The sequence below is a fragment of the Hemibagrus wyckioides genome, linkage group LG02 (genome assembly GCF_019097595.1).
Source record: "Hemibagrus wyckioides isolate EC202008001 linkage group LG02, SWU_Hwy_1.0, whole genome shotgun sequence".
NCBI lineage: Eukaryota > Metazoa > Chordata > Actinopteri > Siluriformes > Bagridae > Hemibagrus > Hemibagrus wyckioides.
Genome location: NC_080711.1, coordinates 20,535,111 through 20,672,353, shown reverse-complemented (window position 1 = coordinate 20,672,353; position 137,243 = coordinate 20,535,111). Strand labels below are relative to the sequence as shown.

At 38.1% G+C, this 137,243-nt stretch overlaps 3 protein-coding genes and 2 gene segments (V, D, J or C); 1 reads left to right on the top strand and 4 right to left on the bottom strand.

The window, feature by feature from the left end:
- Nucleotides 1-15,942: 15,942 nt before the first annotated feature.
- On the bottom strand, nucleotides 15,943-31,425 carry LOC131368884 (Ig mu chain C region membrane-bound form-like). The segment is given in 6 exon segments: nucleotides 15,943-16,600; nucleotides 16,784-17,092; nucleotides 17,402-17,707; nucleotides 18,430-18,726; nucleotides 20,448-21,586; nucleotides 30,713-31,425. Coding segments are annotated over 5 exon segments (1,317 nt in total).
- A 7,360-nt stretch (nucleotides 31,426-38,785) lies between these two features.
- Nucleotides 38,786-39,435, bottom strand: LOC131368902 (Ig heavy chain V region PJ14-like). The segment is given in 2 exon segments: nucleotides 38,786-39,295; nucleotides 39,379-39,435. Coding segments are annotated over 2 exon segments (477 nt in total).
- Nucleotides 39,436-48,756: 9,321 nt separating this feature from the next.
- On the bottom strand, nucleotides 48,757-56,893 carry rest (RE1-silencing transcription factor). The gene is made up of 4 exons (XM_058416305.1): nucleotides 56,734-56,893; nucleotides 53,229-54,115; nucleotides 52,862-52,945; nucleotides 48,757-52,235 (listed from the first exon to the last, which is right to left on the bottom strand). Exons 2-4 carry the CDS (start codon nucleotides 54,103-54,105, stop codon nucleotides 50,140-50,142), a joined length of 3,057 nt encoding a protein of 1,018 aa, XP_058272288.1. The 5' UTR covers nucleotides 54,106-54,115; nucleotides 56,734-56,893; the 3' UTR covers nucleotides 48,757-50,139.
- A 4,881-nt stretch (nucleotides 56,894-61,774) lies between these two features.
- b4galt1l (DP-Gal:betaGlcNAc beta 1,4- galactosyltransferase, polypeptide 1, like) lies at nucleotides 61,775-80,781 on the top strand. The gene is made up of 6 exons (XM_058411405.1): nucleotides 61,775-62,744; nucleotides 66,791-67,026; nucleotides 72,510-72,697; nucleotides 74,366-74,488; nucleotides 75,719-75,823; nucleotides 77,986-80,781. Exons 1-6 carry the CDS (start codon nucleotides 62,459-62,461, stop codon nucleotides 78,113-78,115), a joined length of 1,068 nt encoding a protein of 355 aa, XP_058267388.1. The 5' UTR covers nucleotides 61,775-62,458; the 3' UTR covers nucleotides 78,116-80,781.
- A 12,185-nt stretch (nucleotides 80,782-92,966) lies between these two features.
- LOC131344321 (uncharacterized) lies at nucleotides 92,967-110,482 on the bottom strand. 3 transcript variants are annotated; one of them, XM_058376525.1, is made up of 8 exons: nucleotides 99,357-99,634; nucleotides 98,244-98,564; nucleotides 96,906-97,148; nucleotides 95,493-95,639; nucleotides 95,110-95,211; nucleotides 94,591-94,671; nucleotides 93,955-94,143; nucleotides 92,967-93,834 (listed from the first exon to the last, which is right to left on the bottom strand). In XM_058376525.1, the coding sequence occupies exons 1-7, from the start codon at nucleotides 99,403-99,405 to the stop codon at nucleotides 93,956-93,958; spliced, it is 1,131 nt and encodes a 376-aa protein (XP_058232508.1). In that variant the 5' UTR covers nucleotides 99,406-99,634; the 3' UTR covers nucleotides 92,967-93,834; nucleotide 93,955. The 3 variants fall into 3 exon arrangements, with proteins under 3 accessions (XP_058232508.1, XP_058232515.1, XP_058232525.1); XM_058376532.1 differs by having other exon boundaries at nucleotides 92,967-94,143; nucleotides 95,580-95,639; XM_058376542.1 differs by lacking the exons at nucleotides 98,244-98,564; nucleotides 99,357-99,634 and adding an exon at nucleotides 110,373-110,482 and having other exon boundaries at nucleotides 92,967-94,143.
- Between the last annotated feature and the right edge of the window lie 26,761 nt (nucleotides 110,483-137,243).

Genomic DNA, 137,243 nt, shown 5'->3' with positions numbered 1-137,243 from the left:
AATATCTAACTTGAAACTCTTTGATCTCATTTGTGGGATTATTGTTTTTATATTAAGACTTCTATAGATCAGTGTTGTGTCTTGTGGACATCCTGTTATAATGAACACTGGATGAGGAGTTTTTGTACAGGGATGTTCATTGTTCTATATTGTGAAATGTCTGTAAAACATTTAATTTCCCATTATCACTTATGTTATAGCAGCTATATACAGTTGCTTCTTTACTAGACTCTCTCGTCTCTTTCTTGAAATTAATAAGACAATTTTTAGTGAGAATCTTTGGAATTGCACACTTTGTTGTGCTTGAAAACTTGATTGATGTTTTGTTGATTTGATTACTGATTTGTTTTCAGTAGTGTTAGATATGTTCAGTAATCAGTGACTGAAACTATTTAACAACTACCAATTATTCTGTATTTTTTTCCCATTTGTTGGTCTTCTGTGAGAATTTGGCTATAAGAGATGCTTCAGGAAAGACAACACACAAGAGCGCTGCTTATTGTTTGATAGTTTGAATAGAGTTTTTAAATGTTAATATTTCAATTGTTTAAATTAAAACCACATTAAAAATTTGTTTTCTAAGGAAACTTGCAATGTCTGATCTTCAATTAAAAAGCAAACATAACAAAAATAACTACAGTTGTTCAAGTCAGTACACTCTGTAAACAGCCAGCACAATCTCTCCACTGTGCAAGTGGACAATGGGTTTTAAACCCTACTGACATCCTTGTTAAATAAATTGGGAAAATTAAAATCTTAATTCATATATAGCATCTATGTATGTTTCTTGAAGTTGAAAAATCTTGCAGATTATTATAACCTCGAATGTGTGTGTGTGTGTGAGAGAGAGAGAGAGAGAGAGAGAGAGAGAGAGAGAGACAGAGAGAGAAATTGTCAGATTATGCCCTCTGCTGACTATGTGGTTAATTGCAAATAATTAAATTAATATAGCAAACTAATCCTAGTCTGAGAAATCAGACACATAGATCAGGATTTTAAAAACAAAAGCTTTCTAATGACAACGTGTATAATATTTCTAAATAATAGCTGCTTCAAATATTAAAACTTAAATAAGATTGTAACGTCCCGTCAGACGTAGGAGTATTAGAATCCATTCGCGGATGATGTAAAGGGCCAAAGGCTAAGATCTCGGTCGAGGTCACGGAAAAGACAGGGTCAAAAACCAGAAAGCAATGAAGAGAATGGCAAAACCAAAACGCTAGTTCAGAAAACGAAGTCAGAAGAAAACGATCAAGGTCATACACGAGGAAATGAGACAATCGATAAATCAAGGCTTGGCAGGTAACGCTAAGGAAACAATGCTTCGCGATGAGACTGAGATAGCGTGCAGCTTTTATAGGTCACTGAACCGGAAGTGAGCAGAAACAGTTAATATTCGGGCGATGGCTCCCTCTGGTGTTCAGGCCTCGTGACAGAACCCCCCCGTCTAAGAACACCTCCAGGTGTTCGACTTCGAGAGTGTCCCCTCGGGCGAGGGGCGGGTCTGTGGTGAAAGTTCAGGTGGAATTCGTCTATGAGAGCGGGGTCCAGGATATCGTTTGCATTGACCCAGCAGCGCTCCTCCGGGCCATATCCCTCCCAGTCCACCAAGTATTGGAGACGGCGGCCCTGACGACGCGAGTTAAGGATGGTGTGAACCCGATAGGCGAGGGAACCGTCAATGTCCAGGGGAGGGGGTGGCTCACGGGCAGTGGGGTCCGCGGTCTGTGGCTCGTGATAGGGCTTGAGCAGGGATACATGAAAAGTGGGGGCGAGGCGGTAAGAGGCAGGCAGCTCTAGGCGAAATGAGACAGGATTAACCTGGCGGATGATCTTGAAGGGACCGATGAACCTGGGGCTGAGCTTACGACATGGCAGCTTGAGTTTCAGGTTGCGCGTGGATAACCAAACCTTTTGACCAACTTGGTAGGTAGGATGGGGTTGGCGTCGGCGGTTGGCTTGCATCGCTTGCCTACGTATAGCCTGTTGAAGGTGAACATGGGCTCGTTCCCAGATCTCCTGGCTTCGCCTGGACCATTCGTCTACCGCGGGGACGTCTGAGGGCTCCCCGGACCACGGGAACAGAGGAGGTTGATAGCCAAAAACACATTGGAAAGGTGTCAGCCCCGTAGAGGAATGGGTGAGGGAGTTCTGAGCATATTCGGCCCATGGGAGGAATTCACTCCATCGATGCTGTTCCTTGCTGCAGTAAGAACCTTCCTAGTTCCTGATTCAGACGTTCAGCTTGCCCGTTAGATTGGGGGTGGTATCCTGAGCTCAGACTGACTTTGATTCTCAGCTGCTTGCAGAACTCCTGCCAGACCCTGGAGGTAAACTGCGGCCCCCGGTCCGATACTATGTCTTCGGGGAGCCCAAAATTCCGGAAGACGTTGTGAAAAATGGCTACGGCGGTCTCCATGGATGTAGGTAATCCCTTCATGGGAACCAATTTGCATGCCTTGAAAAACCGGTCAATGATAACCATGATGGTCGTGAAGCCCTGTGAGTCGGGGAGGTCAGTGAGAAATTCTATAGAAATGTGAGACCAGGGACGGCGTGGGACGGGTAGTGGCTCCAACAGGCCTTCAGGCAGATGGCGCTCGGTTCGAGACTGGGCGCAGATGGAGCATGAGCGTACAAACCTTTCTACATCCTGGTGAAGAGAAGGCCACCAAAAGGTTTGACGCAGCAATTGGGCCGTATGATGGATGCCTGGGTGGCCGGAGCTGGGGCATTCATGTGTCCACCTGATCAGTCTTAGACGGTACGTGGTGGGAACATAACGTTTGGAGGGTGGACAATTTGGGGGAGGAGCCTCGGAGGTGTAAGCCCTTTCAATTTCTCCTATGAAATCCCAACGAATGGGGGCTACTAAAACGGATGGTGGGAGGATATTACTAGGGTGTGAGGGTGACTCGCTGATCTCATGGATTCTGGAGAGGGCGTCTGCTTTCCCGTTCTTCATGCCGGGACAATAGGTGACCGTGAACTTGAACCGTGAGAAAAATAAGGCCCACCTGGCTTGGCGTGGATTGAGGCGCTTAGCTTCTCGGAGGTACGCAAGGTTACGGTGATCTGTGAGTATGAGGAACGGATGAGCTGCCCCCTCCAACCAATGTCTCCATTCCTCCAGGGCAACTTTCATAGCTAGAAGTTCCTTATTGCCCACGTCGTAATTCAATTTCGCCGGTGTTAGTTTCCGAGAGTAGAAGGCACAGGGATGTAGTTTGCCGGACTCTGGCTGGCGTTGAGAAAGTACTGCTCCCACCCCGCTGTTCGAGGCGTCCACTTCTACTGTAAAAGGTAAGTCAGGCCATGGGTGTCGGAGTATAGGGGCGGAGGAGAAGCTATGTTTAAGCTTATCGAAGGCTGTTCGGGCTTGATCAGTCCATTTTAGTTTCTGTGGTTTGCCCTTTAACAACGAGGTCAGAGGACTGGCTATGGTGCTATAGTTCCGAATGAAACGGCGATAAAAGTTAGCAAACCCCAGGAATCACTGGAGGCCTTTAACATTGGTGGGCTCAGGCTAGGACATGATCGCGGACACTTTGGACTGGTCCATCTCCACCCCCGTTTGAGTGATCACGTAACCAAGAAACGTGACGGAGGAACGGTGGAATCACACTTCTCCAACTTCACGAAGAGGTTATGGGTTGCCAGGCGGTGGAGGACTACCGAACGTGGAAAACATGTTGTTTCAAGTCTGATGAGTAGATCAAAATGTCGTCAATGTAGGCTATTACGTGGCTGCGGAGCATGTCCCTGAATATCTCATTTATCATGGATTGAAACACCGCCGGGGTGTTAGTGAGTCCGTAAGGCATGACTAGGTACTCGTAGTGTCCATTAGTGGTGTGGAAAGCAGTCTTCCATTCGTCTCCTTCTCTTATCCTGATCAGGTTGTAGGCGCTGCGTAGATCGAGTTTAGTGAATACTTTGGCCCCTTGTAGTTGTTCAAGGGTGGCTGGAACTAAGGGGAGAGGATAAGGGTAAGGCACGGTGATCGCGTTCAAACCGTGATAGTCAATGCAGGGGCGGAGTCCTCCATCCTTCTTTTTCACAAAGAAGAAGCCCGCTGCCGCCGGAGATGTAGAGGGCCGTATATAACCTGCTGCAAGGGCCTCTTCGATGTAGTCCTCCATAGCCTTCTTTTCTGGGATGGAGAGAGGGTAAACTCGGTTCTTAGGTGGGACGGCATTGGGGAGGAGTTCTATGGTGCAGTCCCATGGTCTGTGTGGTGGGAGCCTGGTTGCCCTTTCCTTACTAAACACTTCACGTAGGTCGTAGTATTCAGGAGGGAGCAAAGTGGGACTGGACGAAGCTGGGCTTTCAATAGAAGTAGCGAGGCATGGACGTGGGGTGTGATTCAAAAAACAGTTCTTTATGCAGGAAGGGGCCCACCTTCAGAGGTCACCGTCCTTCCAGGAAATGTCTGGGTCGTGAAGCTGTAGCCATGGAAGGCCCAGCACTATGGGGTTGGATGGGGAGGAGGTGACAAAGAATGATAAACGTTCACCATGGAATAATCCGAGTTGGAGGTCAATAGGTTGGGTTTGCCGAGAAATGAGACCCCCTCCGATGGGCTGATCGTCGATGGCAGTCACTCTGAGCGGGGGAATGCATGGGACTGTGGGGATGTGAAGATCGTGAACCAGCGTCTCGTCCATGAGGTTGATCGCCGAGCCCGAGTCAATTAATGCTGTGACAAAAAACTGAGAATGAGCAAGGAGAAGATATGCCAGAAGAGAAACTTTGGATAAGCGTACTATGTTTTCTACCTGTGGCGTAGATGATTTTTCGTATGATTTAACTTGGGGGCGAGAGTCCCAAACTGCTGCTGCCCAATCTAGCGCTCTACCGGTTAGCAGGGATAATATAAACGCGCACCTGGTTCTTTCGTCGCGGTAAGCCTCAGGTTGGTGAGCGAAATAGTTATCACACTGACGAAGAAAACCTCTGCAACGATCGGCGGATCCATCAAACTTCTCAGGAAGAGCAAAACGAGGAAGTTCGCGGCGAGTGTCATGCGCTGGCACCGTGGCTGCTTCCTGATCCAGTGGCTGCTGCTGGAGCTGTTGGTTAGCTGCCTTCAGCGCGTCGACCTCCACCTGGTAAGCTTGGATAAGGACTCGCTGCTGCCATAGCGCCGCTTGCATATCCGCTGGACTCATCTCTGGCGAAGCATTCTGTAACGTCCCGTCAGACGTAGGAGCATTAGAATCCATTTGCGGATGATGTAAAGGGCCAAAGGCTAAGATCTTGGTCGAGGTCACGGAAAAGACAGGGTCAAAAACCAGAAAGCAATGAAGAGAATGGCAAAAACAAAACGCTAGTCCAGAAAACGAAGTCAGAAGAAAACGATCAAGGTCATACACGAGGAAACGAGACAATCGATAAATCAAGGCTTGGCAGGTAACACTAAGGAAACAATGCTTCGCGATGAGACTGAGATAGCGTGCAGCTTTTATAGGTCACTGAACCGGAAGTGAGCAGAAACAGTTAATATTCGGGCGATGGCTCCCTCTGGTGTTCAGGCCTCGTGACAAAGATATATTTCATGGACCTATATTTCATCAGTTCCTGAATCCTCAGAACATTTAAAAGTAGGTGCTATTTGATACAATTGTTCATTTCAAAACATTCCCATTCTATCTTGGTATATATTTACCTAGGGATGGAAAACATTTCTCACATGAACATTCTGGCATTGACAATGCATGCCTCATGTTTTAATTGTCTTTATCTGAGGATTACAAGGTATAAATTATATGTCTCCAATTTCTCATAACAAAAGATGCAGTTTGTAAACAAGAAGCTTAACAAACTGTAGTCTCGGATTCTTGTTCTGTGCCGACAGAAATGGAACCTGATGTAGTCTTCTTCTGTTGTAGTTTATCTGTCTGAAGGCCTAGCATGTGCATTCTGAGACTCTTTTCTGCTCAACATGGTTGTAAATAGTGGATGTAACACCCCTTTGGCCCTTTACCTGACACTACCAGGGGTGTCCTGGGTCCTCCTACACGGTTTTCAAACCTATAGTCTACAACCCAAGGTCAACAGTATGTTCCCCTAATAAATTAACTATAGCTAACTAACAAGTGTATACTTCGTTATGAGCCATTGAACTCTCAACTAGTTTCACTGGTATATTATAATATGTGCTTTAGTATCTACAATCCATGTCTATTACTACTCAGTGACAACCTTTAAATCACTGACTCTAAATGAAGTACAACACACCAAATAAGACTTATAAAAATTATATTGTAATAAGTTTTGAGGTTAACAGAAATGTATCTTAAACATAATTGTTATTTCTTCATGCCAGTCAAAAAAAAACAACAAAAAACAAAGATGGACACAGTACCTAGCAAATGGATAAACTCAAACACGGTCAATTATGTTGTAGAAACTCGGAAAAGAAAGAAAAGTAGAGGACAGGCTTCAGAAACATCAAACGAGGAGGCAGAAAGAGGAATACAAGGTACTGTTGAAGTTGGATACTGAGTCAGTTAGCCTTAATCTGCTGAAACTAACAAAAGCACTAAAAGAAGTAATACGGACAATAGAAAGTGTTAAGACCTTGAGGGATGGTAAACTACTGCTGACTTGTAAATATAGTAGGGAGCAAAGAAAGGCACAGGGTATAAAGTCATTGATAGGACACAAATTGTAATTATCATGATTCCTGAATAAAAGAATTGGATGAGAGGAGTGATAACTGGGATACCAATCAACGTCCCAGTGGAAAAAATAAGGAAAAATATAACCGGAGCAGCAGTTAAAGAGGTCAGATGACTAAAGTGTATTTGAAATGGCGAAAAACAGATAGCTTCTCAGTCATGGTGAATTCTGAGGAAAGAAGGCTTCCTGAAAGAGTATACCTAGGATTTGTAAGCTATGCAGTCAAACTGTATGTCCCCCCACCACTAAGATGTTACAAATGCCAAAAATATGAACACATGGCAGCAGTTTTTAGAGGCAAGCAGAGATGTGCACGATGTGGAGGGGAACACAAATACGGCTAGTGTGCTCAAGGCACAAGCCCTAAGTGCTGTAATTGTGGAGGTGAACACAGTGCAGTATATGGAGAATGTGCAGCAAGCAAAAATGCAGTCAAAGTCCAAAATATCAGAGTGGCAGAAGGAATCTCATATGCCGAGGCACTAAAGAAAGTAAAACGAGCTCCCAAAGTAATAGAAACTAAGGTAGCAACCCCCATACAGAGAACTAGTTTGCAAGAGCAAAGGAAAGTGAATGAAATGAGTGTAGATAAAGTATCGTTAATGGCATTTGTAGTAGAAGTGGTGAATTGCTCCCCACAAACTGAAAGCAGGACTGAAAGAATTAAAATCATTATCAAAGCAGCAGAAAAGTATCTAGAACTAGAAGGCATCACCATAGGTCACTTGATCAGTGAAAGGCTTAAGACACAAACTGTACATAGTCAGATAACAAGCATCCAGTCAACATGTGGTGGTTCGTAATGGTTCTTTCAGTCCTACAGTGGAATGTAAGAAATTTTATAGCTAATGGACAAGAATTTAAAAAATTCATTACGAGTTTGGAATATGAGCCAGATATTATCTGTGTACAAGAAACGTGGCTTAAACCTGAATTCAATAGGCAATCATTTTCCGAATCAGTATCGAAATTGGAATAAACATGGTGAAAACAGCGGTAGAAGGAATGCCAAGATGGAAGTTTAAAGCAGCCAACTGGGTCAAATATAACGAAATGTGAAAACAAAATGTCTAAAATAAAGAATAATGTAGACGGGGTAAAAACACTTAATCACAAGATAAGTGAAGCACTTCAATTCATCTGTCAATTCGTATGTGGCATGGGTGTAGCTAGGCCATTTTTAGGGGGGCTATAGAAAAATTCTGCGATTCTCCATAAACTGCACACAAATTTGTGATCTCCTCAGTCCCCTTTAAATTTCATATGAGAACAGCGGCAGACTTCGGCTCCTCCCCATCTTTCAGAGCGTTTTTCAATCCTTGTGTGTGTGTGTGTGTGTGTGTGTGTGTGAGATCATACTATTATACCCTCTTTGGGGTCTAACCCCCCCTACACACACACACCCCTAAATCAAAATCTTAGAATCGCCCCTGGTGTGCGGTCACAATAGTTCTTTTCAGGTCGGGTCGAACACAGAAAAATATTTTCAGAAACTGAAAATTTGTATTGAAAATACAGTCCACATTAACATTAGTTTGAATTTTGTTCAAAATGTTGATATTCATTGCAATCCTGTATGACACACCGAAGTTGAGTTGTACACCGAAAATGTTTTCGTACACCAAATTCAAATTGACTTGAAAATTTGAATCGAATAACAAAAATTCGAACACAGGGGTGGTCGAGGACTGAGGTACCACTGTGTAAGAAAGGCTCAGGTCAACAGGGAAGTATGAGATGGAGTATTGCCTATGATGCCTATGATATGTTGTGGAGGGAAGGATTGTTAATAAAATTGGACAGAATGGGAATAAAATGAAGGATGTATAACTGGATCAAGAACTTTTTGTTTAAAAGAACTATACAAGTAAGAGTAGGATCTGCATTCTCTCTGATGTATACAGTAGATAATGGAACGCCCCAAGGAAGTGTCAGCAGTCCTATCTTGTTCAATTTAATAATTAATGACATTTTCTCTCAGATAGACATAGAAATAGGAAGATCGCTATATGCAGATGATCTTCAGGACTTGGTTGACAAAACACTGCAAAGACTTTTTAGGACAAAATAGTATGGGTTAACAGTTAACTTCTTATGGATTCCAGCACATATAGGTGTAATAGGAAATGAGGAGGCAGACCATCTGGCCAAGCAGGCTCTGAATTACACACAAATCAATGTGCAGGTACTGTTAAGTAAAAAAGAATTGAAAGGGATCATAGCAAAAGAAATAAGAAAGAAGTGGCAGAGGGAGTGGGACACCGGAATAAAGGGAAGACACCTATACCATATCCAGAATAATGTTGGACTAGAAGGAAAGAAATTAGGAACCAGGAAAGAGGACACTATAATTTCAAGAATGCGCATTGGACACTGTTTGTTAAATAACAGTATGCACAGAATAGGGAAACATGAAACTGGGAAGTGTTATAAATGCGGACAACAAGAAACAGTTGAGCATGTACTCACTAAATATGTAGAGCAAGGTATCATCTAACGCATGCACTAAGGGCATTGGGAATAAACACTGTGTCACTACAGGTTCTGCTCAGAAACGGCCCAAAGCAGTCTAGAATCTATCAACTAATAATAATTTATTTATTTAAAAGAAATAAGATTGATTAACAGAAGAAGAAGAAGAAGAAGAAGATATTAGTCATGTGAAAAGTTGTTTTCATATAGGCTACACTTTCCAATTTTTACACATGAACATCATTATTTTACACTTCTTTTTACTTACATGTAAAACAGAACATTGTTAATCACACACAACAAAAATATATAATTTACCCATTGCATCACCCAGAAGGTAATAAGGCAAGGACACACCCCTAAGAAATTTAACCCTTATAACTCCCACCGGGTTATAATACTTGTGTGGTATATAATAAATGTGTGGTTTACATTTAAATGTGTCGTATGCTTGCCGATTAGATGGTGTTCAGGCAAGTGAGTACAGTACCATGTTTAATGCACAGCTTCGAAAGTGTGTGATGAATAGTGCAGACACACTTGAATTCATGCTGATTCAGGAAATCCCACTGGACACAACAAAACTCATTCACAAACTAGGCAAAACAGAACAGATGGATCTGTGCCAAGGCAGAAACATATACTCTTCTCTGATATTTTTTCTTTTTTGTTTGTAGTGCCATTGCACAACTATACAGCAACCCTATTTGTTTAAGGGTCAAAAATAAAAAAGAAAGGCAGTAAGGATGCTCTGTAACACCTTAGCACATAATGCATCACTTGATGCATTACATGACCTCTACCTACTGCCTGTCAGGTGTTCATTCTGCCCGTTACTCTGGGGTTGTGTGTGACAAGGACAGCTTGGCTCTGCCCTGTAGTCTCATAGAGACTGAGATGACTCTGGCTTTTGAGATGTTTATTACCTGCATCTGTACAAGCCTTGAAAATCCCGGTGACTCCTAGTGGCCACTGCTTATCACACTCAAAGTTCACAAAGTGCAAGTTGTTCACATCTTACACATTTCATGTTGCTGATTACACCACTAAATCATACTCTTGCTATTTTAGTTCATACCTTCCCTATTTACTGAAATTTGAACTTAATCACATATTCCTACAATAACTGTGGGACAAGAAAGCGTAAACTTGAGAGATGGAAGTTTTACTGCAATCATTAAAAAAGAGGACTGATCTTTCATCTGTTTCCATAATTATAGGTATAACAAAAAAGGCAATAGATTAAAACACACACACAGAAAACAAAATGTATTGAAACTTCTGGCCACATAGTGTATAAGTATAAACATAAAAGATACCCATTGATAAGTGAAGGCATTCTGTATAGGGTGAGTGGTTGGATGTTGAGTGCAATTATCAGGGTAACCAGCAGATGGAGTGATTGAACTTTGGTCTTTCTGTTACCTTGCGCTTGTTTGGAAGATTGTCAATAGATTCTTTCCCCAATAGCTTTCTTCTTATTTATCAAATCAGAAATCTACTCGAGATCCTATTTTAAAAGAGTCAAAGTCACAGCAAGGTCAAATGTCTGTACTAACATACAGTAATATTAATATATGGGTATTTCAGTGTGCAGTTTTCCATGTGTGAACTGTCCCACTGAAATAAAATACTTTGGCTAATTCAATTAAAATAATGCAAAATACATATTTTCAGCTCCTTTTGTATGGTATGGTGCAGCAGCAAGGATTCATTTGCAGTTTTCTTGTGTGTTTTAGGCACTCTGACCATGAGGTGGCAGTGGAGAGTGTGTATTTGGCACACTCTCCATTTATTATTATTTTTGCTGCTTTCAGCAGCACTGATACCAAACCCAAAACTGAGCATTTGTTACACAGCTGACAGTATGAAATTTTGTGCTCAGGAATAAAGGGCATCTTTGGATGTGTTCTTTCAGGGTGAGAGAATCTGGATGACTTTTTTTCCTTGGGTCTATTTATTTATTTATTTATTTATTTATTTATTTATTTACATTTGGCAATTACTTGTCTTGTTTTATGATGTTTGTAATAGAAAACCATTTAGCAAATGAGCCCCAACACTATACAGTTTGTTCTGCATAGGAATTTACGTAGTTTTTGGCACTTATTCAGATTGTTTTGTTGGTTTGCTTGTTTGTTTGTTTTATTTGTTTTGTTTTAGAGTTAACACAGTTAATCAAGTTAATCATTTTAGAAATGATGGAAGAAAAGTTTGAGATATGCTTCATTTTCAGACTGCTCTGGTTTCAAATATTGTTTTTCTATATTTAAGAATAAGAAGTTGAATAATTCATTCTTGTGCCTGTCAAAGCCAAGAGTTTAGATTGGAGACAATTTCAGCTAGTAGCTAGTTTCAGCTCTACCTTAAAAGATAAAAGATAGATCTTTTTCGTCTGGTTACTTTGAAATTCCTGTTCACAGTTTCAAATCAATTTCTCACCCCAGCTGTGACTATCAGAGCCTGAAGCAACACACAGATAGACACAGAAATACACCTGTGAAGATGTGAGCTCTCTCAAGCGATCAGGTGTTCTGCTTTGTTAATCAAATCAGTACATGGTGTTTAGGTTCAATCCACAAGGAAATTATGATATTATACAAAATATTACATGCTAATATGCACGGCCAATGCTGGTGTCTGTGTATGTGCACCCTTCATTAACCTGTTCAAATTCAAGATTCAAGATTATTGCTCTTCTGTTATTGCTTCAATTGTCGTTTACTTTCTCATAAGGTAAGTCAATTGTTTTTTTGTTTGTCTGTTTGTTTGTTTATCAGGGTTGCAAGTCTAACTAACTGCTCACTTTAAAATATAGTTAAAAGAAAAGGTTAACCTAAAATCAACTAAGATCTAAAATCAGTAAGCATTATTGCTGACCATCTCCACCCTTTCATGGAAATGGTATTCCCTGATGCCTGTGACCTCATGTGTTCCCCAGGTAAGCGATTCACATGCACCCAGCCATCCATGTGATGAAAAATGTTTCCATCAACTTAAAAAGCCCTTTTTCATTTAAGCAAATGCAATGCAGCAAAAAAAAACAAAAAGCATTAGATTAATCTAAACTTTAAAAGGTATCCTAAACAACTGGCCAAGCAGTATTCACTTTGACCAGAGTCACTGAAAATCCAAAAAATAAGAGAGATAACGAAGAGTATGATGAAGGCACGGGCCATGTTCCAGGTTTCCTCAGACTGATCCAGTGATGCAGCTTCAGGCTTGTTCTCATCAATGTACAGTATATTGACTCTTCAATATATATATATATATAAGAAGAAAATATATTTAGTTTTTTAGTCACTGTACTTTAACATGAAGAGAATTAAAGATTCGCTTCATCAATACTTCAATAATTTAACCTTTGTTGTTTAAGTAAAAGTTGAATTAAGCACCAAATATGCAAACATTCTTCAACAAAACTGTAGATGAAACAGGATAGGTCCCAGGAAAACTTTAATAGATTCTAGAAAAACAAAATGAAATCACATGTTTTGGAGACGAAGCTTCTTCTTTCTTACACTTTTTCTATGTGTATTAAGATATTAGCACAACACCTTAAGGAACACCTTAAACATGATGATGATGTCATTACAAGAAATATGAGTGCATCTCATATGCTACATGCAACTCCTCCTATTAGACTGTGGGAGTTTTTAAAAACAGATTTCAATGTATGTTTTCAACTAATGACTAATAACTAAACGTTTAATATGAAGCATAGTATTTATGACAGTTTTTCTGTAGTTTTTTGCATGAATAATTTTTAAGAATAATTTCATAACCAAACCAAAACAGAAGCCAATCGTGCATTAGTGGTTCAGTGTGTGTAGCATTTGTTTATTATTTTCGCAGTTTGTGGTATTTTGTGGCAAGGCTCGAGGAAGGAGTGCAGGACAGGCTTCATCGAGCAACAGCAATCAACAGGAACAAGCAGGCCAAAGGTTAAACGGCTAAATCTTCTGAAAGAAGAAGTGAAAATCTCTGAGATGGGGTGAAACACACCTGCACAGGAAGAAGCACTCCTGTTTTTTCTCTTTTTGCTTCTTATGTAAAGCATTTTTTATATGCTCGGTTTGATCATTTAAATGATAAAGCCTCTGTAATAATGCCTTTGTATATAAAAAAAAAAGCCAATAAAAAAGAATAATAATATAAGAAAATAAATTTAGTACATTTCAATAGCACAAAGTTAGAGAAACACCATTATTATTGAAAATGTTTATAAAACCTAAGCCTATTTAAAAAAAAACACCTTATTTTAAGGCTGACAGTAATCCAAATAAAGATGTAGGGACATTTAATTGGGTATTTTTGTAAGAGCTAAGTTTTGAGTAAAAGCATGAAAAAGTACAACATTTAATTTCCGAAAGTATTTACAGATATAAAATATGTGGAAAGTTGCCTAGTAGGCAATAGCAGAAAGTATAACTGGGAACAGTATAATGAAGAAACACAGATGACCAGACTCATTTCCATTTGACGTTTCTGTTCTCATTTCACCTGAAATGACAAGTTTTAAGCAATTAGATCACAAAACCTAGCCATTCATCATGTGGTTTAACAATACATTCTTTTTGTTACTTATGTCATGTCTTTTTAGGGTGAATTCAAATATATTGGGACAGTTTATTATATTTCCATACCAAGATTATCAATTAAATTTGACTAGATGAAGCCTTTAAGAAAAGATTTTTTTTTTTATTTCTAAGTAAAGTCACATTTGACAATCATGACTAAAAGATGGTAAAATTAATGAAGTAAGAAAACATGATGTGTCATGTATAATAGTATTAATAATATGTATAATAGTAAAAGTGTTTTATTTTTACGTATAGCACGGCAATTTGCCAACGATTCCATGTTTTAATTTCCTCATATTTAATCATTTATAGTTACATTCAGTGTTGTGGAACATCCCTAAAACAAATACTTACTTACAATTAAAAAAATAGTTTTATTAAATTAAACTATTTAATCAGTACTTCATTTTTTTTCCCTTCCTCAAGTTGAAAAATAATTGCTTATTAAATAGTCCATACAAACAGCTAGAATGACGGTCAGAGATGCTTTTAGAAAATAGAAAATGAATCAAAATGTTTTGACCAATCAGATTTCATTTAATGATTTTTTTTTTTTTTTTTTTTGCCATAATGGTGTACACAGGATTTTGAAACACAAACCACAACATCAGTCTCTGAAATTATATAAACACAGTAAACTAGTAAAAATATCTGCATACTACTTATTTATTTGTCCCAATATACTTGAATTAACCCTGTTTATGTTTATTGATCAGGCCTCACCTTGACAGCTGTCACTCCGATGCTGTAGAAGAGGGAGAAGAGAAAGAGAAATACAAACGTTAAGGCAATGTTTGCCATGTTATCTTCATCCATTTCCATCTCATGTTGGAAGATCTCTGTCAACATCGGGCAATCTGCTCACACATACATTTATATAAGCACATTTATATTTGATTAAAAAAGAAGGAACAGAAATTACACAAGTCTCAGTTTATACAATAAACATATTTGATGTACACCAGAACTTTTTACTGTTTACAATTTCTACTATTTACCACTATTTACAATATAAATAATAAAATATGGACCATGCATGCTAAATATTAAGCATATGCTTTTCTATTGCTAGGCTCATGAAACATATTTTACAACATCACATTTTATTTGATTTCTTACCGCACTCTAATAGGTCAGAAGGTGATCTGACAGTAATTCTGGCTACAAGATGCTTATGCTAATCTGATTTAATTAAATGATCATTTCCATTGGAACATAAACATAAAACAGATCAAACAATTCTTTACAGGTTGTTATGTTAATGTTTTCTCTAAGGAGACAAGTAATTTAATAGAGTCTTTAGTTTAGGGTTAGCTTTCTTACAGTCAGAGATAAAGGAGTAAATTGGGTATTTTTAGGACGCACAGCTTTCCAATTTGTAGTTTCTTGCTAATCACACTTTTTCTAACTCAGCATCACACTATCATGACATTGATTAACAACACATTCTAAAGTGTAAAACTTTATGGCAAATAACTCTTTTATTTCTTGAATAGGATGATTAGGTGTGATTTTTTTGCATTTAATCTATGAATTTATAGTCTTAGTAACTTATCTCCTGACTGGATAATAAAACTAAGAGGTTTCTTATAAAACTGCCATATTTTATCATTGTTATGATCTAAAATTCATATTTTGTATCATTATAATATGCCTATATGTCATTTTTATTATTAGAAGCTCTGCTTGTAGTATGCAAGTTAAACATGAAACCGGTGATCCCCAACATGACAGGGAAAAGGGTATAAAAAGTCCTCCACATTACAAGAGAGGCTGGATATTTTGGCTTGCTTCAGATTTTGTAGCTTGTTGCCACAATTTTAATTAAGGCCTAACTGTGGACGTATTTACTAACAGTCACAAACATGTAGCAAAAAAAAAAAAAAAAAAAGCTTGACAAAAATATAACAAAAATGACAAAAATAACACATACTGTGAAATTGTTGTTGAAAGCTTTGGGCCTATATTTAATGAATTTGTCTAATTTTTCGCTTTTTTTTTTTAACTGTATACTTGTGAGCATTTTGTGAGCAAGTGGCAGTGATAGCAAATATGTTCCTTAACTGAAAGCTAGTCCAGGTGCAGCCATGGCATTATTTTTACGAAAAAAAAAAAAAAAAATATATATATATATACATATATATATATATATATATATATATATATATACATATATATATATATATATATATATGTAGATATATTTAGATATAGCAATATAGTGCTGTATAAAGTTAGTGTAAAATAATAATATAATATTTCTGTACTGCACAGGGTACATGCTGAAGGATTATTTTATTGTCATTGTTTTAGTGTAATATTGCATCAGACATATTCCAGAAAACAAGGACACACAAGCATCAGACAGACTTCAAGACAATGACATTGCATTAGTTAAAAAAAAAAAAAAGACATTGAAGACGGGGCAAAAGATTAAAATAAAACAAACATTAATAGCAGACAAGACAATGTCTATTACTTCTTGTTGCAGACTGAGGGCACATTCAGACTAAAATTCATTATGCTGGGTGGGTTTGAACTGCTACTGATGCATCTGGATATGAGGCGTACAGAGTCCTTGATGGACTCATGATAAACCCTGCAGGTGAAAACAGCGCCTCTTTTCCAGTCTGCAGCTTTGACAATAAGCTGGCTGTATGCTGAAAAGAGGTTGGTTTTCTCAATAACGTTAGTGGTGTTCTGCACACAGCCGTTCACATTTTCCACCTGTTTATCATCAACAAGCCAAGACACAGCCACCTCCTTAGGGTAGAAGTCTTTTACATAGCAAGTCAGGGTCACCAGTTCATCTGAAATCTCTGGTGGAGGGAGCAAGTAAACCTTGGGGCAGACCTTGTTGCCTATGAACATGAATTCACAGTTAATTTCAAAACATGCTGTCATATACTTCAGTTGTTTCCATATGTTGGCAAACACTGGTCACATGTAAACTAAAAGAACTTTTCTCACACACAGAATTTCATTATAATTAGACATCACCTAAAAGAGCAAGAACATGTGTATGTAGTAAAAGTATTTCTTACCTTCTTCTCTTTTGAAGTTAAAATTTTTAAACTCTAGGGGGAATGAATTATGGTACACCTGACAGGTGAATGTGGAGCCACTGCTCCACTCAGTGTAACTGATTTTGATGGTGGCTTTGATTGTGGTTTTCATATGTAGGTTTGAATCCTTTACTGAAGGGAGCTCTTTATTGCCACTAAGCCATTTAATTTCCTTGAAGCCATGCTCTCCAGCAGCTGTGCACACAAGATCACCACTTCTTTTGATCAGCATGTCCCTGGTGGAAGGCGGGGTTATGTGTACCTCTGGCTGGTGTGTGTCAAGAGACACTGTAAAGAAGGTGCAGAAACAAGTTTAAGTGATTCAATTCAACTGATGGTTTGAAAAAAAAAAACATACAGTAAAAACTATAGTTTTTATATCCAATCTATAGTTTTAATGCACATTAAACCCAAATTATCAAACAACTGTAATTTTCAGTCAATCCAGATTGCAAATGGTTACTTTTGAAATGAAAAACAGTTCCTCATACTATGGTGTAACACTAACATTGAGCTGTTAGGGGGGTTTGGATGAAATGAAATTGACTGCTTCTTTTAAAGTTTCATTAAAAAAAGGTAGAATAATATAATACATACCATAACTCGCCTCTTTAGACACAGTCTTTTTCTCCTGCTTGAATTCGCACTTAACTGGAAAAGATGAGCCCAACCAGTCACTGCTGTTCATCACTAAAACACTTACAGCAGTGTAAACTCCTTTGTCCTTGCTTAACATGGTGGCTTTGACAGTGTTGTTGAGGTCCTTCTTTTCATGACTCCACTTAAATTCATGTTTTTTAGGAAAAAATTGTGTTGCTAAACAGACAAAGGTAGCTGTTCCGTTGTCTATATCTTTTTGGGTTGGAGCCAATAGAAGCAGAGATGCAGAGAGCTCGGCCACCTCTGCAAAACAAACATACACAGGTATGTATGCATATCTGACTGTTGATATGATGCTCCACATAATATAATAATTATAATAATAAAAACACTAAAAAATGTTTTCTGTGAGGAGACATTTAACATTTTATGAAAGAAGTCTCTAGTTTCAGAGTCAGAGGACTTTGTACTTACAAAAAGGTAACATAAGCTGTACATATATAGCCAGGTGATATCTTATTAACTTCAACCTAGATTAAAAACTATAAAACAGCAAATTGCTGTGGTAGAAGTGGAATTAAACACTTCACATTACACCAATTTGTTTACTGACTATTTTCCTTTTCTTTTCTTATAGATTCTTTTCCCCCATCATGCTTTCTTTTGCACAGGTTAAGCAATTGTGGCTAAATAAATGAGTTGGATTATAATTAGGAGACAATTCTGCCCTAGCATTGCATGTCAGGTACATTTAATTACCTTTTAGAGAAAAGTTTTGCACGAACTTCATTAGCCGTGAGGTCCAATTATGTACCTTAAGTTATTTTCAAAGGTGCACTATATTCAAGTAAATACTACCATCCCCGAGAAACAAAGAAAGTTTAGTATTATGAGTTTATTTAGAGTGTTTGTATGGGGCACGTGTAAGTTACCTAATAAAGTAGCTTTGTTTATTGTTGACTTGGAAATGAGACATAAATGCATTTTTTAAAAATTGGTGTTTTTTCCGGATGCTTCTCGCCTACCTGGCTTTTGCAAGGTCGCTTCTTTGAGTCCTGCGCCGTTTTGGGCTGTGCACGTGTACGTCTTCTTCTGGTCCCAGTCGCTGGCATTGACGCGCACGCGGCTCACGGAGGCGAAACCCCCGGTCGCACGCACCGCCGGGTATTGCACGACGTCAGTCAGCGCGTTCCCGCTCGCATCTGTCCAGCTGAAGGTCAGTCCGTCGGCGGAGGCCAAATCCCGAGTGACACAGGCAAGAGTGATTAAACCGTTCGAGGACGAGGCGCAGTGCCAAAGTGGAAAGACGGACTGAGGGGGGCCTTGGGTAGATAGATAGATAGATAGATAGATAGATAGATAGATAGATAGATAGATAGATAGATAGATAGATAGATAGATAGAATCTTAGTATGCTTAATATTCACAAGTATAACAACAATAAACGAATGTATACATATATGCACATACACATGGGTACAATAACTAAAATACTAACTGAACTTTCATGTTAGGAAGCATTATGTAAGAAACACGACAATATATTGAATGTTTGATCATTCAAACATGAAACAATTAAAACTAACTGTAAAAACTGAAACAAACCTTGATTTAAGAACGCATTTGTAAATCCCCGATATTCTAAACAAATTTAGAATCGTTTACTACTACTACTACTACTACTACTACTAATAATAATAATAATAATAATAATAATAATAGTAATAATAATAAAACGAGTAGACTGTGTGATTTTAATCTTAAATAGAATTTGTTTTGCGACAATAAATTGTATTTATAATAATAATAATAATAATAATAATAATAATAATGTCAGACGTAAGCAATATACAAACTCACTGCAGTATATTGAATCTAACAGTGCTTTTTCAACTCTGTATTAAGGTACTTGAACCAACTCACTCTTTCAAAGTACATAACAGCAGAACACAGAATTAAAATAAATAAATAAATAAATTAAAAAATTTAAAAATAAATAAATAATAATAATAATAATAATAATAATAATAATTTGTAAATTATTATAATGCGTAAAACTCGAATAACTTTTCAGGATGTTCTTTAGATTCAAGCATAATTCACTTACTTTAATTATAACCCTACAGCAATCAAATATGTAAATACTTTTTAACGTCCGTATTTTTAGATGTACAATTTAGACCATTAACTATCGCTTTATGATCACAGAAATAAAGATCACGGTAAAAGCGTTGAATTTACTTACCGCTTGTTACGGTGAGGTGTGCCTCTTCCCCATTAATCAAAATCCCAGTTTCACAGTGCTCAAGCTTACAGCACACCACAATATACTAATAGCGCTTAGTGACGCTTTAAATGCACATCATTAAATTGGAAAAAGAAATGCAACCAAATAAAGAACTTGATTAACTTATAGGCTTAGAGCATTATGAATACCAAATTCTGATTTTGAAAACCTTAAAACTTTGAATTTGACTTTTTTTCACGTTTCATAGAACTTTTAAGCGTTTTATTGCGTTAAGCGTTTCTAAGAGTGTGGTACTGGCTAATGTTAAATTCTGGCTTTCAAGTCGGCAATTTCCAACTTAAAAAAGTTAATGTTCATTTAACGGCATAAATAAGATGTGCGTCTTACCAAAAGAAAAGTAACTGTCACCATCATTCCTTTTCCCCAAGTAGTCAAAAGTAAGTGTCATCATGTCTAAACTTCCTTCACAAAAATCTTGAACCCTAAAGCATATTGCTGATCGATGCTGATATATATATATGTATATATATATATATATATATATATATATATATATATATATATATATATATACAAGAACAAGTAGTAAAAAAAAACATTAAATGAATAAAAGATGCATTTAAATGAAGTGCGAAATTTTCGCAAGCCTTCACTAAACACCATAATCGTTTAACTTTTTCTAAACATGTGAATTAATGGATATAAACCATAGCTACATATGCTTAAACTGTTACAATAAAATTGTTACAAAAGAGGAAGTAATTCTAAAGAGGCTTGGTTTAATTTTTTTTTTACCTGAAGTCACAGTCAACATCGTTCCTTTTCCCCAGTAATCAAAAGTAGCATCACAGTGTTACGGTTTAACACACTACTCATACAATATATGTGGCCAAGCGGTCAAAACCAATAATACAAATTACAAAGTTAGCAGATCAATTAAAACCAGCTACGCCAAATTATGACAGAGCTGGCTAACCAGGAATAAAAGATTTCATAAAGCAACTAAGCCGACTAAGCCACCCTGTTAGGCACAGGGAGCCCTTACACAACTATCAAACATGCACTCAGGTTCGTTGTGAAGACTGAAAAGTGACTGAGAAGTAAATGAAGATATACAAAAAAAACATGCAATGCTTTATTAACAGCAAAACAACTCACTGCATAATACTCATTTATTCAATTCACTAAAATAGTCAGGACAAAACTGTATTATGGGAGAGGGGAAAGAGGAAGATGTTTTCTTCACTTTTCTACTTGTTTTCACTAAAACAAATTACTGAAAGGTCAACACTCAGATCTATTTCATCTTATTTTCCCCAAATCAAGAGACATACCAGTAAAATTCTGTTTTCTTAAGGAGAATATCTTTTTACTTAATATAAAATTTCATAAAACTGAAAGATTAAAACACGTGACTCTTTTTTTTAGTAGTAGCCTTCTTTTAAGTGCCGCTTCTTTGGTGGCTCCCCTCTTGCCACATGCTCTTTTATCCTCAAGCTCTGCCTTTCGCCATCTCCCTGCATGTTGTTGGATTTGAGTCTGCGATTCTGGATCTGGACCTGGCAGAAATGATGTAAAACCCTGAGATTGTTATACTGGAGCTGATCAGTGATGACCAGGTGGAAAAGATGACGAACCCTGAGACTGAGACTCTGCTTTGAAAACCCAGCCCAGGGATCGTGCTGGTCCCCAGGCTATGAAGTGGCCAGGCAAGGCCACATGAGCTGAGCTGGTGCTAGGTGCAGCTATATCTGTGTGTGCAGTGGAAGACTCAATTCTTGCACGTATACGTTGTCAAAAATGACACCATGTCCTTGTTCCACAGGAGCTGATGGGAGTCCTCTAGCTTTTGGCAGTGAATGCTTTGCCACACTGATCTGAAGGTCCACTCTTTGCAGCAAGGTGTCCTGGTCAGTTCTCTTCTGTCAAGCAGTCTGAAAAAAATAAATCCATTTTAGAATTAAAAAAATTGCAAAGTTTTTGATGTGACTGTATGTCATCAGAATTGACTGGATTCTATAGATAAACAGATGCATTGTTTGTATAATATATGATCAGTCTATCACTACAATCGTTTCAATAACATCACCAAAATATACTGAATATCATTTCAGAATTATTTCATTCAAGATTCAAGAAGCTTTTATAACAGAAACAGCATTTCTCCAGGACCCTGGTGCTACATAAACATACAGTTTCAACACAAAAAAACAACAACACAGAGCTAGGATATAAGATTGTCCAAGCCACATAAAGTGCAAAGTGTGCAACTAGGTGCGAACAGAGCAAAGACAAGACAGTGCAAAAACAAGTACAAGAAAGCAACACAAAATACAGGACACTTAGCACCGAAAAAGAAAATGTGCAATGAAATGAAATGAAGTAGACTGAAATGAGGTAACTAATAACATATGTAATTGGAAGATGCGGCCTGACAACGCATATTGTGCAAAAATGCAGTAGCATCGTTTGAGGTAGTGTCGGAACTCAGAGTCCCCTCCGAGTGGACATATCACAGGGTGGAATCTTTAACAGTACCAATTTTCAATTATTTTCAACAATTGTACCAAATGAACTGAATAAACTATCAAATAATCAAATACTCAGCCGAAATGAAGGAGATCTCAGTCAGCAGATGAGAAGAAGCAGGTTTCTTTATTCAGAGATGCAGTCAATCACATGCATTTCTGAAGAGAGCAGCTGGTCTAAAAAAACCCCAAAAATTCCCTTCTTCTTATACCTCAGACGCCCCATGTCGCCTCCTCTTCCAAATTTAAATATTTCTAGAAATTTCCACATTATACTCAATGTATGTATACTTTTAATCCCTCCTTCCTTAATTAACATACTTACTATATTTTCGTATTTGTCCTAAATTAAAGCCCCTAAATTAAAACACCCTCCATTTGATGACATCACACAACATTACGATTACATGATGTATACAACAACAATGTGCACGTACGCACGTACCAACCTCGATGTTTTCGATGTGTCAAAATTAGATGTGCTTCAATTTCTCGGAAAACAATACTTCCATTTTTAAGTTTAACTCTTTGTGTCTGGAACTAAATGTGCTCCTCTGTTGCTTATTAAGCAATGCTAAAGCTCATAAGGTGCCTAGGTTATGTCTGGGTGAAATTCCCCTTATGTTTGCACTTTTCAGCACAAAAACATCTCCTCTATTTCACCCATCTCAGCACTATTTCTGCCTGATGATTATGAAATTTACAAAAACATCCCCATCTCAGCACTGCTTGATGATTATGAAAGTTACACATGTGCATTAATCAAAAGCTCAAAAGCTCCAAAGCCTGATATTATAAAGGATATATATTTGATATACTTGCATTACTCAAAAGCTTACTATTAATCCGAAGCTAAAGAATTTTGATAGATATTTGGTAGATCTTTGATATATGATTGATAACCACTACTTCTATGCAGAGCATTTTAAATCTAGGCTAATGTATGATGTACGATATCTATGTAATTTCTCCGACATCACTCCCCCCTTTGAGACTCTTGAGTCTCACATTCAACTTGTATGTGTCTTACTACTCAGTGTTCTTATCCCTCATGGTAGTTACATCATCTTCAGTGACAATATACAACATGGCTTTCACGTGCAATGTCCTTATAGATGAGGCTCAGTTTCTTCTGACCCAGGCACTTTGCTTGTCGCAGAGGGTCTGTTGGAGCTCCTAGGTGAGGTTCACCTAGCACTTCACCTGGAGTTCATCACTACACGGTCTAATGTGTCACGTGGACACTATCTATGTCAAGCAGACATACATCAACAACATTTATGACCATGAAAAACTCTAAGTTCCACATAATTAGATTAGTTTGTATTTCTAACGTAACAAGTACACTGTTATAACACAACTTTTATAACAACTTTTCCTTCTGTCCTACATACTTTCCTATTATTCCACACATCACTCCCCCTACTTCCCTACACAAGCTTCTTCTCAAGGTGAACCAGGAGTGGGCGAAAAACCCTCAGGTGCCAATTGCGAGGGAAAATTCCCACTCTGTCCGCTCCTTTGGCGCAACAGTGTGTTCATATCACCAGGTTCACATAATCAATTAAATGTACATTACAGAGACATACTTAAATGTAACATATGACATAAACAAGCAACATATATGGGTGTGTGTGTACACGGTGCACACGGCTGGTCTCGGGTAATCTACAGACGTTAGGTCGCATCTCGTCTTTCGGTATCCACCAGCATGAGACAGGCTGCTAGGCACCAGCGATATGGATGTAACGTGTAGGTTAACCTGCTGTCACTTGGCTCCAACACGGCACACGTCCCCGGCGGTGCTGTGAATCCTCAATCCCTTGAGACTGTGGATGATACACGCATCCTAGATGGTGTTTCAGGCATAAGGCCTCCGCCATAGCCTTCACTACTTCATTCACAAAGTGGGGACCATTATCTGAGCTCATCTGATCTGGGATCCCAAAACGGGGAATTACTTCCCTACACAAAAACTTAACCACTGTCTTGGCATCGTTTTTAGCTGTAGCCTGTGCTTCCACCCACTGGCTGAACCGATCTATTACTACTAGAATGTACCTTTTTCCCTCCCTTCGTTCTGTGGTTCCCATATCCACAAAATCCATCACTAGGTGTCTGAATGGTCCCTTGGGTTCTGGTATGTGATTAATGGGTGCAGTGAAATGTTTTCTGACATTGTGTACTGTGCAAAGTTCACACGCATGCAGGAATTTGTCCACCATACTCGCTAAGTATGGAGACCACCAGTCCTTTCTAATTGTTTCAATGATTTTCCTGCGATCACAATGATCTATCCCTTGTGCCTCTTTAATCAACATTGAAAGAAAACACTCCATCACAACTTCTCCATATCCTAGTCTTAGGGTCTAATGCCGCACCACGTTTTTTCCACAACTCTCTCTCTTCTGCCAAGGCTCTTGGAAGTCTCTGACATCACCTATTGTGACCGGCATCTGCCCCTCACTATCTGGCTCCCCCGCCTGTATCATTACCATGACACATGTATCTCCTACTGCTGCCTTTTTAGCTGCCTCATTGGCTGCTGCATTTCCCTTACTGACCCATTCCCTATCTGTCTTGTGAGCTCTACATTTCACAATTGCCAATTTGCTAGGGAGCATCATCGCTCCTAACAGTTCCGAAATTGCTGGCCTGTGCACAATAGTTGACCCATCTGCTCTCTGGAAACCTCTCTGTGCCCAAATTGGCCCAAACACATGACATACCGTAAGCATAGGCCGAATCAGTGTATATTGTACATGTCTTGCCTGCTCTCAGTTTGCATGCTTTTATTAGTGCTAAGTCTGACCTGGCGTTTAGGTATTTTTCTGTCTCTTCAGTACACTCATGCGGGGCTCCTTCTTCTGGGAGCATCAGTCTATTTGCTGGATTAATTGTGCAGCATTTCTCAATTGTTAATTCAGGGGCTGGCAGAATGACATCATAGCCTGTTTTTCGAGCATTAGTTGTTACAAATTTTTGACTAGTCAATAGTGCATGCAAGGCATGAGATGTGTACAGTGTCACTGGATGCCCCATTGTGATTGATGATGCCTTCTGATACGCAAATGCCGCTGTTGCCAATCCTCGATAGCATGGTGGCATGCCCTTCTCCACACTATCGAGCGCTGTACTAAAGTATGCTATTGGTCTTTTCCCTATGCCGTCTAGTTCCTGTGCTAACACTGCTGAGGCAAACCCTTTTCTTTCAGATACATACAAATAGAATGGCTTACCGTAATCTGGACATGTTAGTGCAGGTGCAGATGACAAGGCAGCCTTTAGCATATCAAATGCCGCTTTTGCTTCCTCTGTCACCTCTGTCAATGTGGCATTAGACTTTGTCTGGTCTGCTGCCCTCACTATGTCTCTAAGTGGTTGTGTTTTCATAGCAAAATCACAAATCCATGGTTTGCTAAACCCAGCCAAACCCAAGAATGATAGCATTTGCTGGACAGTTTGAGGTCTTGGAGCTTTCCGAATTGTCTCTACATGCTCTGGGGAGATTTTTCATGTAGTGCCTTCGAGCACTCTACCTAAGTATTCTACCTTTTGCTGGCAGAATTGCAACTTTTCTTTATTTACTTTATGCCCGTTTTCCGCCAGAGTTTTTAAAACTTGCACTGAGTCTTGTACACATTGCTCTTTAGTTTGACTGCAGATTAAGAGATCATCCACATACTGCAATATTGTGCTGGACACATCCAGATTGGCCAGATCTCGAGCCAGAACTTGGTTGAAAACTGATGGACTTTCACAGTAGCCTTGTGGCAGCCTTGTGTATGTATATTGCCATCCACCATAGGTAAAAGCAAACAGAAACTGTGAATTTGGGTGCAATGGGACACTAAAGAATGCTGAGCACAGATCAATTACTGTATACCATTTTGTTCCTTCTGGAATGTTGGACAAAAGGGTGTGTGGATCTGGGACTACTGGGTTTCAGCTATTACCACGTGGTTTACTGATCGCAGATCATGGACCAGCCTCCATTTATCAGAATTTGGTTTTCTGACCAGAAAAATGGAAGTGTTGCACTGACTTTTTTGTCGGGACCAGTACTCCTGCTTCCGTTAGTCCCTCAATGACTTAATCCCCACTATTGCCTCTTTTGACAAGGGATACTGTTTTTTGATATGGCAACCGTGCTCCTGGTTTAAGCTGTATCTTAACTAGACCTGCTGACTTCACTAGCCCTTCAACACCCTGTCTGATGTTTGGTCCATAACTGATTAGGCACTTGCGCTAATGCTTCCCCCCTTTCTTCCTCTGTGAGCTCCTGCTCTTCTGCCCATTGGGGCAGTTGGTTCGTCTTACCCTTCCCTATTCTCACATTCTCGGCCCTGCTTATGAGCACAGTCTGTGGCTTCACCTCATCTACCGCTACCTGCTCTATTCTGAGAAAATTTCTATCTAGAGATATACTGACCCCCTGTCCTATCTGTGTCCACTTTGTCACCTGACTCACTTCCCTCACCATTGGTCCTAATTCTTTTGATTCAAAACTTTGCCCAATCAGCAGTGAGACATGAGGAGCAGCATTTGGAATCTGGTACCACTGTTCAAGTTGCGTTGGCAGCTGAACTGTTGCAGCTACCCCTTGAGGTCCTGTTATGAGGTTTATAGTCTTCAGAGTGTACTGTGTCTTTGCCACTTGTTCATCCCACATGGCCTCATATTCTTTGTTTTGTCCTTCTTCTTCATACATCACTGTGCAGTGCCATGGTTCCCTGCTTTCTTGACAATCTGGCCACATTTTAAGGAGCCAGGATTTCCACTGTGCATACAGATCCCTTATTCCACCATGTGTGTTTAATTCCAACCAATACACCTTGTCCATTGAACATAGTTCCAATTTTGTCTCCATCATGACGTATTGTTGAATTAGATGCTCCGGGAGCTCCACCCATACTCCACTTTCTCCACAATGTAATTTTAGATTACACAATTTTAGCTCCTAACTTGCAAAGTATATCTCTTCCAAGTAGATTCGCTGGAGTTTTCTGGGGAGAACAATAATGGTGCTTGTACTGTCACTCCTTGTATATTTAGCTCTTGAGGCTCATTAAACCGTAAAGTCTGTGTTTTCCCTGAGAAGCCTACTGTTTTTACTGCTTTACTTGAGAGGGGGAGGAGCTTTGAGCCTTCTTTACCTATACTTGTGAATGTTGCACCTGTGTCGATTAAGTCCTTCCACTATTACCGAGACAGTGGGTTCCTGTGCAGGGTGCAGAGAGGTGGTTCTCAGGGCCTCTTCACCTGCTTCCCGGGGGAGGCCCCATAGAGCCTGGTCCTGAGTTCATTGGTCCTTGGGGCTGTTGATTGGGCCCCATCCAAGGCCCCATCCAATTTTCTGGGCCTTGCCATCCTTGATTTTGCTGTGAACCTCCTCTTGGGGGCGCCATTTCCTGCTGGTAGGTAAATGGACAATCCCGTTTCCAGTGACTAAGGTCTCGACCTACCCAACATCCTCTTCTTCCTCCATTCATCGGAGCCCTTCCCCTCACCGGTTGCTGGAATGCCCCTCCTCCTTGACTGCGGTCGGATGAGCCGATGTCCCTGACCCCATCTTTGTTTCTGGGGGTACTGTTGAAATGGGGGGTATAGTATCAGGACCACTGGTGCAGGCGCATAATAAGCAGGTTGCATCTGCTGCAGTGGGACCACTGGTGTGGATTGTGTCATGGCTGCTGGCTGTGGCACCGACGGTGCAGGCTGAGCCACAGGGGGCGCTGCTGGTTGCGCCAACAGCACTGCTGCCTGTTTTGCTATGTTCTTCTCTTCCTTCTCCCTTTCCACACTTTCTTGTTTGGTGTGGGCCAGCTCACTCAGCTGGACCTTGTGGAGCTGCATTACCAGGCTTTCAGCTGCCTTCTTCTTTCTTATCTCCAAAGTTACTTTCTGTGGTCGTCCTTTTTCTAGGAGAGGATAGAGTCCTGCCGTCTGTGTGGTGGGCATGTCTCTGTATGGGGGTGGTGGTTTCTCCTGCTCCACAAGCTCCTCTGCTGGTGGGGCTGTAGACTTTGTAGCCTTTCTTTCCCTGTCATCTCTGAGCTCTCTGAGAACTCTCTTCCGTTCTCCTTCCACTTGGATCCATGTTACAATTTCTTTCTTCCTGTTTGTTTTTTCACTATTTTCTTTCTCTGTCTCTCCCCAACATTCTAGTCTTTCCTTCAATTTTTCACACCTGTCATTATTGAATGTGCCCTCTAGTGGCCACTGCAACTCCCCACGTGTCCGGTCATTCCGTTTTTTCATATACTTTTTAATCTCTTTCTCTGCTTCCTTGTGTTTCAATATAATTACCCCTAGGGGCAGGGTTGGTGTCTCTTCTTTACTCATGATACACCCCCTTGTCCAGCACTATGGGCGTCACTTTTATTGTTTAGAGGTGTCCAGCACAACATCAACAGCACAACAGCACATAAATTTTTCCTTCCATCACACACAGCTTTACTGGATTTAGTCTAGATTGATTGTTCTTCCAGCAAATTTATTCAATTATATCAATCAATAATGCACACTATTGCAGCACTACTACCACCCTGGGTTTGGCCGAAATAGCAGCCTTTAATCCACTAACACTCTGTGCTGGTCTAGCTCTAAACAATCTCCACTACTGGCTCAAAGTACACCACTTCCCTACTTGAGTGCAAGTACAAATACCACTTATTCAGCATTACTCCGTTACAAGTAAAAATTATAAAGACAGATTTTTTTTTTTCCTTAAGTAAAAGCATGGGAGTAGAGTACTTGGTTTTCAAAAGTTTTTAAGCATCAAAAGCAAGAAATAAACTAATTGTACTGTAACTGTAAATGTATACAAATGTTAATTAAGAGCTTTTGGAATGTTACAAAACCTATAGCAATTAAACGATCGGATTGACAAAAAGGACAAGCATAATGAAAATCATTTTAAGCTCTAAAACCCAGGCACAAAAATGTAGCTGTATACAACAACACTGCTTTAACAACGAGCAAAACAGACAGACTTATTCTGCCATCAAACCAACAATCTCAGCTCAGTTGTGACAATGATACTGTTAGAAATGTTAAATATAAAACAATAAATGGTAGGGAAAAGATCAATGTGCACAAGGAGGAAGCAATGAAATGAACTAATACTTTACACCATCAAAATAAAACAATTAGAAAGGGTGCAGCTATTTAATGTGATGTAAGAAATGCATTGAATAAAACATTCCACAAAGCCGAAAACACTCTGACATAATACACTGAGTAGAATTTAAGCCAGAAAATTAAAGACACCAAAATGCGCAAAAGAAAGTTTAGCTTGGTTATCTAGTAAATATCATTTAGAATTTACAAAATTAACAAAATTCTGTGAGTAAGTGGAAAGCCCCCTTTTTTTCCCAATTCTTTGCTTAGATCTTTACTTCATGAATTATTTATTTAATGCATCATCTCATAATTTATGAGACACTTAAAATCTACTTGTATTACGTGTCACTTTGGTTTTTGAGTAACCAATGGTCAACATGTTTTTTGGAATGTATTGGGCTCAGCACAACTTTTTACAATTATTTACGTATAAACATAAATATATACAGTAATTATAGTAATATTATATTTATTATTTATTGTATTATATTCCCGACTTAATTTCTTTTTCAAGAATCACCAACACAACATATCAAATGCCATCAATGTCTACATTTTATCACTCATGCTGTTTTGTCTCTCCTTTATCTCGTTCTTTATCTCCTTTCACCCAGCTGTTTCTACCACCTTTGTCTGTTCTTTCCCAAAACGCGCTCTCTCAATCCCTTGCTAAATCTATCATACACCACATACACCGCACTGCTAATACTCTCACTTCTCACTTTCACAATTTCACAGTATGTATATATTTATGTATATATGCGCGCATCTACGTGTGGGTGTTTTGCATGTATGTGTATGTGTGTATACTTACCGTTTATGCTTATCACAGTATTCACATCACAACAACCATCTAATTATCCACACCACTATTCTATTCTATTTCTATTCTATTCTATTTCTCCTAACACAACTAATTCCCCAAACACCTCTGCTCCTACCAACACATTCTCCACCACAGAGACATACAACAGTTCACAATATCATCCTAAAAAATTCATTAACACTTTAAAACATTTCCTCGGGTCTCACCCTGCATCTGAAAACTTTTCCCATTTCCTGCAGTGACTCACTGACTCGGGTCCAACCCTGCAACGGAAACTTAATATACTGTTTCCCGCAGTGACTCTCCGATTCGGGTCCCACCCTACATTCCCAATAACTAACTGCAGTGACTCTCCGAGGGAATTTTCTCTTAAATCCACTTATTAAACCTTAAAAATCCAAGACAAGTCTGCCAATTCTCATCTGCTTGTTTTATTTTTTTGTTTTTTTTCCCTCTACTTTCACTTCCACCCTCTAGTTCTCGGCGTGAGGCCAACCGCCTACACCCTCCCCAGGGCCGCTCTTCTCAGACTACAGATACAAATTTAACACAGACTTTGAGTATAACAGGTGTCTGTTTACCTTTCAGTTTTAGTGCCGGCAATCTGTAGCCTGCAGTAGTCGCGGTCCTAGCTCAGGTTTCGGACTCACGTCAGCCTTCCCATGCAAGATTTCCTGGGTTTCGGCACCAATAAATATGTCGGAACTCAGAGTCCCCTCCGAGTGGACATATCACAGGGTAGAATCTTTAACAGTACCAATTTTCAGTTATTTTCAACAATCGTACCAAATGAACTGAATAAACTATCAAATAATCAAATACTCAGCCGAAATGAAGGAGATCTCAGTCAGCAGATGAGAAGAAGCAGGTTTCTTTATTCAGAGATGCAGTCAATCACATGCATTTCTGAAGAGAGCAGCTGGTCTAAAAAAACCCCAAAAATTCCCTTCTTCTTATACCTCAGACGCCCCATGTCGCCTCCTCTTCCAAATTTAAATATTTCTAGAAATTTCCACATTATACTCAATGTATGTATACTTTTAATCCCTCCTTCCTTAATTAACATACTATATTTTCGTATTTGTCCTGATACCTCCCCTAAATTAAAACATCCTCCCTTTGATGACATCACACAACCTTTCGATTACATGATGTATACAACAACAATGTGCACGTACGCACGTACCAACCTCGATGTTTTCGATGTGTCAAAATTAGATGTGCTTCAATTTCTCGAAAAACCATACTTCCATTTCTAAGTTTAACTCTTTGTGTTTGGAACTAAATGTGCTCCTCTGTTGCTTATTAAGCAATGCTAAAGCTCATAAGATGCCTAGGTTATGTCTAGGTTATGTCTGTCTGGGTGACTATTCTTGGTGAAATTCCCCTTATGTTTGCACTTTTCAGCACAAAAACATCTCCTCTATTTCACCCATCTCAGCACTATTTCTGCCCGATGATTATGAAATTTACAAAAACATCCCCATATCAGCACTGCTTGATGATTATGAAAGTTACATGGGTGTGTGTGTGTGTGAGTGTGAGAAAGAGAGAGAGTTTTTGTACAGTCATGGGTGGATGTGTGTGTGTGTGTGTGTGTGTGTAAGAGAAGCCTGATGGCTTGAAGGAAGAAACTGTTACGCAGTCTGGTTGTGAGGGGTCGAATGGTACCTCTTTCCAGACAGCAGGAGGGTGAAGAGTGTGTGTGAGGGGTGTGTGGGGTCATCCACAATGCTGTTGGCTTTGCGGATGCAGTGTGTAGAGTAAATGTCAGTGATAAAGGGGAGAGAGACTCCAATGATCTTTTCAGCTGTCCTCATTATCTGCTGATTTCCAAACCAGGCAGTGATGCAGCTCCTCAGGACGCTCTTGATGGTCCCTCTGTAGAACACAGTCAGGATGGGGGGAGGGAGATGGGCTTTCCTCAGCCTCCTCAGGAAGTAGAGGCGCTGCTGGGCTTTCTTACTGATTGAGCTGGTGTTTAGTGACCAGGTGAAGTTCTCTGCCAGATGAACACCAAGGAATTTGGTGCTCTTGATGATCTCCACAGAGGATCCGTCACTGTGCTCTCCTAGACAACAACCATCTCTTTAGTCTTGTCAACGTTCAGAGACAGGTTGTTGGCCTTACACAAGGCTGTTAACTGTTGCACCTCCTTTCTGTATGCTGATTCATCGTTCTTGCTGACGAGACCCACCATGGTCATGTCATCGGCAAACTTGATGATGTGGTTGGAGCTGTGCATTGCTGCGCAGTCGTATTTTTTCAGATTTGTCACAGAGAATATTACAGGAGGTCATTCATACCATTTGCAATAACATTGTACAATAATTCACCTGTGTGTGACAGGTGATAACACTTTCATGTTGCACTACTACTACTACTACTACTACTACTGCTAACTTTTTATATTTTATATTTAAGGATTTAGTCTTATATTTTTGTGTGTGCATATGTATATATAACACCTGTACCTGTCCAAATCCAACTTAATTTTTTTCCACCAAGATTTAACTGCACTCCATTTAACTATATAATTATTTTACAAATATTATATTATATTATATTATATTATATTATATTATATTATATTATATTATATTATATTATATTATATTATATTATATTGAATTATAAATGAATTTTTTTAACTTTTAAATTTGATTTATTTTTACATTGTTTTGACACTATCCAGCAAGATTGTCAGAGGGTAGACAAAGGCTGGTTGATCCTTTTTTAAGGTTTGTTTGGTGACGTATATCTATTGTTGATTCCATTCCAATTACTGCAAAAAATACTTTAATAAAATGGTGGCCATTATCTATGAATGCATAGTGCTTACACAGGCCATTTCGTTTATGACCCACAAGTCCCAGTTTGTTCATATCGTTCACAAAACTAGTTTATACTCAGGCCTCATCAGGAAACACCTGCATCATGAAGAACAGAGTCTCTAGTTTCCAGCATACCCCTTAATATTACATAAATAACATACAGCTAGCTTGCCAACTTAGCACCACATTTTTTTATATATATATTTATTTATTTATTGTTTGTCATTTTAAATGCTGCTGCTTTCTACACAAAAAGGGACCCGTAAGCAGCCATACATACACTGGTAATATTTTGGGTGGCTGGAACAGATTATCTGTATTTACATTATTTCCTATGGGAAAATTTGTTTCGCAATACAAATTTTCACCTTAAGAACTTGCCTCCAGAAGGAATTATTTTTGTATTTTGAGGTTCCTCTGTATCTATCAATTTGCACTATTATGATGGGAGTTGGTCAACATGAGGTTTTTATCCAAGAATATCCATAACAAGGATTTTGTCATGGTTTTCACTGTGTACTGCTATATTGTACAGTAATTCATACCATAAAACTTAAATTACCCAGTGTTCAAAACAAAAAGAAAAAAAATCAATTCAAAAAATCTTCAGAACAGAGAGATTAAATAATTCTTATCTTAAATTGACTTCTTTATGTATTTATTCATAGTTTATATTGCGAAGTATACAAACAATATTTTATATTTCAAAATAATATCTAGTATAACATTTATTTAGAAAGCAAAAAATTATTTATTCATGATTTATTTTTTGTTTTCCATAGATCTATAGGTTTTTGTAATGTTATAAAACACTGTGCACCAGCAACCACAGTGATGCAACCCATTACAAAAACAACTTCCAAATGTTAACTTAACAAATGACTTTAAAGCCAGAAATTCCCTTAATCTAACAAAGAATTATTTCATGAAAAATAATGTTTAAGATTTTTTAAATATACATTTATTTTTCATATATTAGGTATTTAATTTCTTAGGTAGTAGTTTCCCATAACTAATACATTAAGGCAAGGTAGTTAAGGTAATAGGTTTCCACAACTATGCCTCTGCACTCTTCTGTTTTCATCAATGATCCCATCACTGAATTCAAGCTCAGACTTTGACAATTCCACCACGGGGAAGTTTGGTTGAAATTCTTCTTCTAGGTTTCTCCACACACACACACACACACACACACACACACACAAACTCACATAAAATGACAAACAAATATATGCATGTAAATTCGCTGAAGTCACTTGATCACATTGTTATGGCTGATCAGTGTATAAGTAAATATATCTATTACAGGGGTATATACAAGGGTGTGTATATATATACTGTATACATATATATATATATATATATATAGAGAGAGAGAGAGAGAGAGAGAGAGAGAGAGATAGATAGATAGATAGATAGATAGATAGATAGATAGATAGATAGATAGATCCAGGAGAAAATCCATAAAACCATAAAACCACATATTTCATATTTAAGAGTGGAACCAGTAGTCTCTAGAAAACTGAAAAAAGAGATACAGTGAGGGAAAAAATTATTTGATCCCCTGCTGATTTTGTACGTTTGCCCACTGACAAAGAAATGATCAGTCTAAAATTTTAATGGTAGGTTTATCTGAACAGTGAGAGACAGAATAACAACAAAAAAATCCAGAAAAACACATTTCAGAAAAGTTATACATTGATTTGCATTTTATTGAGTGAAATAAGTATTTGACCCTTTTCAAAACATGACTTAGTACTTGGTGGCAAACCCTTGTTGGCAATCACAGACGTCAGACATTTCTTGTAGTTGGCCACCAGGTTTGCACACATCTCACATCTCAAGGAATTTGGGCCCACTCCTCTTTGCATCCACGACCCATTTTCAATGCCCTGGCTGAGAGAAGGAGGTTCTCACTCAAGATTTGACGGTACATGGCTCCATCCATCGTCCCTTTGATGCGGTGCGGTTGTCCTGTCCCCTCAGCAGAAAAACACCCCCAAAGCATAATGTTTCCACCTCCATGTTTGACGGTGGGGATGGTCTTCTTGGAGTCATAGGCAGCATTCCTCCTCCTCCAAACACGGCGAGTTGAGCTGATGCCAAAAAGTTGGATTTTGGTCTCATTTGACCACAACACTTTCACCCAGTTCTCCTTTGAATCATTCAGATGTTCACTGGCAAACTTCAGATGAGCCTGTACATGTGCTTTCTTTAGCAGGGGGACCTTGCGGGCGCTACTGGATTTCAGTCTTTCACAGCGTAGTGTGTTACCAATTGTTTACTTGGTGACTATGGTCCCAGCTGCCTTGAGATCATTGACAAAATCCTCCAATGTAATTCTGGGCTGATTCCTCTCCGTTCTCATGATCATTGAAACTCCATGAGGTGAGATCTTGCATGGAGGCTGAGGAAGATTGACAGTCCTTTTGTGTTTCTTCCATTTGGGAATAATCACACCAACTGTTGTCACCTTCTCACCAAGCTGCTTGGCGATGGTCTTGTAGCTCATTCCAGCCTTGTGTAGGTCTACAATCTTGTCCCTGACATCCATGGACACCTCTTTGGTCTTGGCCATGATGGAGAGTTTGGAATCTGATTGATTGCTTCCTTCTGTGGACAGGTGACCCTCCCCGAGAGTGCTCCTACTGTAATCTCAGCTCGTTACCTGTATAAAAGACACCTGGGAGCCAGAAATCTTTCTGATTGATAAAGGATCAAATACTTATTTCACTCATTAAGATGCAAATCAATGTATAACTTTTCTGAAATGCGTTTTTCTGGATTTTTTTTGTTGTTATTCTGTCTCTCACTGTTCAAATACACCTACCATTAAAATTACAGACTGATCACTGATGATTTCTCTGTCAGTGGGCAAATATACAAAATCAGCAGGGGACCAAATAATTTTTTCCCTCACTGTATCAACCATTCATTCACTAATTGGGCAATGATTTTTAACATTAATTGGATAGCACATATGTGCACACACACACCCTCCACATTCAAAAAACAGCACTGTCATAGTTTTATTGTTTCAATTATTACCTTCCTTATTTATACCTGCTGTCTTGTGCTTGTGTTTCCTGAGACCTTATCTTTTGTTACCTAGTTTTTCCTCTGGGTTTCTGCTGTTTGTTTTCTGTTTTGGGTTTGTTATTTTGTTCTTAGTTGCCTAGTTTTCCTTAGTGTTTCCATGTGTCTGTAGTTTTTGTTATTTTATTAATGAATCCCCTATTTTTTCATCTTATCATCCTGCATCTGATGCATTTGAATCTGGATTCTGTACCAGTGGAGGCACCAAATCCTGACATCAGGCCACTGACATTTTTTCCCTACTCATCTGGCATTTGGCTAGGGTCAGTGTCACTACTGGTAGCATGAGTCGTTACCTGGACCCTATAGAGGTTTCACAGGCAGTCCAACTCCACCAGGATGGCACATCAATACATAGAGGAGATTCCAGAGGATAAGCAGTTACACTAGGAGAGCTGGACAGGGCAGTAGAAGGTCCTTAACCCATCAGCAGGTATCTGCTCCTTTGTGCAAGGAGGAACAGGATGAGCACTTCCTGAGCCTTACAGAATGACTCCTTGGTCTCTGACCAAACAATCAGAAACAGACTTCATGAGGGTGGCCCGAGGGCCCAACGTCCTCTAGTGGGTCCTGTGCTCACTGCCTGCCACTGTGGAGCTCGATTGCCATTTGCCATGGAACACCGCAATTGGCAGGTCCGCTTCTGGTGCCCTGTGCTTTTCACAGATGAGAGCAGGTTCACCCTGAGCACATGTGACAGACGTGAAATGGTCTGGAGAAGCCGTGGAGAACATTATGCTGCCTGTAACATTGCTCAGCATGACCAGTTTGGTGGTGGGTCAGTGATGGTCTGGGGAGGCATATTCATAGAGGGATGCACAGACCTCTACAGGCTAGACAATGGCACACTGACTGGCATGAGGTATAGGTATGAAATGCTTGGACCCATTGTCAGACCCTACACTGGTGCAGTGGGTCCCGGGTTTCTCCTGGTGCACGACAATGCCTGGCCTGATGTGGCAAGAGTATGCAGGCAGGTCCTGAAGTATAAAAGAATTGATACCACTGAATGGCCCCCGCGCTCGCCTGACCTAAAACCAGTAGAACACCTCTGGGACATAAGATTATTTATTCAATCATATTTCAGCCAGTGGCTGACATCACGTGTCGCCAGAGTGAAAATCTGCCTTAATGCCTTCAGAATCAATAGTGCAGGCGCCCGTAGCTTAAAATAAGTGGCAATGAAATTGTTCCCTTAACCAATCAGATTTCAAGTTGGCATCACTGAGGCCATCTAGCAGGCATACGATTAAGTCAGCAATTTCCCATCCTTTGAATGGATTATTGGAGTAGTTTCTATATTCACTGTGTCTCATTTCGGATGCTGCGTCCTCCGGAGATTGCAGTTTGCTGCATACGTCATCAAGAATGACTTTTTGAGAAAAGTAACTGTAATAAAATTGACTATTCCTTGTGAGATGTGAAATACTGTAGACTAATTTCTTTTTTACTTTGTTATTTAACAGTTCATTAGTATACTGCCGTGGCTTCCAGGGGCGATTTCAGAATTTTCATTTAAGGGGGGCTCAGCCCCCAATGAAGGTATAATAGTAATAAATAAATAAATAAATAAATAAATAAATAAATAAAATAAAATAAAATAAAATAAAATAAAATAAAATAAAATAAAATAAAATAAAATAAAATAAAATAAAATAAAATAAAGGTTTGACTAACAGGGTAGGATGGTAAACTTATTGCAGCATTCCACTGTATTGCATAGATGTGTATAACATTTGAGTACTGAACAAGCCAAATACAAGTCTTCCTGATCACACACACACACACTTGTCCTCTGATCCTCGCGCTGTGACGCCACGGTCTGTGGATTGAAGAACGCGCTGAAAGACGGGGAAGAGCCGAAGTGTGCCGGAGTTTTCATATGAAATTTAAAGGGGACTGAGGAGAGCACTAATTTCTGTACAGTTTACGGAGAATCGCAGAATTTTATGAGGGCTGAGTAGAAAATGGCCTAGCGACACCCATGGTGGTGTCATAATGATGGTATAGAGGTGGATTAATTCAGGAAGGACACCAGTGAAGGCCTAGGTGTGAAAGGCTTGCTCATTAGGGATAAAATAGGGATAAAACAGTTTAACAATTAAATTTAATAATTTTATGCTTATTTTGAGTTATTTAGTTATTTTTTATTTTCATTTTTCCACTCCCCTTTCTCTGTTTTTCTTCTTTTGTAAAGCTGCTTTGAGACAATGTTCATTGTAAAAGGTGCCATACAAAATAAATTGAATTGAATTGAATTGAAATGCACGGCCCGTCACTGATATATATATATATATATATATATATATATATCTACTGTATGTATATATAATTTTATATAATTTTATCCTAATATATAGACATCCTTTTTCTTATCTTTTATTTAGTTTGAAGTGTTAGGTGATTTTGCAAATTGGGTATAAATATCTCAAATGTAATGTCTCAAAATCTTAAATGAACACAGGAGCATTGCCTATTTCCTATTTCTTGAAGTCACAACATACTGAGCTTCTCCTAAGAAAAATAAGGCAATTATATTAAAAAAAATACTGAATGCAACTAAAATATGAAGAGATTTCACATTTCTGTGTGATTATATAGGACAATCTGTGTGATTGTCCCATATACTGTACAGTACATTACAGTGGAAGATCACAGTTTTCCTGAAGGCTTCTTGATCCATCCTGTACTTTAGCTAGTGAGGGCATAGCCAGAAATCTGGCAGGCAACAAACTCAGGGTGATGCTGTTCACAACTGAGAAGAGTGGTAAAGAAGCTATTAAACATACTTCACTTCAACTTACACTGAAACATGGCACATAAGAGTAAGGTGTGGAGAGGTTTTTGTTGCATTATAACGTTTAACTCTACTAATAATCCTTGCATTTAAAAAAAAAAGTTTTTGTACACCCCTCCCACTGAGTTGCAAAGCTGTGGCTGCCCTTGCACAGTAGTAAGCAGCTGTGTCCTCTGACACCAGGCTGTTGATATCTAAGTAAAGCACACTCTTGTCTCTGGAGATACTGAAACGAGTTTTAAAGGAAGCGCCATAGTCTATTTTTCCACTACCCCATATGATCCCAATCAGCTCCAAGCCTTTTCCTGAAGGTTGCTTGATCCATGCTGTTCCAGAGTCAGTGAGGGCATAGCCAGAAATCTGACAGGACAACTTCACGGAGGCTCCGGGAGATTTAACCTCATCAAGAGACGAGGTCAGGCTGATGCAATGTACGTCTGAAAAGAGAAGAGTGGACTCAACACAGACTGAAATATTTAGCATATAAAAAGCGTACGGTGTGAGAGATGTGTTTACTCACAAGGCACAAAGGATATCAGAAGAAGAAGTAAAGACCAGCTCATGATTCCTCTGCTGTTCGCAACCAAACACAGAGGCTGCCGTGTACATGCAGTGTATTTATATCTGCCTGTGAACTGGGAAATTTGCATGCAGAATGAATTATTTATTTTTTCCTATAGTTATTATGGCAGTCTTTCTATAGCAAACAATAATTACTTTCATATTTTTTAGAATGTTGTAGTAAAATCATGCTTAAAATATGTCTTATGAGAATCTTCATTATTCCTGCAACAATGCCAAATACAATGTCTTTATTATTTAAACTTTAATTAACGTTAACAACTTTAACTAGATTTAGAATTCAATTTAAATTAACAATTTAAGTGCCATATTAACATCCATTTTAATTGATTGAGATGTTTATATGTAATTTTTGGATATTTAACATAATGTTGTATGGTGCAATCTGCTTTATTCCTGCAACAATGCCAAATACAATGTTTTTATTATTTAAGTAAACTTTGATTAACTTATTAGTGGAATAGTTAGATAGTTAGATATTTATATGTGATTTTTTGCCTTCCACAAGGTGAAATAAAAAGGATATAAAAAGATTCCTGTTTGGAAATAAACAGTCTTTGCTTTTGTTCTAAAATGAACATTATTGTGGTCAGTAATTCGCCATAAACGCTGGATGTATCAAATATACAAAAATAAATATATGTGTCAATGTTTATCATACATTTTTTTTGTATTTTCTTCAAATAGCTATTTCATATGTCAGGCTTTACAGGGATAAAAAAAATGTCTTAAATTCATAAAAATCTAATTATTTCCAAAATGCTGTGATAAAGGAATAAAGCACCTTGTGACATGCTGTTATTGTTACAGGACAGATCAGAATGGACAAGCAAAGGCAAGATCAAGCTGTAGAAAAGGTTTTGGGCTTTTCTGTGCACTTTGAAAAGCTTTCCAACTGAGCCTTTGTCTTATTTTTTCCATGCCTTAAATCTTTCTTGTTTTTGTTTTTGTTTTCAAGGTCACCCCTGTACAATGTGATATGACCAGAGGCTATGATAAACACTGGCTTTAATAATCCTGCCTGACATGTGCAGGCAATCCAGATTAATGAGCCAGAAAAATTGTAGGTAACTGAGTTCTCCCGCACGGCCGGGCTCACTGTGCCCCACTGCCGTCCTCTGCTGGGTGTCAGCTTTGTACTGTAGCGCGACCTCTGAGGTTATAGGAACATAACCTCAGAGAGATGAGTAACTCAGCAATGCTTCATTGCTTTACTATTTTTAATTTTTTTTTTTTTAAATAATTCCTTAATAATTCTGAATTGACTAGGTTAGAAAAGGTTAGGTCAGTTTATGAGACTGATCAGGTTTGATGATCACTGGATCAGACTCGATCAGTGTCTGACTGCAGGAATCTGCAAGAACACACAAAGATAGGTGTTTAAAAATAAAAGCGTGTCTGAAAATAATTTTTAAAAAGTATGTAAAAGTCTTATTTTTTTTCTGTAAATTAAATAAATAACAATAACATTGAATAAAAATTGCTAGAGTAAAGTAACTCAAAATATTGCCTAGTCCTATCTCAAAGAATTAAAATGATTCCTGCTGCTGGAAATGAACACATCACTGTGTATCACTGTAACACCCAGAAGAACATTCTGATTTGTTTTTCATCTGTGTCTAACAGAAATTGAATTTAATTAAGGAAATGTACTCTTTTTAACCTCAGACTATGAGAACAGACTGTGTGTTAAACACAACACACTGCTGGAAACATGCTGTATTATTCCTGAATCCACTCAGTAAACACTGATTCAAACTGTTGGTGATGAAGGGATTAATGATGGTTCAGAATGAACACTCTTAATGGACACTCCTAATGTTTGGTAAAGAGTAATTTATTTACACAGTGATGGCACACTTTGATCAAGTTGTTGGTTGGCTACATAGCCATAGTTACATAGCCATGGACATGAGCCTAATCAGCTCAGTTTGTAATCAGATATGAAAATGGATGTCAAATCGTCTTTGATGCTGCACCACAATCAATCTAAAATCTAAAATCTTAAATCTTTACTTGAGACACATGTTTTAAGAAAGGAAAGTCTCACAGTGTCATTGTCAGAATCTGATCACATATAGTCCAATATAATAAGAAATGAGCCACAACTTTAAATTTTTTTGGAGTTCAGTGAGTTAAGTAGCATGTTATGTAGATATAATTTGTTTAGGACTGGTACTGTTTGTTGCTTAAGTATGCAGATGTCAGCATAACCCTGGATTTTATACAGCTGTACCAGTAATCTAAATGACTGTGGCTCTCATGCAAAGTAATTCACAGGCTGCAATGCTAGCCTTTTATTCCTGCCTCAGCAAGCCAGACTGGGGCCGGTTGACAGCCCTTGCTCGCTATGGTGAAATCGGTGCATGTAAAAGTAAGGTTTTGTCCTTTTCCCTTATTTACATCAAACTGAGCTACAGATGCCTCTCTGTGGCAACCAAAGCAGTCATGGAATGGCTGATTGCACAGACCATCTGTTTTTTGGCACAGAGGGCTAAATCTATTGCTTGGCAGAGCTGGACACTGCTTCAGGGTTGAACCCCTCACTGCAGATTAGCTCCTTCAGCAGGTCAGCCTGGTACACCTGCAAAACCATCACTGTGTGCAGCGCCACACTGGCTTGATTTGTGGCCATTTAGTTCTATTCAATTAGGGCTGAATCATGGCCTGAAAGGGCTTCAATTGGAGCACAGGCTTTCTTCCTGCAGCTGATGAAGTGAAGAGATAGCTCGCAAGCGTCTCTGCATCGCCGCATACCTGTGTTCATCTAGGCCCAAAATTTCTAATTTCCAAAATAGTTAGAACTGGCTGGGATGAACAAACGAGCAAAATAAGGATTATTTCATGACCTCAACACCTCAGTGTGGAGGTCTGGGAAAAATGGGAGATGCCTGAGTAGAGGTGGAAAATGGCATGAAGTTAGGTAGAGGTTGTCAAGCTTAGAGCAGACAACACTAGCCTTTTCATCAAGCCAGTCTAAGCTAATGTTAGCAACAGCACAGGTAATCACCTCCAGGAGCTCTTCAAACATCACAGAATGCAGTGGCAATATGACTGCTGCTTGCTCCTTATCACCCATTTCGAGCTCTTCAGAACCTGTGCAGCTGCATCACAGCCTGGTTTGGGAGAATCATCAATTAGAAGATCATTGAAGTCTCTCTTTCTTCCATCACAGACATTTATACTACACGCTGCATCCGCAGAGCCAACAGCAGTGTGGATGACCCCACACATGACTCACATACACTCTTCACCCTCCTGCCATCTGGGGGGGGGGGAATGCAGCTACACCAAGGTTCTGACTCCGCGGCAAATTATGCAGTAAAATTCAGGACCCTAGCTGCACAGAGTGGCTGGAATGACGTTGCTCTCCATGTTGTGTTTCGTGAAGGACTATGTCCAGCCCTACAGGCTGAGATAGCCTGCAACGACACTGATGTGCCTCTACCCTAGTTCATCATGGTGTCTATCTGATTGGATAATTTACTATGCCAGTGGACCTCAGGAAGCCAGCACTAATATGTTATCAGGTACAGACAGGATTTCCCACAGGCCTCAGTGGGAGCTCCAGAACCCATGCAGCTGGCCTGGACCCGAGTATCACCCAAAGAGCATCAACGCTGCCTCAACCTGCAATTGTGTATCTATTGCAGCCAGTTGGGTCATCACTGTGCTACCTGCCCCAAGAAACCTAAGCCACGAGTGAGTAAGGTTGGCTGGAGTATGCTAACAAATCCCGTTATCTCTCAGCCCTAGTTTACTCTGGGTCAGCTGTGAACCTCACAGACCAAATCACTCCAAATCACCACCATGGACAATCAGCCCACAGGGGAGGGCTATATCTTTCACCAAATCATCCCCATAACTCTACAAATTGGACTGTTTCATGTTGAAAAACTGGCTCTCTTTATTAGCACATCCCCATCAACACTGGACAGAAACTCAAGCTTCATAACCGCACCCATTCTGAGGCATTCAGATCCCAACCTCCCATTTGTCATAGAGGTCGACACCTCCAACTCTGGTATTGGGGCAGTCCTGTCAAAGTGCTAAGGCAACCCAAACTAGCTGCATCCAAGTGACATCCTGGACCCAACCCTTATCACGTAACTTCACAGGGCACATTTGGACAAACCTGCACCCAGACCCCGGGAATGACACCATCCTGACCAGGAGGTGTTCATCAGAGGGAGCCCTTGCCTGAATATTGAACTGGTTCCGGGTTAAGGTTACTTCTGGGTTGTATGGAAATTTAAGTCGTGCTCACACTATATTTGCTAGATACTGAGGCGTTTCATTGTTCTACTGTGCTTAATTCCAATTTTTTTATTTGGTTTAGTTTGCCTGCTCTAACTGCTTTTTTTCCAGTTTAGATTTTGTGCCTGTTTTTGACTACGCTTGTGGATTACTGTTTTGGATTATTGTTATGAATAAACTCCACTTATGGATTCAGCACCATCTGCATCTGTTGGGTCTTTACAGTGGGATCTTCATGGTGAGTGTTGATGAGACTCAATCACTCCACTCAGCTCAGCTCAGCTCCATATAAATACTGCATAGACATTCAGCAATCTGGATTTGAATTATGATGTCAGAACCCATAGATGGAAGAGGACAGAGTACCATAGCATTGTAAATGTAAGCATACTGTGTTAGATGCTTAGAGGAGCAGATTCAGGGTCAGTGAGGTGGTAACTTCGGTACATTGACTTTGTTGGTACATTGCCGAAAACGTCTATAAGGTCAGTATAAGTGTTGGAATCTTCACTTTGTTGTGGGTTTTAGGGCCTTCTACATGATTGGCATGAGAAGAAAGAGACAGATAAGGTTTAAGCAGGCTGGGTTCTAAAGAATAATGGGCTAGCCAGCCATGGGGAAGCTAAGACAATGGGGTTATGTGGTGAACTGGTGACCATGAATGACAGTTTCCATGTTCAATATACTCATGTCCATGCGAAGGAGATGGTGCATTGTGTTGGGTGCCATGTTGCCTTGTTCCAACCATAAATCGAGTGCATTTGTCTTTAGTTACTTATATAGAGCTCCAAATCTGCCTTATATCAACAAGCACTATGGTTACTTTCAAAACATGTCTGAACATGTAATATGGATTAGTTCTTGGCAATTAAATAAAATAAATTAAAATGATTTAATAAAATAAAATAAACAAAACATATATAAATATATTAATTTGATTTTCATAATTGTTCCGTAAATCATTTTAGGGTAGTTTCAATGTAAGAAAACACAGGCAGCAGGGCAGCTAAAAGAACAGGTGTATCCTGTTTGTAGAACAATCATTAAACTGTAATGCAACTAATATTTATAAATGTATTTAAGTTTGTCAACCTTCTGGAATTACAAGGAAATGAACTGTAAAATATCTGATCTTCATTCAAAAGCAAGCAAATATCTGCACTTGTTCAAATCAGTACAGTCTCTAATCAGCCAGCATATACATTTTTTAAAAGTATACGAAACTTTGTGGGCTAACAACCTCTCCAAAAGCTAAACAGATGTTACAATTCCTAAGATGAGATGGAAGATGTTGGGTGTGGAGGTACTCTGCCTTACTGACTGGATGATTCTGTTCACCTGATCAAATTTAATTCAATTTGAGGACAATTTGCTGGAGAACTGCACACATAGTACATGCAAATATTTCCAATGATCTGGTTGTTCATTCAAATTTGAAAAACATGCTACTATTTTCTGTAGAAGTTGGCAGATAACACCAACAGAAGGAAGAAATAACTCATGGGTAATTTTAGAATTTGTAGACATATCTGGTCATGTGTCTACTAAACATAAATGCCTGTTAACAATGGTATACTTTGGAGGAAAACATTATGGAAAATTTTATGTATGCAGCTCTCAAGTATGTGGTATCTCAAGCCTCTGGTTCAAAAGAGAAATCCAGAAAGGACAAAAAGCCACCACACATGTGAAGCAGGGTGGTGGGAGCATCATGGTTTAAGTCTGTTTTGCTGCTTTGGAGAACTATGCCGAGAGAATGGCATTGTGTGTTTAGAAATAAATCAAAACAATACCAGATTCTTATTTAGTACAGTGGCTAGACTAACAAAACATCAGATTCCTGGAGAGAGTATTCCGTCACAGTTTAGTAGTGAGGACTTTATGAATTTCTTCACTGAAAAAATTGATAGTATCAGGAACAAAATATTGGATGTTCAACCTTTGACAGCATCCTGTGATCTAGACCAGCCTAAAGCTCCACATTTAAAGCTACAATGCTTTACCAGCATAGGGCAGGAAGAGGTATTTAAACTTATCACCATGGCTAAATCAACAACGTGTTTGTTAGATCCAATTCCAACTAGACTGCTGAAAGTAGTAATACATGCAGCTGGAGAGCCTCTTCTCAATATTATTAACTCCTCGTTATATCTAGGTCATGTCCCAAAATCTCTCAAGTTAGCAGTTATTAAGCCTCTTCTTAAGAAACCGAAACTAGACCCTAATGAATTATCAAATTACTGATTTCAGACCTTCCGTTTATATCTAAAATATTAGAAAAGGTGGTGTCAGCTCAATTATGCTCCTTCCTAAAGGAAAACAATATCCTTGAAGAATTTCAGTCAGGTTTCAGGCCCCATCATAGCACAGAAACCACACTAGTTGAAATCACAAATGACTTGCTTTTAGCTTCAGACTAAGGCTGCATCTCGATTTTAGTCCTGCTTGAGCTTAGTGCTGCATTTGACACTATAGATCATAATATTCTCGTAGATCGCTTACAAAATCAGACAGGTATGCAGGGACAGGCATTAAAATGGTTTAGATCCTACCTGTCAGATCGATACGATTTTGTAGATTTAACTGTCCAGTGTAGTGCCAGTGAAATACGGGGTCCCACAAGGGTCAGTTTTAGTACCTCTGCTTTTCTCAGTTTACATGCTTCCCTTGGGTAACATCATTAGAAGGCATGGGATTAGTTTCCATTGTTATGCCGATGATACCCAGTTATATATCTCATCAAAACCAGATGAAATATCTAATTTGTCTAGATTAACTGAGTTTGTTAAAGTTATTAAAAATTGGATGACTGACTAATTTTCTATTACTAAATTATAAGACAGATTACTATTAATATTACTTATTGGTCCAAAAACAAGTACACAAAAGCTACTAGCTCGGCAGTGAAAGACCTGGGCATTTTATCTGTATCTGATGCAGAAAAGTTAGTTCATGCATTCATGACCCCCAGACTGGACTATTGTAATGCATTACTAGGTGGTTGTCCCGCATCTTCAATAAACAAGCTACAGTTAGTCCAGAATGCAGCCGCCAGAGTTCTTACCAGATCAAGAAAACATGAACATATAACCCCAATATTATCATCCCTGCACTGGCTACCTGTTAAGTTTAGAATTGATTATAAACTAGCACTTATAAACTAGCACTATTTATGTTCAAGGCTCTAAATGGTTTAGCTCCCACGTATCTAGCCAGTCTTCTAACATGTTACAATCCACCATGCTCTTTAAGATCACAAAACTCTGGGTTTCTGGTAGTTCCCAGAATATCAAAGTCTACAAAAGGAGGTAGAGAGTTTTCATATTTAGCTCGTACATAAATGCACAAAGGACATTGTTCATATCACACTCTCCGGTGTCACCCAAATGAGGATGGGTTCCCTTTTGAGTCTGGTTTCTCTCAAGGTTTCTTCCTCGTATCATCTAAAGGAGTTTTTCCTTGCCACAGTCACCTCAGGCTTGCTCACTTGGGATAACATCTAGGACTGTTTGTCTGTTTGTTGTTTCTTATGTTGTTTCTCTTTGTTAAAAGCACTATACAAAAATAAATTGAAATGACGGGGTAGTGACCAGTAACCTGAAGCTTAAGTGAATGTAATGACCTTTCAATTCAGAGTTCAGATCTAACTATTATCTAAAAATATCTATTTATCTAACAATAATTATTTGATATGCAGTGAACTAATTATTAAGGAACTCAATGTTTTTAGGGCAGGATGGCCTACAATTCCTCTTCATCATGAAGAAGAAAGTTATTAGTCAAGGTTATTAATGATTAAATAAGATACCTATTGTGTGTTAGTGATAGGTTACAGTTAGACTATTTGAAATGCACATTTTCCTGGGTAAAGTCCCTGTTCATAGTTTCTAATTGCTTCTGACCTCAGGTGTAAGTATCTGAGCCTAACATACAAATACACTCCAAAACCCACATGAAAATCAACAACTGAACGTTTCTGCATTGCTAAGCAAATCAACCCAAAATCTCTCCACTATGCAAATGGACAATGGGTTTTAAACCCTACTGACATCCTTGTTAAATAAATTGGGAAAATTAAAATCTTAATTCATATATAGCATCGATGTATGTTTCTTGAAGTTGCAGCTTATTATAGGCTCGAATGTGTGTGTGCTTGAGAGAGAGAGAGAGAGAGAGAGAGAGAGAGAGAAATTGTCAGATTATGCCCTCTGCTGATTATGTGGTTAATTGCAAGTAATTAAATGAATATAGCAAACTGATCCTAGTCTGAGAAATCAGACACATAGATCAGGATTTTAAAAACAAAAGATTGAGAGCTTTCTGATGACAACTTGTATAATATTTCTAAATAATATCTGCTCCAAATACTAAAACTTATTTCACGTACCTATATTTCATCAGTTCCTGAATCCTCAAAACACTTAAAAGTAGGTGCTATTTGATACAATTCTATCTTGGCATACATTTACCTAAGAACGGAAAACATTTCTCACATGAACATTCTGGCATTGACAATGCATGCCGCATGTTTTAATTGTCTTTATCTGCAGATTACAAGGTATAAATTATATGTCTCATAACAAAAGATGCAGCTTGTTAACAAGAAGCTTAATAAACTGTAGTCTCATATTCTTCTTGTGTGCCGACAGAAATGGAACCTGATGTCTTCTGCTGTTGTAGCTTATCTGTCTGAAGGCCTAGCATGTGCATTCTGAGATGCTTTTCTGCTCAGCATGATTGTAAAAAGTGGATATTTGAGCCTCCTCTCTCATTAACAAGGGATTTAACCTTACAGAAGTGCCACTCGCTTGAGGTTTGTTGTTGTTTTTCCCCTCACTATTCGGCGCAAATTCTAGAGATCTAAAGACCCAAGGTTTAAAGACCTTTTGAAATCCTCAAACAAGCCCATCAAGGACTAGCAACCCTGCTATGGTCAGTCATGGGATCACATTCTGATGTTTGATGTGATTGGGTAAATAGATACTTGCATAAATGAGTTCCTAGGAGTTCCAATTAATATAGAGCATATACAGGTCAAGAGACATTCACAATTAAGACTGCAATATTTTTATTGATATACTGGTTTATTACATACGAGTACAGTGAATCACAACACTTTTCAATAGATCCAATGTTAGTATCTGCAAATATGAACTATAAAGCACTCTAGGTTACATTTTGTCATTTACAGTAACAGTAATTCTAAACTGTCCATCTAATCTAAGGTTTTTTGTACAAAAGTGAGTTAGATGTGGGGCAAGGGAGTTTTTCCCACTTTGGTATATCCAATATACAATATTGCACTTAAAAAAAACAAACAAAACAAACACAAAAAAAGCTGGGGTTTTTTTTATTAAAAAAAGTAACATGGCACAGATGTAGATTTAGATGGCCATGAAAATGGAGCATGGAACTATTTTTACACACGTTAGATCAGTGGCACAAGGTAAAAAATCTTAATTCAGTTCACAAACAGCACAAAAAAAAAAGATTGTCAGATGCGTAAAAAAAAACCCTGGAGTGACATAAAATGTTTTTCTACCAAAGTCATATGTAGTTGTAGTTTGTTGTGCTACAAAGTAGATGTTGCGAACAAGTAAGCAGTGTATGCTGTCCGAGGGGAACAATGTGTACATTCCATTTTTGGCCAAAAGCTTCCTTTTAAGGCAACAGGAACAAGAGACATAAACAAGCTTTGGCCCAAATTATGATGCCGAAAAGGGACAAACTGCTTGTACTCGAGTGCTCAAAGATCAACGTATGAAAGGACAGGCATTGTACAAAAATTAAACAGCTGCTTGTTTCTACAAATGATGATTAATTCCCCTAGGATTGCACGCATGTGCTGATATTTCAATTAACGATATTATTATGAAATTGTGTAACAGTTCTGAGAATTTTCACAGAACTTTTGTCTGATAAATGAAATTATGCACCCAGCTTTTTTTTTTTTTTTCAAATCTGAAATAAGCAACCGTACAAGACAGCTATGCTTAAATAAAGGCTTCAGTGATCCATTTTTAAACAAAAAAATTGGTTATGTGCAAATATTTTCGACAGATCTAAAAGAGCTAAATTTTCTGAGCAGTTTTACAAAAGTTTTGTTTGTTAATAGTGATTTTCTTCATACTTGGGTGCACATGTTGATACATTCCAGTCAGCCAGAAATTACTAACTGCATTCACACCGATTTACATTTAACCAGGCCCCCAAAAGCTCAACGCTCACAGAGAGAGGCAATTGACAAAAAAAAAACAAAAAAAAAAAAACGGTTAAATGGTGGAAGACTGCCCCCTAAGCATGGCATTTGCCAAATCCAACCATCATCAGCCCTAGAGAATGCTGAAGCCTTAGACTAGAGTCAACTCAGACTTTAGTCCATTTCTGGAATTCTGGTTACTACTCAACATATTCAAAGGGCCCAAATGACTGAAATGAAAGTCTACTTGCTCCCCTGTGTTGCAGTGTCCAGGTAATAGACGTTAACTAGATGGCGATTGAGATGCCGCCTGTAGTCCATCTCCAGTGGAAACGTGCGGTCACAGAACACACAGGTGTGGCTCAGCAACTGTGTGGGTGATGGAAGCTCTTCAGTCGGTGTTTCCGGATGTTTCCCATTTAGCCCAGAGTCGTAACTTACCTCTGAGGCACAGTCGCTGATGTCACTTCCTCCATCATGGCTATGGATGCCCTCGTCATCTTCACCTTCCTGAGATTTGCTACACGGTGGCTTGGACAGGTCCAGTGTTGGGCTATCCGTCCCACTATCAATATCTGAAGATGTCTGGGCTTCCACTGTGCCCTTTCCTTCAGTGGTGGCCTTCACTCTTGTGACTTCAGCGTCTAAAGACGGCTTCTCTGGTAGATTTTTGGTTATGCTCAGCTCCTCAGAAGTGTGAGACAGCTTCTCAGTTGAGATTTGATCTTTTACTGGGCTTGACTGCACTTTTTCATGGTCAGAAGAAAGTCTCAGAGCATTTGCTGCCTCATCAGTCTCCATAAATGTGCTTGGGACCTCCGTCTTAGCTGCTGCTACGTTTGCCTTTCTGCTTTGCCTGCCAATGCCCTTTGACTTCTTCACCTGTTCAGGTGTGCTCATGCTTATGAGTTTGGTGTTTGCAACCTTCACCTTTCTGCGTTTGGCCTTCTCTGCCTGAGGAGAGTGGACATTCTCTGCTAGTTTGCGCTTTGCCATTTTTGGTTTGGCTTCCTCACGATTCAGAGGCTCCACATCACGATTCAATGCTGCTGTCTGTTTCTTGGTTGCTTTCTTGGCTGGTGCCTTTTTGGAACCTTTACTATTTTCCACCTTTCTTTTATGTCCATCATTTTTCTGGAAACTGTTTTCCTTCTCCAGCCTCTCTTTTTCTGTCTGTTCCTCTTCTTCCTTCTTCTCCTTCTCCCTCATTTCTCTCTTCACCCTCTCGCTTTCTCTTCTTTCCTCCTCCTTCTGCTTCAGCTCTTTCATCCTCATTTCTTTCTCCAGCCTCTCACTTGCTCTCCGTTCCTCCTCCTCCTCCTTTTTCTCTTTCTCCACCCTCTCTTTTTCTCTTCTTTCTTCCTGCTTCTTCTCCTTCATTCCTTGCTCAAGTCTTTCTTTCTCCTGTTTCTCTTTTGCTCTCCTTTCCTCCTCCCTCTGCTTTTGTTCATTCTCTTTCTTCACCCTTTCCAGCATTTCATCCTCCTCCCTCTTTTTTTCTCTTCTTTCCTCCTCATCTCTTTGCTTCTCCATCCTTTGTTTCTCCATCCTTTGTTTCTGCTGCCTTTTCTCGAGATCTACTCTTTCTGCCTCGTTAGAATCACCCTGATTTTTGGTGAGGGTCTCTTTCTTCTCCTTTGCAGTCTTTTCTTCTTTTTTAGCACGACTTTTAGTGACTTTGTCTGCAGATTTAGGAGTCTTCTCTGCTTTTTTCACCTCCTTCTCTTTTTTTCCATCTTGTTTCTCAATGCACGGGATAGTTTCTTTGCTTTTCGCTTTCTTGCTGCTTGTTTCTTTTCCTTCGTTTCTTGGTGCAGCTCTTTTTTCTGCTCTCTTCTCACACACTTTTTCTTTCACGGGTTCAGATGCTAGTTTTTTGGCGCTCTCACCATCCAAATTCATCTTTCCACTCTTTTTAATAGAAAGGTTGATGGGGCCTGCGCTTGAATCTGCATCCTCGGATGCCTCTGCTTTTTGTCTAATCCTCATTCTTGGTTCTGGTGGCGACTTCAAATCATCTCCGTCTGCCTTCTTCACCCTCAGCCTAACCTTGGACACGTCCATAGAGATATCAGAGCATCCTGGGTGCCTGGACTTGATGTGGTACTGCAGATTGCATTTCTTGGATGCAGCATACTTGCAGACAGGACAAAGAAACTGCCGTGGATTGACGTGCAGCTCCACGTGCTTTTTGAAGTTGCTGCGGTCAGCTGTTTTGTACTGGCAGAAAGGACAGTTGAGCGGCTTGGGTCCATTATGCACCTGCCTGGCGTGACGTGTCACCTCGTGTTGATTGGCTGCCAAATAGCTGCAGCTGTCACATTTGAATGGTCGCTCACCTGTTGTAGAGATATATTAGGTCAGGATATGTTCGTAAATTTTTCAGGTTTACATTAGGGGAGTGAATAAACACAGACTTTGGCCTCATGCAGAAAAAACACACACAAACTCAATCAGTTCATAAAGGTGCATAGTACAAACCTTTTACCATTTCATCCTGAACCATCTGGATGCATGGTGTACAACAAGAAATACGGTTTAGTGATAAAATAAAGGTAGACAACTGATAAACCAAGCACTAATTGTTAAACAAAAGAGGTTATAAATTCATGCTTACACTTAAATTGTACACATACAGTGGCTAACACATTTACTATTAGCCTTCAGTGGTTTAAAACCTACAGAAAGCTTTCATCTGCTAAAAAATAGTGCCATGCCTAGGAATAACAATTTTTGAGATGCTGTAACAATACCAAGCTCTACTGAATCACACTGACTGCTGCACCACACGCTGACTTTTACTAGTCAGATGTATTAGCATGGTGGAGCTTAGTGGTTAAGGTGTTTGGACTACTGATCGGAAGGTTGTTAGTTCGAATGCCAGGGTATCGTAATCGACACTATACTTGGAGTTTTATACTGTACTGAATGTTTTGTGGCTACAGATGGTATGTGAGTGACTCACCAGAGTGTGTTCTCATGTGCCGTGTGAGATGGGTCTTCTGAGAGCTCGAATAGTCACAGTAAACACACTGAAAAGGACGCTCACCTAGAAAACAGACCAGAAATTGGATAGACATCATTCAATAGCAATTCCATTAAATGTAACACAATTTAAAAGGCACATCAACCAGCAGTAAACTTGTATGGTGTGGTTGTTTATTGCATTCTGATTGTGTATAGTCTATCCCCTTTAACACAACGGTATAAATATACATAGAAATTAAATTATTAAAAAGTCTCAAATTATGATCATGATGATAATCTTGTGTGTGTGTGTGTGTGTGTGTGTAATCTAATTTCTTCCATAAACCCTGACCAAGGCTGCATACCAGTATGTGTGCGAATATGCTGGATGTAGTTGTTCTTCCTGTCAGAGAAGTAGCTGCACTGGTCACATGTGAATAGCTTGCTGGGAAAATGGTTCCTCAGGTGCTTCTTCCAGTGATACTGGCTGACAGTGGAGTATGGGCAGATGGTGCACCTGAACACTCGCTGCTCATCCCCTTCGTTCTTGTGGTGCCTCAGGTGTGCAACATAGTGATCGTAGCGGTTGGTGTTGTAGCCACAGCGCTCACAGCAGATCACTCCCTTGACGCAGTTTTCTGTGGATTTTTGCTGTGCCGGATTAGATTCGTCATCTGATGTTCCACCACCTGCTTTTTCTGCAATCAGTTTTTTTGCGCTGTGGACGCGGATGTGCTGGACAAATTCCTCTTCACACTCAGCTTGAAAGTGGCACGGCTTGCAGTAGAACGGCTTCTTCTTTTTCTTAGTAGGTTTGATCGCTGAGTTTGGCACAGCAACAAAATCTTGTTTAGGCTTTGTCGAAGCCTCTGTGCGAGGCGATTTCTTTGAAAGGTCAGTTGGTACTGTCTCAACAGTTTTGATGTCTTTTTCTATACTGTTTTCTTCCAACTCACTCCCTTCATCCACATTTTCGGTCATCTCATCGTAGATGTAGTGTACAACATTCTCGTCCTCGCTGTCAGAGTAGCCAGAGCATCCGACGTTCTTCAGTTCTGCCATCTGCTTCTCCTCCTCTGGAGGGGACTCCGTATTTAGGGCCACGTTAGCCAGCATGACAAGCTGAGGCGCAGGAAGCTCTGTATCAGGAATGGAGTTTACTTCAGGTTCTTCGGGCAATGAAGCATTTCCAGAGGTCGCAAAGACATCCGTACAGAGATTAAATGCTGTCTGAGAGGCCATGCTTGATCAGCTGAAAGACAAGCATAATCACTATATAACATGCCAGGGTTTAAACATGAAATAATGTCTGAATGTTGAATGGTAACAGATAATGCATTCTTCCTCTAAGGCAAAAAGCATTTCTTGTCATAAATCATGAGACACATATAAAGGTAACTGACTTGGCTTGTTTGTATTCACTACAAGTTGTTGCAAAAAAGCTTTCAAACACAGACATAATGGCTTTAACTATTATATACTCAAAACTGCACAAAAGTCTTAAGACTCAATGTGAGTACAGCCTCTAGGAAATTATCATCAATATCTAGTTCAGGACTCAAGGCCTTGTATGGGCACACGCCTTGTGACTCAGAATGATTCAGCATGCAGAACATATCTTATTTTCCCCCTAAATTAAAGCCTAAAGCTCTGAGGTCAACTAGAAACCCATAACAGGCAAAGACAATTAACTTTTTCCATACTAACTTAAGCTTGTGTTACTAGATATCTAATAAATATGTTCATCAGTCTAGTCTGGTCCATGACAAGTATCAAGAAAAATAATTTCAATGAAATGTTTTGTGATTATGTGCTGCTCTAGGTTTTTAACTTTTTTTTTTTTAATTTGTGAGTCGCAAAGGATGACACAGATGACACCGTTACCTGACACTCTACTACATAAAAAAACACATTTAGTATCAAAAATAACTGTCTATCTATAACTGTCATGTCTATCCTAAACAAAATATCATTGTCTAGTATTAAGTCGTCTTAAAAATAAAAACAACAGGTTCAGGGCTCAAGGCAAGACCAGGCAAACCTGGGTACAGATCAGTATCAGTGAGAACGAGCTTTAAAAATGAGGGACTAAGGTATTCATGGGGCAGTAAAGCACGCATGCAGAGTAAATGGTGTATGTGAGACACAGCAATTCAGCTCCTCGCTCACCAGAGTCTTTGTTTGTGAGTCAACACCCTCAGCTTAAATTTCAATTCTTTGCTAGTGCTCTTAATAAAACATTTAAACAAGTTTAATTCCAAAATTTTTACTTTTTTCATGGTGTTGTACTGCCACCTTAAGAGCATTCTGCTATTATTATTATTATTATTATTATTATTATCATCATCTTTACATATTATCATTATTATTATTCATTATTATTACTATTAAGAAGAAAAGGAATAGAGATGGCATATATACTATATAATACACACACACATACATACATACATACATACACACATATACATATACATATATATATATATATAAAATGTGTGTGTGTGTGTGTGTGTGTGTATTATTATAGACTATTTTCCGTACATGGTTTCCAGCATTCTATCGGGCATTCTGTTCCCCCACCCCAACACATGTCCTTATGTTTGTCTCGCGCAAACATATTGTTTTCCCCCCACCTTAACCAACTTCTCGTGCAATATCAGTTTTTCTCGGGCATATTGTTTTTCCACACCTTAACCAACTTCTCGTGCATATGATTTTTTACTCCATATATATTACAGACTATTTTCCGTGCATGTTTTCCAGCATTCTGTCGCGCATTCTGTTTTTTTCTTCCCCCCTCACAAATGTCCTTGTGTTTGTCTCGCGCATATTGATTTTTTTATTCTTCCTCCTCACACATGTTCTCGTGCACATAGGCTCTCCTCGCGCGCATGTTCTCGTGCACCTTTAAGTCCCCCCCACCACCCTCACCGTCACCCCCCCCCTGCTCACAGCTTCATGTCATGTTGAGCAATGCGGCCATTTTCCCACAGCACCACCACGCTGGCAGAGCAAACTCCCCAACCCGAGTGAATCACAAAAAAAAACACACTCTGTTCTCTGTTCGTGTTCACGTGTTGTTATGAAGTGTCGATATATGCGAGACAAAAAAAAACAAAAGACAAACTTTATAACTCATGTTGAAAACTGAGCGTTTGTTGGACAGCTCCCAGAGTCAGGAAATAAAAATCAGCCATGATGGAATGACATGGGGGGGGGGGCTGTTTCACGACACGTCATATAAATCCTCCAGGTCTTGTTTTCTCGTTTAAGATAAAGTGTCAGCATTTAAAAATAAACCGAATAACTTGTACAAACTGTTACAAAGAATTTCCGGCCTCAAAAAAATCACGTCCAATTAAAAGTCGCTGTCCAGCTTGGACACACACACCCACACACACACACACACACACTTGCACTTCAGCAAGTGTTATAAAAGTTACACACCACCGTGTTGAACATGTGTTGTTAAACCCCTGCTAGCTAGGTTTAGTAAACTTTAGCTAGCTACTTTTCCGGAAGAAGTACATACATGACCACAACGCTTCTTCTTCTTTCTTTTTTTTTTTAAATAAACTGTTTGGTTGTAGTTTCCTTTTTTCGTCGATTTTGCTGTTCTGTCGTGTCGAATATGTATTTCCAGAGAAAAGCGTTTAGTTGGGAAGTGTGTGAGAGTGTGTTAGCCGTGGTCCTGATCTCATTGCTGGACAGCGCCTCTCTCTCACACACACACACACACACACACACACACACACACCCTGCCTCCATTTTACAAACCTACACTCTTTCACTGAACTTCGAGAAAAAAAGGGGATAAAAGTGCGATTTTCGGAGTTTAAACGTCTCCTGCTTCGACAGAAAACTTACCCTCCGCGTTTGTACGACGTCTGTCGATCTTTTCGCGAAGCTTTTTCAAAGTTTTACACGCTCACAAAACTTAACTTTTCAGCTAAACTTGTTCGGGGAAGTGCGAGTCTCGACGCATTCCAACACAGCGCTGCGAGGCGGGGTCCCAAACGCCCGCGGAGCCCCTAGATAGGCACCCTGGATAGGCTACAAAACAATGGTCTTGTATGTACTACGTAGAGCGCTGCTTGTCCAATGGATGGCCGTTTGGAATGGGGCTTGCGTTCCGCGTTACGTCACCGCGTTGCACGAGGCCGCATCTAATTCGGGTTAAGTTTATTGCGCTAGTGTTTACACAACAGCTTCAGTAGTGAATTATTGACTCTAAAGAAATGACCATGGAAAATGATGCAGTTTCTGATGGCTGTTGTTTACTATGTATTATTTTTTGCGTGTAATATTTTACAACTTTTATAGACGTTTGTAAGCTTTAGAGAGTGTTAGCTTGGCCTGCGTTAAGTAGACGTCTAGCATTTTACTTATTGTGGCAATATTTCAAGTTCGACCAGGAAACACATTAATTATGATTATACTGAACTATGTCTGATGTCTTGAGTAAAATTTTTGTGAGTTGTTGTTAGATGTATTTATTTATTTTTTATTCCTGTGAGATGTTTAGTGTTGTGCCACTCTGACATGAAAGGTGACAAGGTGGTATCCCTATTCAGATGGGATTAGTTTATCAGGGAAACTTCTGTAATTTTCTTTTTTTAAACCCATCTCTTAAGTGACAAATCACCCACATCTGTACCGAAATTAAATTGACCACAGGCGGTGATTCCCTACACAAACACCACATCTCTGTGGGAAGACCACAACACAGTTTAGTAAATCTTTCAATTTCTAGAACTTCCAATCAACATGATGGACAAACAAGTTTTTTACATATTACAAGAATTTTACATATTACAAATCAAGTTCCTGAGCTTAAAATGAAACACTGCTGAAACTTTTTGACCTTCACAACTCCGTAGATATTGTGTATGAATCAAACTTTGACCTGAGCACTACAGCTTAATTTTACTTTTAATTGAAAAGTTTCTCAACAATATTGACAAACAACAAATCTCTGATCTTTGAGAAGATCTCAACAGGAAATAAAATCACCAAACAGAAACACACGGTACAGGAGTACATACATTTCATAGTTTAAAAAAAAAAACACAAAAAAAACTCAAACTTCTAACAAGATTAGAACAAAAATGAATTTATGTTGTTATTGAGAGGACTACTTAAAATATTTACTTTGCTTTTACGGAATATAGATGCAAATCTCCAAACATGGTGGAATTTAAGCAAAAATCATAAATATAACACATGTTGTTCTTCCCTTTCATCGTTTCACACGTTTACGAAAGATCTACTTCTGTGAAAGACCAACTGCATTGGATCTCCTTTGATTAGCAGGAGCGTGTGTTCCAATGCCGACAGTGGCCTTGTCCTTTTCTCTGGCATGTAGGATCTGGTAACACTTCCCTGTTACATTTTACTCCAATTGCTCCATAAGTGTTTCACTTCATCATGTTAATGTATCAGAGTCTTGATAAAATTTGACTTTTCTCAATGTGAAGAACTGTTTGGCTGGCAGTGGTTGTTGAACTGTAATTTACACTGACCAGGGATAACATTCCAAAACAGCCCTGACCTGTCATGCACTGTGCATTCTGACACCTTTCTATCAGAACCAGCATTAACTTTTACAGCAGTTTGAGCAACAGTAGCTCGTCTGTTGGATCGGATCACACGGGCCAGCCTTCTCTCCTCACGTGCATCAGTGAGCCTTGGCCGCCCATGACCCTGTCGCCGGTTCACCACTGTTACTTCCTTGGACCACTTTTGATAGATACTGACCACTGCAGACCGGGAACACCCCACAAGAGCTGCAGTTTTAGAGATGCTCTGATCCAGTCGTCTAGCCATCACAATTTGGTCCTTGTCAAACTCGCTCAAATCCTTACACTTGTCTATTTTTCCTGCTTCTAACACATCAACTTTGAGGACAAAATGTTCACTTGCTGCCTCTAATATATCCCACCCACTAACAGGTGCCATAATGAGGAAATAATCATTGTTATTCATTTCACCTGTGCTTATAATGTTATGCCTGATCAGTGTATGTGATTCAATATGTTCATTTTATTATAATTATCTAAGTAAGATTCTGAAATTCCCAGCAGTCTTGTTTCTGCAAACCGTATTCCTTCACATTGCAAGGAGTTATTCTGCAAGTTCAAAATCTTTGCTAATTGTAAGATTGGTATTGATATTTCACATTTTGCCCAATTCTGAAAGCACAAATATTGTAACGTGAAGACATCTTCAATGTTGAATACTCATATCTTTAATATCAAAAGCCCCATGAACAGGGTTTCAAATGGTAAAAAAAAAACTGGATGTCATTAGAACTGTATATATTAATAAAATGAGAAATAAACTCCTGTTTCAATTTCATTAAAAGTCTTACCGAGATGTCATTTCAAAAGAAAAAAAAACAACATATTTTTAAGTGGCACAGCACTGTGTTAAGCATGACAAAGCAACGTAGAAAAGCAGAAGCTGGTTGTATTTCACTCTAAAATAAAAAGATTTAAAATTAGCTTTAACTGTCTGCTATTACACATCAGCTTCACTTTAATTAACTTTATTGTATATTTCTATTTATAAAGTTTTTTTAAGACTTTACAACACAAATGTGAACAGTGAGTATCATATAAAGTTATTTGTACCACCTACTACTGTGCTTATGCTATTGTGCTACAATTGTATATATATATAAAATGTTAACTAGATTTAGTTTAGTTTATGTCTTCATGGAGCTTGCTTTGTGCACAGGGGCATTGTCATGCTGGAACAAGTTTCAAGATTCAAAGAACTTCATTAATCCCAGGGGGTAATTGCTTTGCCATGTTACAGTTACTCTAATAAAAATGGTAGAAAGAAAGAAAGAAAGAAATACATACTATATACAAGGAGAAAACTGAAAAGAAAAAAAAAACAAGTAAAAAGAAACCATTAATAGAATAAATAAGTACAGATGCTGTACAAATACTGTGCAAATAATAGTGTAAAACTGTAATATTGCACACAGGGATTGTAAATTGGTGATAATTTTAATAGATGGCAATGATGAAGTTGTATTGTGCATGAAACCCCACACTTCTTTCATTGCATATAAGACACTTTTACTCTCTGCAGAACTCTGCACACAAGGACCTGTTTACAAACGCCTGTTCGAATGTTACGTGTACAAATTATTTCAATCTCACACTTTTACACTTTACAGTCTTTTTGCACATCTGTCATACTGCTGCTGTCTGTCTTGCATCTTACAAAGGCCTTTATACCCAGAACTACTGAACGTTTTACATTTATTGCATGTATATTTGCACCTTTGGAAGTACATTTGTATATTAAACAGAATTCACTGTTTTACTTTCACTCAGATGTATACTGGACATTTACATTTATCTGCATGTACATTTGTACCTTTGGAAGTATATTTGGATATTTAACAGAATTCACTGTTTACATTTACTCAGATGTATATTCATTCAGATGTTTACAAGATATATTCGCTCGGTTTATTTATATCTATTTATTACAGGTACACTGCTGTTACCTTCACACAAAATCTGTTATATATTACACAACGGCACATATGGTGACATTGACAAATAAAAGATTCTTGAACCTTGAATGATAATGGTGAAATTTTAATGTGCGTGAAAGGCCCATATAATTACTAATTTAATTTGAGCCTCTTAGGTCCTGTGGATGGAAAATTGTCATGTTACAGCATAGAAGTGGCGGGCCGTGCATTTCACACCTAGGCCTTCACTGGTATCCTTCCTGAGTTAATCCACCTCTATACCATCATTATGACGCCACAGCAATAGATAAAAATATCAACTAAATAAGGATGTCTGCGACCAAATCGATTTCTTCTCCTCTGTCAGCCATTGTGAGTTAAAATATATATATTTTATTTAGTTTGTGCGGTTCGCTGCCTCTGACTACTCCAATTATCCAATCAAAAGACGTGAAATTGCTGACATAATCGTATTCCTGCTAGATGGCCCCAGTGATGCCAACTCGAAATCTGATTGGTTAATGGAACAATTTCATTGCCACTTATTTTAAGTTACAGGCGCCTGCACTATTGATTCTGAAGGCCTTGAGGCAGATTTCTTTCACCCTGGCAACACATGATGTCAGCCAAATATGATTGGATAAATACTCTTATCATAAATATACACTACTGGAAGCAGCGCAACCGAGAGAAAAGCTATGAAATGTAGAGAATAGACTATTGGGAATAATTTAATACACATTCATGGAAGAATATATTAAAATATATTTAAAATGCAAGTCAGTGATTCAGATCACTGCTGTTTAGGCCAGCAGAGAAGGCCTTGCTGGCCCTGATGGCCCACCACTGCAGCATAGATAGACAATTGTGTGCTTCCAACTTTTATGACAGCAGTCTGGGGAAAAAACCACATCTACCAAGCTCTGGCCATGTAATATAGGCTCAAGGAATAGTTCATCACCATCATTACCACTAGGCGGTGTTCAAACTCTATAAAATGGTTTCATTTTAGTTTCCCCATTCTTCCCACGAGAGGCTTTTTTTTTCCACATCATGTTTTAGTTTACACTAGAACTAAAAATAGTTGTAATTTTTATTTGTTTTCTTTTATTATTATTATTATTATTATTATTATTATTATTATAAAATTAGAAGTAACTTAAAAAGAAGTTTGTACAAACTAAATGCACTTCAGAAATAATTGAGTGACTGTATAGTAATATTAGGAAATACAGAAGTCTTTGTCGATAGATAGATAGATAGATAGATAGATAGATAGATAGATAGATAGATAGATAGATAGATAGGATCAGCTGACTGTTTTTGAGAGGCTCGTGCACCGCTAGCCTTCTCGAGTCACTGAAATGATGACGTATTTCTGTGCACCCGAGCTGCTCAGCGCGCGAGGCGTATCTAATCTATCAGTGTAACGGGAAGCACAGTGCCCTAGAGCGCATTTACGACGGCTTCCTTTTTTTTTTTTATTTTCTGACTTTCCCTGGACTAAATTTATTCTTTTTTTCCCCATTTTCCCCCCACATTTGGATACCGTGGAGTTCTTTTACAAGCCGTCGAAGAGCAAAAAAGAAAGAAGGCAAAGCGAACTAAAGTTGTCTGACTTAGCTGGGCTAGCTAGTTAGCGGAGTGAACATGCTAACGCTAAAGGAGCCCTGACATGTCTTTTATCTTTTTTATTTTTTATTATTAATTTTTTTTTTTTAGCAGCACAGGTTATAGTCATGGGATTTAAAAGTTTCTGGAATTTTTTTTTTTAGCAGCGGTATTTGGTAATATTTTAGTGTTGTAGACTTACCGGCTGTATACAAAAAAAAAAAAAAAAAAGTGTTCGTTAAAGCGGAGGTGAAATAGGTGACTGTTGAAAAAGGTTTAAAGGAAAAATAGCTTTTTAGGAACGTCCCTACAAGCACTGGATTTTCTTCTTCTTCTTCTTCTTGATTGCACAATACGAGGTGTATGCATATGTAGATTCGTGCATATGGATTGTATTTTTCTTGATGTAGCTGTTTCACTTAGTTAGACTTACATTATCAATACAGCTAGCGAGACTTGGAGTAATAGGTCTTGCTTATTTGCCTTATGATGCGCGATCCGAATGTGAATTTTAATCTCCTCCATAAGACCTGCACTCTTGTTGTGCTCCTTTGCTGTCTGCACATCTTTGTCACTGTAGTTTATTATGTCAGATCGCTGGACTTTAGACAGTCGTTTGTCCAAAACCAGCAGCAAACACACCAAGTCCACAGGAAACTGGAAGAACATGCAGCAACCACCGAAGAACCAAAGTCAAGCAGCACTTTAGTTTCCAACAGCACTGTTAAAGAAACCCAGCTGGAAAAATGCCTTGATCCGTCTCCTGTGCTTGGTATGAAACCTTTCTGAAACCTCTTATGATTGTGTGTTTCCTTCAAATGTTGTCATATAGAGTCAAAGTTCACCAACATGTATACTGCTGACCATATCGGACATATCGGATTTCACATCTGACCTGGGTGAAATTGCCTGTGGTTATGTTTCCAAACAATTCAGATTATTTAATAAAACTGACCTGAGACACAGGTTCATCGATTCCAGAGCCTAAATCTGAAACATGGTCATTTGACTCACATCGAATATTAAACATGTCTGTGATTTGTTCATTATTATTACTAAGATCCCTACAATAAGTAGCGTGATTGTAGGAACTGCCATGATCTTCATCTTAAAATCTGTGCATGTGTAAATAAAAGAAAAACTCCTCCATCATGTTTAAATGACACTGAGTCGTTTGCTCACAGAAAAACTGATTGGGTTAATTGTTAAGAATAGAAAAAGAGGAACCATCAGAGTGAGATACTGTTATTAGCATATTCTGGCTTGTTAGAAAGTTGGGGTCACTGTGCAGGGGCAGCTATGATACAGACCACCCGGGATCCTTAGGGCATTGGTAGCTTTGCATTAACGCTGTGCCTTAACCATTTCTCAAGATGCACCCCTTAATTGCGTCACCCCAGCTTCAAGGAAAAGTACAGTTTGGTGCCGCTGTGTCGGAGATTGCTGTTCCTGTTCTTATGCACAAAACTCTTTGTGCACGGGGTGTTTTTTTTTTTTTTTGAACAGGGTTGGGTCTTTTAATTCCAGCACAAGGAAATCTTTATATTACAATTGACGTTTATGTTACAATTGTGTGCTTCAATTTTGTGTGAGCTTTGTGGCAAGGACGGTCCAAATGGTCATCTGTCCAAATACTTTAGGCCATATAGTGTGATTAGCTTAATGCCACAATTTGGCCTTTATTTTTAAATGAAATGAAACACAATTACCAGTACCCAAGCAATTGCCACCTCCCTTTGTAAATGTGATGCCAAGTGATGACATTTTAAGTGATTCTTCTGTAACCTGTACTGGCACATTTTCAGTTCAACTGAAGGAGTGTAGAGGTTTTTTCCAGGCAATGTTCGTTAGTGGCGCTTTTAAAACATTCCAGATTTGTATGCTTATTGGCTCGTCCCAGAGTTTCTTTATGAAGTATGTTTGTGTAATAATTTGTTTGTACATTTTCCATTAAATAGCTTAAAGGTTGGAATGGTTACAAAATCTGAGTAATCACGACGTGGCATTCAGAGATTGCATTTCTGCCTGCTTGGATGACATTATTATTATTATTATTATTATTAGTACAAGTTTTAGGGTGTACCTTAAACCCAGTGTTTCTTAAAGTTGGGTCAGGAACTGGACTTGTTGTGTGTGTGTGTGCGACAGTGACGTACGTAAAGAGATGATTACACATGCTGTACCTTCGAAAAAATGACTGACTGGTACAACCTCTGTTTTAGAATGATCTCAAAAAAACAAAACAAAAAGCTGCACTGCGGAAATCATAAGATCCCGAGTGTAATACAAATATAGTCTTGTTGTGAAATGTGGAGTGTTTCACAATTCCGGATGTCATTTATTAAAGCCTTCTTGTACAGTCCTATCTATATATATACACAAACCAATTTGTAATGAGCTCAGACTGATAACATTTGAAAATTGCAGATGAGGAGCAAATTGTTGCGTACAGATAACACACGATTCAGTGTTCATGTAATCTCCTGAGTTTGCAATTAAAGTGAAGTCAGTCCTGACGACAGAGCATTCAAATTGGTGTTTGTTCAGCTGCTTTGCCTGTGAACTTGACTTAAGCATCTGAGGAAGTTTACATATTATGTTTAAATGTTTCTGTGTAACCCAGGCATTTTGCAGCTGATTTTCTTTCGTAGAAGGCAGAGGCAAAATGACCTGCTTTTATTTAACTATTTGTTGTAATGTTGTTAGGTTAATCAGAAATCTGTGATCATAACACTTCATTCTTTTTGCTCTAATCGTCAAAAACTGTGCTTTAAATGAGTAAAGCATGCTTTTGGTAGTTATATTAATGAAGAATGGACTCTTTGTCAAAAATGCTAGCTGGATATCATCGGGTCTTTATAACAGAGTTATACACTTGGCAACAATTTGTATGTCTTTGCTAATTTTTTACATTTACAACATTTAAAATAGCTGTCTGAACTCAATGCATTAGATTTGAGAATGGAAGCAAGCTTTTAACCTATTTCCTTTTAACAGTTATAATAATAACAAAATGCTCAATCAAAGTTATTCCTTGACAAGTTATTTTTCACTGAACCAGATTTTCTGAAAGTAGTAGAGGTCCAACCTGTACTGAACGTCTGCAGTGAAGAGGATGGGGGAAAAGCAAGGTGTTGTAGTCCAGCTGTGATTGACCAGGCTAAAATGTAGAGCGAGCTAGTTTAGTGCAGTAATACAGACCAAAATCCTTTTTCTTCTTCTAAAATAGTTTCAGATGTTGCACACAGCTGTGGTGGTCTGTCCTCGCTTTACATGTAATCAGTGTTTCATGTGTGTCTCATCTTCTCTGCCATTGTGTGCAGTGCAGCAAGAGTATACCTGGGTTACAGAAATGGGAACTTATACCATTTGCTCCCCCTGCTGAACTACTGATTAGCATTTTTCAGTCACTGTGTGTCATAACAGTGCCATCTAAATATCAGTAAATATGTGGATCTTCACAGGTCAGCATGAGGTCCATAGTTTATAAACGACCTGATTGAATACAAATGAGTGAATGAGATGAGGGATGCATTAAAATAGATTGTTCACTTGAGTGTGAAATTGCACCTTCGAGGGTCTGTTGATGATGGCAAAAAAAAAAATCAGTCTAAGAAGGCCAAAGGCATATAATGGGGCCAAATCGTTAAAAAGAAAAAGGCTGTCTGGACTTCAGTCTTAAGATTTCATTCAAAATCTCCCTTCTTCCAAGACATTAATGGCTGACTACATTTTTTTTCTCTGCACATGATCATTGATTTCAGTCCAATTCATTTTTGACTGGAGAATACAGACATGGAATATGTTTCCTCTTTTCATTCTTGATCAGTTATTGAAAGTCTTGTTGAATTTTGTTTGTTGTCTTGTGTTACCTTGATGTGCCTCTCATTAATTCTGTGTAGAAGTAGAGAAATATATTGTGACCTCTTGACTCACTGCCTCGAACACATTTGCCATGTTTTAGTGTTGTAGGAGCTGGGGCGTCTTGCAAGATATGTAATACACTGAATTAGGTGCATTTTTTTTTTTTTTTTACACTGTACAAATGTTGCAGTAAAACACTGGTGTGACATGAAGTTGTGGTTGTTCCTGCTTGTGTTCCTGTTGGTCAGGTTTTCCACCACAGTGACTCACAGCTGAGTCTGCTTCAGATTCCATTTGGGATTCTTGCCATTGTTTTCGCTATTTAATGTCTATTGCCCCACCAATGTGCAAATAGTTTTTTTTTTTTAGTAATAATAAAACTATAAAAATAATACTGGGTGATGATCATTTCAGTTCAGAAAAGAGAAATTTCATATTTTCTGGTCACTGTGACGTACTAGCAGATCACCTTTTACCTCAGATACTGTAGTTGTATGGTGTTAATTATGTTGTGATATAGAATTGTTGTATAGATTGTTTTAGTAACAACTTGCATAGAGACATCTGGCAAGCATGATGCATTAAAAAGAACATCATTTTGCTGAGGTTTTTTCTTACCACACACCATTAACCAGAGCGACTTGGGGAAATATTTTGTAATCTTTATTGAAAGGCATATCATCAAGCTATTAAAAATAGTCCATGCCTTGAAAATACCATATTTATAAAGCCAGTATTTTTTAAGTACTGTGCTTGCTTATAGGAGGAGGGTGGTCAGTTTTTGCTTAAAGATAACTCAAGTGTTCTATCAGACAAGGAAGAGAAGTCTGTTTGGAAATGTGGATGGGGTCTGTTTATTTGTGTAATGGTTAAAGATTTATAAAGGCAGGACTTTCATGTTGGTTGTTAGCATCGCAAGAATGGCTAACCAAAGACTGTTCTGTACTGTTGCAGTGGGCCCGCTCCGAGTCGAGTTCAACATTCCGGTGAGCCTTGAACAGGTGAGGAATGAGAACCCAGCGCTTAAGGAGGGAGGACGCTTCAAACCCAAAGATTGCATAGCTCTGCAGAAAGTGGCCATCATCATCCCCTTTCGAAAGCGAGACGAGCACCTCAAGTACTGGCTTTATTACCTGCACCCGATCCTGCAGCGGCAGCAGCTCGACTATGGAGTCTACATCATCAACCAGGTGAGTATGAATATGTTTAATAGTATAGTATTTTATGCTGCTGTGAAGAGAAATTGTAATCATTTTTCTGGGTGGCAGAAATGTGGAGAAGTCCCACATCTTGGGATTGTGGTCAGGCGTCCTCATACCTTTGACCATATAGTGTACGCAGGTTCTGGTGGAGACCATCTGGCTAGATAGTGTACAATAGAGATGTCCATTTTAGCATTGCTACTTTTTAAAAAAAAAAAAAAATTGTTTGGATTTTTTTTTCCCCCTCAACAAAGGTAATCATATAACGAGGTGGTGTGTGAAACCTGGAAGGTGGTGTGTGAAAAACATGGACAACAGAAGTGTGACTTAAACAGTGCTGTTAAACTGATAAAGGTTTGGTCAGTCATAAGATAGATTTGTCTCTTATTGCCTAAAGGATACGTTAAACATACATATGGCTTCAGTAAATATATCTAGTGGTTTATTGCTAGTAAAGTCAATTTTAATTCATGTGAAATTTTAATGCCTCTGACAGCATGAGTAATCTGTTTTATTAGACATTCTTTTGAACTGTTGATCTTGTCACGCTTACCTTTTTACACATAGGGACTGCATCTTCCTAAGACAGTTTAATCTTTAACAACTCTAAAAATTCCTCCTGTGCGCGCACACACACACACACACACACACACACAAAGTTCACTATCATGAACAGGAAACCTACTCTCCCCCTGCATTTTATTCATTGAAAGTACATTGTGTACTCTGCCACAGTGACTGATGGGTAGAGTCTTCATGGCTTTCTTTTTTGTTTTACTCCTCCCTTCTCTTTTTTTTCACAGCCAGCAGTATTCTTAAGTTTTGCATCAAAAAAAATTGTTACCAAGGAACTGCCTTTATTTGCAAAGATTGTTTGTTTTCTCTTCGCTTTTTCCTTTATTGACTCTTTGTGTTTCATGGCAGTTATCATCTGGTTTACATATGCATAAATTTAAAGTTTTGTTTTCTTGAATTCTCATTTGTTTTCTCGTTGTCTCAATGAATTCCCTTTACAGCGTAAAACCTTTTGTCATTTTTAATTAACCTCCTTCTCATTAGTGTGGTTCTTTTGTACTCTGGAACGCAAACATTTCTTTAAACTTGCAAGGGGATGGGTGAAAATAAACCTGGCTCTATGGAAAGAACAAACCTCTAGTTTTAATACATGAAATACTGAAAAAGCTTTGTTACATCATAGAAAATCTTTTACAATGGAACTAAACTCACAATAGGTAAGAGAGTCAGACTTTCATGACATTTATCTGAGAAGGAAATGATTTAAAACCTGCAGCTGAACTTGCTCTGGTATCGTTGACACTGAACCTTGCTTCACACACGGCTGTAACAGTGGATCAGATTACATCTACCATGCGTATAAATGGAGAACTTCCCAGTTCAGGGTGCATATCCACAGTTTTTGGAGGGCAAAATAAAAAACGAATCCAGTCTCATTGGTGAAAGTCTCTGCATGGAAATATAGCCAGTGTCATGATCATAAAATCAGGCCATTATTACAATGCTTTGTTGTTATATCTTTTGTTGGAATAACCAGGTTTGCTGTAGTTTTATGACGGTTTATGACTTTCTTTAACCTTTACTGTCAGGGGAAAGTAAAGCTAGAAAAGCAAGTTTATCTGGGTGTTTGTGACCTAAATAAAACAAGTGCAGTTAGAAAATATCAAGGTATTTTGTTTCTACAAGGATCAGCTTGACAGATGACAGATTAAAGGAAAAACTGACTCAGTTATGCTGCTGGGATATTTATTTATTGTTTCTGGTATGGTTTGGCGTTTGGGTTGACTTTTCAAGACAGCTTGTGGAAGTTCTTCAGACTTATCACCATCTGACCATGATCCAGTAATAAAAAAATGTCTCTCCTGATAAATGCGTTCTCTTCTGTGATGACTCCACTCCCATCTAAAGGTCAAAAAGGGTTCACACTGAATGGTCTAATGAAGATGAAAGTGAGGTAAATCATACAGTATAATCTTCCCATTCATCAGCTGAATACCTTTTGGAGATTTTGGAGTGACGTATAGGCTAGCGCTTCCTACCACCATCATGAAAACATCAATTTATGCGAAAAGCTTTTGGATGAACGGTGTTCAACACTGTAATGTTAAGGGGAAAAATGTAAAGATGTTTAATCTAACCTGAAAATGATCCCTTACCAAATGAAAAAGAAAAGTCTGAAGCATTTGACAATTTGAATGGCAATTCCCACAGCAGAGTAGAGGCAAATATAAACCAAATTCCGCTGGAGTTGTTCTTTAAGCAAAGATCTTGTCATTGTCATTGACCTTGCAATGACCATTTACTGACAAAAGATGGACGGTTGAAGACAGCAGATTTAACCTGGAGGTTCATCAGAAACAGCTGTGATGCAACCAATTTTTTCCTATGTAATTTTCCAGCATCCCATTTAAACTGTTCGCCATAACGAGACAACACTCGACTATTTTTCTTTCAGGCAATGAACAGTATCAGAGTTCTCACCTCTAAATATATTTTTTCCCCACTGTGAAAAATGGCTGACATTTCTGCTTGCTTATAACATGTTTCTGTAGCTTCTGGTGTAAACCAGCAGCAGTTCCTTTCTCAAATTTTCCCAAATAAGGCAAAAGCATGAGGGTGCAACTAGTGCTTCATACACTTTAATCTCTTCTTGCTGGTTTTCCAGGCATTTACTCAGTCTTGACTCACACTTTCGGTATTAGTCTAGATCTTCTACAATATAGGTCTCTTTTGGTCTAATAAAAAGGATGTAGATATTTTAAAACGTTTTTCTTCTCTGAATGTTGCCTTTACTTGCTGCTCTGCTCACTCTTCTCTCTAATTTTTTCTCTCGCTCTCTTTGCCATTCTCCTTTCCTCTCCATTTTGCCCTTATCCCCATCCCCCATCCCCCACCCGCCACCCCTGTCCACCCCTCCCTGGCTACCTGCCATCCTCTTCCTGACAAAATTGCTGGTCTTTTGCATGATGGCTTGCAGCACCTGGCGTTAACAGCAGGGTGGAGAAAAAGGTGAGAAAGGTCTACTTGCTCTTTGTGTAGCCAATCACGAGTTGCTACCGAGGCTGGGTGTCACAGCTGGTAATGTGTTTCATTCTTTCTTTCTCTTTGTCTTCTTTTTTTTCGGCCATTTTCCTTATTCTTCTGCTATGTTATTAATTTAATTACACAATTAATAATTTTGGTCACAGCTTGGTGAATTTTGCACAGAAGTGCAATCTAATCTCTTAATCCTTTGAATGAAGTGTTTTGTTTTTGTTTTTTTTAAATGAACCGTTTCTCATTCATGAAGTCATTCAATTGGTCAATCATGTGGGAGCAGTACAGTGCAGAAAAACATGCAGATACTGGTCAGTTACTTTGACTATGACAAAGTGAGCTGCAGTCCTGCAGGTGGAAATGCATTGTTAATGAGTGTATACAGAGGAGAATGGTCAGACAAGCTTAAACTGACAGGAATGCCACAGTAACGTAATCACTCTTCACAAATTCTTCACAAACAGAAAAGAATGCACAGCATGTCAAACTTTGAGGCAGTTGTGCTGCAATAACAGGTCACATCGGATTGCCAAATCACATCTGCCAAAAATAGGAATCCGAGCATTTCATAGACACCTAATGCAGGATTGGTCTGTAAACTCTAGAGCCTACTGTGTGTGAATATCCCACAGGGTCTGTAGCTTCATGCATACTCATACAAACCCTCTGCAACAACCACAGCATCAGGATTAAAGTCACTGAGGTGACATGTTTTCCAAATTATGATATTTGATGGCATTCTACGGTAAAACTTCTTCTCTGAAGATGTCCCTTCCTGCAGCCGAGGGTCCTTGGGGTGACAGATCTCAGATCTCTGTCTCAGAAGAGAAAGCTTTTTCTCTTTTCTTTACTCTCTTTCTTTACTACTCGTAATGGAGAGCATTTATCAGAAAGCCCTTTATAGGCTTCATCTTTGGCTGTCTCGGACTCGCTTTTTCGCTTTCAAGCGACAGGTTCATCTAGTCCTCCAGAGACCACAAGGACAGGGAGAGGCCAAAAACCACCTGAAAGGATTTGAATAAGAACTTGAGACGGCCAGAGCTCTTGTCCTAGGCCAGGGGATTCTCACATTCATTACACTGATAGTTTCAAGTTATCTGCAGGTTCATTGTCATAAACCGAAAAGTTTCATAGACAATCACTTTCAAGCTAATTTGCTTCACAGCCTTCAGTGTATCCACAAGGCATGTACTACACAGTCATTAACATTTCCCTGTGTCTGCTGATATCAGTATTAAATATCAAGTGATAGTATGTGATGTTAGCCTAGTGTACCCTGTTGTACTAATGAACAGTCGACCCGAAATGATGGACATATTTTATTACCTAATGATAGTCAAAGCAAAGCAGACAATGGCATCTCCCTACTTTGCAAGAAACTTGATAAACATCTAAATGTATGATATTTAAACATTATCTTTTTAACAGAGAGCATAAGGCCAGTCAACCTAAGCATGTAGAGCAGAATCATAAAAGTATTTGTTCACATGAAGCAGTGAATACTCACATGAGGCGTAATTGCCGCATGTCATTTCTACGAATGCTGAGGTCCATATTGCTACGAATGCTGAGGGCCTAAACAGAAAACTCCACGCAGATTATTTTCTAACAGCACATGGCAACGACCAACATACAGAACACTATATTAAATATGACACCCTTGATTTGTTAATATGAAGGTTAGTGAAAGTCCACATGATGCAATCTTGGTGCATAACAAACATAATATATTATATATATATATATATATATATATATATATATATACATAACAGTAGAGTAGTATGGATAGAAACAGATTATCTGTCCACCCACGCTGACCCCATGACAAAAGAGAATATGCATAAATGGACAATACTCGTAATGTGCAAATGCCAAGGCCATTTTTGCACTGATATTTAAATGCTTTTTTCAGTAAAAGGAATCTGATCCGAGTCCACACTGGTTTAGTGTAACATACTGCTGTTGTTTGGTCAGACGTCAGGCCCCCTTAGTCATGGCAGTTGATCTGTGGTAAAAAGCCAGTTTAGGCAAGACTTTTTAGCTTTTATATTCAAACAATGCAGAATGCCTTCTCAGGTTTTGTGTGTTCATAGCCTGGTGTTAACACTGAAGCCATAGCAACTGGCAATAAAGTGAAGACCAGCCAATAGCAAGCAGCAGAGAGCAAATTGCATGCTTGTGGCAAAAAGTGATTTTATTTGTTGCCAGTGTTGCAATTGTGAGGAATACCATACATATTGACACATTGTTTTATGCCTTTGTAATATTTATTTCATATTTTTAACATGATTTAATTTCTACTTTCTGGCAGATATATGTAGTAAACAAGATACACATATCATTTCTGCTCAGATGTGTGCATGACTGTGTCTGTGTATTATACTTAAACACTGCTCTTACCTGCTCTCATCTCTCAGGAGGGAGACGAGACGTTTAACCGGGCCAAACTGCTCAATATAGGCTACGCTGAGGCCCTCAAGGAGTACGACTACGAATGCTTCGTATTCAGTGACGTCGACCTCATCCCCATGGACGACCGAAACACTTACAAATGCTTCAGCCAGCCAAGACACCTGTCTGTCTCCATGGACAAATTTGGCTTCAGGTAACCTCTCACTATTGTTCAGCTAGCTTTACTTTGGGAAGAGAGAATTTGAACCGACAGTTACACAGTTTCCTTACTTCAGCTCAAGCCTCTTTGAAACTGCAGGATAGTAGGCAAAAAAATGTTTACTGGATTTATTTGAAATGTGACCGTCCCATCATCCTAAGGGATGGATAAAGAATAAAGAAAGATTAAGAGAGTTTTGGAGGGCAAATTAAAAAGAAAGAGAGAGAGGACAGTTAATCCATTGAAATGCTGCATTACAAAGTGTTATTGAGCTTGGATGCCTCACAGTTGATTAGATTTTAATCATGCTCACAATTTTTTATTTTTAAAATGAATTAAAACAAGCATTGGTGAGATGAGTTAAAGTTTTTATGAGGTAATGAAGGGCATCAGGTCTGTAGTGTTCTTATTTGTGATATAGCAAAATAATTTACTTTTAATACAAATGTCTAAAGTGCTGCACTACTAGATCTAGAATAAGTTGATAAAGTGCAGTTACAGTAGAGGACTCTTATTTTCTCGTTTGTGTTCTGGCTTTCTCTGGGGTTTGCAGCACTTCCTCCTGAGGTTTAATTTGCATTGAGCCTGAGCAACACCTGTGTTTTTCCATTTTGTTCAGACTGCATGCCTTCCCTCTATGCTCCAACTAGCCCTCTAGAGCCTCATTTGCATTCAAATCTAGATGCTATTTCTTTTCTGCAACAGACACGTACACAAATGTGAAATGTGAATAAAGATTTTTTTTTTTTACAGAAAATACATGCCACGACAAGCCTTTTCACCATATAACACACACATTAACATGCATCTGGATCTGTACCAGGTGTGTAAGTGTGTTTTATGGTGCCTTAATAGTATTCTTCCCTTCCAGTTGACAACTGTTGCTCCTACCAGAGTTTAAAGTCATCTGGTTGTAATTTTACAGCATTAGCTCACAACACAAAGTACAGAGAAAGACATCAGCCAAAGTCTTCATTCGTTAAGTGTAAACAGAGGCTGTGACTGTGCAGCTTAAAGTCTAATTTACTGTTGGGGAAATATAAAGGGCTTTAGATTCAACAAGAAAATAACTACCTTTTCCTACACTGAAAGTGTGCATGCTACTTTTGAAGCATTTGGGACGGATTTGTTAGGATGATGTTCCACTCTCTCTGGGTAACCCCTCCTCCAACCACACACACTCTACGTCAGAGCACCATTTCCAGAGCATGACTAAACGCTTCCTATCTTCTGGGTTGCAGTGTAGTTCCTGTTCGCATGTTTTTGCCGTGTTTCAGCTGTTTTGTTTTTTTGTTTTGTTTTTTTAAGTGGGGGTGGGGGTGGGGTTAAGGGAACTTCCTCCTTTGAGCATCATGTAGCCAAAGGATGCCAATGTGCATGCGTGGCAGTTCTCTATGAAAGCAGACCACAAGCCGGTTGAAAGACATCTAATAGTGTTTTTACAAAATACATTATGTAATACATCTTCATGACCAATTGCAGAGTGACAAAGGAATACATCTTGTTTTTTTTGCAGCACCTTGTTTGGTAATACAGTTTTCACTGTCTATGTGTTATAATGAAGGTCAGCTTATTTGGAAGGAGTGAGTTTTTTGTCTTTTATTTGTTTTTAAGCATAAACCCGAACACTCTCCTAACACACTTTCCTTTGGTCTCATGTAGGCTTCCATATAACCAGTACTTTGGGGGTGTGTCCTCAATGAGCAAGGAGCAGTACCTGAAGATCAATGGCTTTCCAAATAACTACTGGGGCTGGGGAGGCGAGGATGATGACATCTTCAACAGGTCTGAGTTTGTGTCTGTAAATGGTGCTGTTGTAACCTATGTTAGAGTACCATATATAATCATCATATATCAAATGCCTCTCTTGTTACTGAGAAATCGCCAACATGATTAACATTTTTAAAATCTATTTAACGGAAGGTCTGCCATACAAGTCCCTGTGTAAGTTGTTACTTACAAATGACAATGGACAATTACATAAAACTCTGGTATAAACCCTGTTTTTGTCATATAATGCTCCATAGTCTATTTCAGAGGAGGCTGGCCCTAGTTGCAGCATGTTCTTTTCATTTAACAATATTTAATATGTTAGTGTTGTATGTATTTAATATAAAAAAAAATATTTTTATAAAGTTGAAGTGATTATGGCAAAATGCCTAATGACCTGCTCTGGAATTTATCTGAAAACCTCATTACATGGTTTTATAAATAAAAGTCTAAGTGAAGGAAAACAGACTTTAAAGCAGAGCTGGATTAGACAGACAGTTCTCATTTTCGGTGGCGTCTTGCTTTCAAAACGTTTGGCTCTGGTCTAAATTCTTAGATAAGATGAAGAATGTACACAGAGGAGAAATAGAACTGGAAAACAGACTGTTATTAGTATAATTGATTTAGAATTTAAAAGCCACATGGAACATTTCTGGTATAGTTTTTTCAATAGAAGGTGATTATTTTGTTTATTCAGACTGATGGTTTAGTTTTTAAGTCACTGTTAGACAGAAGAGGCTTATAAAGAGAGTTTTCTCTTCAGCACTGCTTTTAGAGTTTGTGATGGAGGTCAGTAACTGCAGGGCAGTCATAAACAGTCTGTGACATTTAATGCCCTTGGGAACCTAAAACTATGCATTCATGCTTTAATGGACTTTTAGAGTTTAAACAACCTAATTAGTGAAGGCTAACCTGCAGATATCAGGCTGTTGTTATACTCAATAACAGGTTATTAGAGTTATCCAGTCTACTTCCCTTGTGCTATTGTGTTTAGATCTGTTTGAATCAAGTCTGTTTGAATTTTTTTTTTAATAGAATATTAGGCCTGATCAGTAAATTCATCAGGTTTTTATTTAGCAGGTTTGCCATATTTCTTATGTTCATATGTCCTGTTGACTTTATTTCAATGTTTCTGAATGTTGTAGCACGTATTACGCTATATTCCTTTCCTTTGTAAGTATAACTGATCCTTTAAGTACCTAACCAAACACACACTTAATAAAGCCTTTGCTGTGTTTCTCACAGGTTGAGCTCCAAAGGGATGGCCATATCCAGACCCAGCGGTGTAATTGGAAAATGCAGGATGATCCGTCACGAACGGGACAAACAGAACGAACCAAATCCTCAAAGGTGAATGTCACTGCTTTTGGTGTGCATTTTTCCTTCCTGCTATACACTGTGTCTACCTGTCTGTAAGCACTCATGAGTAAATAACTGAGCACAAAGGTCCCTTCAGACATCTGAATTCATTGTTTATTCTGTAAAGAGACGATTGTGACATTACTGTGGACCTTTGAACATTTGTCAATTTAAAAGACTCCAAAACCCTTGTCTAAATGAATTGGCTCGTAAGTGTGCTCGAGTTAACTTGTCAGAACTGCTAGGTTTTCTGGACACATTTTGTAGGGTAAGCTAGTTTTATCAGTAAGTTTAACTATTATGTTTGATGGATAATGGAGTGGTAATTTACAAGAGAGAAAACCTCTAAAGTATGGAAGCTCTTTGGCCTCCTGACAAAACTTGTGTTTTCATACGGATAATATTTTAATTTAAAATCATTCATTTGTGGAAATGTGAGAAACTGTGGAAACCTGAGGTCCCTGTTTGCTTATTAACCACCATGTAATTCTATTTTATCACTTTATTTAGTTGTATCACACGGTTATGGTAATATTGATCAATCTTTTTTCCTGTGTCAGAAAATGTTTTTATGCTGCTTTATGAGAAATCAGTGAGTGGCAAATAGCCAAGCATTATCTCAAACGAATGATTAATGTACGAGATGAAATGCGCGTTTATGTTTTTATTCCCACCAAGCGTCACACCAGATAGTTATTTAAAGGCCAAGATGACTTGATTTAAACTGGGTGTGCTTCTAGACTGTTTAAACAAAAGCAATTTGTTTTTACAACTAAGACTTTGACAATGATCTGTAATATTTTAAGTATGCTTAACTTGGGTAAGAACTGCTTTCACTTGGGTTTCTTAAAAGCTTTAAAAGCTGCTTTCAAACATTGGTGTTAAACATGAGCGTACCGTCATACCCATTCATGCACACTGTCAGGTTTTTGTGCCTGTAAATACTCACGTATCGCATATGACTTACACAGCTTATAATCAACAGCATTAACATGTATTATTTTTCAAAGTGCATAGCTACGAACCAGTTTAAGACCAATTTTGCGTATCTTTTTTTTTTTCTTTTTGGTAAATAAATAAACATTTGTATTGCGCTATTTGCGCATTGTTAGAAAATCTGGACAATGGTCGCCTTGGTTACAGCTTAGCTATCAATTAAGTATTATGTTATAAATGACCACTTACAAAACTCATCTTACATTATTTATCATTTTAAATCACAATTACAACAGGTTCATATGAACTGTAGAACAATGTATACTTGCACAACATGTTTTTAAAGCCATATGACACCCTTGACACCACATGAACAAATATTTTTGACTTGAATGGATCTTTGTTTGCCTTTTTCAAATCAAATCAAATTGTTCAAATTCACTACCCAAGACGGCTTAAACATAGAAAGTAAACACAGAAAACAAGAGGCAGGTATAGAAAAATATACATATTGGCCATAGATGTATATCAGTAGCTGTCTGGTAAAAATTTAGAGCTTCAGTGTGCTGCTAAGTTCAATGAGTTGGTTGACCTGAAACCTTATTGTCCAAAATAAATTAAAAAAAAAAAAAACGCTGTAACTAAAGCAGATTATGGTTCTCTAGTAAGGTTGAAACAATAAAAGATTGTAGGTTGTTTTTCATAAAATTATGCATATATTAAATGTGGTGTAATAAACATTTAAATGTAATTAAACCCATACTTCTCATCTTTCAAGTCAGCAGAGGCTACAGGCATTTATTTTTAATACCTATTCTCACACATGCCTCTTTTCACAAGCCAGTACTTGAGTACTTTCTTTGTGTTATTTTTTATTATTATTATTATTATTATTATTATTACCATAACTGGCAATTGGCCTGACACCTGGGATACTGTTTGTTTGTGACAGTATATGTTTTGACAGTCCCTATGACTTCATACTCCAAAGCAACCGTCAGGATACTTGCTAATATACTAAACCCACTAACAGAGCTTTAGTAAGCATGAAGGCACTATCATAAAGTGTTTCATAAAATAACACTTACATTGTGAGTCATCCCAAAGGTGACCACAAGCTAAGGAGTACCACAAGTAGGTGATTAAATAGCAAGCTGCTCTGCATGTTTTCAGAAAGCCTGTAATTACTGTTCTAATGATGTCATTTCCCGGCATAGGTTTGACCGAATAGCACACACCAGAGAGACCATGCACTCAGATGGCATCAACTCGTTGTCCTACAAAGTGGTGAAAGTGGAGAAGGACCAGCTGTTTACCAAAATCACAGTGGACATCGGCAAACCATAGAACGTACATCATTTACAAGAACGAACTCCTAAAAGGTTTTAAAACTGTCTATCAGGAAGACTGGATGCAGTAACCAAATGTGCCTTTTTAGCCGAATATACATTTAAATTTTAAAAAAAATAATCTTTATCTTTTTGAGGTGAATTCTATATTTTTAAAAGACATTAGTACTTGGAAATTTATTTGCCATCTTTGCACAAGCGAAGGTGAACTGAAAGGAAGTGGATGTGTGAATTGAGGTCATATTGGAAATTTGCAGGTTGGTGTGTGTGTGTGCACGAGTGTGCATTTCTGTGTGTGTTCGTCAGTGTCTGTTTTGTTTTTTTTTCCCTCTTAAATGCTCTCACTGAGTTACTAGAGCATCTCTTGAGCCACAATTGATGCAACTTGCCAAGCGAGGCATTGTGTAAAGAATGTAAGCTTCTGTGTGTCTGTGTCCTCTTTTCTAGCTTTGCCTTAAGATCACCTCTTTAGACGCTGAAGATTTACAGAGGAGTCTGTGCTGGACTTTCTATCATTCCAAGTCACGCAAAGCGTTTAAGCCTTCTTAAAATCCTCATTCCACTTTTTGTGGCCAGAAACCAAAAAGAAGACTTGCATTTTGTTTTTTTCTGAATGTATCCTCGGTGCTTTACCCATTTACTGTAAAGGAATTTAACTCTCTGAAGTAGAGGTGGGTATTTTAGGAAAAAAAAAATATAAATACTATCTTGATACTTTTTGTAATGCATATCAAAAATGTAAATTTTTCACTATTTGAAAATTTTCATTGAAGTGTTTACAAAATAAGCCATTTAATATGGAAAAGGAGAAATTGCAATACAAGTCAATAAGTAGTAAGTATGACGATACAGAGTACAAGCAATATAAGAACTGACAGCATGTATGAGTTATCAATAGGATCTTGACACCTTACTATAGTGATATGGGAGCTGCCCTAAAACTACGAGTTTCTGGTTCATGAACTTGTTTCTTGTAGTGGTGACTTTTTCCTAGAAGTCTTTGGAGACATTAGAATACAAGTTGGGCATGTATGTGGTTTCTTTGGTGGGTTTAAAAAAAAAAAGAAAGAAGAAGAAGCAGGAGCTGCTTTTTATTAAGTAGCGATCACACACCTTGGCCCTGTTCCAAAATTTAAATAGTTCATCTATAGGATGCAATGATGATTTCATATAATTCTTGCAAATTTTTATCCACTCTATTCTTGAGTTATTGTGCTTAGGAGAATCTAGTACACACAGGCCCATGCGTGCACATATGCTAGGGTGTTGGGGTAAAATTCTGGGGTTTTTGTTTGTTTGTTTGTTTTTTCCTCACCAAGATTTTATTATTGGTGATGCTGGCACCTCTCCGATACCCATAATTTACTTCAGATAACAACAAACAAGGATGTTCATTGCAACAACAAATTTTCCACATTTACTCTCAAGTAAAGGTGATGATCTCTGAAGATGAAAAGCATATTATAATTTATTATGCAGCTAAATAGGAGTTTGGTTTGGGGTGAGCCCCTCGAAATGTAGTATAGCTGGCCATGTGTCTGCATTTTCTACATGTGGTTGTTTTTTCTCTCTCTCCGTGAACCACATCTGAGAAATAATTAATATATTATAATGCCTTTTTGTTATTTTTGCTGAAAACTGCGACATCACTGGGTTCGTGGAAAAATATGTCTACTTCTGGTTTGTGCTTAATTTTTGTCGAAGTCTTTTATTTTTTTCAGGGTTTAAAAAGTTCAATACCTGATTTTTTTTTTTTTTTTTTTTTCTGCTTTTGGACTTCGTTAAGAGGTTCATCATGTATGGTGAAATGTTCTGTGGACCAGCATGCTATGAGAAAACAGATATACATTTATTTGCTGTGATCTGAGAGGAAAACAAAGCCATTAAAATTGTATCAGTAGCTTAAGTTTCTTTCTGTTACGCTGCGCTGGTTTGTCATCAATAAGCCTTTAAACTCTAGTCTCAGTTCATTTTCTTCTTGAACCCCAAAACTAGCGGTGTCCTGGGGATTGTGCCTAAATTGAACACATGCACTCTATGGATTATAATTATTCTAATATCTGTTTGTATTTCTTTTATATTGACAGTAAACTGCTGAATCACAAATAGTGTTTCATTGGATAGTCAGAAATCCCATTCGAACACAATGCTTTTCCATACACTGAGCAGTTGAGTGGCTTTTCCAGCTGTTTTTCCAGCTGGGTACGTAAGAAGAATGTGTCTTGCGCTCAGTTCCAGGGCTTCTGAATATTTTCACCTCCCTACTTCCCCCATTCCAGAACGCCCCAAACCCCAAAGGCTTCATCAGCGTTTTTTGTGAAGGTTCTCTCATGCCTCTTAAACTTTCCTTTCTCGTCACTCTCCTGTCAAGCAAAGGTTGCCATATTCAGGCAGCCATCTAAATTTTCTATCTGTTTGGACAATGGCCTGCGATCCGAGAGTCAGCGCATAGTTACGGGGTCTTTTTTTTTTTTTTTTTTTTTTTTGCTTGTTTGTTTTCATCACTCATTTTACAAAACTTACTTATGTCATGCTTTATTTTGGCATACAAAGATGCAGCAACCTTTCAAATCTCTCTCGATTTCTGAATGTTCTGCCTTTCTTATCGTATTTCTGAAGACAAATGTAGTTGTGATCTTAAAGAATTAAATGAAACTGACTTTCTTTTTGTCTCATCATTGAGTACACAGCACCATTACTAACTCTACCTGCTTTCCAAATCTGTATTGTAGATATACTTTTATCCTGGTTTTAAGTCACCAGTAGGTCAGTTTATTAAAAAAAATCCCACCCTTAAAAGCATTTTAATTTTCAAATATGTGTGATGTATTTAGAGATTCAGGTACTAATTTGTTGGTTGTTGCTATGTTTTAGTTATTCCCATGAGACGTCAGCATTTGTGTGCCATCCTGACTGGTGTTTAATAGAAGAAAAATCTCAAACATAAGGGAAAATGGTCAGGATTTGCTAATTAGCATCTTATCCGACTTAACTTTTTTTTTTTTTAAGTCAAAATCCCAGAATGCAGCAGTGCTTTGGAATCTGAATGTACAGATGATGAGGTAAGAGAGCTGGAGAGACTAATGGACGAGTTTCCACCGCATTGCCGAATGAATTTCGGATGACGCTGAATATCACGTGTTAATTGCTTCTTTTTTTTTTTTTTTTCTTTAACATTTTGTCTTTGTTTATATATTGAATATCAATAATGCACAGTCAAACCAGAGTTAAAAAATTGCACTCTAAAGCAATTTAAACAAGGATTTGTGTGTACATGGTTATGGATTCAACACCTTCACATTCACATGCCTTGCAATAACCCTCATGGCCAGGGGAAGTAAAAAAAAAAAAAAACCACTCACAAGTTAATGCTAAGGCACTCCCTCTTTTACGGCTGTACGCTTCGCCTGCTGTAATAGATCCTGTTGTGATGCAGATTCTTTTGAGAACTTTTAGTAATTGGACGTGTCAAGCTTTTAATATTAAAAAAAAAAAAAAAAAAAAAAATCTGGGGAAACTTGTCCAGTTACCTGAATTCTTGTCAGTTCTTCAGCTGAAGGCAGTCCATTGAGGGGAAAGAAAAAAAAAAAAACCAAGAAGAATTTGTTGCTCCTCCTTACCCTGTTTGACCTGATTTGTAAAGAGATGTTTAAAGACTTTTAAACAAGAGTGTACTGAAGAGTTTGAAACGTTTCCCTGTTGCTCCCTTACCCACTATCCTGATTTAGGGGATGTAGAGTAATTGACTGGCCGCGTAGATGAGTACTCGGCTGGTTAAGCTACAATTATTAGCCATGTACAAAAGGGTTGTGGGAATGTTTTCTTTCTATATTTGATTCGGTTCATTGTAGTTTTTGAAATCTGTATGACCACGATGACTTGCATATTGCATATAACTCCATAAACTTTACTGTGAGAATAAAAGTATTACACTCTTGTTTTAATAAGACGTGCCAAAGGTGACATCCTCCTATGATCTAGATTATTGTCCTTCCAGCTCCTAGGGAAATGGTTTTCCTGATACAAAGAGGCGATAACTTGTGGACTTGTAATCAAAGGTAGGTGTATTTAAAGTGTGTGTTTATAGAGACACGCCAGACCAAACCACACCAGATGCTGTACGTGTTCGGGAGAAATAGAAAACGTTAATGATTATACTACTATTACATCACGTTTCCTCCTCCTGGCTCTTCTTAGTTCCTAACCTGACTTCTCTGTTACTTAATCAGTTAATCGGTAACGAGTATTAATGTTGGGGAAGAAAAAAAAACCTTTGTCCTGAAGACTTTCCCTGGGAAAACTTTTACAATGTACAAGACTCCTACAATAAATGTTGAACATCTTGCAGGAAACTTTACAATATCAACAATTAAACAATATTTTGCTATCCACTATAGTACAGTGTCATGTCTGAGTCTGCAGCCTGTAGATCTGTAGTCCTCAGTTGGTGCAGCCATGCTGAGCTCCAGTCGTATTTGGCAGCCCTGTGTCCTGAGAACAAGCCAGACTCGTAAACATTAACGGGAAGCCCATTTGCTTCGGAACATCTGTTTGTGTTTTTGCAGGAGCTCTGAGAATGTTTGAGGATGGCCTTGACTTTTATAAAATACATTCTTTTGATATTTTGAACATATTTTGATATTTTGTTCTTACTGTTCTTGTTCTTACTTGTTCTTACTATTGTTCTTGTTATTACTGTACTCATCTGTATTTGGTATTGTCAATTGGTTTATGTAACAGTACTTTTCGACATAAAAGTAGTAAACAGTTAAGCGCATAAAAGAAAAGAGTAATGGAGTAAACTGGCAGGCAGAAGGGAAAGAAAACTCGAACTGGAGACGAGGATAAAATGTTTCAAACTGAGCGAGGGAACATGACGTCAGCTCTCCAGCACAAAAGACAATCTGAAATCTGCATTCGCTCACAGTGCAACTTTCTGTCCATTGTTCAAGCATCTCTATACATTGTACAGCGATACATCTCCGTAATTGAAGCCTTGATTCATCTTCAGGAACTGTTTTGTCAGGGTTGTGGTTGTGGTGGTGCTGAGCATATCATGGGAACACAAGGTGTGAGGCAGGAATGGATGGAATGTCTGTTGTAGGCTATTATGCACACACTCATTCACACCTAAGTGCAATTCATCCTAGCTGATTCAACTAGCACCATGTTGTCGAGAAGTGGGAGGAGAAGTGTAAATACACCTGTTGCTCCAATGCCCCAGAGTGCTTTAGAGAGGGAACACACCTAAACAAACAGTATGATAAATAAAAAAAAAATTCCCTCTATACTTTGAACATCCTGTGCAACACCAGTGATAGATAGATAGATAGATAGATAGATAGATAGATAGATAGATAGATAGATAGATAGATAGATAGATAGATAGATAGATAGATAGATAGATAGATAGATAGAAGTATTTACAAAACAGACTGGCAGAAGATAATAAATATGAAGTACCTTGAGAGTCTAGAAAATAGTGTTAATAGCTGTAGTATTGCAATGTGAAGATTATGTATCCCTCCTGTTATCTTTGGGTCAATTTGACCTGGTGTAAAAAGTAGGTAAAATTTTATATAAATGAGATTTATAATACCATTTTTTTTTTTTTTTAAAAAAGTGCAAAATATATGTTAATGTGTTGGAAACAAGCTGACTAAAATGGTGTGAAAAAAAAATGGTGATCATACATACCTCATTTTTTATAAGCAGTCAAAACAGACCTGGTCAATTTGGCATGCGGAGAGGATAAGTTTATAATTAATGGGAGGTAAATACAAGGGATATATATATATATATATATATATATATTTATTTATACAGCTCCCATTTACAGTTTACCAGATGGTGGATTGGAGACACAGCAATGATGAAAAAACCTTATCTGTTCTAGTGAGACCAAAGTTTAACACGCAACATTGTGAAACAAAGAGGTGGTTACTTCACCTAGGTACATAGCTCCTCGATACTAGGACCCCGCCAACTGCTGAACAAAAGCACTTATCCCAACACCTTGAATAACAATGCTCTACACACCAAGAGATAAGAATAGAATTCTCTTTAAACTTGACTATGTTCAGTCTTTTTTTTTTCCTTCATATCTACAGCAAAGATTAGAATAATGATGCAGGCCTTAGCTTTTTTGGGCACATCTCTTTCCTAAATCAACTGACCCAAATGGTGGCTCTTGGGGTCTGGTTACAAAGCGTGAGGGTGTGGAGGAAGATGGGCAGAATTAGCTCTGTGCTGAGCTAAGGGTTTGTGTTTATTCTGACCACATTCAAAAACTCAACAAAACAAAACAACTCAGCAGAAATCAATCCTTCTTGGACTTGCAGCGTTCAGTATGTCCAATTCAAGATCTCTCTCTTTCTGCATAACTCACAGCACTGTTGAATTCTTAATTCTGATTGTTCAGAAGGTATTTTCTTCTATTTTTTATGTCTATACTAACAAAGGTGGCTGTTTCATGTGATCTTGAAAAACGTGTAGTTGTTCTTATGATGAAGGTAAGTGTTCTACTACTTCCCTTCACCATAACATTTACCATTTGTGGAAGGAGCTTTGGAACCATCAAAGAAAAAGCAGTACCTTAATGTACAATATTTTCCATCACTGATTAGAATGTATGCACAGTCATGCCTTGTTCCTTACTTGTTTATTTGATAACACTATCACTTGCTCAGTGGCAGTTTTTCCACTTTTTCTGGCTCACATACCGGCATGGAATGATGGCAGTAATCCCCACAACATACAAAAACTGTGACAGCCACTGGATGTCATGTATCATGTACTTTTCTTTGTATGTTTGCTTGTAACACATGTCCACTGTCACCAGAAAAGTCTGACATTGTGAGTATTGTTATTATCAATTTGTTACCATTTTAACACCCCACACTGATACAGGTTCCCTTTCGAGTCTTTACACCATCTGGACTTTCTTTTCACATTTCTGTAAATCCTCTTTGTGACCATGTCAGTATTCAAAATTTACATTCAGAGCGACATTTATTTCCTGGCTGGATTTTTTTTGGTAATCCAACCAACAAGGAATAGAATAATAACTTACTTAAGCTTAATTCCAGTCATAACTTGGAACAATGGAAAGAGTTCAACCAAGCACAGCCTTACAGCCCATTCCATAGTGCTGATTATCCTGCCAGTGCAACAAATCTAGTTACTATTTATGACACATGACCCACAGGGATGTGAGTCGGGGTGTCCGCTCAGTCCACGTCAGCCCTCTATGTGTTATTAGAGCTTCTGTAGGGCTTTTCATTTCATCTGCTAGAGCGTTCAGCTAATGTTCAGGCTGCTTATTTTGGCTGTAAACAGTGGCTTGTGGTTCAGAGCTTTTCTTCACCCTGGAGGAACATATTCGCACATTCATGAAATAAGCAGACAGAACAGAGATACTGCCGGCCCAGAAAACGTTCCTATCTATTTACCTGTCAGTTCTGAATAGTTATTTGCCGGTAAAACTGGGTGTCATATAATAATGGGAGGGTTCAAGTACACGTGTTTACACAATTACACACTCCTTCTCCTTCACCTGCTTAAATCATTTTACTGATGATGGCATTTAAATTATACATATAACCTGCATGTAGTTCACACCTCCAAGATCGCCAGTTTGTTTTTCTTTAGTAGAAATGATAGATTTTTTAAATGTCTCAGAAAACAAGCACCTAACTTTAACCAGCAAAAAATTCTAGGATAGAAAAGACTGGCTGAACAAGGAATAGTTCTTTCACATCAAATCTCATGTGAAGTTACACAAAAGCAACGTTTTTACATTATATAAAGAATATATTTGCTTTGATTTAACTGCAAATATCACTGCAGATTTGATTTAACACTACACTCATTAACCTCATTATTGAGCAGTATATAAAATAGCACTTGATTCAGCACATTCTATTATTTTGCATTTTATTTGTGTATGTATATATTTCGCCCACAAACACAAGGAAACCATGAGCTTCATTAAATCATTAAATCAATGTCATGAAATCAAAATGTATTTACAGTATATTTAGTTATACATGGCCATGGTTTGAAAAATAAGCTGACCAAACACTTCCCTATTATATTGCATTGTCCATTAAAAACATCTGTCCTTGAGATAAATGATGTTTCCTATTAAGATGATAAATTAACAATTGATTATATTGAATAATGTCTTGTTTTTGGCCTTAAATGATGTTCCATAAGTCTTTAAGATTTGTCTGTAGTTTGAGTACCCATGTCTGTATTAAGTCTTTACTGTGTGCTTATCTCAGCTTTAAATACAGCCCTACTGTACTGTATATTTACACACACACACACACAAAAAAAAAGATTTTAGAAAACAGGGAGTGTGCATTGCAAACACTTTTAACCCAAGGCAAAATCTTCATTTTGACTGTGTATACATGCTCTAGGTCTAGTGAAATTACATCCGGAGCTATCCAAACCTCTCAGGTTTGTTTTGCATGCTACACAGTGAATAGAATATGTTAAAGAGCTGCTTATCTGATCCTCTTACAACTGGTTTAGGCAAGAAAATTCCCTGATGGGCAATTATTCTCAAAGTTTCCTTCCTTCTTGTTTTAGTTCCTTTAAGTAGCTATGCATAGCTTCTATAAAAATAAGTATTGAAACACGCATTGTTTGGTGGGCAAATTGTTTTTTTGTGGTTGTTGTTGTTTTTAATGTTACAGGCTATGCTTGTTGGCAGATTTGCTAAGTACTGCAGTGCTGCACAACCTACGCACACAAACAAACTCAGCAGAGTGTGTGAAACACGATGTTATTAATTGCTGACGATACAACCATCCAGGGACTCATCACCAACGGTGACGAGAGATTCTACTGAGAGGATAAAGCAATGTCAACAACTGTTTGAGTCTCTCTCTGCATGCCAGCAAGAACGAAGATTACAAGAAGTCACACAGAGGGCATCACAACCCCATCCTCATCACTAGGGTGGAACTGGAAAGAGTTACGTCCTAAGGGATCCACATCTCAGAATATTTATTTCTGGAGCAGTGGTGAGAGCAGCCTGTCAACATCCCTACTTCCTGTAGAGGATGACACCATCAAACTTCCTCCACTGAATCACGGAAAACACTCACTAACCAAAATTTTAATTCACAATAAAATGTTTAATAAAACATTTTAGTGTGCGTTGAAGATTTTAGTCCTCACAATTAAGGTTAAGGAAGCATGGCTGAGTCTCGATGATGTGATGTCGCCCTCTAGTGGTTAACATGAATCCGTACAGGTTTGCCTTGTGCGGGAAAATGATTATTTTGTTAATAATTTATAGTTTTTAGTAATTTTATTAATTTTATTTATTTATTTTATTTATTTATATAAAAAAAAACCATGAAGTCCCTAGCCTGGTCCACTATAAAAAAATATTAATAATTTATTTACCTTGAATTGCTATAAAAAAAAAAAAAAATTGGATCTTTATTTTATTGCTTTAAATCTTTTTTTTTTTTTTTTTAATAATGTAATTATTTAAATGACACTACGTTTTATATATTCAATCACTTTAAACACACACAATAAATACATTAAGATATATAGTGTATTGCAGTACCTTTATTGCCATGGCCACCACAGACAATTCCTCCCCAGACTGCCAGAGGGCACTCTTATTTAGTTTTTGAACTTCTCTTGTCTGCTTCAGTTTCTCCATTGAGTGTGCAGGCCTCTTTTGTATTGTTTGATTAAATTAAACTATTTAAGTTTGGTGTTTTTTCCATCTTTAGTTGTTGGAGCGTTGTATGCCGTCCGCTTAAGTTGCTGTTACTATGGTAACACTGTAAATAGTTTTTGTTTTCATATTAAAAATTTTCTAGCCAAGCCTAGTCCCTTGTGTTGTAGTTGTGTGTTCTTTCCCAGTCTGTGATAGTTCTTCTAGTTTTTCCCTATGAAAACTTTCTCTGCTTGCATCCACCATTGCCTCTGCATCAGAAATAAGAATCCAGAAGCTGCTTAACAGCTGGAGGAACACCTGGGCTGAGTGGAATAGCTGTGAGTAGGAGAGAGTCATGAGCCCAGAGCAAGGTCTTCTTTTGCTCACATGGTTTTGTTCCACTTGTAACCACAATGAATCATTTCTTTCCTGAAGGGTGTGGTGACTTCCAGGATATCCTTACCTCCATCCCAAAAGTCTGTACGTTTGTGAGCTTGCAGATTGGCTTAGAATTCCATCTCGTTCATATTCTGCACAGTTGAGTGCTGTACAGCAGTTATCAATGATAAGTTTATCAAGGAGATTATACAGATTATACAGATTATATATTAATTTTTTTTAAGCAACAATATATTAGGGTAGCCCTTTAATTCCACTGGCCAAGCCTTTCTCTTGTTTTGCATAGGTCTCTTATACTTCGATCTCCTTGAATATTGTTGTCATTTGGCTACTCCTTTCATGTACCTGCTTACTGATATACACCACACGTGCCTCAGAGATTCATCAGACCAGTCTTCAACTGTCCAGTGTTGTTGAGTCTGTGCCCAAAGCAGTGTCAGCTTTCTGTTCTTGGCTGACAGAAGCGGAACCTGATGTGGTCTTCTGCCGTTTCTGCCTCAATGCAGTCTGAGATGCTGTTTCGCTCGCCACAGGGTTTTATGGTGTTTATCTGAGTTACTGTAGTGTTTCTATCAGTTCAAACCAGCTCGATTTAGGTCTTGACATCAGCAAGGCAATTCCATCCGCATAACAGCCAGTCACTGGATCGTTATTGCACCAAACTGAATAAAGCATAGAGACTATGTAAAATTCAAGGAGATCAGCAGTTATCTGCTCAAACCAGCCCATCTGGTACAAACATGCCAGAGTTGAAATCACTGATCACATTTTCCTCCCATTCAGATGGTTATTGCTAGATTGCCTGGCTGATCAGATAATTAGAAAGAAATTAAATTTGTTGAGTATTCTTAGCCTGTTCTCTGTATCATACACATCATACACTGCTGGAAAACATTTTTAACTAATGCAATAATGCATAACCAAGTAGGTAACTGTATTAATACAGAGAAACGTATGTAAAAGTGCAGAGTAGATAGCTATTATTGGAGTCATACATGTACTTTATGACAAACACGAATATGGAAAAACGTGTGGTAAAAAAAACGCAGTGTCTGACTTTGCATGGCTATTAGTGCAAGACATACTGGTTTCGGAAACTGATGTTCTCTTGCGATTTTCAAAAGTCTAGAATTTAGAATTGTGGAGAAATATAATATGTCTTGAATGTGGGCAAATTCAACAAATTAATGAGATTAGAAATGACAAACCTGAGATCATTTGGCTCATTTTAAAAGTTTGTTCAGCATCAGTATGATGTTCCTTATAATGTGGCTGTTGAGTATACGGTGCAAATGAGAAGGGGTTTTTTTTGGCAAAACTGAGTAGGATGAGGTTTTGTTTAAACTATTCTTTTAAAAAAATAGACTACAGAGAGGAAATCGGCTTGTCACGTGCACCTGGCTGTTGATATATAGTCCACTATTTTGGGAGTCTTCCTTCTACAGTCATGTGAGAAAGCAGCGTGATAGAGCTGCACTGCACTATAAAGTAATGTGTATTAAGTTCAGATCTGTTAAGGTCCATTAAGAAAGAAGCCCCAAGAACATTTAGCTAAGCTAATTAGCCAGTTAACATGACCTTGCTTTATATACCGTTGAATCAAGTAGTCGGTGATCAATCTGAGGAACCACATTCCAAAAAAAAAATCCTATTTGTGTCCATTATTAAAAAAAATCATTAGTAAAATAATTAGTAGCAAAGTAGCATGATTGTTACCACCATTTGTTCTTTATCCTGTGATGTTCATTTTTGGCCGTTTCCTAAATGAAAATATTGGTACCCAGGACTTCTTGTAATCTTGTCACTCATATATGAACCTTGAACTGCCCAAGAGGTTAAAACCAAGTCATGTGGTCATGTGTCTGTGTCTAACACCTAAGATAATGGTAGAAAATGTCTTCCTGAGACTTTACATACATTTTACTCATGAGCCAACAGTTTTTTCGAGGCCACCAGCAGTCAGTCCATTCAGAGGCAGGAAGTAGTCAAAGGCCTTACACAAGGTTTTCCAGCCAGCTAGCATTTATGAAAAGATAAACACACTCACACACACACACACACACTCACACACACACACACACACACACACACACTAATGTTTCCTTTACCCTTGACCTTGCACATTCTGAGTTAATTTAGATAAGATAAGGTTGTAAGTGTGTTCAGGATAAGGAAGTAAGACTTTTTTCTCATGTATACTAATGTAAAAAAGATGTGGTAAAATTAGCTGGAACTGAAACTGCTAAAGCAAGCACACTATGAAATGCAAGTACCCAAAGGGTGAAAAATGATATCTGTGCAGCTAATGATGGAAACACGTTATGGGTAACACTTAAATTCACACCAGCAATAATATATTAGGTGAGCAGTAATAGAGAGTGCCACTCTGCTACTCAGATGTTTTTATCACTGTAAAGAAAGGCATTATTATATCACTGCAAGAGAAAATAAGCTAAAAAAAATACAATGTGTTAAAACTGTCACAATATATAACACGTAAACTAAGTAGGAAAGGTTATGAAAAAAGTTCCTATAAACCCTAAATGTCTATTTGCATATAAAGCTTTAGCCAGTACTATGGAGGGTGATGACAAATAAAATCAATGCTAAGAAGAAGGCAGCTTCATCGGTCACATATACCATTGCAGCACAGTAAAATTCTTTTCTTTGCATATCCCATCTAAGAAAGTTGGGGTCAGAGTTCGGGGTCAACCATGATACAGGACCCTAGAGCAGAGAGACTTAAGAGGCTTGTACTCAAGAGGCCAACAGTGGCAGAGCTGGGGCTTGAAGCCTTCTCATCAGTAACACTTAGCCTGAGGCTCAGATGTCGCACTTATGAACCACTGGCTGAACATTTGATTCATATCTCACACAAACTTGAAAACGTCTTAAAAGTTTTCAACTTTTTACAGGATTTTACAGGATTTTCAGGAGACTTTTGTGCCATGATTTTTTTAACATTCTGCCTGAAAACAAAACGTTGTGACGCTCTCTTTCCTTCACAGAAGAAGGAAGCTGTCGTGTTCATAACTGTGAAAGTGAATGATCAAGGATCAGCTAAATGCTGGATTTTCTAAATAATGTGAAGTTCACAGACTCATTAATTTGCACAATTTAAACAAATGATTTACGGTTGCATGCCAGTCTGTTTTGGTAGGAACTTTATAATTTCACACCCCTAAACTGAACGAAACAAACTGTTATTGGTTGCTTTACATGTCAGTCAGACACCTTCTTGGGCAGTCCTTGGCCAATAAAGGTTGCTATGGAATCCAGGGCCTGTATTCTTAAAGCTTAATCTCAGAGAGCTTCTAATTTAGCTTAAACAATTTCTAACTATAAAAAATTTCTTATTAAAAAATTCTAAGCTTAAAAGTGATTGAGGATCAATCTAAGAGCAACTCTGAGTAAGGAGAAACTTTAATCTTAGAGAGGAAGCAGGGCTGATCATGTTGCTAGGTATGACATTCTTTTGTAGACTGTTCTGTAAAAAAAAAACAACTTTTAAACAGGGTCTATTATAAGACTTCACTTTGAAAATTTATAGGCCTAATTACACACTTAACTAATCACACATTTTATATATATATATATATATATATATGTATATATAGGTTCCCTTTTGAGGTATGAGGTTCCCTTTTGAGTCTGGTTCCTCTCAAGGTTTCTTCCTCATACCATCTAAGGGAGTTTTTCCTTGCCACAGTCACCTCAGGCTTGCTCACTAGGGATAATTTTGTCTAAACATCTAGTACTGTTTGAATGGTTTTTGTTTCTTATGTTCTGTAAAGCTGCATTGAGACAATGTTCATTGTTAAAAGCACTATACAAATAAAATTGAATTGAAATTGAATTATTATTATTATTATTATTATTATTATTATTATTATTATTAGCCTTTATATAGAAGCTATTATCTACTGTAAATGCAGTAACCTGAAAACTATGCATTTATATACTTAGTAATTTCATTAGTACAGAGCAGTGCATGAATAATCAGCTACCAAATAAGGTGTATATGGTAATAAATAATAAATAGTAAGAATATGTAATAAATAGACATACCCAACACAAAAAAAGACATTTCAGTCAACACCACTGAAGCAACACTCTTTTACACATCAGCTGAAAAATTATTTATTTGCTCCATGTTGTAACATTTAAAGAAAATAAAGTAAAAAAGAACTTCATGCCATTATTGCATGTTTCCAGTTTACACAAGCTAACCACATAGACGAGACAGCAGTTTTTTAAGAGATTTGTGACAGAGAAGCAGAAATCGTGAAAATGGAGCAACCCAGACTTCCACTTTTTCTCCCCTACCGAAGCACGTGAAACAGTTAAAAAAAACTTTTTAAAAAAACCGCACACATGCCTTATTTATTCCTTCTACATATAATAAACAATACTGACAGAAAATACTACTACTAATAATAATAAATGTACTGATTAAAGGAAAAAAAACGTCCCAAAGCAGTTTTCATGCTTAAGGATCAAGTGCAAGAGGAAACGTTTAATCCATTTTAGTTCCATTTGTAGTTTTGCCTAGTGGCTTTCTGCTTTAAAGGTTACAGTAGGTCACCACATAAAGCTTTTTCATAATTACTGTAATAAATTATAGCTTTAAAAAACAAAAGCATGCGAACAATCAACCATGCGAGGCACAGCATTTAAATGAACCAATATATATATATATATTTTTTTAAATTCACTTTATACGCTTAATATTTGTATTGATTTTATTCTTTTATTTAAAAAAAAAAAAAAAAAGTATCATAGTAAGTGAAATGTGAATGTCTATTATGTAATTTCTGTCATTTCCATCTCACGATCTAATACTTTGCTGTTGAAATCTACATTTTGATTTAAAGAAGTTAATCAACATGAGATAACCGCAGCTCTGACCGCAGTACCAGCTGCAAGGGTTATATTGGTATGGTATGTGCCGGCCACTTGATATAATCCAAATATAATAATAAATATACAAATAATAATAATAAAAAAAAAACATGCTATTTACAGAAGAAAATCCCATCATCCCTAGTTTTTGTTTCCAGAGTTGCCGGTTTGTAACAAATCTGAGGTACATCTGTAAGTTTATCTTTGTAAATCATAACGACATTGTGCTTTCAGCTTTCTCTGTAACATAAGCTGCATCTTATCCCTACTTGCTTTAATAGACAGTGACAAAAGAAAGAAAGAAATAAAGGTATGCAATTATTTAATTAAAAAAAAAAATCGTTGCTGTGATGTTTTTCCTCTAACAGCACACCCCTAAGTATTTTATTCCTTACTTATGTGATAAAAACAAACGCCATTTCTGGAGATGTTTACGTCTCCTAAAATCTGGTGAATAATGTTGCTTAAGAAATTTTGATGCGTTTGCTAATATATCATTTTTGCGGTGCAGAACCAGTGTATATCTGTTAAATTTCATTTGCAAACACATTTTTAGCTTTTACAAAAAGGCACTGATGTGGAAAGCTGTTGTTTTTGAAGTGAACAAAACTAGTAGAATAAACTGCAGTGTTCAGTTGTGTGGGTTGTGAGGTATTATTTTGGGACAGAGATGAGTGTGTACGGGTGGAAAGTCTACGCTAGAAACTTCCTCTATCAGAATGATTCTGCAACAGAAAAATATAGTTACATTTTTTTAAAGATATTATTTAGATATTCAAGCTCCACTTTGATGTATAAAAATATAATACTCTCTTCCCATCTAAGTGTGTAGAGGATTTGCATACCTCACGACCCGCGCTGGACCTGTGAGTACACGCAATCATCTTGCACTTTGGGCATCGGGTGGTGGTTTTTGGCAGGGGTGTTAAACACCAGCTCGCCATACTGCACCTCGTCCTCATAACTCTTCTGTTTCTTGTTGCTGCCCCGAGGAACCACAACGGCATACTCCACATTGTCGACTTGAGCTTGGGCTGGACCACAAGAAATAAAATCAAGAAATGAAAAAAAGTCTCATTTTACATATATAAACATAAAGAAAACGTTTCTGTTCTGCAGCCAGAATTTTTTAAAATTCATTTTACATTTACTTTGAGAAAAATAGCCAGACTGGTTTGAGATGCTCAACTGAAAGAAAGTGTGGTAAGCCTTAAAATATGATAGCTCAAACTTGTGGTTGCTGAGCTACAACAGCAGAAGACCACATGTTCCACTCCCATCAGCTTAGGATAGACATCTGAGGCGTTAATGTGAGCAGAATAGCACAGAACCTGGCCACTTCAAGACGTTTCATGTGGTTTTTAATCACACAGGCAGAACAGAACCATACGATAGGTTGCAGTATTACAAATGAAGTGTGCATAAGTATTTTTTATTATTATTATTATTATTATTATTATTATTACTACTACTAGTCTTACATGTCCTGGCTCTTCTCTCCATGGTGTTAGCAGATACATCGGTGACTTGTGCGTACAGCTCCCTGCCGTCCTGAGAAGTAGCTGTCAACAAATTGAACCCACACATCCATTAAACCAGTATTACTCTTCATAGAGATGTAGAAAAGCAACTCAGTAACAAAGCAAGCATCAAAAATCACGAACTTTCGTTAATATTTAAATCTAAAAAGGTTGGAAAAAACATGACCACATGTTTATTGTTGTTTGTTGATGCCAAATGAGCTGGATTAAGTATTTCAGAAACTGAAAGGTCAGGGGTGAGACTGTAAAGTTTACACAGAATGGTGATGTGAGAGAATATTAACTTGTCCTATATGAGGATGACTTCATGCAGCACACTGCTGCCACGTGACTGGCTGAATGGATGACTACACATATGTACAGGCACACACATGTTCCCATTAAAGTGGCAAGGGAGTATACATCATAATCTTGTCTCATCTATTAATTAAAGCCCTGAAAAAGCTGCAAGCTTCTGACCTTCTTTGTTCTTGGAGCCATGCATCCTCTTGAATATGTAGATCGCTACGATGGATAAGATGATCAAAAGCACACAAACTGAGCCCACTGAGAGAATGAGTTCTGCAAGAAGATTGAAAGCAGAAAACAAAACAAAATAAAAAAACAACAGTCACTGAAGGTAGAGTCATCTTCAAAAGAAGTCAAGAGAAATTCAGGCCATGACATAACAGCAACGATGATGATGTCAGTAAGAATGAAAACTAACAGGATTTCAGCTCAGAGGTGTAGAGAGCATACTTGATTTTATTATACAGCCGCACAGAAGAGTAGTACACATGTAGTTCCTCTTTGCTTTAGCAGTACATGAGATGGCATGTACATGTCCAAATTTATTTACTTACTTAGAAACCTTGAGTTACTTATGGGGGACGTGGTAAGAGTTTGATTGCAGATGTTAGTCTCATTGAGGCTTACTGTGGAATTCGTACCATGGCTCTGTGTTGTCCTGTCTGAGGTTTTCCCATCTGTAGTTGTCGTAGTTGTGGGATCTGCGAATGCACATCAGTGAAAATGCTACTATTTTGCATTTGTTTCTAATTTAATACAACTAATAATATTACTGACAACAACTTTGTGTCGAAGCCAGACTCTCTAAAACGTTTACATGAGTTTCCTAGTATGTGTTACGTCCCCTAAATCTTTAATGACAGTGTGCACTCGAGCTGGCACAGGCTCCCCAAGTTGGTGAAAAACCTTATAGCATAGATCAAATCCATCTGCATGCTGTCTGAAGGTGTGCTTCAGTAGAAGAGATTACAGAAAAGAGATCTGTCCAGCAGTTATCAACTATATCACTCATTTAAATGGTGCAAATTCTTGAAAAAATACTGTTCAAGATGTTGTTCATTAACTTTAAATATATTTTCCAGATTTCATCTCAGACCTTTGGAGCCCAGTGGATGTATCTACATGCATTAGTCATTTTTACATTCTGTCCTTCAATAGAAATTTGCCACTAAAGGACCAGATATTATTTGGGGGAGGGATTTCAGCAGAGCAGCGACACTGACATGGCAGTGTGAGTGTGAGAGACATGGCAGTGCTGTAAAAAGTTTCAGACCTCAGTTCCAGTCAATGGCTTCAAGCAAGAGAGATGTGTGTTAAAAGGGTCATTTTTACTTTTTTAGCCTAAAGTTCTGTGTTGTCTTATGTAGGTCTGTGTGTAGCATCAGGATCCTAGAGGAACGTTGTACTGCATCAGCTATATATATGTTCAAAATGACAATAAAAGCTTCTTGACCCGACTTGAACACTGTGGGACCTTATATACTAGTACCAGCATTAAACATCACACACTCTCACGTGTCAGGGTCAGTGCTGAACATTTTCCACTGTGTATAGAAACAAATGGCCAACATTTATAAACTACGTATCTACTAGGGGTGGAGCATAGTGATGATGCTTTTTGTATCTGTATCTGACCATTGTGTTCCTGACCAAGCAGTTACTGAGGATAAATGAATGCTGTACATGTGTCACACAGCACTACACTTTCTGCATATTTCACTGTTCATTTGCACCCACATTTACAGGCCAGATGCCCTTATCCAGAGCAACTCATTTTATAAAACTGAGCATTGAAGGGTTAAGAGCCTTGTTCAGGGGCCCAGCAATAGCTTGGTGGACCTCGTATTTGAACCACTGAACTACCACACGCCTTAACCACTGAGCTACCACCCGAAATTGACATGGAGGAGTTAAAACGTTGTTGTTAATGCTACTCATAAATCATTCTTTATAAAAAACAGACTCACCAGGACATTGGAGGAGTTCAACAGTATCATGGTCACGGCTGACATGATTTTCTACATGGCAGGTGACATTTCCTTGATGGTTTTGTTCCTGTATGTCAATGCTGCTCCCGTTCTTCAGTTGAGGGAGTGTGTTAACATCAGAAGTCCAGCTGAAGCGGAGGTTGTCTCCATCAGCAGAACAGTTCACTTTCACAGTTACAGTGGATAAGCAGCTGTGTGATACTTTCACTGAGGATACTGGAGCTGCAGATTAGAGATTACAAAAATAAAATTATTGCCCTGCTAATATTCCTCATTCCTGCTTTTCTCCAGTCATTTTACAGAGTTAATCTTACTTTACTTCCTCTAATATGCATAAATACTGCAGGTCAGAGGTATGGGTTGCCCAGTTCCCTGTCCCCCTATTTCTCATGCATGTATGTTGATAGTTAAACCTGATGTTTAACAAAGGCAAAGGAAGGATTTATAGCTTGTTATTTAGAGGGCATGCTGTTTCAGGAATTATTGTAGGTGATGTGAATACTGTAAATTATGTAAAGACAAACCTAGATAAAGTTCATTAACAGCATGCACTGAAGTGTTTTATTCCTCTAACACTACACCTGTCAGTTACTTGTGGATTTATTAATTTTTTTAAAAAGTACTTTTTCCTTTTTAAAGAAAATCCATTCATTCATTTACAGCTACACTAATTTGGTTGTAACATCTGGGAAACAACTTTGTTGCTGTTACCAGACGTGTATTCCTGCAACAGAGGTTCTCTCTGAAAACAAAAACAAACATAATTCTTTTTAGAATATACTACATATCTTATTGCAGGTTTTAGCACCACACTGTATTTATACCACAGAATGGTCAAATGCTCGAATCTGATTGGCCAGAAGGTGTGCATTATTTACAGCACAGATAGCCTTGTCTGTTACGTGAAAGTAATGCACTTGTATTACGTTATGTTTCGGCGGTAACAGCTGATAAACAGGGACTTGTACAGTGGATGCTTCACATAATCTACATGTTTTTAAAACTAATACTTATAATTATTTGCGTGGTGAAGTGTTTTTGTTAGGAGATAATGTTTTATGGAAAAAGTCTTGGTTGTAGGACCTCTTTGTGTGTGTGAGTGAGAGAGAGAATGAAGGACTGTTTATTGAAGGTTAGACCAGGAACCAGGAATTAACTCATCTACCTTACTCTAGAACACACCTGCATACACACTTTGCAATTAAACTTACAAAACATGAGATTTTAGAACAAATTATTATATTTTATACGTTTATCAAATCACATGTAAATGTTGTAGTGTGCTGTGTGATGTGATTAGAGGTTGTGTGGTCCTACCTTCAATGTTCACCTGGAGTGTATAATTCCCTTTAAGTTTCCCATCTACATCATAGATGTCTAAAGTGTATGTTCCAGAGTCGCTCCTCTCTGCACTGGTTAGTATCATAGTTTTATTATCATTAACAAACTGCCATCTTGTGAGACGTGGTGTTGGTGTGGGACTTTGGGTTTTTCTATATTTTAAAATGAAACTATTGTTTGTCTTTAGGTCAAACCCATCCTCCCAGGGCATTTGCAGGTGCAGATGTTGTCCCACAGCTACATAACACTGATTACTCTCATTAAAACTACAGACCACATGATCCTGAAACAGCGAACCTGCAGAGGAAGAAAAAAATCATCAGCATTCTGTATTCAATATTATTGCACACTGAAACACCTCTGATCTGTGTAAACTTCATTCCATCATTACACAAGAGCTGGAAGTCAGTACTTAAATAGAGTTTTTAAAATACATGTGCCTTAATGATAAAATGCATTAAACGTGAATTAACTGTTTAAAGAGAACGGTGAAGTCAGTCTAAAAGGAAAGCAAGCAAGCAAGCAAGCAAGAAAGAAAGAAAGAAAGAAAGAAAGAAAGAAAGAAAGAAAGAAAGAAAGAAAGAAAGAAAGAAAGAAAGAAAGAAAGAAAGAAAGAAAGAAAGAAAGAAAGAAAGAAAGAAAGAAAGAAAGAAAAATAACTCATAAATACTAAACTCCTGTATTTTAAGGATTAGCTCTTGAATGTTAAATGTGTGGCGCGGCCGTAGTATGACATATAATTTATTTTGACATCTATAATTAATTAATGTTTAAAAAGCTGATGAGGGATCATCATGAGTATACGCTATACTAAAGTCTCTAAAGACTAGAGACAAGCCAAATACTAAATTATATCAACAATGGAAAAAGCAAAGATTCATTGGCAACCTGATAGACAATGTTGGCCAGTCAAAATTTTGTTGAATTTGCTGATGAATGTTGTATCTAATTTGACTGTTTACTTCACACATTGAATACAAACAAAATGTCTTTCTGTCATGACATTTTGTCCTTAATCTTTGAACATGAAATTCTTTTGAATCTCAAAAAATCTAGTATAAATAACTCATGTTTCCAGAGGACACCTACCCGAGGCAGCTCCTGTGAACATCAACAGGATCCCAAAGACGATCTGCATTTTTTCCCGCCGCGCTAAGTCCAGAGAAGAGAGGTCAAAATATCCAGAAGCCCACAAACCAACTGAAAGGAAATGAACACAGCGCTGTTCTCCCTGAAGCTTTTCACTTGCTGGAGATCTTTACACTTAGACCCACACACATACCTTTAGGTTTTGGGGAAGGTGGCAGACAGGGTGAATGTATTAAATGACAAATAATACTCTTGTGAGGTGAAAAAGAGGAAGTAAGCTCACATTTCTGCAATGCCCACTTCCTGTTTTCTCTCCTACAGAAATGGACAGAATGTAACATTTGGTTTCAACAGAAATTTTGTTTAACGTGTCTGTAGAAAATCCTGTGCACTGAGCCTGTAACGCATTGCATCTATCATCATTTTTATTTTTATGTAAAAATGTCATGCCTTTTCTCTATTTGAAGTTACATTTAATGTTTAATGTTTAAGGTAATGTCACATTCACACCCTGACAGCCTGTTGTAGCAGATATAAAAATAGCTCCCTCTCTATTTTCTCTCTCTTGAACTAAATAAGACCCCCCACAAAACAAAAAAAATATGTGTTGTGTGATTTACTGTTACCCTCAACAAAGGTAAAATTCACACCTTGTGGCGTCCACATCACATTTAAAATATTATTAAAGAAAGCTACTTAATCAAGACTAGACTACAGCTCAGTTTTACTGGGTAAATTAAGGCAGTTTAGTGGATTGGAGCTCTGTTTTTGAATTATCTGCTGCTACAGGACCCATGTCTCATCAGTGGTTTTCCCACGACATAGAGACCATGTTTATTCAAATTTTTGGGGAGAACTTATACACCTGTTTAAGATATTTTAAACCTGTAGTGTTTGCATTTTATTTACAATATTAAAACTCTGTAGCATGTTTTAAAAATGTAGCTTTATGCCGAATGCTTTTTCTTGTTTATGTTTCAAAAATTAAGAGTCTTTTCAGTCATATTTTTTCTACAGAAACCTTTTGGTCAAAATGTTCTGAGAATCAAATGGAATCGAAACCTGAAGCCAATGTCATGTATTGAATTGAATCAAGACTGATAGCATCGTCAAAGCTTTGAAAATGGCATTTATGTTAGAGAGCATTATGTAATATGAGGAAATGAAATGAACGACAGAAAAGCCTAGAATTTGGGGGATGGAGCCCCTTGGTGGTATGTTAGTGAACTGCCTCTATTGGATGCAACTTTTCCTACCAAATATCAGAGAAAGTCTGTTTTGTCCTCTAGGCATCATTAAGGTATGAAGAGCTTCAACACTCTCACTTTCAGCAGCTTATCCACACACAATTGCATTTAATGAATTGGAATGTCCTTTCATATTGAAATACTATCGATTTATTGATCGATACACTAATAGTGATCGATGTGGGATTAATTCGTGTTCATCAGTAACGTACGGGTCTTCAGGGCAGTATTGAAGCTGGAAATTTCATATGTAGCCTGTTTATGGCAATTAAATTAAGTCTGGTATGATTTTTTTATCTTTACTTAAAAAACAAAAATAACAGTAGTCATGCAATCCCTAATCTATGACCACTGTATGACAACAAGGGATCCCTGACACTTTTAGTATCTGGACATGTATCAAGGGCCAATTTTAAACAAGTGTGTGGACTAATGTGTGGAATAAACACCTCCAAGCATGCTGTTAAGTTTTCCATAAGGGAACCATAAGACATCAAAAATATAGTTTAAGTCAAAAAAGAGAGAAAGAAAAAATGACTGGGGACTAATAACTCCAGTGCTATTTGGAGACTATACAACAAATCTGTTCCTATGCGTTCAGGACAGTAGTGTGCCTCACATTATCCACTGATCTGAGTTGATGAGTCACAATTAAACCATTAGAAATGCATTGTGTCACAACCTGAAAATAAAGTTTAAAAAAAGGAAAAAGAATTACTAACACAAAACATAAAGAAGTCAATAAAAACAACCAAAGAAAGCCCAATCATGCAGAAATCACGCCATTCTTCCTCAGGCAGTTAATGTTACAATAAAATAAAGCAGAAGTCCAAAAACAAATCTCAAGGCATTCAGTCAGGGACACTTCAAACGGAGTTTACAGATACACTACTGCATACAGAAAGGCTGTCATTACACTTCTATACAATAATTACAAGAAGACGCCTAACTGCAGGAAAACATAACACCTAATGAGGCGGCTAACCAACAATGACGCAATATCTGGTTGTCAGGTATATTCCCACATAGCAGACGGGTCTGGGCCAGATCTAGCATTAAGCCGGCACTGCCGGCTGAGTTCTTGCATGGCAAGTGGTATGTCAACCAGATGCGGACCAGGTCTGGCAGTGATGGCACTCTTTATATGATGACATGCCAGATGTGGCCAGGTTATGGTTTGGTTTATGTGGTGTGGCCCTGTGCTGGCCCACCTCTGGCCCACCTCTGGCAAACCAGACATGGGCCACCAAAGGGCTGTCATTTTTTGTGGTATGTGGGCCGAGTGTAAGTGCATTGTGTGGGCCAGTTCTGGGCCAGACCTATTTTGCTATCTGGGTTTGTTTGTTTGTTTGTTTGTTTGTTTGTTTGTTTATTTATTAATAAATAAATAAATAAATAAATAAATAAATAAACAAACAAACAAACAAACAAACAAACAAACAAACAAACCTTAATACAGCGGTTCCCAAACTGGGGGTCATAGAATGATTTCACGGGGTCACAAGGCATTTTAAAAACAGCATCAGTATATAGTGATTACAAAAAAATATTCTTTTTTAATATTACAAATAAATATTCAAAAGCAAAATTCTTGTTCAGAACTATTTTGAATACAATTTCGTGAGATATGACATCCCTGTGTGGCAACCGGGGGGGGGGGACTGTTTTCATTTTTTTAAATTACATGTCAAATAAGCCTCTGTTTTAATTTTTGTTTTGAACGATAACTTCAAATACCAAAATGTAAAGCTGGCTCGGTATATAACTAAAACGCGCTATTACATTTGGAAACCGTAAGCGCAGAAATGGATAAATTTGTAAATCTAAAAATGCTCAGGAAATTATGAATTGTTTAGGGGAATCTGAACCTCGACCGTGAACTTCTGCTAAGCCATCAGACTCCTCAACACCTAAAAGTGACCTGAACACACACACACACACACAATATATATCTATGTGTATAGCATCACTTATACAAACACTTTATATGCTGTTTTTGCACATCACAGTTTTAACGCTGCCAACAACTGCTGCATTTGCATGTGTACATATGCTAAAAAAATCTGAGTGTAAAGAAGTTCAACAGAAAGGATTGATATTTTTGGAAGTTTTTTCCTCCGGACAGCTTTTTAGTTAGTACTGTTATATATGATTTAAGTGGGCAACGGTCTAAGAAACAACAAACAAGAAAATGGAAGTCCATCCATCCATCCATTGTCTATACCCGCTTTATTCCTAATTAGGGTCACCGGGGTCTGCTGGAGCCTATCCCAGCGCACATCGGGCGAAAGGCAGGGATACACCCTGGACAGGTCGAAAATGGAAGTCATGTAAGACAAAAGAAAAGGCATAAAAATCACAGCAATCATGATGATGCAAAACTGTGTGATATAATAGATCATAATGAGAAGAAGAAGAAGAAGAAGAAGAATGCAGTAAGAAATATAGATTGTACCTTTACATTTGTGTTCCTGTTCATTTATTTGTGATTGTCTCTAGAACCTGGGTAAATCAGCATCACAATTTGACATTTACACGCCATGTAAACTATTATCACTCCTCTCTAAGAAAAATACAGAAAAGGGGCCCTAAAAGGAAGCCCTTTTTACTATGCTAATGTCTATTTTCTAACATAATGCTCAATGTGAGAATCCTATCCTGACTTATGGTTTAGTTAATGTCTGTTTTTGTCTTTCATGATTTTGTAAATTAATGGTCATAGTTATATAGACATTATAGGAGATTCTGATGATGTTTTAGAAATGTGAAATGTGGTTTAAAATTAAACTTGTGTTTTTTGTAAACAGTTTGGTATTGATGGAGAGCGATGGTGACTGCTTCTTCTGTTCTTAATGCAGGTTTACAGAGCTTTCTGATCTGTGGAAGGAAATGACACTCAGGTCACCTCTGCAATTACATCATCACAGAAGCTACTCATGCTCTCCTGTCTTTACATTTTGAGATACTTGTATATTGTAAGGACGCGCTCGGGGCAGGTGTAGTAGAATCCATATGCAGATCTTTATTCACAAAACGGCAGGCAAGAACCGGAATCGATATGGCTAAGCGAAAGGGTCAAAAACCGGAAAATCAAGAACTAGCGAACAGAAACCAAAACCGCAAAACCGAGACTCGTAGAAAAACAGTAACAGGCAAAGATCATACACGTAGCAGGCAATCAACAAGGCTTGGTAAGTAATCCACTAGAGAGAACAATACTTCGCAGAGAACAATAGGCAGCGTGCTGCTTAAATACCCGAGTAAGACAGGAAGTGAGTTTGCAAATGTCAATATTCGGGTGATGGCTCCCTCTGGCGCTCTGGTTCTGCAAGCATCGTTACATATATGGACTATTGTGCCTATTTTCTAAGCTAGTATTAATGTCTTACTATCAAATGTTCTCTGGTTGCTGTAGATTCTGGTGTAGATGTAAAATCCTCCTACTAACAGTGACAGCAGGATGATGACACAATGCAGACACAAACACCATGAAACCTGAGAGAGAGAGAGAGAGAACCAAAAAGTTATGGGACATCACAAACGCCTGCCCGTTCCTGTTGTACCTGTGGCCTCTTTCACTCATTATAAATTCAGTCGATTTGTAGTCTTCTTTGTTTTCTCACAATATTTCTAAACTGTTACACATCACTCTCTGTGTTTTGTTAACCTGCCCCAAGCTCAAGTTTGTATCGTGAGTAATACACATTTCATGTGACACATGTCTTGTACATCATCACTCTACTCTAAGTAATCATTAGTTGCAAAATTAGCACAGAATAAAGAGGAACTGCATGAAATAAGAAACCTACCAATATTAGACTGGGTGAAACTGGCCTCTGTAGAAAAAGAAGACTTAAGGTTAAGAGCAGTGGTGTAATGCAGGGTATACGGCGTATACCCACTTCTTTATCAGTCGGCTTTGCTTATACCCAATTCTAAATCCCCTCTGATGCGCATCATTCAGTTGTGTCCTGCATTAGCGAAAATTATGAAAGATCATCACATGAGTAGCTAATCCAATTAAATTGTGAATAAATGCAACTATTCCCTAAAAACACCCAGTAAATACAGCGATGCATTCAGGACCGGGACGCTGACTTCCCTTGAAATATGATAGCAACCGTCCCACCCCTGACAGTCTGACAATGCCCAACGCTATTGGATCAGAGCATTGTCAATCATTAACTGATTCGCTGCCTGTCATTTTAGCAATGTTCAACGCTTTTTCAATTAATGAAATTAATAAGAAGGATGAAGCGAACTACTCAAACAAAAATTTGTTTTCAGAATTACAAACGACCTCACAGTGCTACATCTGTGCTGTAGCCAGCAGCTCAGGTAACGATAGTGATGTAGACAGCAGCACAGCTAACATCAGCGGTTCCTCCCCCACCCTGAGAGAGGGTGCTACAGTGACAGAGATGCTGCCTCTTCAGCTAAAGACGTTAACCAAGGTGAGGACTTTTTAATAACAGGACCTTATAAATTATGTTAACGTGTCAGGGCTCGAAATTACTATTTGCCCGTCATTGTTATTTGCTGGACCACTTTAAAAAATTTTGGGGGCATAAATTAAGAGTATACCCACTTCTCCAGGGACCTCTACACCACTGGTTAAGAGTAAAATAAAAATTAAAAATATCGGCTTGAGTCACATAGCGCCAGGTTAGATGGATGTTAGAAAGTACGTAGTCTCTAGACTTTGATTTGTGAACGTAAAAACCAACTTCAGATTATGAACTTGACAAATTATTTTTGCTTCTTTGATTCATTATTTAAAAAAGACTGACCGAGACGTGGAACGTTGCACACTACTGATGTCAGTTTCTACATGGCAGGTGACATATCCATGGTTTTGTTCCAGCAGCAAACTGCTGTTTCTGTCCTCTAGTTGAGTGAAGGACTTTAAATCAGAAGTCCAGCTGAAGCACAGGTTGTATCCATCAGCAGAACAGGACAATGATTCCAGGGGACATGCAGCTGTATGACACTTTCACTGAGAACACTTCAGCTGCAGATTTGAGACAAACACCTCAGGATGAATTATCACATAATGTTCATGAGCAATTTGGCTACATTATAGAGAGTTTCTTATACTGTAGGTTGAGAGCTTAGTGCCTTAAGTGTTTTGTCGTTTTTTGTTAAACTACCTATCAATTCGATCCTTAAATCTTGAGCTTGACATTTTTATCATTCATTTATATTATTTTTATTTCAGATGCAGCTTCAAGCAAGAGTCATTGGGTCATCAGTGGGTAGCTCTGTGTTGTTTTGTAGCTATATTGTAGCTATCTTGAATAGTTTGTGCTTGTATTCTCTGTATTTTCTCAGAATAAATATTCTGTTTATATTTAAGAATATTTAAAAAATGAAAAAAAAAAAAAAAAAAATCCACTTTCCAAGATCCCAAAGAGGACATGGATTTTCATTTCATCCATAGCAGTCCCCTCGCTCTCTCTTTCTCTGTCTACTAGCTAGATATCTTATTCATGAGTAATAAAAAATTCCAATGACAAAGTAAAGCTCATTTTATATCAATAATATCACTGTCCTGTCAAACTGATAGAAATAAACCAGAACAATCCCAGATTCTTATTTAATACAGTGGCTAAACTAACAAAGCATCAGATTTCTTGAGAGAGTATTTCAGCACAGTTTAGTAGTGAGGATTTATAAATTTCTTCACTAAAAAAATTGATAGTATCAGGAACAAAATATTGGATGTTCAACCATTGACGGCATCCGGTGATCCAGACCAGCCTATAGCTCCACATTTAAAGCTACAGTGCTTTACCAGCATAGGGCAGGAAGAGCTAGTTAAACTTATCACCACGGCTAAATCAACAACATGTTTGCTAGATCCAATTCCAAATAGATTGCTGAAAGAAGTGATACATGCAGCTGGAGAGCCTCTTCTCAATATTATTAACTGCTCGTTATATATCTAGGTCATGTCCCAAAATCTCTCAAGTTAGCAGTTATTAAGCCTCTTCTTAAGAAACCGAAACTAGACCCTGATGAAATATCAAATTACAGACCGATTTCAAACCTTCCATTTATATCTAAAATATTAGAAAAAGTGGTGTCAGCCCAATTATGCTCCTTCCTACAGGAAAACAATATCCTTGAAGAATTTCAGTCAGGTTTCAGGCCCCATCATAGCACAGAATCTGCACTAGATAAAATCACTAATGACTTGCTTTTAGCTTCGGACCAAGGCTGCATCTTGATTTTAGTCTTGCTTGATCTTAGTGTTGCATTCGACACTATAGACCATAATATCCTCATAGATCGCTTACAAAATCACACAGGTATGCAGGGACAGGCATTAAAATGGTTTAGATCCTACCTGTCAGATCGATACCACTTTGTAGATTTAAATGGAGAACTGTCCAGTGTAGTGCCAGTGAAATACGGGGTCCCACAAGGGTCAGTTTTAGGACCTCTGCTTTTCTCAGTATACATGCTTCCATTGGGTAACGTCATTAGAAGGCATGGGATTAGTTTCCATTGTTATGCCGATGATACCCAGTTATATATTTCATCAAAATCAGATATCTATGTATCTAAAATATCTAATTTGTCTAGACTAACTGAATGTGTTAAAGATATTAGAAATTGGATGACCATTAATTTCCTATTATTAAATTCTGATAAGACACAGATATTACTTATTGGCCCAAAAACCAGTACACAGAAGCTCTCGCAATTCAGCTTGCATCTAGAAGGATGCACTGTTACTACTAGCTCAACAGTGAAAGATCTGGGCGTAATATTAGACAGCAACTTATCCTTTGAAAATCATATTTCCAATACCACAAAAACAGCCTTTTTCCATCTTAGAAATATTGCCAAGCTTAGGAACGTTTTATCTGTATCTGATGCAGAAAAACTAGTTCATGCATTCATGACCTCCAGACTGGACTACTGTAATGCATTACTAGGTGGTTGTCCTGCATCTTCAATAAACAAGCTACAGTTGCTAACCCTAACCCTAGTCCAGAATGCAGCCGCCAGAGTTCTTACCAGATCAAGAAAATTTGATCATATAACCCCAATATTATCATCCCTGCACTGGCTACCTGTTAAGTTTAGAATTGACTATAAATTAGCACTACTTATGCACAAGGCTCTAATTGGTTTAGCTCCCACCTATCTATCCAGTCTTCTAACACGTTACAATCCACCACGCTCTTTAAGATCGCAAAATTCCGGACTTCTAGTAGTTCCCAGAATATCAAAGTCCACAAAAGGGGGTAGAGCGTTTTCGTATTTAGCTCCAAAACTTTGGAATAGTCTTCTCGACAGTGTTCGGTGCTCAGACACAGTCTCCCAGTTTAAATGTAGACTAAAGACTTATCTCTTTAGCCTGGCATACATTTAACACATCCCATAACCTTGTGCTCCAGTACATCTGATTAAATGCACATTATCATCTAGTACTGCTAATATTATGAACAGCAGCTATGCTAATGCTGTTCCATTGTTTCCCTTCTTCTACCCATCCCGAAGCATACAGAGACTGTGCCGGCTCCAGTGGCATCCGGAGATGGACCAGCTCCAGCCGGGTTCTGCTTGTGGGGATTGGGATATTCAAGCAGCGCTGTGGACAACAACCTCCTTATTGATTTACATAACATTCTACACATGCTGTATCTGCATCACACAATTGTCACCCAAATGAGGATGGGTTCCCTTTTGAGTCTGGTTCCTCTCAATGTTTCCTCTTACCATCTAAGGGAGTTTTTCCTTGCCACAGTCGCCTCAGTCACCTCAGGCTTGCTCACTTGGGATAACATCTAGGACTGTTTGTCTGTTTGTCTGTTTATATGTTTGTTGTTTTCTTATGTCGTTTCTCATGTAAAGCTGCTTTGAGACAATACTCTTTGTTATAAATACTCTTTGTAAGCGCTATACAAAAATAAATTGAATTGAATTGTTCTGAGAATTAGAGGAAGTACCACAGATTTTTTTTTGGTGTTGGACAGAATGTTAATCAAGACCATTGAAGAGTTCTTACTATTTTATTCTAACAACAAACAGCTATCAGGAAATCAGGAACATGTATGTCTTTATTAGCTTAAGATGTTTAAATGTATGCACTTGCTCCCTTGACTTGTCACTGATTCATCACACTGAGGCTTGGATCATTTGTTAGAGGAAATAATTACAGTTATTTGGCTGGTTGAGAAATAAAAACCAGGTTGTGTAGGTTTCATCATGATCACAGAAGTTGGACCATGATATGATCGTGCCACTGCAGTAACTCGGGGTAGAATAGTAAACCATGATCTCTTGAGCAGGAGCCTTTCCCAGAGGACTCAAGATGAGTGCACAAGATGCTGGACAGTCTGGACAAGGTAGTAACCCATCACAGGGCACAAACACACACATACTACCTAGACAGTTTAAACAATTTAAAGGAGATTTGTGCAATGTCTTTGTGGTCAGTCATTGCCCTTCTTGATGGTGACATTCTTCTTGCCACTGTTCCTCCTTAACTGTATGCTACAGTATATACAGACCATAGAACAGTCTAGATCATGTGAATGTTTAGGTGTGTTAGATTAAAAAAATACAAAAACTATTTGAGTACAACTCAAACAATTTTTATTTCAGCATCCACACATATAGGACATAGGACATAGAAATTGGATTTACATTTCAAATATTTAGTGTGTTAAATTGTTGCTATGATTTTAATAGTAACATCAAAGCATTAAATTGTTGTTAGAATATTAGGAGTAAAACATAACAAATGAAATTAGCACTCAATAAGGAATCTGCAGGAATCATGAAGCTGATTTAGTTATTGAAAGTCTAGATGTGGACTGAGAAAGTGAATTTATTTTCTCTATTAAGCATCAGTTATAGTTACATTTTAATTATGTTTCAGTCTGGATGAGTGATGGTTGCCCGTATAGAGGAGATCAGCCACTGTCTGACTCTTCTAATCCTGGTCCAGGTTTACGGTCCTGGTTCCTGGTCCTGAGTTTTGGATGGAAAAAATAAAGCTCAGGTGATCAGCTGTAGACATTACATCAGCTTTAAACATTCAATTTTCTAGTTTTTCTTCTGTTTTTATATGTCACATACTTTATTTTTCAAAATGAACTTTGGTAATAAGTTAATTTTTCTAGCTAGCAAGTATTAAAGTCTTACTCTTTGGTGTCCTCTGACCTTCAAGGGCCATGTGAACACAAACTCAATCATCAAATCAGAGAGAGAGAGCTAGCGAGATGTCAAATGTCACAGAGATCAAACACATGATTGGCTGATTAGATAACTAAGAATAAAGTGGATGGTAAAAGTAAGTAGGAACCTGCTGGACAATAGTGTTAGTAATTTTTTATTTCGTTGTCTGTACCGCTTATCCGATCTATCCTCTGGGAGCCTGTGCCTATCTCAGGTATCATCAGGCATCAAGGCTGGATGGAGTGCCAACCCATCACAGGGCACACACACACTCATTCACTCACACTATCACATACTATGGGCAAATTAGAGACGCCAATCAGCCTAGAAGCATGTCTTTGGACTGTGGGAGGAAACCCACCAAGCACGGGGAGAACATGCAAACTCCACACATACAGTGAGCAGGAGCGAGACTCTAACCCAGGACACAGGAGGTCACTAAGCCACTAAGCCACCATGCCGCCTAATGTTAGTAATATTTATTATTAAACAATGATGAATATTTACATTTTGTACATTCATAAAATAGCTTGTAGTGTGCTGTGTGATGTGATTAGAGGTTGTGTGGTCCTACCTTCAATGTTCACCTGGAGAGTAGAACTGCCTTTATTTCTCCCGTCTACATCATAGATGTTTAAAGTGTATGTTCCAGAGTCGTTCCTCTCTGCACTGGTTAGTATCATAGTTTTATTATCATTAACAAACTGCCATCTTGGGAGACGTGGTGTTGGTGGGGAACTTTGGGTTTTCCTATATCTTAAAATTAAACCAGTGTTTGTCTTCAGGTCAAACCCATCCTCCTAGGGCATTTGCAGGTGCAGATGTTGTCCCACAGCTACATAACACTGATTCCTCTGAGTAAATCTACAGACAACATGATCCTGAAACAGTGAACCTGCAAAGGAAGAAAAAATCATCAGCATTCTGTTAATATTATTGCACACTGAAACACTTCTGATCTGTGTAAACTTCAAAACTTTGTGTTTATCTTCTATGCTTGATTTACTTTTTTGCTGAATTTTTATTGGAAAAAAAATGTCAGACAAACTATATTGATAACAGCATCAGTGATTATCTGATAAATAAATGATATTCCAGCAAACTGTTGTTTTTCACTGGAAATTGTTTTCCTTTTGAAATTATCACCCCCCCCATATCATCCAAAGACTAGAATTTTAATTATATACAAAGCAAGAAAAATGACACAAAACAGAGGATGTGCCCTTTGAATAAACTCATAAAAATTCAATAAAAAATGTATTTAATGTTGTAGAATTATATTGTAGTAGCATATCGTCTTTTAGTATTGTGATTCACTATTTTTGTATTTTGTATTTGTATTATTTTAGACTCCTTTAAAACTACACGTTAACACTAACAATGGAAAAGAAAAGCCTGCACAGGATTAAGTACTAGGATCAATTCTGCATGTCAACATGTCATTTTTAAAAAATACTGTATATTAGACCATTTATTGCTTGTGGAACATTTGTTTTTTCTAAGGATTTTTTGTCCTTCAAATATCATTTGACTGGCATTCCGAGAAAAAAACAACTATACATTTTGTAATTTTGGAATGCAGGGAGTGTTCAGTAAAAGACAACTGAGATGTACTGACTGAGATGAACTGGAATTGTAAAGAGAAATCAAACTTTGTGAAGGAGCAGTCATGATTATATAAGACTGTATATGACAACAGGCTGTATTAATCAAGGCAGTCCTCAGGCAAAATGGGGATCTGGCTGTTTTGTGTCTGTATTTACAAACTGCTCCATTGGATTTTTCTTCATCAAATCATTCTTTATAAAAGACAGACTCACCAGGACATTGGTGTTGTGGTCACGGCTGACATGATTTTCTACGTGGCAGGTAAGATTTCCTTGATAGTCTTGTTCCAGTATGACAGTGCTGGTCCCATTCTCCAGTTGAGGAAGTGTGTTAAAATCAGAAGTCCAGCTGAAGTGGAGGTTGTCTCCATCAGCAGAACAGTTCACTTTCATGATTCCAAGAGACAAGAAGCTGTATGACACTTTCACTGAGGACACCTGAGCTGCAGATGAGAAAAACAATTCAGAATAAATTACTAAACACATTATCAAAACAAAAATGAAAAACAAATCAGAAACACAACATAATCTCAAAAACAGAAAGAGGTAGAGGAAGCATGACTTTTTATCACTGTCTAATAAAGATTAAAATTTTAACATCAAACACACTAGATTTTTTTTTGTGAAAGTGAGTATGTACGTTTCTGCATTTTTGATTAGATAACGCAACATTTGTATGAATAAAAACTAAAATATAAGACAAAACCTTGAGAGAGACTATAGTGTGGATGAATGTTTATATTTTATAGATTTATGAAATAACTTGTAGTGTGCCGTGTGATGTGATTAGAGGTTGTGTGGTCCTACCTTCAATGTTCACCTGGAGAGTATAACTGCCTTTATTTCTCCCATCTACATCATAGATGATTAAAGTGTATGTTTCAGAGTCGCTCCTCTCTGCACTGGTTAGTATCATAGTTTTATTATCATTAACAAACTGCCATCTTGGGAGACGTGGTGTTGGTGGGGAACTTTGGGTTTTTCTATATCTTAAAATTAAACTAGAGGCCTTCAGGTCAAACCCATCCTCCTGGGGCATTTGCAGGTGCAGATGTTGTCCCACAGCTACATAACACTGATTCCTCTGAGTAAATCTACAGAAAACATGATCCTGAAACACTGAACCTGCAGAGGAAGGAAAAATCATCATCATTCTGTTGATATTATTACACACTGAAACACACTTCTGATCTGTGTGAACTTCAAAACTGTGTTTATCTTCTACACTTGCTTTACTTATTTGCTGAATTTTGATTGAAAAAAAAATGTCAGACAAACTATATTGATAACAGCATCAGTGATTACCTGATAAATAAATGATATTCCAGCAAACTGTTGTTTTTCACTGGAAATTGTTTTCCTTTTGAAATTATCACCCCCCCCCATATCATCCAAAGACTAGAATTTTAATTATATACAAAGCAAGACAAATGACACAAAATAGATGATGCACCCTTTGAATAAACTCATAAAAATTCAATAAAAAATGTATTTAATGTCGTAGAATCATATTGTAGTAGCATATCGTCTTTTAGTATTGTGATTCACTATTTTTGTATTTTGTATTTGTATTACTTTAGACTGCTTTAAAGCTACACGTTTACACTGACAATGGAAAAGAAAAGCCTGCACAGGATTAAGTACTAGGATCAATTCTGCATGTCAACATGTCATTTTTAAAATATTCAGCTCTGGAAAAAAAATAAGAGACCACTGCTCAATCTCCAGATTTGAACCCTATTGAAAACCTCTGGAAGAGGAAGATGGATGGTCACAAACCATCACGTAAAGCTGAGCAGTTTGCTTTTTGCAAAAAGAGTGGTATAAAGTTCCCCAACAGCAGTGTGAGAAACTGGTGGAGAGCATGGAGCCCAAACGCATACAAATCGGGGTTATTCCACCAAATACTGATTTCTTAATGTTATTTAGCCAAAGCATTTACACTATTTGTTTACAAATTATTTGCATTTTGTTTTATTTGAGTTATTAAAGCTCTGCAAATACTGCATGATCTTGGGTTATTTTAATGTGTTGTCATTTCCTTTAAATATACACTCTAAATAACAATAGTTATATTTTAAATTTAGGAGAAATATTATCAGCAGTTCACAAAAAATGAAACAAAACTGTTCATCTCACCAATACATGAACCTGTAAGAAAAAAACACAAGAAACTGATTATTTTGCAGTGGTCTCTTATTTTTTTCCAGAGCTGTATATTAGACCATTTATTGCTTGTGAAACATTTGTTTTTTCTAAAGATTTTTTGTCCTTCAGATATCATTAGACTGATGAAGGCATTCCAAGAAAAAAACAACTATAAATTTTGTAATTTTGGAATGCAGGGAGTGTTCAGTAAAAGACAACTGAGATGATGGGTGCAAGTGGGTCTAGTCACAAGTGTGTGTGGAATTGTAAAGAGAAATCAAACTTTGTGAAGGAGCAGTCATCTTGGGAGTCAACTGCCATCTTGGGAGATGTGGTGTTGGTGGGGAACTTTGGGTTTTTCTATATCTTAAAATTAAACTAGAGGCCTTCAGGTCAAACCTGTCCTCCTGGGGCATTTGCAGGTGCAGATGTTGTCCCACAGCTACATAACACTGATTCCTCTGAGTAAATCTACATGTGCTGTGTGATGTGATTAGAGGTTGTGTGGTCCTACCTTCAATGTTCACCTGGAGAGTATAACTGCCTTTACTTCTCCCATCTACATCATAGATGTTTAAAGTGTATGTTCCAGAGTCGCTCCTCTCTGCACTGGTTAGTATCATAGTTTTATTATCATTAACAAACTGCCATCTTGGGAGAAGTGGTGTTGGTGGGGAACTTTGGGTTTTTCTATATCTTAAAATTAAACTAGAGTTTGTCTTTAGGTCAAACCCATCCTCCCAGGGCATTTGTAGCTGCAGTGGTTGTCCCACAGCTACATAACACTGATTCCTCTGAGTAAATCTACAGACAACAGGATCCTGAAACAGTGAACCTGCAGAGGAAGAAAAAATAATCATCATTCTGTTAATATTATTACACACTGAAACACACCTCTGATCTGTGTAAACCTCAAAACTGTGTGTTTATCTTCTTCTTGCTGAATTTTGATTGGAAAAAAATGGCAGACAAACTATATTGATAACAGCATCAGTGATTATCTGATAAATAAATGATATTCCAGCAAACTGTTGTTTTTCACTGGAAATTGTTTTCCTTTTGAAATTATCACCCCCCCCATATCATCCAAAGACTAGAATTTTAATTATATACAAAGCGAGAAAAATGACGCAATATTGATGATGCACCCTTTAAAATAAACTCATAAAATTTCAATAAAAATGAATTAAATGTTGTGGAATCATATTGTGGTAGCATATTGTCTTTTAGTATTGTGATTAGATATTTTTGTCAGATTGCTTTAGACTCCTTTAAAGCCACATGTTAACACTGATGAGCCTGCACAGGATTAAGTCCTAGGATCAGTTCTGCATGTCAGCATGTAATTTTTAAAATATACTGTATATTAGACCATTCATTGCTAATGGAACATTTGTTTTTTCTAAGGATTTTTCTCCTTCAAATATCATTTGACAGATGAAGGCATTCAGAGAAAAAAACAACTATAAATTTTGTAATTTTGGAATGCAGGGAGTGTTCATTAAGAGATGACTGAGATGATGGGTGCAGGTGGGTCTAGTCACAAGTGTGTGTGGGCATTAGCATTATGTTAATATCATTACACTGAAATACAACTGAAATACACCTCTGATCTGTGCAACCTTAAAGAATGTTTATATTCTTCAATTGATAATTTATTTATTTGCTAGAATTTATTTGGGAATAAAATGGCAGGAAGAACATTATAACATCAATGGCGATTAAATAAATGACATTTCAGCAAACTGCTGTGTAAGTCATCCAAAGACTAGATTTTTGTTTATAAAGAAATTAGGCAAAATGGCATAAAATAGATGATGCAGAATTTGCATAAACATACGTAAAATAATCCAAAAAAAGATGCTTTTCGAATCATACTGTAGTAGCATATTAAATTTTTCAATTTTGTTTCTATGTTGTTCTTTCAACTGCTCCCTGTTTGGGATCACCACAGTGGATCATCTGGGCCACATGTTTCAATTTGGTACAGGTTTTGCATCTTCCTGACGCAACCCTCCCATTTAATCTGGGCTTGGGACCAGCACTGAGGTTTAACTCTTCAGTGGCTGGTTTAGTGCCTTGCCCTGGAATCGAACCCAGGCTAGGACAATGATAGCATGACAGCCTGCCGCTGGACCACCAGGAGGCTTTTAATAATAGACATTGTCTCAAAGTAACATTACAAACATATAAAAATCTAGAATAAAAATTACAATGTTTAAAATGAAATTTAAATTTATCCATAATGAATTGTCTTGTCTTGTCTTGTATTTATATAACTACTGCAATTAGATATTGCTATTTCTAAGCTGCACTGTGAAAACTATTTGTACATGTTAACACTGGTGATAGAAATGAAAAGCTTGCACAGCGTTAAGCAGTAGGATCAGAATTATTATATTTCAAAATATATAAAAGACCATTCGGTGCAACGACTGTTCAACGATTCACTTACTTTTTTGTAAAAAAAAAAACAAAAACAACAACAACAAAAAAACAAACAAACTATAACCTAGCTTAATTGATATAGTCATTCGTAGAAAAAACAACAACAACATTCTCTACTTTTGAAGTGCAAAGTGCAGGAAGTGTTTGTTATAAGAGGACAGATTTCCTGATATCTGATCTCACAGTTTTAAACTACATTCAGACCAGTTCTATTCCATAAAAAGCTGAAACTGCCTGTGTAATGCTTTATTTTCTTGATTCTGGATTTATGTTTTTTTTTCTTTTGAATTGCAGGAAGTATTCAGTAAAAGACCATAAAGCAGCAACTGTACAACTGCACATGTGGTAAATAAGTGAATTGTGCATTATTAGAGGATAAAACCTACCCATGGCAACTTGCATGTAAATCAACAAGACTCCAAAAATGACCTGTATTCTCATTTTGTCCAGAGAACAGTCCTCTCTCTGACCTTGGAGCTTGGACCTTAGTGATGAACGACTACAATAGCAAATTGAAGCTCCTTTCACAGCACTAATAAGACTTTACTGAGAAACAGAGGTTCTGTGCACCATCTAGACCCCTTGACATGTTAGCAAGCAACTAGGAAGTTGCTTGCTAAAGCACCACTGTGGTCTGGTCATTTTGTCTGATGATTTTCTTGCTTATACTTACATGGTTATACATGGTCTATAAACCTCTCACAACAGCCTCATCCATTTTAGGTCTTATCATTGCCTTTTCCATTTCCCCCTATGATCCCTTTAGTGCTATCAGTTAAGTGCCTGTTTTCTCACTGTGTTTTGGTCTTGCTCTTGTTGCTTCTACCATGTGACTAAATTCTGTCCATGTTTTTGTTTCTTATCTGCTGTAGTGTCCATGCTTGGTTCTGGTTCTGATTCATGTAAGTTTGACATTTTTTAATGTATATTTCAGATATAATAATCTTGACCCTCATGTTATTGTAAAAAAAAATACAATACAATTAAAGTTAAAAGTATAAAACTTAATTGGCTTAATAAGTGTAATCAACATATAAAATAAAAACGGTTCATTTCACGTTTGTGACCCCTCCTTCACGTTTATATTATATAGATACTGTTCAGGTCAGTGAAAGTGGAATGTGGAAGTGGCTAAAAGGGGTCAGAAGTGTCAAATACTTTTTGTTTCTTTGCAACTGTGAGACATATTTCACCCCAGTCACACACAAACACACACACTCCCTATTCTCTTGACCTCATCAGTAAAGTGCGAGATTCGGGTGTTGTTATGACTTTTGACGTGAATCTTTTCTGTTCCTGTGGGCAAACTCCACCCACACTGAGTGGACACTCAGCAGGGGAGGGGCAAGACATATAAAGGTTCTCTACTGAATCTTATTAACATTACACTCTGCAGCTGCATATGATATACTCTCTGTCAGAGCTTTACAAAATGAGCAGCAGAAGTAAATGGATGACAGCCCAGGAGGCCCTGGAAGTCATTTTTGACCATGACAGTAAAATAGAGGAGGATGTGTATGAAGATGTAGACTTGAGGTCGAGTCTGATGATTCTGCTTATGAACCAAATGAGGAAACTGCTATTTATATTCCTCCAAGCAAGATATTCAGATCAAAAAATAGTATACTTTCAATACAAATCCTCATGACTCATCTGTCTTGATTTTAAGTCAGCGGGCCAATTTGACCCTGAACAGAAGAGGTTTTCTTGTGCTAATTTATCAACATTATCCCATGAAAAGAAACATTTTTAAAGCGTTAAATAATTTTTTTTTTTTTTTAAATAATGTCAAGTAAAACTATTGTAATTTATACACAGGTATTTCCAATGTACATTAAAAAAAGTTTTAACATGCATTTTAATGAAAAACGAGTGAATTATCCTCATTGATCCATGATCTGTGAGACGTAAAAAACACCATTGCACTAAATATTGATTGAAATAGTTAGTAATGGAGTGAATAATGAGATATTACCAATGTTTATTGGGATTTTTTAGTTTCTGACACTTTCTTTCTTTCTTTCACTTCATTTGCTCTCCACCAAAGACATATCCGTAACTGTGCTTATTAAGTATAATAACGCAGGATCTGGAGAGTTACACAAATATGTTTTCTATTTATTATAACAATATAGTACAAATCTGAAATCTGCATGTGTATATGTTTAAAATAAAATGAAATAAAAATAAAAAACAGACATTGACTTGGCTGACTGATCAGCCAATCAGCAGAAAAAGCAGAAAAAAGCAGAAAAAAAGTCTCCGCCAATAAGATAACAGGTGTTAATTCTGAAAGCACGATATCACACACACACACACTCATGAACACAGTCTACCTGTGAACATATTCCTTTTTTGGTATCATTTCACAGTAAACAAAAAGGGAATGTGCTGAAGTCTTATATAGTAGTAATAGTTGTAGTAAAGTAACAGGAATTTAACATACTTATTTGGCAATAAATATTAAACCATTTTTAAAAAATATAATTTTAATAAATACAGTCACAGACATTTAAATCAACAGCACTGAAAGTTGTAGGCATCATATTAACTGAAAGTCTATTTACAGCTGAACAATATTAAACATTTTGGTCATTTATGTCACTCATGTAACAGAAAAAAAGGTAAAACACAACCTCATAAAAAATTGACACTTCATATGTACAGCTCTTTTTTTACATAGAAAAGCAGAAATATTGGTTTTAAAGAAATTCAGCAACTCAAACAGTTTTCACTCACTGACTGTGCTGGACCCCTGAGTACACACACTCTTCCTGTACTTTGGACACTTTGCTCTTCTTTTGTGCAGGAGTGTTAAACACCAGCTCTCCGTACTGCACCTCGTCCTCTTTCTTCTTCTGGTTGGAAGTGACCACTGTCCCGTACTCCACACCCTCGTACTGCACTGGGGCTGAACCACAAGACAACACCACACAGAGAAATCACTGATGAAATAAAATTTATTCGTGTACATAGTATTAAGCAGACTTTTAACTTATAAAATGGTGCCACAACTGTTTCTAAATGATTCCTGCTCAATTATGCAACGATCTAATCAAGTGACAGCAGTACCAGGCATACAAGTCATGTAAAAAGGGGGTAAAGAGCTTCCATTAGTGACTTTGTCTATAGCAAAGTCATTTCATTGAGTATGACTGTGGCATGTTTTAGTGCCAGATGAGCTGGTTCGACTATTTCCTTTTGTGTTACTTATTTGAGTGCTGAGCAACACAGAGCTCTGTGTGTGTGTGTGTGTGTGTGTGTGTGTAGAATTCAGTCAAAAGAGGCAGCAATTTGAAAGAATCCACACTGCAGGGACTGAAGTCATGGATTCTATCTTTCATTGCACTTTTGTCCAAATAAATTCCACATAATCTGCTGATTTAAACTCCATTTGGATTAGGAGAACATATATTAGCTGAAATGTAAAAGATCATACTATGCGAGCATAACATTAAACATCATAAAAATTTCAGATTTCTTTATTGTACTATGCCAACATACTGATGAACCCATTCCAACTTTGTGTGTACTGAAGTGCAATAAATCCATGAGTGGCATTTTGATTAATCTGCTGCATATATTATCAGTTTGTAAAGTCCTACACGTACTGGGTCTTGTCTTTGTTCTTTTCATGGCTATATGGGTGACCTCCGCGTACACGTTGTCATCCTGAGAAGGGGCTGTCAACAAAACACACATCTATTAAATCTACACATAATGATTACAAAAGATTCAGCATTATACTCACTGTCTGCTTTATTATCGTCTACACCTGACACTTGATTAGCTGTTACAAAATCATCATAAAGTACAATTTATATCATCCAGATACAGATCAGGAATGAGCACAAAAAAATAAATATGTGATCTTAAATAAGTGACTTGTTTTTTGCCAGATGTGTGGATTTAAATTTCAGAAACTACAAAAAATCCTAAAATTTGATGTCAGAAAGGTAACTTTGACACTTGAATGTTTGTCAGTGCCAGGCAACTTCTCACGATTTTAAGCAAATCTGTGAAAACCTAGATCCCTTCTGACCTTTTCTCTTCAGGCATTGTCTCTTCTTGTAGACGCAGAACGCTAAGACAGCTAGTACAATGACAATCCCACAAACCGAGCTCAGGATATGTAGAGTGATATCTACAAGAAAACACAAAAACATTTCATTTATATAAGGTGTAGATATGTGAGGAGAAATTAAGGCCTTGATATTAACAGAAATGATGCTGCTGATTGATTATGAAAATGAATTGAATTTAAACTCAGGGGTATACTGATTATACGGTTTATTATATGTAACTTGACAAAGTTTTTCACGCAATAATTTGTCTTTTATTCACTAGCACATGACATTGCTCATCTCTGACCTTTTTTACTAACTGTGAAATTGCCTTAGTTGTGGTGAAAGTGAAGCATCACTACTACATTCTCTAACGACAAGTTAAAGAATCACCAATATGGGCAAAACTGGAAGGAATTGTTTTGGGGATTTTTTATTCGTTTGTTTTACATATACCTCCAGGGCTTGACATTTTCTATGGATGAGCAAGTGAAATAAAATTTTTACTTGCCTGGCTGGACAAGTATTCTGAAAATGTCTATGACAAAAATTTATTTTGATATAGCCTTTTATATTATAGTCATTTATACAATTCTTATAAATTCTACTGCTGTAAATAATCCAACGAGCAAACACCAGGAAAGTGCAGGTATATAAAAGAAGCTTGGCCATTCAGAATTTGATTCGACAAGCGCCTCAGGGAACAGCAGTTGAGCACAGAAAAGGCAATGAAAAAATAAAAACACGGAATCTACAAAGATTATGAAAGTAAAAGGGAAAGGAAATTTATCCAAACCTCGATTTCACTAGGTCAAAGGGCTTTTGTGTACAGTTATCTTAATGCCACTTTTATGTTCTGAGGTAATGTTAATGTGTCCGCAAATACTGTATTTACTGGATTAATTCTGGAAAGGAAATCCAGTTTATTGAAATGGAGTTTATTGCATATATACTATTACGCTGTCTTTCATACTTTAAGATGTGGGTATTATTAATAGAAGTGCTGGACTAAAGGCCACATACACACAAACACACACCACTTAACTTTTTTTTTTATTTGGACAGTTAGATTTAATGAAATGTATGAGTTAGATTTTAAGCAAAAGGGTGGGGTTGTTTGTATCAAATCTCGTGACATGAAAATAACCCTAGGGTTAGCTAACCCTAACCCTAACCCTGCCTTTATTTCTCCCGTCTACATCATAGATGATTAAAGTGTATGTTCCAGAGTCGTTCCTCTCTGCACTGGTTAGTATCATAGTTTTATTATCATTAACAAACTGCCATCTTGTGAGAGGTGGTGTTGGCGGGGGACTTTGGTTATTTGTATATATTAAAATTAAACTATTGAGCTTTAATTCAAACCCATCCTCCCAGGGCATTTGCAGTTGCAGATGTTGTCCCAGAACTACATAACACTGATTCCTCTGAGTAAATCTACAGACAGCAAGATCCTGAAACAGTGAACCTGCAGAGGAAGAAAAAATTCATCATTATATAAGATATTCTGAGGTGTTATAACCTCAGAATATAAGTGTCTGTGGAAGTGGGTGGGGTTAATCAAGAGTGTCATTAGGAGTAGGTGGGATTAGTCCCAAGTGTCTGCAGGAGTGAGTAAGATTAGTCACAAATGCCAGTGAGAGAGGGTGGGGTTAATCACTAGTGTCTGTGGGAGTGGGTGGGGTTACTCACAAATAATCTGTGGGAGTGGGTGGGGTTACTCACAAATGTCTGTGGGAGTGGGTGAGGTTAGTCACTAGTATCATTTGGAGTGGGTGAGGATAGTAACAAATGTCAGTGAGATAGGGTGGGGTTAGTCACAACTGTCTGTGGGAGTAAGTAGGGTTAGTCAAGAGTATCTGTAGATGTGTAAAGAGAATAGTGTATATGAGAGCGAATGGGATCAGTTAATCTTTAGAGCAACGAGGATAAATCAAAATTTGTTAAGAGGCAGTCTTATTCAAGACTGTATATGGGGACAGGCAGGATTTGTCAAGGCTGTCCTCAGGATGTGTTGGGATTGGACAGCATTTTGTCTGTTGTGGGTGCGAGTAGGGTACATGCAGTATGTTTTTGCCAGACATCTGGCTGTTTTGCCTCTGTATTCACACAGTGCTGCATTGGAACTTTGTTCATCAATCCATTCTTTATATAAGACAGACTCACCAGGACATTGGGGAAGTTCAGTGGTATTCTGATCACGGCTGACGTGATTTTCTACATGGCAGGTAACTTTTCCTTGATGGTCTTGTTCCAGTATGACAGTGCTGGTCCCGTTCTCCAGTTGAGGGAGTGCGTTAAAATCAGAAGTCCAGCTGAAGTGGAGGTTGTCTCCATCAGCAGAACAGTTCACTTTCATGACTCCATGGGATAAGCAGCTGTATGTCACTTTCACTGAGGACACCTGAGCTGCAGATTAGAGATAAATACCTCAGAATAAATTAATAAACACATTCTCAAACAAAATGCAAAATTCTAACAATATCAGAACCACTAGATTTTTTTCTGAAATTAAGTATGTATATTTTTGCATTTTAAATTAGGTGGAGCCTAATTTGCATGAATAAAAATTAAGAAATTAAAAGAAATCTTGAGAGAGCCTATAATGTGGATGAATGAAATACATTTCTAAATAAGATGAAGAACTCATTTGCATACATAATTTATAAATATGGAGACTACATTATGGATGAATGTTTATATGTTATACATTAATGAAATAACTTGTGTGCTGTGTGATGTGATTAGAGGTTGTGTGGTCCTACCTTCAATGTTCACCTGGAGAGTATAACTGCCTTTATTTCTCCCGTCTACATCATAGATGATTAAAGTGTATGTTCCAGAGTCGTTCCTCTCCGCACTGGTTAGTATCATAGTTTTATTATCATTAACAAACTGCCATCTTGTGAGACGTGGTGTTGGTGGGGGACTTTGGTTATTTGTATATATTAAAATTAAACTATTGAGCTTTAATTCAAACCCATCCTCCCAGGGCATTTGCAGTTGCAGATGTTGTCCCACAGCTACATAACACTGATTCCTCTGAGTAAATCTACAGACAGCAAGATCATGAAACAGTGAACCTGCAGAGGAAGAAAAAAATCATCATTCTGTTAATTACTGTGTCCAATTATTATAGCACACTGAAATAACCTCTGATCTGTATAAACTTCAAACCTGTGTGTTTATCTTTTCCTATGATTCACCTACTTGCCGAATTTTATTTGGTAAAAATGGCAGAGAAACAATATTGATAAGAGCATTGGTGATTTAAGGAAAAATAACTGATATTTCAGCAATCGGTTGTCTTTCACTGAATGTTATATCCCCATTGAAATTAGCATTTTCCCAAACAAAATCCAAAGATAGAATTTTTATTACAAAGTATGAAATTTTGACACAATATAGATGATGCGCCATTTGCATAAACTCATAAAATATCAAATAAATTTCATACTGAATGTCAGAGAATCATATTGTAGTAGAATATTATCTTTAAATATTGTGAGTAGATATTTTTGTCAAATTGCTTTAGACTCCTTTAAACCTACATGTTAACACTGATGATGGAAATAAAAGCCTGCACAGGGTTAAGCATTAAGATCAATTCTGAATGTCAACATGTCATTTTTAAAATAAATATTAGACCCTTTACTGGTACTCCTGATTTACTTATTATTTTTTGTCCCTCAAATATCATTTGCTGCATTAAAGTATTCAGAAAAAAACAACAACATACATTTTGTACATTTGAGTGTTGATTAAAAGATGACCGATGTGATGGGTATGGGTGGGGTTAGTCAAAATATCTATGGGAGTGGGTGGGGTTAAACATGAGTGTCTCTGTGATTGGGAAGGATTAGGAACAAGTGTCTGTGGGAATGGGTGGGGTTAATCGTGAGTGTCTGTGGAAGTGGAATTGGTTAGTGACAAGTTTCTGTGGGATTAGGTGAGGTTAGTCACTAGTGTCAGTGGGATTAGGTGAGGTTAGTCACTAGTGTCTGTGGGTGTGGTGGGGTTAGTCACTAGTGTCAGTGGGATTAGGTGAGGTTAGTCACTAGTGTCTGTGGGATTAGGTGAGGTTAGTCACTAGTGTCTGTGGGTGTGGTGGGGTTAGTCACTAGTGTCAGTGGGATTAGGTGAGGTTAGTCACTAGTGTCTGTGGGTGTGGGTGGGGTTAGTCACTAGTGTCTGTGGGATTAGGTGAGGTTAGTCACTAGTGTCTGTGGGTGTGGTGGGGTTAGTCACTAGTGTCTGTGGGATTAGGTGAGGTTAGTCACTAGTGTCTGTGGGTGTGGTGGGGTTAGTCACTAGTGTCAGTGGGATTAGGTGAGGTTAGTCACTAGTGTCTGTGGGTGTGGTGGGGTTAGTCACTAGTGTCTGTGGGATTAGGTGAGGTTAGTCACTAGTGTCTGTGGGTGTGGGTGGGGTTAGTCACTAGTGTCTGTGGGATTAGGTGAGGTTAGTCACTAGTGTCTGTGGGTGTGGTGGGGTTAGTCACTAGTGTCTGTGGGATTAGGTGAGGTTAGTCACTAGTGTCTGTGGGTGTGGTGGGGTTAGTCACTAGTGTCAGTGGGATTAGGTGAGGTTAGTCACTAGTGTCTGTGGGATTAGGTGAGGTTAGTCACTAGTGTCTGTGGGTGTGGTGGGGTTAGTCACTAGTGTCAGTGGGATTAGGTGAGGTTAGTCACTAGTGTCTGTGGGTGTGGGTGGGGTTAGTCACTAGTGTCTGTGGGATTAGGTGAGGTTAGTCACTAGTGTCTGTGGGTGTGGTGGGGTTAGTCACTAGTGTCAGTGGGATTAGGTGAGGTTAGTCACTAGTGTCTGTGGGTGTGGTGGGGTTAGTCCCGAATGTGTGTGGAAGTGGAATTGGTTAGTGACAAGTTTCTGTGGGATTAGGTGAGGTTAGTCACTAGTGTCAGTGGGATTAGGTGAGGTTAGTCACTAGTGTCTGTGGGTGTGGTGGGGTTAGTCACTAGTGTCAGTGGGATTAGGTGAGGTTAGTCACTAGTGTCTGTGGGATTAGGTGAGGTTAGTCACTAGTGTCTGTGGGTGTGGTGGGGTTAGTCACTAGTGTCAGTGGGATTAGGTGAGGTTAGTCACTAGTGTCTGTGGGTGTGGGTGGGGTTAGTCACTAGTGTCTGTGGGATTAGGTGAGGTTAGTCACTAGTGTCTGTGGGTGTGGGTGGGGTTAGTCACTAGTGTCTGTGGGATTAGGTGAGGTTAGTCACTAGTGTCTGTGGGTGTGGTTGGGGTTAGTCACAAATGTCTGTGTGAGTGTGTAGGGTTAGTCACTAGTGTCTTTGGGAGTAGGTGGGGTTACTCATAAATGTCTGTGTGAGTGGGTGGTGTTAGTCACTAGTGTCTGTGGAATTTGGGGGTGGGGGGAAGTCGCAAGTGTGTGTGGGGGTGGAAGGAGTTATTCAAAGGTGTCTGCTGGAGTAGGTGGGGTTGTTCAGGAGTGTCTGTGGCAGTGGTTGGGGATAGTCTCTAGTGTCTGTGGGACTAAGTAGGGTTAGTCAAGAGTGTCTGTGGATGTGTATGTAGAATTAATCAATATGGGAGTGAATGGGATCAGTTAAATTTTACAGTGGAGCAACAAGGATAAATCAATATTTATTAAGGAGCAGGTGGGAATATTCAAGACTGTATATAGGTACAGGCAGGATTTGTCAAGGCTGTCCTCAAGATGTGTTGGGATTGGACAGCATTTTGTCTGTTGTGGGTGCGAGTAGGGTACATGCAGTATGTTTTTGCCAGACATCTGGCTGTTTTGCCTCTGTATTCACACAGTGCTGCATTGGAACTTTGTTCATCAATCCATTCTTTATAAAAGACAGACTCACCAGGACATTGGGGAAGTTCAGTGGTATTCTGATCATGGCTGACGTGATTTTCTACATGGCAGGTAACTTTTCCTTGATGGTCTTGTTCCAGTATGACAGTGCTGGTCCCGTTCTCCAGTTGAGGGAGTGCGTTAAAATCAGAAGTCCAGCTGAAGTGGAGGTTGTCTCCATCAGCAGAACAGTTCACTTTTATGACTCCATGGGATAAGCAGCTGTATGTCACTTTCACTGAGGACACCTGAGCTGCAGATTAGAGATAAATACCTCAGAATAAATTAATAAACACATTCTCAAACAAAATGCAAAATTCTAACAATATCAGAACCACTAGATTTTTTTCTGAAATTAAGTATGTATATTTTTGCATTTTAAATTAGGTGGAGCCTAATTTGCATGAATAAAAATTAAGAAATTAAAAGAAATCTTGAGAGAGCCTATAATGTGGATGAATGAAATACATTTCTAAATAAGATGAAGAACTCATTTGCATACATAATTTATAAATATGGAGACTACATTATGGATGAATGTTTATATGTTATACATTAATGAAATAACTTGTGTGCTTTGTGATGTGATTAGAGGTTGTGTGGTCCTACCTTCAATGTTCACCTGGAGAGTATAACTGCCTTTATTTCTCCCGTCTACATCAGAGATGTTTAAAGTGTATGTTCCAGAGTCGCTCCTCTCTGCACTGGTTAGTATCATAGTTTTATTATCATTAACAAACTGCCATCTTGTGAGACGTGGTGTTGGTGGGGGACTTTGGTTATTTGTATATATTAAAATTAAACTATTGAGCTTTAATTCAAACCCATCCTCCCAGGGCATTTGCAGTTGCAGATGTTGTCCCACAGCTACATAACACTGATTCCTCTGAGTAAATCTACAGACAGCAAGATCCTGAAACAGTGAACCTGCAGAGGAAGAAAAAAATCATCATTCTGTTAATTACTGTGTCCAATTATTATAGCACACTGAAATACACCTCTGATCTGTATAAACTTCAAACCTGTGTGTTTATCTTTTCCTGTGATTCACCTACTTGCCGAATTTTATTTGGTAAAAATGGCAGAGAAACAATATTGATAAGAGCATTGGTGATTTAAGGAAAAATAACTGATATTTCAGCAATCGGTTGTCTTTCACTGAATGTTATATCCCCATTGAAATTAGCATTTTCCCAAACAAAATCCAAAGATAGAATTTTAATTACAAAGTATGAAATTTTGACACAATATAGATGATGCGCCATTTGCATAAACTCATAAAATATCAAATAAATTTCATACTGAATGTCAGAGAATCATATTGTAGTAGAATATTATCTTTAAATATTGTGAGTAGATATTTTTGTCAAATTGCTTTAGACTCCTTTAAACCTACATGTTAACACTGATGATGGAAATAAAAGCCTGCACAGGGTTAAGCATTAAGATCAATTCTGAATGTCAACATGTCACTTTTAAAATAAATATTAGACCCTTTACTGGTACTCCTGATTTACTTATTATTTTTTGTCCCTCAAATATCATTTGCTGCATTAAAGTATTCAGAAAAAAACAACAACATACATTTTGTACATTTGAGTGTTGATTAAAAGATGACCGATGTGATGGGTATGGGTGGGGTTAGTCAAAATATCTGTGGGAGTGGGTGGGGTTAAACATGAGTGTCTCTGTGATTGGGAAGGATTAGGAACAAGTGTCTGTGGGAATGGGTGGGGTTAATCGTGAGTGTCTGTGGAAGTGGAATTGGTTAGTGACAAGTTTCTGTGGGATTAGGTGAGGTTAGTCACTAGTGTCTGTGGGTGTGGTGGGGTTAGTCACTAGTGTCAGTGGGATTAGGTGAGGTTAGTCACTAGTGTCTGTGGGTGTGGTGGGGTTAGTCACTAGTGTCTGTGGGATTAGGTGAGGTTAGTCACTAGTGTCTGTGGGTGTGGTGGGGTTAGTCACTAGTGTCTGTGGGTGTGGTGGGGTTAGTCACTAGTGTCAGTGGGATTAGGTGAGGTTAGTCACTAGTGTCTGTGGGTGTGGTGGGGTTAGTCACTAGTGTCTGTGGGATTAGGTGAGGTTAGTCACTAGTGTCTGTGGGTGTGGGTGGGGTTAGTCACTAGTGTCTGTGGGATTAGGTGAGGTTAGTCACTAGTGTCTGTGGGTGTGGTGGGGTTAGTCACTAGTGTCTGTGGGATTAGGTGAGGTTAGTCACTAGTGTCTGTGGGTGTGGTGGGGTTAGTCACTAGTGTCAGTGGGATTAGGTGAGGTTAGTCACTAGTGTCTGTGGGTGTGGTGGGGTTAGTCCCGAATGTGTGTAGGAGTGAGTGAGATTAGTCACAAATGTCAGTGAGAGAGGGTGAGGTTAATTACTAGTGTCTGTCGGAGTGGAAGGGGTTAGTGACAAGTTTCTGTGGGAGTGGTTGGGGTTAGTCACAAATGTCTGTGTGAGTGTGTAGGGTTAGTCGCTAGTGTCTTTGGGAGTAGGTGGGGTTACTCATAAATGTCTGTGTGAGTGGGTGGTGTTAGTCACTAGTGTCTGTGGAATTTGGGGGTGGGGGGAAGTCGCAAGTGTGTGTGGGGGTGGAAGGAGTTATTCAAAGGTGTCTGCTGGAGTAGGTGGGGTTGTTCAGGAGTGTCTGTGGCAGTGGTTGGGGATAGTCTCTAGTGTCTGTGGGACTAAGTAGGGTTAGTCAAGAGTGTCTGTGGATGTGTATGTAGAATTAATCAATATGGGAGTGAATGGGATCAGTTAAATTTTACAGTGGAGCAACAAGGATAAATCAATATTTATTAAGGAGCAGGTGGGAATATTCAAGACTGTATATAGGTACAGGCAGGATTTGTCAAGGCTGTCCTCAGGATGTGTTGGGATTGGACAGCATTTTGTCTGTTGTGGGTGCGAGTAGGGTACATGCAGTATGTTTTTGCCAGACATCTGGCTGTTTTGCCTCTGTATTCACACAGTGCTGCATTGGAACTTTGTTCATCAAACCATTCTTTATAAAAGACAGACTCACCAGGACATTGGGGAAGTTCAGTGGTATTCTGATCACGGCTGACGTGATTTTCTACATGGCAGGTAACTTTTCCTTGATGGTCTTGTTCCAGTATGACAGTGCTGGTCCCGTTCTCCAGTTGAGGGAGTGCGTTAAAATCAGAAGTCCAGCTGAAGTGGAGGTTGTCTCCATCAGCAGAACAGTTCACTTTTACGACTCCATGGGATAAGCAGCTGTATGACACTTTCACTGAGGACACCTGAGCTGCAGATTACAGATAAACACCTCAGAATAAATTAATAAACACATTCTCAAACAAAATGCAAAATTCTAACAATATCAGAACCACTAGATTTTTTCTGAAATTAAGTATGTATATTTTTGCATTTTAAATTAGGTGGAGCCTAATTTTCATGAATAAAAATTAAGAAATTAAAAGAAATCTTGAGAGAGCCTATAATGTGGATGAATGAAATACATTTCTAAATAAGATGAAGAACTCATTTGCATACATAATTTATAAATATGGAGACTACATTATGGATGAATGTTTATATGTTATACATTAATGAAATAACTTGTGTGCTGTGTGATGTGATTAGAGGTTGTGTGGTCCTACCTTCAATGTTCACCTGGAGAGTATAACTGCCTTTATTTCTCCCGTCTACATCAATGATGTTTAAAGTGTATGTTCCAGAGTCGTTCCTCTCCGCACTGGTTAGTATCATAGTTTTATTATCATTAACAAACTGCCATCTTGTGAGACGTGGTGTTGGTGGGGGACTTTGGTTATTTGTATATATTAAAATTAAACTATTGAGCTTTAATTCAAACCCATCCTCCCAGGGCATTTGCAGTTGCAGATGTTGTCCCACAGCTACATAACACTGATTCCTCTGAGTAAATCTACAGACAGCAAGATCCTGAAACAGTGAACCTGCAGAGGAAGAAAAAAATCATCATTCTGTTAATTACTGTGTCCAATTATTATAGCACACTGAAATACACCTCTGATCTGTATAAACTTCAAACCTGTGTGTTTATCTTTTCCTGTGATTCACCTACTTGCCGAATTTTATTTGGTAAAAATGGCAGAGAAACAATATTGATAAGAGCATTGGTGATTTAAGGAAAAATAACTGATATTTCAGCAATCGGTTGTCTTTCACTGAATGTTATATCCCCATTGAAATTAGCATTTTCCCAAACAAAATCCAAAGATAGAATTTTTATTACAAAGTATGAAATTTTGACACAATATAGATGATGCGCCATTTGCATAAACTCATAAAATATCAAATAAATTTCATACTGAATGTCAGAGAATCATATTGTAGTAGAATATTATCTTTAAATATTGTGAGTAGATATTTTTGTCAAATTGCTTTAGACTCCTTTAAACCTACATGTTAACACTGATGATGGAAATAAAAGCCTGCACAGGGTTAAGCATTAAGATCAATTCTGAATGTCAACATGTCATTTTTAAAATAAATATTAGACCCTTTACTGGTACTCCTGATTTACTTATTATTTTTTGTCCCTCAAATATCATTTGCTGCATTAAAGTATTCAGAAAAAAACAACAACATACATTTTGTACATTTGAGTGTTGATTAAAAGATGACCGATGTGATGGGTATGGGTGGGGTTAGTCAAAATATCTGTGGGAGTGGGTGGGGTTAAACATGAGTGTCTCTGTGATTGGGAAGGATTAGGAACAAGTGTCTGTGGGAATGGGTGGGGTTAATCGTGAGTGTCTGTGGAAGTGGAATTGGTTAGTGACAAGTTTCTGTGGGATTAGGTGAGGTTAGTCACTAGTGTCTGTGGGTGTGGTGGGGTTAGTCACTAGTGTCAGTGGGATTAGGTGAGGTTAGTCACTAGTGTCTGTGGGTGTGGTGGGGTTAGTCACTAGTGTCAGTGGGATTAGGTGAGGTTAGTCACTAGTGTCTGTGGGTGTGGTGGGGTTAGTCACTAGTGTCTGTGGGATTAGGTGAGGTTAGTCACTAGTGTCTGTGGGTGTGGGTGGGGTTAGTCACTAGTGTCTGTGGGATTAGGTGAGGTTAGTCACTAGTGTCTGTGGGTGTGGTGGGGTTAGTCACTAGTGTCTGTGGGATTAGGTGAGGTTAGTCACTAGTGTCTGTGGGTGTGGTGGGGTTAGTCACTAGTGTCAGTGGGATTAGGTGAGGTTAGTCACTAGTGTCTGTGGGTGTGGTGGGGTTAGTCCCGAATGTGTGTAGGAGTGAGTGAGATTAGTCACAAATGTCAGTGAGAGAGGGTGAGGTTAATTACTAGTGTCTGTCGGAGTGGAAGGGGTTAGTGACAAGTTTCTGTGGGAGTGGTTGGGGTTAGTCACAAATGTCTGTGTGAGTGTGTAGGGTTAGTCGCTAGTGTCTTTGGGAGTAGGTGGGGTTACTCATAAATGTCTGTGTGAGTGGGTGGTGTTAGTCACTAGTGTCTGTGGAATTTGGGGGTGGGGGGAAGTCGCAAGTGTGTGTGGGGGTGGAAGGAGTTATTCAAAGGTGTCTGCTGGAGTAGGTGGGGTTGTTCAGGAGTGTCTGTGGCAGTGGTTGGGGATAATCTCTAGTGTCTGTGGGACTAAGTAGGGTTAGTCAAGAGTGTCTGTGGATGTGTATGTAGAATTAATCAATATGGGAGTGAATGGGATCAGTTAAATTTTACAGTGGAGCAACAAGGATAAATCAATATTTATTAAGGAGCAGGTGGGAATATTCAAGACTGTATATAGGTACAGGCAGGATTTGTCAAGGCTGTCCTCAGGATGTGTTGGGATTGGACAGCATTTTGTCTGTTGTGGGTGCGAGTAGGGTACATGCAGTATGTTTTTGCCAGACATCTGGCTGTTTTGCCTCTGTATTCACACAGTGCTGCATTGGAACTTTGTTCATCAATCCATTCTTTATAAAAGACAGACTCACCAGGACATTGGGGAAGTTCAGTGGTATTCTGATCACGGCTGACGTGATTTTCTACATGGCAGGTAACTTTTCCTTGATGGTCTTGTTCCAGTATGACAGTGCTGGTCCCGTTCTCCAGTTGAGGGAGTGCGTTAAAATCAGAAGTCCAGCTGAAGTGGAGGTTGTCTCCATCAGCAGAACAGTTCACTTTTATGACTCCATGGGATAAGCAGCTGTATGTCACTTTCACTGAGGACACCTGAGCTGCAGATTAGAGATAAACACCTCAGAATAAATTACTAAACACATTCTCAAACAAAATGCAAAATTCTAACAATATCAGAACCACTAGATTTTTTTCTGAAATTAAGTATGTATATTTTTGCATTTTAAATTAGGTGGAGCCTAATTTGCATGAATAAAAATTAAGAAATTAAAAGAAATCTTGAGAGAGCCTATAATGTGGATGAATGAAATACATTTCTAAATAAGATGAAGAACTCATTTGCATACATAATTTATAAATATGGAGACTACATTATGGATGAATGTTTATCTGTTATACATTAATGAAATAACTTGTGTGCTGTGTGATGTGATTAGAGGTTGTGTGGTCCTACCTTCAATGTTCACCTGGAGAGTATAACTGCCTTTATTTCTCCCGTCTACATCAGAGATGTTTAAAGTGTATGTTCCAGAGTCGTTCCTCTCTGCACTGGTTAGTATCATAGTTTTATTATCATTAACAAACTGCCATCTTGTGAGACGTGGTGTTGGTGGGGGACTTTGGTTATTTGTATATATTAAAATTAAACTATTGAGCTTTAATTCAAACCCATCCTCCCAGGGCATTTGCAGTTGCAGATGTTGTCCCACAGCTACATAACACTGATTCCTCTGAGTAAATCTACAGACAGCAAGATCCTGAAACAGTGAACCTGCAGAGGAAGAAAAAAATCATCATTCTGTTAATTACTGTGTCCAATTATTATAGCACACTGAAATACACCTCTGATCTGTATAAACTTCAAACCTGTGTGTTTATCTTTTCCTGTGATTCACCTACTTGCCGAATTTTATTTGGTAAAAATGGCAGAGAAACAATATTGATAAGAGCATTGGTGATTTAAGGAAAAATAACTGATATTTCAGCAATCTGTTGTCTTTCACTGAATGTTATATCCCCATTGAAATTAGCATTTTCCCAAACAAAATACAAAAATAGAATTTTTATTTCAAAGTATGAAATTTTGACACAATATAGATGATGCGCCATTTGCATAAACTCATAAAATATCAAATAAATTTCATACTGAATGTTAGAGAATCATATTGTAGTAGAATATTATCTTTAAATATTGTGAGTAGATATTTTTGTCAAATTGCTTTAGACTCCTTTAAACCTACATGTTAACACTGATGATGGAAATAAAAGCCTGCACAGGGTTAAGCATTAAGATCAATTCTGAATGTCAACATGTCATTTTTAAAATAAATATTAGACCCTTTACTGGTACTCCTGATTTACTTATTATTTTTTGTCCCTCAAATATCATTTGCTGCATTAAAGTATTCAGAAAAAAACAACAACATACATTTTGTACATTTGAGTGTTGATTAAAAGATGACCGATGTGATGGGTATGGGTGGGGTTAGTCAAAATATCTATGGGAGTGGGTGGGGTTAAACATGAGTGTCTCTGTGATTGGGAAGGATTAGGAACAAGTGTCTGTGGGAATGGGTGGGGTTAATCGTGAGTGTCTGTGGAAGTGGAATTGGTTAGTGACAAGTTTCTGTGGGATTAGGTGAGGTTAGTCACTAGTGTCTGTGGGTGTGGTGGGGTTAGTCACTAGTGTCAGTGGGATTAGGTGAGGTTAGTCACTAGTGTCTGTGGGTGTGGGTGGGGTTAGTCACTAGTGTCTGTGGGATTAGGTGAGGTTAGTCACTAGTGTCTGTGGGTGTGGTGGGGTTAGTCACTAGTGTCTGTGGGATTAGGTGAGGTTAGTCACTAGTGTCTGTGGGTGTGGTGGGGTTAGTCACTAGTGTCAGTGGGATTAGGTGAGGTTAGTCACTAGTGTCTGTGGGTGTGGTGGGGTTAGTCACTAGTGTCTGTGGGATTAGGTGAGGTTAGTCACTAGTGTCTGTGGGTGTGGGTGGGGTTAGTCACTAGTGTCTGTGGGATTAGGTGAGGTTAGTCACTAGTGTCTGTGGGTGTGGTGGGGTTAGTCACTAGTGTCTGTGGGATTAGGTGAGGTTAGTCACTAGTGTCTGTGGGTGTGGTGGGGTTAGTCACTAGTGTCAGTGGGATTAGGTGAGGTTAGTCACTAGTGTCTGTGGGTGTGGTGGGGTTAGTCACTAGTGTCTGTGGGATTAGGTGAGGTTAGTCACTAGTGTCTGTGGGTGTGGTGGGGTTAGTCACTAGTGTCAGTGGGATTAGGTGAGGTTAGTCACTAGTGTCTGTGGGTGTGGTGGGGTTAGTCCCGAATGTGTGTAGGAGTGAGTGAGATTAGTCACAAATGTCAGTGAGAGAGGGTGAGGTTAATTACTAGTGTCTGTCGGAGTGGAAGGGGTTAGTGACAAGTTTCTGTGGGAGTGGTTGGGGTTAGTCACAAATGTCTGTGTGAGTGTGTAGGGTTAGTCGCTAGTGTCTTTGGGAGTAGGTGGGGTTACTCATAAATGTCTGTGTGAGTGGGTGGTGTTAGTCACTAGTGTCTGTGGAATTTGGGGGTGGGGGGAAGTCGCAAGTGTGTGTGGGGGTGGAAGGAGTTATTCAAAGGTGTCTGCTGGAGTAGGTGGGGTTGTTCAGGAGTGTCTGTGGCAGTGGTTGGGGATAGTCTCTAGTGTCTGTGGGAGTAAGTAGGGTTAGTCAAGAGTGTCTGTGGATGTGTATGTAGAATTAATCAATATGGGAGTGAATGGGATCAGTTAAATTTTACAGTGGAGCAACAAGGATAAATCAATATTTATTAAGGAGCAGGTGGGAATATTCAAGACTGTATATAGGTACAGGCAGGATTTGTCAAGGCTGTCCTCAGGATGTGTTGGGATTGGACAGCATTTTGTCTGTTGTGGGTGCGAGTAGGGTACATGCAGTATGTTTTTGCCAGACATCTGGCTGTTTTGCCTCTGTATTCACACAGTGCTGCATTGGAACTTTGTTCATCAATCCATTCTTTATAAAAGACAGACTCACCAGGACATTGGGGAAGTTCAGTGGTATTCTGATCACGGCTGACGTGATTTTCTACATGGCAGGTAACTTTTCCTTGATGGTCTTGTTCCAGTATGACAGTGCTGGTCCCGTTCTCCAGTTGAGGGAGTGCGTTAAAATCAGAAGTCCAGCTGAAGTGGAGGTTGTCTCCATCAGCAGAACAGTTCACTTTCATGACTCCATGGGATAAGCAGCTGTATGACACTTTCACTGAGGACACCTGAGCTGCAGATTAGAGATAAACACCTCATAATAAATTAATAAACACATTCTCAAACAAAATGCAAAATTCTAACAATATCAGAACCACTAGATTTTTTTCTGAAATTAAGTATGTATATTTTTGCATTTTAAATTAGGTGGAGCCTAATTTGCATGAATAAAAATTAAGAAATTAAAAGAAATCTTGAGAGAGCCTATAATGTGGATGAATGAAATACATTTCTAAATAAGATGAAGAACTCATTTGCATACATAATTTATAAATATGGAGACTACATTATGGATGAATGTTTATATGTTATACATTAATGAAATAACTTGTGTGCTGTGTGATGTGATTAGAGGTTGTGTGGTCCTACCTTCAATGTTCACCTGGAGAGTATAACTGCCTTTATTTCTCCCGTCTACATCAGAGATGTTTAAAGTGTATGTTCCAGAGTCGTTCCTCTCCGCACTGGTTAGTATCATAGTTTTATTATCATTAACAAACTGCCATCTTGTGAGACGTGGTGTTGGTGGGGGACTTTGGTTATTTGTATATATTAAAATTAAACTATTGAGCTTTAATTCAAACCCATCCTCCCAGGGCATTTGCAGTTGCAGATGTTGTCCCACAGCTACATAACACTGATTCCTCTGAGTAAATCTACAGACAGCAAGATCCTGAAACAGTGAACCTGCAGAGGAAGAAAAAAATCATCATTCTGTTAATTACTGTGTCCAATTATTATAGCACACTGAAATAACCTCTGATCTGTATAAACTTCAAACCTGTGTGTTTATCTTTTCCTGTGATTCACCTACTTGCCGAATTTTATTTGGTAAAAATGGCAGAGAAACAATATTGATAAGAGCATTGGTGATTTAAGGAAAAATAACTGATATTTCAGCAATCGGTTGTCTTTCACTGAATGTTATATCCCCATTGAAATTAGCATTTTCCCAAACAAAATACAAAAATAGAATTTTTATTACAAAGTATGAAATTTTGACACAATATAGATGATGCGCCATTTGCATAAACTCATAAAATATCAAATAAATTTCATACTGAATGTCAGAGAATCATATTGTAGTAGAATATTATCTTTAAATATTGTGAGTAGATATTTTTGTCAAATTGCTTTAGACTCCTTTAAACCTACATGTTAACACTGATGATGGAAATAAAAGCCTGCACAGGGTTAAGCATTAAGATCAATTCTGAATGTCAACATGTCATTTTTAAAATAAATATTAGACCCTTTACTGGTACTCCTGATTTACTTATTATTTTTTGTCCCTCAAATATCATTTGCTGCATTAAAGTATTCAGAAAAAAACAACATACATTTTGTACATTTGAGTGTTGATTAAAAGATGACCGATGTGATGGGTATGGGTGGGGTTAGTCAAAATATCTGTGGGAGTGGGTGGGGTTAAACATGAGTGTCTCTGTGATTGGGAAGGATTAGGAACAAGTGTCTGTGGGAATGGGTGGGGTTAATCGTGAGTGTCTGTGGAAGTGGAATTGGTTAGTGACAAGTTTCTGTGGGATTAGGTGAGGTTAGTCACTAGTGTCTGTGGGTGTGGTGGGGTTAGTCACTAGTGTCAGTGGGATTAGGTGAGGTTAGTCACTAGTGTCTGTGGGTGTGGTGGGGTTAGTCACTAGTGTCAGTGGGTGTGGTGGGGTTAGTCCCGATTGTGTGTAGGAGTGAGTGAGATTAGTCACAAATGTCAGTGAGAGAGGGTGAGGTTAATTACTAGTGTCTGTCGGAGTGGAAGGGGTTAGTGACAAGTTTCTGTGGGAGTGGTTGGGGTTAGTCACAAATGTCTGTGTGAGTGTGTAGGGTTAGTCGCTAGTGTCTTTGGGAGTAGGTGGGGTTACTCATAAATGTCTGTGTGAGTGGGTGGTGTTAGTCACTAGTGTCTGTGGAATTTGGGGGTGGGGGGAAGTCGCAAGTGTGTGTGGGGGTGGAAGGAGTTATTCAAAGGTGTCTGCTGGAGTAG

Bases quoted from the DNA above. Each gene is read 5' to 3' on its own strand.
- rest (XM_058416305.1), bottom strand. From the start codon at position 54,105: ATGGCCTCTCAGACAGCATTTAATCTCTGTACGGATGTCTTTGCGACC. The intron at 52,946-53,228 runs GTATGCAGCCTT...TCTGTTTTCTAG, and splicing joins GCATATTCGCACACATACTG to GTGAGCGTCCTTTTCAGTGT. The intron at 52,236-52,861 runs GTGAGTCACTCA...TCTCTACAACAG, and splicing joins GCACATGAGAACACACTCTG to GTGAGCGACCATTCAAATGT.
- b4galt1l (XM_058411405.1), top strand. From the start codon at position 62,459: ATGATGCGCGATCCGAATGTGAATTTTAATCTCCTCCATAAGACCTGC. The intron at 72,698-74,365 runs GTAACCTCTCAC...GGTCTCATGTAG, and splicing joins ATGGACAAATTTGGCTTCAG to GCTTCCATATAACCAGTACT. The intron at 74,489-75,718 runs GTCTGAGTTTGT...TGTTTCTCACAG, and splicing joins GATGATGACATCTTCAACAG to GTTGAGCTCCAAAGGGATGG.
- LOC131344321 (XM_058376525.1), bottom strand. From the start codon at position 99,405: ATGCAGATCGTCTTTGGGATCCTGTTGATGTTCACAGGAGCTGCCTCG. The intron at 95,640-96,905 runs GTGAGTCTGTTT...GTGCATTCGCAG, and splicing joins TGAACTCCTCCAATGTCCTG to ATCCCACAACTACGACAACT. The intron at 94,672-95,109 runs GTCAGAAGCTTG...ATTTGTTGACAG, and splicing joins TGGCTCCAAGAACAAAGAAG to CTACTTCTCAGGACGGCAGG.